At 38.0% G+C, this 144179-nt stretch overlaps 1 pseudogene; it reads right to left on the bottom strand.

Moving 5' to 3' along the window:
* Positions 1–59668: 59668 nt before the first annotated feature.
* LOC138435412 (BRISC complex subunit Abraxas 2-like) lies at positions 59669–110243 on the bottom strand (annotated as a pseudogene).
* Positions 110244–144179: the final 33936 nt, after the last annotated feature.

The raw sequence follows: 144179 nt of genomic DNA on the forward strand, positions 1-144179 counted from the left end.
ACTGTGTAATGAGGTGAAGATAATGGACAATATTTTTTTATCTAACTTACTAATATAAAATGATAATGTAATTTTGGGGAAATATTGCTAATAGATTTGGAGTCAAAGCTTGACTGTCAATTATTTCCTTATAATCTAATTAGTTGGATAGTAAAACACAACTTATAAAATTACACTTTGTAAAATAAACAAGATGGTGGAGTAGAAGGATGAGTGCTCATGTTCTGCAAGCGCTTCAAAATTGCAACTCGCTGATGAACAGTCATGGTTAGAAGAATGCTGGATCTCACCAAAAAAAAAAAAAGGAGATACCCCAGCAAGATGGTGGGAGGGGCAAAATCACATTTAGAATCAAAACCCATACCCACCAGAGATACTCAGATTGCTCAAACAAAACCTTGTGTGCACCAGGAACCAGAGACGCCACAGAAACTGAGTTGGACCTGCTTTTGAGAGTTTGAGGGTCTCCTGTGGAGGCTTGGGTGGCCTGACATGGGGGAAGGGGCACAGACTGCAGCAGACATATATCACGCAGCATGTGGCATAAGCTTTCTTGGAGGAGGTTGCCTTTAGCCCCACCATAGAGCTGCTGAGCAGACAACCCACAAACCACAGAACAATTATACCAAAGAAATTCTCACACTGTTAAGAAAGTTCCTGAACCCGCAAGAGATTTCCCAACCTGGGGATCTGGCAAAGGGACTGAGAACCCCCGGGGAATCTGACTTTGGAGGCCAGTGGGATTTGATTACAGAACTTCCACAGGTCTGCAGAAATAGACTCTTGGGTGGAAGAAACAAAACTTTGTGTGCACCAGGATCCAGGAGAAAGGATTCACAAAAGAGACTGAACCAGACTTACCTGTGAGTGTCCATGAGTCTCCAGCAGAGCCATGGGTCAACAGTGGCCTGCTTCAGGGTCAGGGGCACTGAATACAACGGTGCCTGCACAAGTCCTTTTAAAGTTCTTTATCTTCAGTACCTTTAATTTTCGTGAAGAGATCTCTAGTCTTTCCCATTCTATTGTTTTCCTCCATTTCTTTGCACTGATGACTGAGGAATGGTTTCTGGTCTCTCCTTGCTGTTCTTTGGAACTCTGCTTTCAAATGGGTATATCTTTCCTTCTCTCCATTTCTTTTTGCTTCTCTTCTTTTCACAGCTAATTGCAAGGCTTCCTCAGACAGCCATTTTGCTTTTCTGCATTTCTTTTTCTTTGGTAAAGTTTTGCTCCCTATCTCCTGTACAATGTCATGAACTTCATAGTTTATCAGGCACTCTGTCTATCATATCTAGTCCCTTAAATCTGTTTCTCATTTCCACTGTATAATTGTTAGGGATTTGATTTAGGTCATACCTGAATGGTTTAGAGGTTTTCCCTACTTTCTTCATCTTAAGTCTGAATTTGGCAATAAGCAGTTTATTGCCTGAGCCACAGTCAGCTCCCAGTCTTGTTTTTGCTGATTGTATAGAGCTTCTCCATCTTTGACTGCAAAGAATATAATGTATATGATTTTGGTGTTGACCATCTGAACAGAAGCAGAAGATATTAAGGAAAGGTTGATTCATGTCAATGTATGGCAAAACCAATACAGTATTGTAAAGCAAAATAAAGTAAAAAAAAGAAAAGATGGCAAGAATACACAGAAGAACTGTACAAAAAAGATCTTCACGACCCAGATAATCATGATGGTGTGATCACTCGCCTAGAGACAGACATCCTGGAGTATGAAGTCAAGTGGGCCTTAGGAAACATCACTACAAACAAAGCTAGTGGAGGTGATTCAATTCCAGTTGAGCTCTTTCAAATCCTAAAAGATGATGCTGTGAAAGTGCTGCACTCAATATGTCAGCAAATTTGGAAAACTCAGCAGTGGCCACAGGACTGGAAAAGGTCAGTTTTCATTCCAATCCCAAAGAAAGGTAGAGCCAAAGAATGCTCAAATTACCACACAACTGCACTCATCTCACATGCTAGTAAAGTAATGCTCAAAGCCAGGTTTCAACAATACATGAACAGTGAACTTTCAGATCTTCAAGTTGGTTTTAGAAAAGGCAGAGGAACCAGAGATCAAATTACCAGCATCTGCTGGATCATGGAAAAAGCAAGAGAGTTCCAGAAAAACATCTATTTCTGCTTTATTGACTATGCCAAAGCCTTTGACTGTGTGGATCACAATAAACTGTGGAAAATTCTGAAAGAGATGGGAATACCAGACCACCTGACCTGCCTCTTGAGAAATCTGTATGCAGGTCAGGAAGCAACAGTTAGAACTGGATATGGAACAATAGACTGGTTCCAAATAGGGAAAGAAGTACATCAAGGCTGTATATTGTCACCCTGCTTATTTAACTTATATGCAGAGTACATCATGAGAAATGCTGTGCTGGAAGAAGCACAAGCTGGAGAAATATCAGTAACCTCATATATGCAGATGACACCACTCTTATGGCAGAAAGTGAAGAGGAGCTAAAAAGCCTCTTGATGAAAGTGAAAGAGGAGATTGAAAATGTTGTCTTAAAGCTCAACATTCAGAAAACTAAGATCATGGCATACAGTCCCATCACTTCATGGCAAATAGATGGAGAAACTGTGGAAACAGTGGCAGGCTTTAATTTTTTGGACTCCAAAATCACTGCAGATGGTGACTGCAACCATGAAATAAAAAGATGTTTACTCCTTGGCAGAAAATTTATGATCAACCTACAAAGCATGTTAAAAAGCAGAGACATTACTTTACCAACAAAGGTCTATCTAGTCAAGGCTATGGTTTTTCCAAGTCATGTGTGGATGTGAGAGTTGGACTATAAAGAAAGCTGAGTGACAAGGAATTGATGCTTTTGAACTGTGGTGTTGGAGAAGATTCTTGAGAGTCCCTTGGACTGCAAGGAGATCCAACCCATCAATCCTAAAGGAAATCAGTCCTGAATGTTCATTGGAAGGACTGATGTTGAAGCTGAAATTCCAATACTCTGGCCACCTGATGCAAAGAGCTGACTCCTTTGAAAAGACCCTGATGCTTGGAAAGATTGAAGGCAGAAGAAGGGGATGACAGAGGATGAGATGGTAGCACTGACTCAATGGACATGCAGTTGAGTAAATTCCAGAAATTGGTGATGGACAGGGAGGCCTGGTGTGCTGCAGTCCATGGGGTCACAGAGTCAGACACAACTGAGTGGCTGAACTGAACTGACTGATCTTCAGTACCCTTACCACAGTTTGTCCTCAGGCCAAATACAGGGAGGGAACACAGCCCCGCCCATCAACAGAAAATTGGATTAAAGATTTTCTGAGCAATGTCCCATCCATCAGAACAAGACCCAGTCAGTCTCTCCCATCAGGAAGCCTCCATAAGCCTCTTATCCTTATCCATCAGAAGACAGAGAGAATGAAAATCACAATCACAGAAAATTAAACAAACTGATCACATGGACCACTGCTACTGCTAAGTCACTTCAGTCGTGTCTGACTCTGTAACCCCATAGACAGCAGCCCGCCAGGCTCCCTCGTCCTTGGGATTCTCCAGGCAAGAACACTGGAGTGGGTTGCCATTTCCTTCTCCAATGCATGAAAGTGAAAAGTGAAAGGGAAGTCACTCAGTAGTGTCAGACTCTTAGCAACCCCATGGACTGCAGCCTACCCGTCTCCTCCATCCATGGGATTTTCCAGGCAAGAGTACTGGAGTGGGGTGTCATTGCCTTCTCCATGCCATGTCTAACTCAATGAAACTATGAGCCATGCCTTGTACGGCCACCCAAGATGGACGTGTCATGGTGGAGCTTTCTGACAAAATGTGGTCCACTGGAGAAGGCAATGGCAAACCACTTCAGTATCCCTGCCTTGAGAACCCCATGAACAGTATGAAAAGGCAAAAAGATAGGACACTAAAATATGACTCCCCAGGTAGGTAGGTGCCCAATATGCTACTGGAGATCAGTGGAGAAATAACTCCAGAAAGAATGAAGAGACAGAGCCAAAGTGAAAACAACACCCAACTGTGGATGTGATTGGTGATGGAAGTAAAGTAGAATGCTGTGAAGAACAATATTGGATAGGAACCTGGGATGTTAGGTCCATGAATCTTGCAAATTGGAAGTGGTCAAACAGGAGATGGCAAGATTGAACATCAACATTTTAGGAATCACTGAACTAAAATGGATGGAAATGGGTGAATTGAACTCAAATGACCATTATATCTACTACTGTGGGCAAGAATCCCTTAGAAGAAATGGAGTAGCCATCATAGTCAACAAAAGAGTCTGAAATGCAGTACTTGGGTGTAGTCTCAAAAAGGACAGAATGATCTCTGTTTGTTTACAAAGCAAACCATTCACTATTACACTAATCCACATCTATGCCTGAACCACTAATGCCAAAGAAACTAAATGATTCTCTGAAGACCTACAAGGCCTTCTAGAACTAACACCTAAAATAAATGTCCTTTTCATTTTAGGGGACTGGAATGCAAAAGTAGGTCAAGGGATTCCTGGAGTAAGAGGCAGGTTTGGCCTTGGAGTACAAAAGAAAGCCAGTCAAAGGCTAACAGAGTTTTGACAAGCGTGTGCTCTGGTCATAGCAAATACCCTCTTCCAACAACACAAGTGACAACTTTCTACATGGACATCACCAGATGGTCAATATCAAAATCAGATTTATTATATTCTTTGAGGCCAAAGATGGAGAAGCTCTATACATTCAGCAAGAACAAGACTGGGAGCTGACTGTGGTTCAGATCATGAACTCCTTATTGTCAAATTCAGACTTCAAGAAAGTAGGGAAAACCACTAGACCATTCAGGTATGACCTAAATCAAATACCTTAAAATTATACAGTGGAAGTGACAAATAGACTTAAGGGATTAGATCTGATAGACAGAGTGCCTGAAGAACTATGGACAGAGGTTCTTGGCATTGTACAGGAAGTAGTGATCAAGACCATCCGCAAGAAAAAGAAATGCAGAAAGGCAAAATAGTTGTCTGAGGAGGCCTTACAAATAGCTGAGAAAAGAAGAGAAGCAAAAGGCAAATGAGGAAAGGAAAGATATATCCATTTGAATGCAGAGTTCCAAAGAATAGCAAGGAGAAATAAGAAAGCCTTTCTAAATAATTAATGCGAAGAAATAGAGGAAAACAATAGAAGGGGAAAGACTAGTGATCTCCTCAAGAAAATTAGAGATATCAAGGGAATATTTCATGCAAAGATGGACACAATAAAGGACAGAATTGTTATGGACCTAAGAGAAGCAAAAAAAGATCTTCATGACCCAGATAACCACGATGGTGTGATCACTCACCTAGAGACAGACATCTTGGAATGCGAAGTCAAGTGGGCCTTAGGCAGCATCATGATGAACAATGCTAGAGGAGGTGATGGAATTCCAGTTGAGCTATTTCAAATCCTAAAAGACGATGCTATGAAAGTGCTGCACTCAATATGCCAGCAAATTTGGAAAACTCAGCAGTGGCCACAGGACTGGAAAAGGTCAGTTTTCATTCCAATCCCAAAGAAAGGCAATGCCAAAGATTATTCAAACTACCACACAATTGCACTCATCTCACATGCTAGCAAAGTAATGCTCAAAATTCTCCAAGTCAGGCTTAAGCAATATGTGAACCGTGAACTTCCAAATGTTCAAGCTACATTTAGAAAAGGTTGAGGAAAAAGAGATAAAAGTGCCTTTATCCACTGGATCATAGAAAAAGCAGGAGAATTCCAGAAAAAAATCTACTTCTTCTTTATTGACTATGCCAAAGTCTTTGACTGTGTGGATCACAACAAACTGTGGAAAATTCTTTAAGAGATGTGAATACCAGACCAACTTACCTGCCTCCTGAGAAATCTGTATGCAGGCAAGAAGCAACAGTTAGAATCAGACATGGAACAATGGACTGCTTCCTAACCGGGAAGGGAGTAAGTCAAGACTGTGTATTTTCACCCTACCTATTTAACTTATACGAAGAGTACATGATGAAAAATGCCATTTTGGATGAAGCACAAGCTGGACTCAAGATTGCTGGGAGAAATATCAATAACCTCAGATAAGCAGATGGCATCACCCTTATGGCAGAAAGTGAAGAGGAAGTAAAGAGCCTCTTGATGAAAGTGAAAGAGGAGAGTAAAAACATTGTCTTAAAACTCAACATTCAGAAAACTAAGATCATGTCATCCAGTCCCCTCACTTCATGGCAAATAGATAGCTTAACCAACAGTGAGAGACTTTATTTTCTTGGGCTCCAAAATCACTGCAGATGATGACTGCAGCCATGAAATTAAAAGACTCCTGCTCCTGGAAGAAAAGTTATGACCAACCTAGACAGCATATTAAAAAGTAGAGACATTTCTTTGCTAACAAATGTCTGTCTAGTCAAGGCTATGGTTTTTCCAGTAGTCAAGTATGGATGTGAGAGTTGGACTGTGAAGAAAGCTGAGCACTGAAGAATTGATGCTTTTTAACTGTAGTATTGGAGAAGACTCTCGAGAATCCCTTGGACTGCAAGGAAACCCAACCAATCAATCCTAAAGGAAATCAGTCCTGAATATTCATTGGAGAGACTGATGTTGAAGCTGAAACTCTAATACTCTGGCCACCTGATGCAAAGAACCAACTCATTGGAAAAGACCCTGATGCTGGGAAAGGTGGAAGATGGGAGAAGAAGGGCACAACAGAGGATGACATGGTTGGATGGCATCACCAATTCCATGGACATGAGTTTGAGCAAGCTCCAGGAGTTAGTGATAAACAGGGAAGCCTAGGGTGCTGCAGTCCATGGCATCTCAAAGAGTCGGTCGTGACTGAGTGAAATGAACTGAACTGAACTGAATAACCTCAATGGGTCTGGAAAAACAAAGCAGTAATTCCAATATATCAAGCTTTTGAACCAACATATTAATTAGATTCAGTATGGAAACTAATCTACAAAACCCTGCCTTAACTCAATTGACATAATTGTCATTTAAGCAGAGTAAATGAAATGATGAGTTGACCAAATAGTTATTTCTTTTCCTCCTGCAGGTCACCTGATACTCAACCAGTTGTTCTTTATATTGAATCACACAATACTTTCCCTTAAACTTGGGAAGATTTTTAGACTTTTGCTTAACATAGGATGGTGATCTTCATTTGTCTGAAAGGAAATATGTTCCAAATTTAACACAATTGTTGTATCTAATAACCCTTATCCATCCAGTTAGGGCCAAGACAACAGAACTTGTGAGAAAGTGTTGCTGGGTATTTTTGTCAAGAATCAGCCAAAACTAGGAACTGCAAGGAAAAATGGGGAATTTCCCTGGTGGCTCACATGGTAAAGCGTCTGCCTGCAATGCGGGGGACCTGGGTTTGATCTCTGGTAGGCGAAGGTCGCTTGGAGAAAGAAATGGCAACACACTCCAGTATTCCTGCTTGGAGAATCCCAGAGACAGAGGACCCTGAAAGGCCTCTGGGGTCCATGGGGTCACAAAGAGTCAGACACAACTGAGCAACCAGTCACTTTTATCCAATTAACTTCACTTTTATCCAGTTAGGCCAAGACAACAGGACTTGTGAGAAAATGTTGCTGGGTATTTTTGTCAAGAATCAGCCAAAATATTGAGGAATTTCCCAGGAGAGCAGAACTATGATTTTGGCAAAATAAAGACAATCCTAACCTAGACAGGAAGAACCTTTATTGAGAAGAAAGGCTATTGCTCTAGGGACTAAATTCCAATCTCAAAAATCTGCAAACATCTCAAAATCAACAAAGAAAAACTGTTCTTTTATAACATAAGATGTGTTACTCTCAGCCATGTCTGACTCTTTGTAGCCCATGGACTGTAGCTTACCAGACTCCTCTGTCCATGGAATTCTCCAGTGGAATGGATAGACAGTCCCTTCTCTAGGGGATCTTCCAGACCAAGGGACTCAACCTGGATCTCCCACATTGCAGGCAGATAGATTCTTTACCATCTGAGCCACCAGGGAAGCCCCCATGAGGTAAGGAGTGGTAAGCAAAAATGAAAAGAATCTTAGCAAAGGAATTCAGACAAGCAAGAAGAAATGACAATAGGTTACGACAGGAGAAGTGTCTTGCTGGTTCCCGGGAGACCTAATAAGGAACAGGTTCCACTTTGAGTGCTTTCTCAGGCTTGTGGGCCAAGATGAGAGCTTCCCTGGTGGCTCAGATGGTAAAGCGTCTGCCTGCAATGCGGGAGACCTGGGTTCGATCCCTGTGTTGGGAAGATCTCCTGGAGAAGGAAATGGCAACCCACTCCAGTATTCTTGCCTGGAGAATCCCACGGATGGAGGAGCCTGGTAGGCTATAGTCCATGGGGTCGCAAAGAGTCGGACAGGACTGAGCGACTTCACTTTCACTTTTCACTTTCAGGAAGGAGAGAAGTCTAAGTGAAGTTTAGTCAAAAGAAAGCAAAGGTAAATACACAGCTGTGAAGACTTAGTCAATAATGTTGCAATACGTAGGATCAATAGCTAAGATATCTACTTGGGTGTGAAGCTCTGTGCCAAATTCAAGGGGAGGATAAGATCAAGGAAAATGTACAGAAATTGGGACTTGTTTCAGAGCTAGAAATACAGGGTGATGAAGGACAGATGTTGGCAGCAATTAGCACTAGAGCTTAAAGGCCTCACTCAGTCCCTCATGCATAATGTGTAAATGCCCTTCCTGGCTGGCAAGTGTCATCCAGCCAAGGAAGCAAGGGTTAGGAGCAGCAGCAGAAGCCTCTTAGTGCAGAATGAAAAAATAGAACCAACTTCTCAGATAATTAAAATAATATATTCATCATGTGGCTCCATTATTTGATATGAAATTTTCTCAGCTATCTTATTGTAGTGAGTGGTTTCAAAAAACTGGGATATCTGGACTATCATCTGACAAATGTTAAAAACAAAATTAGGATTGCCATGAATGATTCAAGAAACATGGCTACCATTCTATACTTACCAAGATGAATATATACTCACAACGTAATACTGATGATATCTAATATTTATTGAGTATTTACTATGTGCCTACCACAGTGCTGAGGTCTTTCATTCACTATAATATGCAATCTTCTGTAGTAACCTGATAGACATATATTATTATTATTACTATTTTGCATATAATAACTTTTATTATAATTCCATTAGGTAAGTAAATGAAGCTCTAAACTCATAATTACTGAAAGTCACATGACTCCTAAAGGAAGTACTAGAAATTAAAATCAGAATTGTTCTCATCTGATGTTCTGCCATATTCAGACCACTAAAATCCCATCAAATATGCATATATTGGACTGGGCATGTACATTTAATATACTCAGGTCATTCTCCATGGAATCTCTGGAGGCTGACCTTTGGTTTAAATCACCTTATTTCATAATCCCTCAGCTCTGATATAAGCTCTGTACTTTGTCCTATGTACTCCCACGTACTTATAGATTTGTAGGTTCCTAAGTTTTCCAGTCTGTGAGTCTTGTCCTTTCAACTGGATATCAGGCATCTTGAGAGTAATCACAGTAGCGTCCTTGACATTTCCCAAAGATTCACAGACATTAGTTGATAATATTTATATTATGAAACTACACAAAATATTTTATAAATGTCAATAACATGTCTAATGCACAGAATGATTAACCATACTTACAAATACAATGTCTATTATGCTTCAATTCTGTTAAATTATTTAACGATTTGGGGATTGGGGAGAGAAAGAGGAAAAAGGACTAACTATAGTCTGAAAGCAGACAATGTGCCAGCCACTCCATATACTTTATTTCATTTAATTCTATCAAATTACATTTCATGTAAGCATTACTGAACCTCTTACAAGTGAGGAAGCTAAGGCTCAGAAGTAAAACAACTGAGTAAATATTGCCAGTGAATTCATAAAACTGAAATTTGGAGGTAGATTTATATGACTGTGAAACGTGTAACTTTCTCACTTCATCCCTGCTCCTTTCAGTTGTCCAGTGATCACAGCAACTTTTTGTTTGACAACTGGGCATCACTAGATAAGAGAAGAAACTCAACAACTAATCAGCATGCATTTCTAAATTAATTTACTTAAACTGAAAGTTTTCACTCTTAATTTTTCTAGGAGTATTCAACTGTCTACTGATAAGCAGACAGTAAAGCAATATGCAAATAAGATTAAACAATGCCACCTTTTCATTTTGTTTTGGAAAATGTAATTATTGTTCATAAAAATATACTATTTCCATTAACATGTAATGGACTTATTTCAGTTTTTCTAATGAGTTAATATTTCAATTCTGTTTTAATTTCTAACAGAGAAAATGTCTATAAATATAACATGTATAGCAAAAACACTTTTCATATTCTCAAGAATTTTTAAGAATGTAGAGGAATCTTGAGTCTGAAAATTCAAAAGATGTTCTTTTAAACCAGTATCAATGTCTTTTTAATTTCCAAAATGCAAGGGGGCAGAATGTTTAACCTCCAACCTATCCTAACACAGAATAATCAACCAAAGCCTACAAGCTGAGACTTTCAAAAAGATCCTTTGTTTTATATTTATTTGTATTCACCATAACTTCTAAGACCAGCTTTGAGCTCCATAAGTAGACAATACTTGCTCAATATGTAAATTGTATCATTTAACACCCTGCCTCCCAGATTCAGCTATACCATTAGGAAGCAGTGTGTCCAGACATCAAAATGTGTTCCAAAAAAGGCAAGAGAGTAAAGGCCAATCTGAAGTCATATCCCACAGGATTGCTTTAGAGAAAGAATATGATATTCATTTCTTCAGCAAACATCTATATTATACCTACTCAGTGCAAGGCCTTATTGTTAAACACTAGGGAGTCATTAATGAATATGATTGTTGCTGTTCCTGCAGCCTTGGAAATTATGTTTTGGGGAGAGAGAGCCATTACTCAACTAATTGTGCAATTAGTGGCTGAATTATATTTGTAGTAAGTGTTAAAGAAAAAGACCTATAAGATGCTACAATGTCTGAAAAAAAAAAAAAAAGCCAGAAAAAAAGAGGGTTTAGGCTAGTTTTTTTCCTGTTTAGAATGAGGAGCAAAGTAGTCCAGGAGGGTTGTGGCTTATTCCCTAAAACACTTGATAAATTTGTATTCAAATAATTATTTGTTCAATGATTTGGCCAATATTTATTTTCTCCACTTGTCTGTAAGCTCCATGAAACAAATGGCTATTTATGATTTTTTTCACAGCAGAACTCCATGAATCCAGCAAAGCACATGATAGTACATTTGTTAAGTAGATGGATGAATACCACATCTATCCAGAAGGTTTAGTAAAGTTTCTTAATAGGTCTCTACCACATATTGAATTTTTTTAATGCATACAATTTATATGAGAAAGGAAAAGAGACAAGTGATTTTTAAACTGCAATTCAATTTGTTAAGTAAGAGTCTGTCTCAATACATGAAGGTGTCAAGATATTTTCCTCAAAAAAGTAAGAAACTAGTAAATACCAAATGCAGAATTTCCTTTTGGAACAAATAACCAGAGCAGAAATAACTAAAGAAGAAAAGAAAACTGAGGAAGTAAAGAGAAATAACTGAGGACATAATTCAATTCAGTGATGATATAAATGGGACAAATGCAAATAGAAGAATCCAATGAATGAAATAAAAGTTTGAACAAAACAGAAACTGGAGAAGCAAAATTTATTAAAATGGTAATACAACTCATGGGATAAAACCAAAGGGTGATGATCATATTGTGAGATATAGGTGATGAGCAGAGAAAAGAAGGGTGGGGGACAATGGGGAAGGAAAGAGAGTAAAGTAGACCCAGCGACCATCTAAATCACCTGTGTTCATAGATTTTAACTCACTCCTTGGGAAAGAAAGAATTAACAACCTGAACAAATTCTGCTCGTAAAGGCTTTCACACATCTAATTTTTCATGCTGCATACAAATGATTGGTACATTTATTTTATAAGTCTACACACAGTGATAATAATACATTACCACATAAATACTCCAATAAAAAACTAACGGCAGGTAGAAGGTTAGTCCAAAATACCTAAGTTTGTCTACTTGCTATCAAAATTTGATCATTAAAGTGGTACCTGGGAAGACTCTTGCTCTTCTAAGGCTGCATTACTTGTTCTGTTGGTTGTACTTTATGCTGTAGTATCTTTGCTAGAGCTACTGATTTGTGTGTATGTGTGTGTGCCCTTGTGATTTACAGTAAAAAATATGTATCTGGTTTTTGTCCCCGTGTCTGGAATGGAGCTCCTGAAGACATTGGAATTTCTAAGATGATGAAAGAGATGAAGATGTCTTTTGCTCTTCATACTAAGCCACTTTCAACCATACCTGAATTTATGTTAATAAGGTGACTTTTGGAAAGCCCTTAGGCTAGTTAAGGATGGGGGCTGGTTGCTAGAGGAACCAATCAAAATTAGAGTATTGTGATTTTCAGCTTTATCCCCTGATTTTCAAGGGTGGAGAGAGAAGCTAGAGATTGAATTAAATCACCTATGGTTAATAATGTAATCAAATTACCTGTGTAATGAGCCCTCCATACAAACTAAATGGACAGGGTTCAGAGAGATTCTGGGTTGGTGAACACATAGGGTTTTGGGAAGAGTGGTTCCCAGAGACCGTGGAAACCCTAGCCCTGTGCCCTTTCCTCCATACCTTGCTCCATGCATCTCTTCCATCTGGATATTCCCAACTTATAGCCTTTTAAAATAAATGAGTAATCTAGGAAATAATTTTCCTGACCACTGTGAGCTGCCCTAGCAAATTAATGGAAACTCTGGAAGGAGTCATGGAAACCTGTGATTTCTAACTCACAAGTGACGACCTGGACTTGGAATTAGCATCTGAAGAGAAGGGGTAGTCTTGGGGAACTGAGCCCTTAACCTGTGGGATCTGATACTATATCTAGGCAGATAGCCTTGGAATTTAGTTAAATTTTAGGACGCTCAGCTGGTATCCTAAGAATCTGAGAATTGTTTTTGTAGGGAAAAACATCACACATTTGTTGATCAGTAGTGCCAGAATTGGAGCACAGAATTGAGAGGAGACTAGACACACAGGAATATTTTTTTCCATAGTTCAGTTCAGTCCCTCAGTCATGTCCGACTCTTTGTGACCCCATGAACCACAGCACGCCAGGCCTCCCTGTTCATCACCAACTCCCAGAGTTTACCAAACTCATGTCCACTGAGTCTGTGATGCCATCCAGCCATCTCATCCTCTGTCGTCTCCTTCTCCTCCTGCCCTCAATCTTTCCCAGTAGCAGGGTCTTTACTTTTCTTTCTTTTTAAAAATATAAATTTATTTATTTTAATTGGAGGTGAGTTACTTTACAATATTGTATTTGTTTTGCCACACATCAACATGATTCCGCCACGGGTATACACATGTTCCACATCCTGAACCCCCTCCCACTTCCCTCCCCATACCATCCTTCAAGGTCTTTTCAAATGAGTCAGCTCTTCCCATCAGGTGGCCAAAGTATTGGAGTTAGAGCTTCAACATCAGTCCTTCCAATGAACACCCAGGACTGATCTCCTTTAGGATGGACTGGTTGGATCTCCTTGCAGTCCAAGGGACTCTCAACAGTCTTCTCCAACACCACACTTCAAAAGCATCAATTCTTCAGCGCTCAGCCTTCTTCACAGTCCAACTCTCACATCCATACATGACTACTGAAAAAACCACAGCCTTGACTAGGCTGACCTTAGTGGGCAAAGTAATGTCTCTGCTTTTCAATATGCTGTCTAGGTTGGTCATAACTTTCCTTCCAAGGAGTAAGCGTCTTTTAATTTCATCTCTGCAATCACCATCTGCAGTGATTTTGGAGCCCTCCCAAATAAAGTCAGCCTCTGTTTTCACTGTTTCCCCATCTATTTGTCATGAAGTTATGGGACCACATGCCATGATCTTAGTTTTCTGAATGTTGAGCTTTAAGCCAACTTTTTCACTCACCTCTTTCACTTTTATCAAGAGGCTTTTTATTTCCTCTTCACTTTCTGCTATAAGGGTGATGTCATCTGCATATCTGAGGTTATTGTTATTTCTCCTGGCAATCTTGATTCCAGCTTGGGCTTCTTCCAGCCCAGCATTTCTCATGATATACTCTGCATAGAAGTTAAATAAGCAGGGTGACAATATACAGCCTTGACGTACTCCTTTTCCTATTTGGAACCAGTCTGTTGTTCCATGTCCAGTTCTAACTCTTGCTTCCTGACCTGCATACAAGTTTCTCAAGAGGCAGGTTAGGTTGTCTGGTATTCCCATCTCTTTCTGAATTTTCCGCAGTTTATTGTGATCCACACAGTCAAAGGCTTTGGCATAGTCAATAATACAGAAATAGAAGTTTTTCTGGAATTCTTTGCTTTTTCCATGATCCAGCAGATGTTGGCAATTTGATCTCTGGTTCCCCTGCCTTTTCTAAAACCAGCTTGAACATCTGGAAGTTCACAGTTGATGTATTGTTGAAGCCTGGCTTGGAGAATTTTGAGCATTAATTTGCTACCATGTGAGATGAGTGCAGTTGTGCAGTAGTTTGAGCATTCTTTGGCAATGCCTTTCTTTGGGATTGAAATGAAAACTGACCTTTTCCAGACATTGTGGAATATGAAGTCAAGTGGGCCTTAGGAAACATCACTATGAACAAAGCTAGTGGACATGATAGAATTCCAGCTGAGCTATTTCAAATCCTAAAAGATGATGCTATGAAAGTGCTCCACTCAATATGTCAGCAAATATTTTTCCATAGAGATGTGCATCATTTATAATGGCATTGGTTTATGAAAGTATATTTATGTGAAAAGTCATGTCAATTTTAACATAAACGTAAGGCCTCAAAGAAATTCATGCTTAAGCAGACATTAACCATTAAATCAAACATGCCCCTTCCAAGTTGCAGTTTAGAAGAAAAGGTCTAAATTCGTACAATGTAACTGCTTCCTGAATTGGAAATGGGAGTACTGCAATACCACAGAATTTGTACAAAACAATTAATATTCCCTTCATTTAACTTTTATAATGTGAACAGACAATAGATAACTAAAACTTGAAAATAAAAATTCCTTTTTAGGATTGTCTTTATCCTGATCTAGCCATTGATTGGTACTGAAAATTGGTAGCAAAATTAACTGGCTTTAGTTTCACCTTCTTTTATCCACATTTTCATCCCCAGGAGGGTCCTCCTACAGAGATCAAAATATCTGTACTACCTGACCCAGTAGTAGTTAGTAGTTTGTCGCTCAGTCATGTCCGACTCTTTGCAACCCCATGGACTGTAGCTTACCAGGTTCCTCCCTCCATGGGAAGCTCCAGGCAAGAGTACTGGATTGGGGTGCCATTTCCTTCTCCAACTACCTGACCCAAGAACAAGAAAACTGCTGTGGTTTAAATGTTTGTAATCCCTTCAAATTCATATACTAAAAACCTAAAGCCCAATTAGCAGATGAGGTCTTTGGAAGGGGATTAGATCATGAATGGAATTGGTGCCCTTATAAGAGAGACCCAAGAAAGCTCTCCCACTTCCTTGTGAAGGTCTACTAGGAGACAACCTTCTATGAGAATGTGGGTCCTCATAAGACTGGTGGTGAGTCTGGTGGTGTCTTGATATAAGATCCTTAGTCTCCAGAAGAGTGATAAATCAATTTATGTTGTTTCCAAGCCACCTGATTTATGGTATTTTGGGTAAAGTAGCCTGAACAGTCTAAGACAAAATACATCAAGAGTGGAAAGAATAGTCATTGTGAAAGTGAAGTCGCTCAGTCGTGTCCGACTCTTTGCGACCCCATGGACTGTAGCCTACCAGGCTCCTCTGTCCGTGGGATTTTCCAGGCAAGAGTACTGGGGTGGGTTGCCATTTTCTTCTCCAGGGGATCTTCCCAACCCAGGGATTGAACCCAGGTCTCCCGCATTGCAGGCAGACACTTTACCATCTGAGCCACCAGGGAAGACTCACACACACACACACACACACACACACACACACACACACACACACAAAGATGGAAGTCTTCCGTGTGTGTCATTACTGCTTTTTGGCCATTTTTGATGTTTTCAGCATGAAACATACAGCTCAGACATTTCTTATCACATCTAGGTTTCACCTGTCTCAATTAGAAAGAAAATTTGCTCTGAAGACAAGTTCACTCTTTTAATGCTAATTTTGAGATTCTCATTTGATTGGGATATAAATAAATTTTGTGAAGATTGGTGGTTTAACCAATGATAGATAATACTTAGGAAAGAAATTAGGAGTATAAATTGTGGACTAAAAATAACTACCTCATAAGGACCCAATCCCACAGTGAGGAGGAATGAGTAAAGCAGGGCTCCTCCTGGGAATAAAGAACTTTTTGAGATGAATTACAAGTAATAAAAGAAGAAAGCCACATTCTTAACTGATGAATGGCAATCCCTGCGGAGAAAAGCTCTCATTTGTACTTTTCTCCTTTTGCGTGAGGCTGATTTCTAAAACATTAATTTTATTGTGTGAGCCACTACTTTTCTGCTCTCAGATTTGTCTGGACTGAGAAGACTGTCATATAACTACTCTAATTATTTTAACTCAGCTTTACTTAGTGCTACAATATTTAATCAGTTCTGTACATCCTTTAATTGACATATCATTCATGTTAGAAGCTATTACAAAGATGCATAAAATATACACTCACCAAAATAACCAAGAGAACTTTTCCTCCTCAGCCCACTCTCATTCACATGGCAACACCTGCTCCCCACAATCAGCTTGACAGATCTTGTCTCCCTCATTTTATTTTTCTCCATAACATTTATCACCAAATGACATGACATGTAGTGGGTAGTATGAGAGTGAAAGTTGTTCAGTCACGTCCGACCCTTTTGACCCCATGGACTATACAATCCATGGAATTCTCCAGGCCAGAATACTGGAACTGGTAGCCCTTCTCTTCTCCAGGGGATCTTCCCAACCCAGGGATCGAACCCAGGTCTCCCACATTGCAGGCAGATTCTTTATCAGCTTAGCCACAAGGGAAGCTTTTGCAGTGGGTAAGCATAGTTCTAAGATGACCCCCAGTGAATCACATTCAAGTATACATTGCTGCCCTTTATAAAAAGTGCTATGCATTTATTTTCTAGTTTTATTGAGACATAATTAACACTGTATATGTTTAAGGTGTATAGCATGATGGTCTGATTGTATTGTAAAATTATTACCACAATAAGTTAGCTAATATCCATCACCTCATTTGGATACAATAAAAAGAAAAAAATTCTCATGTGATGAGAACTCTTAGGATCTACTCTCTTAACAACTTTTTGATATATTATACAGCAGTACTAACTCTAGATAGCATGTAGAACATTACATCCTCCTCCAGGGTATCTTCCTGACCCAGGGATCAAACCCACATCTCTTACATCTCCTGCACTGGCAGGCAGGTTCTTTATCACTAGTGCTAGGTCAGGAAGCAAGAGTTAGAACTGGACATGGAACAACAGACTGGTTCCAAATAGGAAAAGGAGTACGTCGAGGCTGCATATTGTCACCCTGCTGACTTAACTTCTATGCAGAGTACATCATGAGAAACGCTGGTCTGGAAGAAGCACAAGCTGGAATCAAGATTGCTGGGAGAAATATCAATAACCTCAGATATGCAGATAACACCACCCTTAAGGCACAAAGTGAAGAGGAACTAAAAAGCCTCTTGATGAAAGGGAAAGAAGAGAGTGAAAAAGTTGGCTTAAAGCTCAACATTCAGAAAACAAAGATATGGCATCCGGTCCCATCACTTCATGGGAAATAGATGGGGAAACAGTGGAAACAGTGGCTGACTTTATTTTGGGGGGCTCCAAAATCACTGAAGATGGTGATTGCAGCCATAAAATTAAAAGAAGCTTACTCCTTGGAAGGAAAGTTATGACCAACCTAGATAGCATATTGAAAAGCAGAGACATTACTTTGCCAACAAAGGTCCATCTAGTCAAGGCTATGGTTTTTCCAGTGGTCATGTATGGATGTGAGAGTTGGACTGTGAAGAAAGCTGAGCACCGAAGAATTGATGCTTTTGAACTGTGATGTTAGAGAAGACTCTAAGTCCCTTGGACTGTAAGGAGATCTAACCAGTCCATCCTAAAGGAGATCAGTCCTGGGTGTTCATTGGAAGGACTGAGGCTAAAGCTGAAACTCCAGTACTTTGGCCACCTCATGCAAAGAGTTGACTCATTGGAAAAGACTCTGATGCTGGGAGGGATTGGGGGCAGGAGAAGGGGACAACAGAGGATGAGATGGCTGGATGGCATCACCGACTGGATGGACATGAGTCTGAGTGAACTCTGGGAGTTGGTGATGGACAGGGAGGCCTGGCATGCTGTGATTCATGGAGTCGCAAAGAGGTGGACACGATTGAGCAACTGAGCTGAACTGAACCTGGGATTCCCAGAATAAATCCCTACTCTTTTTCTTTATGTTTCTTTTTTTCTTTTTGAATTTTGCTATTTGCTTATTTTTGGCTGCACTTGGTACTCGTTGCTCCTTGCCAGCTTCCTCTAACTGTGACAAGTGTGGTCTGCTCTCTAGTTGTGCTTGGGCTTCTCACTGTGGTTGCTTCTGCTGTGGCAGAGCACAGGCTCTAGGCACGTGGGCTCAGTACTTCTGGCATAGGACCCTAGTTGCCCTGTGGCGTATGGGATCTTGCAGGAACAGGAATTGAAGCTGTGTCCCTGCATTGGCAAGCAGATTCTTAACCACTAGACCACGAGGGAAGTCCTTAAACCCCTTGAATCCAGGCAGGACCTGTGACTTGCTTCTAGTGGATAGAAAATACACAGGTGAAGGAATGTTACTTCCTTGAGTAGCTTATGTTATTTAGGACTCCTCAGCAGACAGGAACAAGGAATTCTCCTGATGGCCTTGAAGAAGGAAGCTACCAGTTTGTGAGAGGCTGTGAAGGGACCACACGTTAAGGAATGGTAAGAGCCTCTAGAGGCATAGAATGGTCTTTTGTTGACAGGTAACAAGGATGTAGGGACTTCAGTCCTACAGCTTCAAGCAACAGTCTTCTGCCAACAACCATGTGGACCTAGAAGAGAATCCCAGGCTCTAAACAGGAATGTAACGCAGCCAACACCTTGACTGTAACCCTGCAAAGGACCCAGCTATGCGAGGCCCAGACTCCTGCCCATGGACCCTGCAAGATAATAAGTACGTGTTGTTGCTAACTAAGTTTGTAGTAATTTGTTACATAGCAATTGAAAACTAACACACTATGTGATTTATTCATCTATATATCTTTACAGATATTGTCTGCCCCTCTCTCCCTCCCAACACTTTTTTTAGCCTATAAGCATTATAAGAACAGGATTTTTTTTTGCATATTTTTAAAATGTGTACCCCAATGTTCATCGCAGCACTGTTTATAATAGCCAGGACATGGAAGCAACCTAGATGCCCATCAGCAGATGAATGGATAAGAAAGCTGTGGTACATATACACAATGGAATATTACTCAGCCATTAAAAAGAATACATTTGAATCCATTCTAATGAGGTGGATGAAACTGGAGCCGATTATACAGAGTGAAGTAAGCCAGAAAGAAAAACACCAGTACAGTATATTAACACATATATATGGAATTTAGAAAGATGGTAATGATAACCCTGTATGCGAGACAGCAAAAGAGACACAGATGTATAGAACAGTATTTTGGACTCTGTGGGAGAGGGAGATGATGGGATGATTTGGGAGAATGGCATTGAAACATGCATAATATCACATATGAAACGAATCGCCAGTCCAGGTTCGATGCATGATACTGGATGCTTGAGGCTGGTGCACTGAGATGACCCAGAGGGACGGTATGGGGAGGAAGGTAGGAGAGGGGTTCATGATGGGGAACACGTGTATACCTGTGGTGATTCATGTTGATGTATGGCAAAACCAATACAATATTGTAAAGTAACCTCCAAATAAAATAAATAAATTTATATTAAAATAAATAAAACTACTGTATCTTCATCACCATAAAGATTACTCAGCACCTAGTAGGCTTTCCTTAAATATATTTTAAGTGAACAAATATTTTCATAGAGTTCTAAGTTTTCATCAGTGAATATATCTTATATCAAAGCTGTCATTAAATTAAATATAACATGTTCTAAAATGCATGGCTTATTAATTTGTAGAGAATTGGATGCCTTCTGTCCCATGGTTATATTTTAAATTTTGATTAGAAAGTTCTTTTGTTTTTAAACAGAAGTAGGACATTCAAAAATTATTTGCTCATGCATTGAAATAACATATTAAACTTCCAGCAAGTGGATTACTGCACTGGGTATTGAGGAATACAGAGAGAAAAGAGATTCACTTTTCTCTTCTCTTCAGTCCAAATGTGGGAGACACACAAGTTCCACGATATTGCATAAAAGCACAAAGGATTCCATCATAGACAGACTAGCAAAGTGAACAAAGAACCACAAGAGTAGCAACAAGCTGCTGCTGCTGCTGCTGCTGCTGCTGAGTCGCTTCAGTCGTGTCCGACTCTGTGCGGCAGCCCACCAGGCTCCCCCGTCCCTTGGATTCTCCAGGCAAGAACACTGGAGTGGGTTGCCATTTCCTTCTCCAATGCATTAAAATGAAAAGTGAAAGTAAAGTCACAGTGTTACTGAAATTTGCTGGGTACCACAACCTCTTGCAAAGCACTTTGCATGCATTTTATCACTTTGCTCTCCACTGTTCCCAGCTCTGTTTTAGAGCTGAACAAATTTGGTTTACAGAGTTTAGATAACAAATGCCTGGTCTTACAGTAAGTGACCAAACTGAGAGTTGGACTTACATATGCCTAATTCTAGAGTCAAATATAAAATCACTACTAATAGTTCTCACAAACATTAATGTGAATAAGCATCAGCTGCAGAGTTTGTTTAAAGTGAGGATTCTAGAGATTTTTCTCTAGGGATCTAAGAGAAGCTCGGAAATACATTTTTCAAGAAAGCAATTATCTGATTGAGTCTGATTGGGGGCATTTAGGACTTTAAGTAACATCGCACATTACTATGAATTCAGTTTTAGGGAGATGTAAAAATGAAGACTTCTTCAAAGAAGTAACACTTCATAAGATATAAATCAGATAGAAAAGGGAAAAGGAAGAAGAGAGCCTAGGTCAATATCACAGTTTACATGAAAACATGTAGGTTAGGCACACACTGTATGCCCCAGGAATTACAGTGAAGGCAGAGGGGATTTAGGGTGGGTATGGAGACATGCGGAGCTTCCTAGGTGGCACAAGTGGTAAAGAACGTGACTGCCAATGTAGGAGACATAAGACACCAGTTCCATCCCTGGGTTGGGAAGATACCCTGGAGGAGGGCATGACAACCCACTCCAGTATTCCTGCCTGGAGAATCCCATGCGCAGAGCATGGTGGGCTACAGTCCATGGGGTCACAAAGAGTCTGACACAAAGGCACTTAGAATGCATACATGGAAATATGCAGCCATGAATCCCAGGAACGGGGGAGCCTGGCGGGCTGCCGTCTAATGGGGTCTCACAGAGTCGGACACGACTGAAGCGACTTAGCACAGCAAGAGGAACGGCAGACAGAAGCCTGATCACGAGGGGCCTATTTTCTGTCCTTGACAGGATTGTCACGTAGTGTGTAGAAACAGGGAATCTGGAGACAAACTACCTGTAGTCAATTCCAAGCACTTCTTTTAAGAGATTTGAGATTATGGATAATTTACCTAATTGCTCTGTGACTCATTTTCCTTATCTATAATTGGAGATAGTAATCCTACCTTATAGACTCATTATTTGCCTGGAACATAAGCACATACTAAACATTAGCCATTAATTTTATGCTGAAGTCAATGTGTTACCCCTGAGTAATTTTTAAGCTAAGTCCATCTGGTATCCTTTTAGTGGTTAGATTCAATGGGGAAAATGTTGAAAACAAAATGACCAGTTAGAAGACCATTTCACGTGTGCCAAGAGCACACATTTGGAGGAGAAATGGAGGAGGGTCAGATTTGAAAAATATTGAAAGCAAAAAGTTACAGAGTATAGTAATGATTAGATGTTGGGAGGGAGAGAAGGAGGATGGCTCCTGGCTTTCTCACTTAGGCCACTAGGGGTTTCACTAGTGAATTCCCCTCACTATGTCCCAGATGTCTGCTTTGTTAGGTGATGATGGCAGATGCTGGATTTCCCCCTTTTCATTAGCTGACTGTCTAAGGGGGTTGGCAATTTTCTCTGTGCTGAAAGCAACATCATTGCTTCCTCTGCCCTAGTTCAGTTCAGTTCAGCTCAGTCGCTCAGTCGTGTCCAACTCTTTGTGACCCCATTAATCACAGCACGCCAGGCCTCCCTGTCCATCACCGTCTCCCAGAGTTCACTCAGACGCACGTCCATCGAGTCCGTGATGCCATCCAGCCATCTCATCCTCGGTCGTCCCCTTCTCCTCCTGCCCTCAATCCCTCCCAGCATCAGAGTCTTTTCCAATAAGTCAACTCTTCACATGAGGTGGCCAAAGTACTGGAGCTTCAGCTTTAGCATCATTCCTTCCAAAGAAATCCCAGGGTTGATCTCCTTTAGGATGGACTGGTTGGATCTCGTTGCAGTCCAAGGGACTCTCAAGAGTCTTCTCCAACACCACAGTTCAAAAGCATCAATTCTTCGGCGCTCAGCCTTCTTCACAGTCCAATCCTCTGCCCCAGGGACACCAATATAGCCTATTCCAGTTTTCTCAGCCTGCCCTGGCCTTGCTTCTGGCTGTATCTTGATTTATATTAGCATATTAAAGCCTCATTAATGTCACCCAGGGTAGACTGTCAACTGAAATAAGTTTTCTAGCAAGTTTTCTCCCATCTCCTCTTACTTTCAGGTTCATCAAACAAGGTATACATTTCTGTCATTGCCAAATTACTGACACACACCCCCAAAAGTGCATTCCCATTAATTACAGGTCTGTGTTAGAAACACTTTGACACTGAAGCTGGCAAAGGTACCCATTATACATGCACTAATGGTACACCTTGTACCTATCCCCCAAAGCCCAGCTACAAATGCCAAGCATTTGTCATCATGAAGTGAAATCATTAGAGAATATGGGTGACTTTTGACAAGTGCCTACACTTGAAGAATTTCTAGTGAATAGTAAATCAGGTTAGCATATTTTTGGAGATAATGAACCTTACAAATAAATATCCATTTTCATATAAATTAGTAAGTAAAAGAGAAGTCCCTCTCTTTATATGAGGGTCTAGTCTTTATTCCATGTTAACAACTTCTCTCAGTATATCCTGTTATTTACCTGTAGAGAATCAGAGGCAATGGACTACACGTTTATATGTAAACGTGGAATGTCAGTAGGGCAAAAAGTCAATGATACAGGAACCAATGTATATTTTATAACATCAGTATGTGGAAAGACTAAGGATGGATTTGAAGAATAAAAATTGGAGACATAGTGATCAGTTGTGAGATTACAGCTGATATAAAAGGATGAGGGCCTGAACTGGACCAGCAGTGGTGGAGATTAATTTGGATGTCACAGAGGGAATGCAAACACAGTTTATTGCTTGGCCAGAATCCACAGGTATCATCCAGCAACTCAAAATAATCCTTAATGGTTCTGCTCTCTAAAGAATTAAGTTTCACCTTATTTTTGATGTTCTAAACCTCCCATTCTCAGAGTGATCTCTAGCACACTTATTCTATTTTTTGACACACAGAATTCATCTTATCATGCCACTGTCATTAACTCATTTAAAAATCCTGGTCAACAACTATTCATTGAGTGCCTACTATGTGCCATGTCTGTTCCTCCTATTTCCTCTATTCTAGTGATACACCCACTCAATAGGAATTTGAAATATGAAAATTACTTAGTTATGTAACTGATAAATATACTGAGCACCTACTCTGTTTCTGGCAATATTTTAAGTGCTGGGAATGTGGTAATGAACAAAATAAATTAAAGTACCTTTTCAGGGGACTTTCAGTCTAGGTAGGGGGACCAAAGTCAAGAAGAAAAATAAGCCAAATATTTGTTGTGCCAGATTACTCTAAGTCCTGTGGAGAACAATGAAGTGGGGGAGGGAATGGGGTGGATTAAGAGTGTCAGGAAATAAAATTTTAAATGCAATTGTCAGGTAAGACATTACTGCCAAGCTGTATTTAAGCAAGATCATGAAGAAGCTCGTTTTAGAAAAGGCAGAGGAACCAGAGATCAAATTGCCAACATCTGCTGGATCATGGAAAAAGCAAGAGAGTTCCAGAAAAACATCTATTTCTGCTTGATTGACTATACAAAAACCTTTGACTGTGTGGATCACAATAAACTGTGGAAAATTCTTCAAGAGATGGGCATACCAGACCACCTAACCTGCCTCTTGATAAACCTGTAAGCAGGTCAGGCAGCAACAGTTAGAACTGGACATGGTACAACAGACTGGTTTCAAATAGGAAAAGGAGTATGTCAAGGCTGTATATTGTCACCCTGCTTATTTAACTTATATGCAGAGTACATCATGAGAAATGCTGTGCTGGAAGAAGCCCAAGCTGGAATCAAGATTGCTGGGAGAAATATCAATAACCTCAGATATGCAGATGACACCACCCTTATGGCAGAAAGTGAAGAAGGACTAAAGAGACTCTTGATGAAAGTGAAAGAGGAGAGTGAAAACTTTGGCTTAAAGCTCAACATGCAGAAAACGAAGATCATGGCATCTGGTCTCATCACTTCATGGAAAATAGATGGGGAAACAGTGGAAATAAGTGGCTGACTTTATTTTGGGGGGCTCCAAAATCACTGCAGATGGTGATTGCAGGCATGAAGTTAAAAGATGCTTACTCCTTGGAAGGAAAGTTATGACCAACCTAGATAGCATATTGAAAAGCAGAGATATTACTTTGCCAACAAAGGTCTGTCTCATCAAGGCTATGGTTTTTCCAGTGGTCATGTATGGATGTGAAAGTTGGACTATAAAGAAAGCTGAGTGCCGAAGAATTGATGCTTTTGAAGTGTGGTGTTGGAGAAGATATTTGAGAGTCCCCTGGACTGCAAGGAGATCCAACCAGTCCATCCTAAAGGAGATCAGTCCTGGGTGTTCATTGGAAGGACTGACGCTGAGGCTGAAACTCCAATACTTTGGCTACCTGATGCGAAGAGCTGACTCATTGGAAAAGTTCCTGATGCTGGGAAAGATTGAGGGCAGGAGGAGAAGGAGATGACAGAGGATGAGATGGTTGGATGGTATCACCGACTCAATGGACATGAGTTTGGGTGAACTCCGGGAGTTGGTGATGGACAGGGAGGCCTGGCATGCTGTGGTTCCTGTGGTCTCAAAGAGTCAGACACTACTTAGTGACTGAACTGAACTGATGAAGTAGATGAAGAAGCAAGCCATGCAAATATCCTAGAGAGGAGCATCCCAGACTCAGAGAATGTGAGTTCAAAGCTTAGCAGTGGGAACATGTTCAGAATCTGGGGTATCCTGGGAACTGCAAGGAAACACAATGAGACCAGAGCAGAGTGAGCATGGTGGTGGCGGAAAGAAGTAGAAGATGAAGTGACAGGAAATGTAGGACCAGACTTCAGGGACCATAAAGCAAGAATTCTGAGTAAAAGAATAATACAATATGACCCATACTTCCACAAAATGCAAAGATCGAAGGCTAGTCAGGAGGCTATTGCAATAACCTGACAAGAGGCATTATTATTGTGGACTAAGTGACAGTCATGCAGGTGGGAAGAATCAGTTAGATTCTGGATGAAGTTTTGATTGGTTCACTGATAAGATGTGGGGTATTAGAGTATGAACGAACCCAAGGAGAACTCAAAAATCAAGTGGTCATTTATTGATATTGAAAAGATGTTAGGAGAAGCAGGATTCAGGGGAAAGTCCAAAAGTTGGATTTTATTTTATTTTATGTAGTTTTTTTTAATTGGAATATGATTGCTTTACAACGTTGTATCAGTTTCTGCTGTTAAACAACATGAATGAGCTAGAAGTATATACATATATCCACTCCCTCTTGGACCTCCCTCCACTTTCCTCCTATCTCATCCCTCTAGGTCCTCACAAAACACAGAGCTGAGCTTTCTTTGCACTATAAAGCAGCTTATACATTATCCATTTTATAATTGTAGTGTATATATGTCAGTCTTACTGTCCCAATTCGTTTCACCTTCCCCTCCCCACCCCAAGCCCACATGTCCGTTCTCCGTGCAGAAGTTGGATTTAAACTGCTAACTAATGTCCATTAGAAATCTAAGTGGGGATACTGAGTAGGTAGTTGGAGATTGCCTTGTATTTAAAGGAAATACCTAAGCTAAAGACAGAAATTTAGGAATTGTCATTTTTGCTGCCCAATATGGTAATCACTAGGCGCATATGGCTATTTCTTAATAAATGTAAATGAATTATAAAAAAATAAGAAATTCAATGAATCCCACTAACCACATGTCAAGTGTTTGGTGGGCTGTTGGCACATGTGCCTAGTGGCTGTTATATTAGACATCTGTGTAGAAAATTTGCATCAGCTCAGAAAATTCTATTGGACAGCACCAGATTGGTAGTATTTAAAGACAAGAGATACAAGACTGGATGCAATCAACCCAGAAGAGGAAAGATGTGTGTGGGGAGGGGCTCTTTTTCTCACAATTCCACAAGCAGTTGGTTGAAAAAAGATCTCCTGATGTTATTTTTAAACATTTAGCTAGTTAAACTACCCCTTTTCCCCCTTCTTCCTCCACCTAGTATTTGCAGCCTTCGTTACCTCTTATTGGGCTTCCCTGGTAGCTCAGCTGGTAGAGAATCTGCCTACAATGCAGGAGACCCTGGTTCACATCCTGGGTCAGGAAGATCTGCTGGAGAAGGGACAGGCTACCTACTCCAGTATTCTTGGGCTTCCCTAGTGGTTCAGTTGGTAAAGAATCCATCTGCAATGTGGGAGACCTGGGTTCCATCCCTGGGTTGGGAAGATTTCCTGGAGAAGGGAACGGCCACCCACTCCAGTATTCTGGCCTGGAAAATTCCATGGACTGTATAATCCATGGGGTCACAAAGTGTCAGACACAACTGAGCGGCTTTCACTTTCACTTTACCTCTTGTTGATTACAGGAGCCACCTAACTGAGCTTTCCACCTCAGGTCTGAGCCCTCCATAGTCATCTTCAACACCCCTAAGATAAAGAGCCTACTGAGTCATTCTCCAGTTTAAAGTCTCCCAATAGCTTCATTACAACCTACAGTGTAAAGTCCATATGTGATTTTATCACATGTGAGGCTTCTCTTTCTCATCAGCCTCATGTCTTATATGCTCTAAATTTAAGTTTGTGACAATAATAAATTCCTGGCAGTCCTCTTCCTAATTGCTATTCCTTATTTAGTTCCTTCTAGTCCCCTTTTTGTGAGATAAATGTCCCACCTTTGAAAGGCTAATTTTTACCCATCCTAAAAGACAGAGCTCAAATGTTGTCTCGTCTAGATTTGGGTAGGATGTTCCATATCTGTGCTCTTATAACATCTCACACTCTTCTCCATCATAGTAGTCAACACCTGCCACTGAAATGATCTGTTTAGACAGCTCCCCAGTGGACTACAGGTCCAAGAGGTACATTTTTCTGTTTTCAAGGCTGAGTATATTCTCGGCGCATGCAGGGCAAGCCATGGCTGCTCTTTGAACTGAAATGAAAGTAATAGGAGACTTTGTGGTTTCCTGGCACATGCCTGACTGTTCTCATGTGTTTGCTCATGCTGCTCTCACACTCTTCTTAGTCCCTGAATCATCCACCCCCTTCCCATCCTTCCAGATGCACCTTAAACGTCATTTCCTCTGTGGCACTTATGTGTCCTCACCTGAGACAATCTCATCCTTACTTCAAAAAGAAACCCTAAGCACTATTCGCATGTCTCCAAGATAGTACTTTTCTCAGTAATAACCATGTCTCTTTGGCTTTTTAAGTAAGTTTTATGGACTGACAGGTGTGATTCATTTATTACACCTTGTATCTTCTGTACTGCTCAGCACATAGTAAACATTCAATAAGTGCTTGTTGAATAAATCTCTTAATTAATTATCACATTGATTTACTAAGAGCTCCTGAAGTGGACAGTTGGATTACAAATAAAAGGCTGTGATTAAAAGCACATATGAATGTTAATGATTAAAAAAAAATGAAATCTTGAATGAGCTTTGAAATTAATCCAATTTTACAGGTGAAGAAACTAATGCCAAGTGAGTTAAAATTATTTTTTGAACCAAGAGAAGATTTTAGATATCCTAGCCAGCACCCAGAATCCTGCCTTGCTCACTCTCTGTTTTCTCACTTTGCTTCTCTCTGATTCTTCCATACCTAGCTTCTCTTTTCAGCCTCTCCACAAAGCAGTGCTTGTACAGACATTTGATATGATTGACAAAGATAAAAGTATCTATTTCCCCAGCTATGTATGATAGTGACATTTTGATTACCAGGTTAAGATTTCTGCCTGAGTGGAAACAAAAGCTAATACAATATTTAATTTAGAAATAATATGAATCACAAGCCAAATTCCTTTCTCCTCATAGGAGTCTAAAACCATCCTGTACTTATTCAATAAAAAGAAATGGAATGATCAGGTTTCTTGCAATAAATTGTTTCAGCCAGAGCAATGTTTAGTGTGAGCTGGAAATACTTCTGTCTCCTGAATGTGCAGTGAGACTAACAGCTGCCACACAGAGAGCTGAGCTTCTTAATACCCTTCTCACAAACAGGTTAACTTCATGAGAGTTGAGTTTTCAAAGACAAAAACCATCTGTATATATAGCCTCCATTATTTAATCACACACACACACACACACACACACACACACACATACAGACAGTGGGCATTGTTCAAAATAACTATAGTAATTTCTCCCCAAGAAGCTATGAGCTATATATGTGATCATACCAAAGAACATTTAGAGATCTAACAATGAGCATTTATCATGAGTAAAGGTAAGCTAATTACTACTTTCCAATTAAAAACATTTGAACAAATAGCAAAATTACTCATAAATGTGATTGATCCAGAACCTTAACCTACATTTGTCCTTTTCTTGAAAAGCAAGGGGGCATATGTTAAGAAATAGTCTCTAAAAACATTAACTAAATGACATAGCTATAATTCTAAATTAAAATTATTAAGGCTATCTTTGGTTTCCAAATGAACTTAATTATAGTATGCCTGACTTGCTGCAGTATACGTGCGGCAGTATGCGTGCTGCAGTCCATAGGGTCGCAAAGAGTCGGACACGCCTGAGCAACTGAACTGAACTGAATTTTTTGTTTGTTATATGATAACTTTGTTCCAAGGTTTTTGTCCTGAATAGCTTTTTTAATATATATCTCTTTTATGGAAAAAGAGTCAAATTAATTTTCTATTTTTGTGTGTATGTACAATTAGCATAAAAGGGAAACTTGTGAGAAACTCCCAGGATCTTTTTTCCTCTGGCATTTGGTCGTGTATAGTGGAAAAGAATCTGAAACAATAGGTTTTATAACTAGAATAATGTATCAGTATTTAGTCTTTAAATCTTATTCTCCAAATACTGCAGATTTGGTTACTTTTGATTGATTAATCAAAAACTCTGACCCCAGTTCAAAGGACAGACCCAGTTCAAGGTTGCATTTACTATGGTTTACTCCCAGAGCAGTTAATACTTTTTACAATAAATCTAAACCAGAAACGAAGCAGAGGGTGGACGTAACTTTCCATTGCCTCTTCTATTCCTTTTAAGTATGTCTTCAAGTTAAGAGTTCTCAAAAGCCTCAAGGAGGGACAAACCCTCAGGGTCAAAGGCTCATAGAAAGGTGGGGTCCTTGACTTGTATTCAGAATCACATCAGCACATAACATCAGCTTATATTTTTATATAAGAAACCATATCACAAAGCCTGCTTTGAAAGATCTGCAATTCCCATTGCATTAGCATAGAGATAATGACCTCTTCTCTCTGTGTACAGACTGTATACAGTTCACAGACTTTGCATGTTTTGCTTTTGGTTTTGTTTTACTTAATTTACACAGGGGACTTCTGAAGAAGACTAATCATAGACTATGATACTGTTCAAGGGGGAAATTTTTAATGCATTTTAATCATCCTTATAGGATGGTTCATCCTTATCCTTATAGGACAATAAATAAGAGCAGAAGATTATTGGTGGTCACAAGACCCTTCATTGCCCCAGCTCTTCTCCGATAAAGAGATAACACTAGGCTAAACTTTTTTGAAAAGGAATACTGTCTCCATGTTCTCAAAGTGAATTATATAGAGCAGCAGTCTCCAACATTTTTAGCATCAGGGCAGTTTCCTGGAAGACACTTTTTCCATGCACAGAGGGAATGGTGAGAGGAAGAATGGTTTGGGTATGATTTGCTGCTGCTGCTGCTAAGTCGCTTCAGTCGTGTCCGACTCTGTGCGACCCCATAGACGGCAGCCCACCAGGCTCCGCCATCCCTCGGATTCTCCAGGCAAGAACACTGGAGTGGGTTGCCATTTCCTTCTCCAGTGCATGAAAGTGAAAAGTGAAAGTGAAGTGGATGATTTGAGCACATTACATTTATTGTACACTTTATTTCTACTTTGTGGCAATCTCAGAGTATTCCGCCTTGACTTAAGGGTTAGGGTTCAAGCTCCTATGAGAATCTAATGCTGCCACTGATCTGACAGGAGATGGAGATCAGGTAGTAATGGGAGCAATGGGGAGCAGCTGTAAATACAGTTTGCCTTCTGCCCACCTCCTGCTGTGAAGCCCTGTTCCTAACTACCATGTACCTGGTAGCAGTCTATGCCCTGGGGGTTCAGGACCTCTGATACAGAAGGACCTTTAGATGAAGTTCTGAAGTGATTTTTTTTTTAAGCCAGTCTTTAGAGACTGTCAAAAATCCCAATTAGTACCAAACAGTACAACATTTTTATTTTAAAGCAAAATCGATTTTATAATAAACCAATGTATGTTAAATGCTTTATATTATTCAGTTGAAAGAAAACTACAAAAGAAAGAAAGCAGATTAATATTCTGGCAAACAATTTTGAAGTCTACCACCATGAACTATTTAAAAACTTGTAAGAGGCTATTATATATTTCCAAGGGATATTTTAAATTAAAAATTAAATATTCTTACGCCAGATGCCATATTGTAAATAATATGACAGTCACTTTAACATATTTTTTCCTTTGTCAAAAGAAAAGAAAGAATTATACATAACTCTCCTTTAATATCCTCTATCTTGTGTAATGATCTTCTGAGTGGCTAGGGACTCAATTTATTTGGAAGGAATTTTATCAATATTAATGAACTGGGGAATCTGCCCCAGATTCTCCAAAACTGACAGACTGACTCTTTTATATCCAAAAGGGTTTCCCTGGTGGCTCAGTCAGTAAAGAATCTGCCTACAGTATAGGAGACATGGGTTCAACTTTTGGGTGGGGAAGATCTCCTGGAGAAGGAAATGGCAACCCACGCCAGTATTCTTGCCTGGAGAATCCCAGGGACAGAGGAGCCTGGCAGGCCACAGTCCATGTTCTCAGTTCAGATGGTTAGAGAGACATTGAGGGGGAGAACAGTATTTAGCCAGGCAAAGATTAATTGACACTTTAGAAAGAAGAAGCATTATGTCAAAAAGAATAAAGAACTGGCATTTTACTGGAGAGAAGGTAAGACACATTGGCTAGGATTAGGTTCTGGAGGGTCTTATCTGGTATATCAAGCCGGGACTCTATCCACAACATTGGAATGAGTCAAAAAATAATTCACCCAGAGCAGAGAAAGTGAATTCAATGGTATTTTAGAAAGAGAACTCTGAAAGCAATGTGGAGAAGAGATTCAATCAAATTAAGACTAAAGACTTAGTTTAGAAGTAAACTAAAATATATTTCTTCCCCAGGGAGAAATGACAACTGATTGCATCAAGGCAATGGCTATGAGAATGGATATAGGATGGATTCCAGAAATGTCAGCAAGACTAGTGATCAGCAAGATGGAGAAGGTAATGGAGAAGGAGAAATTCAGAATGATTCCCCAGTCATTGACTTGAAAAACTATATAAATGATACCACTATTAAATGGCTGCCTACTTCAATATTGTTGGACAGAGGAAAATTTTTTCATGGACAGAGGAGCCTGGTCAGCAATAATCCACAGGGTTGCAGAGTCAGACACAACTGTGTGACTAACACTTTCACTACTTTTTCCACTATATACAGAGATATAGACTCAGAGAAACAGAAGGTGGATTTAGGAAGTGGGGTGGGATGGGATGGAAATGATTATTTAATTGAACTCTGGGTTGTAAAATAATAATAAAATTAATAATATAGGCTAACAAGCACTATCCTAATCTACTTTTATCTTTACCTCATTTTCTCTGTGAGATTATTATTATTATAAATCCATGTTACAAATAAGGAAAATTAAAGAAGCTAAGTAATCTTTTAAGATTTACCCAAATACTTAAATTCCATGCCCAGTACTGTTGTGAATACATAGTTAAATTTAAGAAGAGAACATGCTCAGTTCAGTTCGGTTCAGTCACTCAGTCATGTCTAACTCTGTGACCCATGAACCACAGCATGCCAGGCCTCCCTACCCATCACCAACACCGGGAGTCCACCCAAACTCATGTCCATTGAGTCAGTGATGCCATCCAATCATCTCATCCTCTGTCATCCCCTTCTCCTCCCGCCCTTAATCTTTCCCAGCATCAGGGTCTTTTCAAATGAGTCAACTCTTTGCATCAAGTATTGGAGTTTCAGCTTCAACATCAGTCCTTCCAATGAACACCCAGGATAGATTGGTTGAATCTCCTTGCAGTCCAAGGGACTCTCAAGAGTCTTCTCCAACACCACAGTTCAAAAGCATTACTTCTTCAGCACTCAGCTTTCTTTATAGTCCAATTCTCAAGTCCATACATGACTACTAGAAAAACCATAGCCTTGACTAGACTGACCTTTGTTGATAAAGTAATGTCTCTGCTTCTTAACATGCTGTCTAGATTGGTCATAACTTTCCTTCCCAGGAGTAAGTGTCTTTTAATTTCATGGTTGCAATCACGATCTGCAGTAATTTTGGAGCCCGGAAATATAAAGTCAGCCACTGTTTCCACTGTTTCCCCATCTATTAGCCATGAAGTGATGGGACAGGATGCCATAATCTTAGTTTTCTGAATGTTGAGCTTTAAGCCAACTTTTTCACTCTCCTCTTTCACTTTCATCAAGAGGCTTTTTAGTTCCTCTTCACTCTTTGGCTCTTTAGTTTCTTTGATATTTCAAAGACCTTTTCACCAGATACAGTCATATTGGGGGTAGGGCTTCAACATACACATTTTGGGGGGACACAATTCTGTCCATGTTATTGGTATCAGTGTTTTTTTTTTTAAATCTACCACCACCATTAATTTTATTTTATTTATTTTTAATTGGGGGATAAGTGCTTTACAATGTTGTGTTGGTTTCTGCCATACATCATGAGTCAGCCATAGGTATGCATATGTTTCCTTCCTCTTGAACCTCCCCTCCACCTCCCACTGGTATTAATGTTAATGTCCAAGTTAACATCTGTCATTAAATGACCAACCTGCCATTCTAACTTCATCAGCTATTGATGACTTGAGGGTACACATGCAGATAGTATATTTATCTCACCTGAAAGAGTGTTCACTGGGGAGTCCACAGTTCTCCCATTGTCCATAGCTCTGAGGAAGCACAAAGGGACTTGGCAGGACGTGTTGACAAGGAGAGGGGTCCTGGCCCTTGTACTGTGGGACTTGTTATCTTAAGTTAAAGGAAACACTAGTGCTTCCTCTTGGAGAAGGCAGTGGCACCCCACTCCAGTACTCTTGCCTGGAAAACCCCATCGATGGAGGAGCCTGGTGCATTGCTGTCCATGGGCTCACTAAGAGTCGGACACGACTGAGCGACTTCACTTTCACTTTTTGCTTTCATACTTTGGAGAAGGAAATGGCAACCCACTCCAGTGTTCTTGCCTAGAGAATCCCAGGGACCAGGGAGCCTGGTGGGCTGCTGTCTCTGGGGTCACACAGAGTTGGACATGACTGAGCAACTTAGCAGCAGCAGCGGCAGCAGTATTTCCTCTAGAAAGAGTCAGCACCTGGCCAAGGCTCACACTTAGAGTAGCAAGAGGTAATGAAATCTCGTTCTATCTACTAAGTAGTCAACTAGAATACACACACCTTATGTCTTTTTCCATTTATTGACTTTCCCTTTCCAAGCAGCCCTTCTATGCTTAAGACTCCTGTTTCCTCTGGGCTGCAGCTATAGGGGACCAATTTCACATCTGGTTAACCTTAGCCTCTCATTTTCCTGCTCTACTCACATACCAATCACTCAGAGCTGATTATTGTCCTGAAGTAGTTACACTCATCACAATTCCTAGTTTTTGAGAGTTCTTTCTCTTTGTGTCGGATTTTTCTTTTTTTTCTTCTACTTGGGGAACATCTTCTGATCACCTAAGACATTCTCTATCCACCACAACAGAGCCAAGAGAAATCTCTCCAACTTATGTTCCCACATTATTTGCAGTATTCTTCTGTGATGGCACTTATCAAAGTATTTATTTATTGAGTATAATTTATGAAAGACAGAAAACATGTCTCATCTCTTGTATTCCAAGGTTTTATTACTATGCTTGGTTTTTAGCAAATGCTTGATAAATCTATGTTAAGTACATCATTAAGTGAAATAATTTCTCCAGTCTTGGAATTCTTAAAACATTTGTAACTGGTACTTCTCATTGTATTCATCCATTCATTCATTCTTCTGCCAAAAAGCTTTTTGATACTCTGTGTTCTAAGCATCATGCTAGGTCTCCTGTGTATAATCACGGACAGCAAAGTGGAGTCTGGTGTCAGAACTGAGCTCACTTCTGTTTTTTTCCACAGTGCATGACTGTGAGGTATTTTACCCCTTCCAGTTTCAGTTTCTGTATATATAAAATGGGAGAAATCAGAGTGCTTTCTTATGCAGTGTGCTATCAGTGGTCAATCCATTTTTAAAACTTAGCACTTTTTTGCCACATGAAGTGAAGTGAAGTGAAGTGAAGTGAAGTCGCTCAGTCATGTTGGACACTTTGCAACCCCATGGACTGTAGCCTACCAGGCTCCTCCGTCTATGGGATTTTCCAGGCAAGAATACTGGAGTGCGTTGCCATTTCCTTCTCCAGGAGATCTTCCCAACCCAGGGATTGAACCCAGGTCTCCCGCATTGTAGGCAGATGCTTTCCTGTCTAAGCCACCAGGGAAGTGAGGTTTTTGTTTTGTTTTGTTTTGTTTGCCACATAGGGCTTCCCTTTTAGCTCAGTAGGGCTTCCCTAGTAGCTCAGAAGTATAGAATCCACCTGCAAGGCAGAGCTGCAATAGACATGGGTTTGATCCCTGAGTTGGAAAGATCCCCTGGAGGAGGATATGGCAACCCACTCCAGTATTCCTGCTTGGAGAATTCCATGGATAGAGGAGCCTGGTAGGCTATAATCCAGGGGGTTGGAAAGAGTCAGACACAACTGACGGGACTTGGCATGCATGCATTCAAATGCTCAGTAAAGGATATTCTTTTTCTTCTTCTCTTGCTACTTCTTAACATTGCTACTTGAAAAAAAAAATCACTCTTCTCATGTATTCCATCTGTGGTAAGTACATAGAAGCCCTTTGTGTTGACATAAAGCTGTTTCACATGTGTAAATATTACTTGTATGATTGGATTGCAGATTCCTTGGAGGCAGGGATTCTGTGTAAACAGAAACTCTGTGAAGAGCAATTTCTCCTTCATTATGACACTGTAGCATCATTTCTAATGGTCACAATATTAGCAAGGAAAAAAGTTAGTTGTATGCATTAAAAAGGGTGAAGAATCAGGGAAGAATCCCATCCAATGGATGAGCGATAAGTACAATAATAAAAATGTACATTGACAGAATGGTTCCTAGAGATCAGATGGTGTTCCACGTGCTCGAGTTCAGTCTTAGATCATATTATTTTATTCTCATAGCAACAGCTTGATATACATATACTATATCCTTGTGGAAACTGAGTCAGAAGTATTAAGTAAGCTGTCCACCGTCACTTCTTACTCCACCCATACTTTTCCAGGCTAGTGACTCCCAGATTTTAACATAGCTAACAACATCTTAGCACTTTATATTTTATTTTGTGTTTGTCTTTCTGCTTCCATCTTTCTGTCCATTTCTAGACTATAAAGCAATATTTAACACATCATAGTTTTTCTTTAGATGCACAAAATATTTTTGGTTTGTGGTTTTTCTTTTTTAAAAGTGTGGTGCTCTAAAGAATAAGAGAAGTTATCTAGGAAATAGAAAAATCTAGGTGAGTAAATATGATAAATCAATTAAAACATGTTTAGCACATTTTTGACAAAGATAATTTTTTTGACAGTAGAGAGAAATAAAGCCCTTTGTATTGACATTAAGTTGTTTCACATGTGTAAAAATTACTTGTATGATTGGATTGCAAATTCCTTGGAGGCAGGGATGCTATGAAAACAGATATAACATTGCACATGTTGGATATGGAGAGTATCAAATATGGACTGGAGCTATCTGTCCCTGCATGCACCAGTGCTAAGTCACGTCAGTCATGTCTGACTCTTTGCTACCATATGAACCATAGCCCCCAGGCTCCTCTGTCCATGGGATTCTCCAGGCAAGAACATTGGTGTGGGTCACCATGTGCTCCTCCAGGGGATCTTCCTGACCCAGGGATTGACCCAGAGTCTCTTATTTGTTCTTGAATACGGGCCAGAAGGAACAAAAGTAATCAGTGGATATAATGAGCAATCCCATTAGTTTGGTCATTTTATCTTATCTTAAAGTGCTTTAAAGTCTCTGTTGATGATTATTATTATTTAGATTTGGAATTTTTTGTGTCCTCCATTTTTGTTATGTAGCACGGGTGTATTTATAGAGAATGACTAATTGGATACAGTAAGCATATGCCCTGATTTAGCAACTGCTCTGTGTTTATCATTTTTTAGTAAAGCGCTATTGTTAATGTTTACAATAAAATGACCCTACATAGATCTGGAAGACCCCTGCTTTATTCTTCCCACTGCTAGCATGACCACATCTGCTGGTTTGTGAAGCTTGTATGCAGTGGACAGAAATCACACGAACACATGGTTAAACCAGAGATGAGCGATTTTTCTTTCTCAGCTGTTTTTGTATGTTTATTTGTCAAGTCATGTCTGACTCTTTGTGACCCCATGGACTGTAGCCTGCCAGGCTTATCTGTCCAGCTCTGCTTTGGGGGCAATGTCACCAACACCACCCTTTCAAGGGAAACATGAAACGTATTTTCTGATAAAAAGAGTGATTTTGGACACAATGACTAAGAGCAGCAAATTCCTTCTAGTCTTCAATAAAGGTGGAGAAGTAGTCACCACTGCTCCCACTACGAGACATTTGGTGAGCCAGCTATTGTACTGGGGCACATGCAGTGACCTAAGAGATAAGGTGAAACTGCAGATTATCAGTTGGCCTGTAATATGCTGGACAGGCAAGAAAATAATAATCATTAAAGTATACATCATAGAACAATGGTCCCCATAGGTCCCTGTGTGTGCATGCTAAGTCACTTCAGTGGTGTCTGACTCTTTGAGACACCATGGAAGTGTAGCCGGCCAGCCTCCTCTGTCCATGGAGTCCTCCAGACAAGAATACTGGAGTGGGTAGACATGCTCTCTTCCTTACGTCTCTTAGTAATCATCATACTGGTGTTGAGAGGTCAAGATCACTGAGCAGAAATCTCTAGTATTGTTAACATTCTAAATCAACCCATTCTGTCAGATAATGCTTCTCACTCTTGGTAATCCACTATTCATCATGTCCATTGGTAACAAACCAGGTTGAATTCAATTTCAGTCTCCATTGTAAGTGTCCCTGTTTGATATCTCTTAGATGGTGTAACCATGGCATTCCTGCAGTTGTCCTTCTCAGGAGATGAAGTTCTGGGCTTCTCTTATTCATAATCATTCCTCCTCCATATAAAGGCACAGTCATGTTGACTGCTGAGTATCAGCTCACACCTGCATTTCTACTCAGATGCTCTGAAGTCCTGGAAAGAACTTCTCCTTATTTTAAAGCCCCTGTTATTTGTTTATTTGTCTTCAGTTCAGTTCAGTTCAGTTCAGTTCATTTCAGTCGCTCAGTCGTGTCCGACCCGTTGCGACCCCATGAATCGCAGCACGCCAGGCCTCCCTGTCCATTACCATCTCCCAGAGTTCACTCAGACTCATGTCCATTGAGTCGGTGATACCATCCAAACATCTCATCCTCGGTTGTCCCCTTCTCCTCCTGCCCTCAATCCCTCCCAGCATCAGAGTCTTTTCCAATGAGTCAACTCTTCGCATGAGGTGGCCAAAGTACTGGAGGTTCAGCTTTAGCATCATTCCTTCCAAAGAAATCCCAGGGCTGATCTCCTTAAGAATGGACTGGTTGGATCTCCTTGCAGTCCAAGGGACTCTCAAGAGTCTTCTCCAACACCACAGTTCAAAAGCATCAATTCTTTGGCTCTCAGCCTTCTTCACAGTCCAACTCTCACATCCATACATGACCACAGGAAAAACCATAGCCTTGACTAGGTGGACCTTAGTCGGCAAAGTAATGTCTCTGCTTTTGAATATGCTATCTAGGTTGGTCATAACTTTTCTTCCAAGGAGTAAGCGTCTTTTAATTTCATGGCTGCAGTCACCATCTGCAGTGATTTTGGAGCCCAAAAAATTAAAGTCTGACACAGTTTCCACTGTTTCCCCATCTATTTCCCATGAAGTGATGGGACTGGATGCCATGATCTTCGTTTTCTGAATGTTGAGCTTTAGGCCAACTTTTTCACACTCCTCTTTAATTTCATCAAGAGGCTTTTTAGCTCTTCTTCACTTTCTGCCATAAGGGTGGTGTCATCTGCATATCTGAGGTTATTGATATTTCTCCCAGCAATCTTGATTCCAGCTTGTGCTTCTTCCAGTCCAGTATTTCTCATGATGTACTCTGCATACAAGTTAAATAAGGAGGGTGACAATATACAGCCTTGACGGACTCCTTTTCCTATTTGGGACCAGTCTGTTGTTCCATGTCCAGTTCTAACTATTGCTTCCTGACCTGCATACAGATTTCTCAAGAGGCAGGTCAGGAGGCCTGGTACTCCCATCTCTTTCAGAATTTTCCACAGTTTATTGTGATCCACACAGTCAAAGGCTTTGGCATAGTCAATCAAGCAGAAATGGATGTTTTTCTGGAACTCTCTTGCTTTTTCCATGATCCAGCGGATGTTGGCAATTTGATATCTGGTTCCTCTGCCTTTTCTAAAACCAGCCAGAACATCAGGGAGTTCATGGTTCACGTATTGCTGAAGCCTGGCTTGGAGAATTTTGAGCATTATTTTACTAGCATGTGAGATGAGTGCAACTGTGCAGTAGTTTGAGTATTCTTTGGCATTGCCTTTCTTTGGGATTGGAATGACAACTGACCTTTTCCAGTCCTGTGGCCACTGCTGAGTTTTCCAAATTTGCTGGCATATTGAGGGCAGCACTTTCACAGCATCATCTTTCAGGATTTGAAACAGCTCAACTGGAATTCCATCACTTCCACTAGCTTTGTTCGTAGTGATGCTTTCTAAGGCTCACTTAACTTCACATTCCAAGATGTCTGGCTCTAGGTTAGTGATCACATCATCATGACTATCTGGGTCGTGAAGATCTTTTTTCTACAGTTCTTCCATGTATTCTTGCCACCTCTTCTTAATATCTTCTGCTTCTGTTAGGTCCAGACCATTTCTGTCCTTTATCGAGCCCATCTTTGCATGAAATGTTCCCTTGGTATCTCTAATTTTCTTAAAGAGATCTCTAGTCTTTCCCATTCTGTTGTTTTCCTCTATTTCTTTGCATTGATCGCTGAAGAAGGCTTTCTTATCTCTTCTTGCTATTCTTTGGAACTCTGCATTCAGATGCTTATATCTTTCATTTTCTCCTTTGCTTTTCGCCTCTCTTCTTTTCACAGCTATTTGTAAGGCCTTCCCAGACAGCCATTTTGCTTTTTTGCATTTCTTTTCCATGGGGATGGTCTTGATCCCTGTCTCCTGTACAATGTCACGAACTTCATTCCATAGTTCATCAGGTGCTCTATCTATCAGATCTATGCCCTTAAATCTATTTCTCACTTACACTATATAATCATAAGGGATTTGATTTAGGTCATACCTGAATGGTCTAGTGGTTTTCCCTATTTTCTTCAATTTGAGTCTGAATCTGGTAATAAGGAGTTCATGATCTGAGCCACAGTCAGCTCCTGGTCTCGTTTTTGTTGACTGTATAGAGCTTCTCCATCTTTGGCTGTAAAGAATATAATCAGTCTGATTTTGGTGTTGACCATCTGGTGATGTCCATGTGTAGTCTCTTGTGTTGTTGGAAGAGGGTGTTTGCTATGACCAGTGCATTTTCTTGGCAAAACTCTATTTGTCTTAACTTTGAGTAAAGTTTGCTGCAAACTTTGGTTTGTGTGCTTTGGCCTACAGAAACTAAATTTTGCTAGAGTTAAAAGATTCTCAAATACTTGGTTTGCTCTATCAGACAAATCTGTGTTCGTTAAAGACAAAATCTGTTGGGGGGAAAGTAAGGCAGAGAAGAGAAACACAAAGTTCCTCGGACTTCAGTTTTAAATCAAGTAGTTACAGAAGTTTTCACTGAAAAGATAGTAATAAAGAAAAGACATAGAGGAAACGAAGAAGATATCATGAAATGTTAGTAAAAGAACCTTTTAGACTGAAGGAAAACTAAAGCACAAAGGCCTTCTATCAAGAGCTTGTGAGATGAGTTTGGAGACAAGCAAGGAAGACAGTTTGGTAAGAAAGGTAAAGAAGTAGCAAGTCAGAAAGATAATGAAGCATAGATTGTTTTGAGCAGCACTGTCTAATGGATATCATAAGTCACAGCAATCCCACTTCTGGGCATACACACCGAGGAAACCAGAATTGAAAGAGACACATGTACCCCAATGTTCATCGCAGCACTGTTTACAATAGCCAGGACATGGAAACAACCTAGATGTCCATCAGCAGATGAATGGATAAGAAAGCTGTGGTACATATACACAATGGAGTATTACTCAGCCGTTAAAAAGAATTCATTTGAATCAGTTCTGTTGAGATGGATGAAACTGGAGCCGATTATACAGAGTGAAGTAAGCCAGAAAGAAAAATACCAATACAGTATACTAACACATATATATGGAATTTAGGAAGATGGCAATGACGACCCTGTATGCAAGACAGGGAAAGAGACACAGATGTGTATAACGGACTTTTGGACTCAGAGGGAGAGGGAGAGGGTGGGATGATTTGGGAGAATGCCATTCTAACATGTATACTATCATGTGAATTGAATCGCCAGTCTATGTCTGACGCAGGATGCAGCATGCTTGGGGCTGGTGCATGGGGATGACCCAGAAGGATGTTATGGGGAGGGAGGTGGGAGGGGGGTTCATGTTTGGGAATGCATGTAAGAATTAAAGATTTTAAAATTTAAAAAAATAAATAAATAAAATAAAATGTTAAAAAAAAAAGTAATTAAAAATTTTTCAGTAGCTACTTAGTACAGTGAAAAATGGAATATGTGAAATTAATATTTTAATAAAATGTTACTTAATCCAATATATGAAAACTGTTGTCATTTTAACTTCAATCAATTACAAATATTGACATATTTTATATTTTTTTGTAGCAGGTAGGTCTTTGGAATCTGGCATATATTTTTTACTTATAGCACATCTCAGTTTAGACTCCACATCTGGAGTGTTCAGTAGCCACATGTGGAGGTGACTGTGCTGGACATTGCTGATTAGCAACTTGAGAGCTATTTTAAGGGCCTTGGATTTTACTATGAGATGGAAAGCTACTGGAAGATTTTTAGAACAGAAATGAGGTGAAATTTGACTCACACAATTTTAAGGATCACTCTGACTATGGTGTTAAAAGACAGAAGAGTGGAGACTACTGCAATATCCATGTGAGATATGATAGTAGCTGAGGTGATAACTGTGGAGACTTTGGGGGGTGTTTGTATTCTGGATCTATTTTGAAAGTAGAGCTCGACATAATTTTCTGGCATATGGGCTGTCAGATGTGGAAGAAAGCACTCAAAAATATAAATTGGGCCAGATATGTGTGTGTGTGTGTGTGTGTGTGTGTGTGTGTATATATATACATACATACATATTCACACACACACACACACATAAGCATCTCTGATTATTCCAAAGTGCATTACTGGTCTTGTGGCAGTTCCTGTTTGTCTATCCTGATCCAATCCCCATTGCTTTGCTTTTCTGATGAACTTCTAGGCCTAGACAATTTCTATTTTGGACAGAGATGTAGTGGGATTTGGAACTGGATAAGTATTTACTTTTATTACTCTAAGGGCTTCCTAGAGCCTTAGAAATTGGGCAATTGGGAAGCACAGTTTCTTTAAGCAGAGAAATTCCTTGATTATAGTTTAGAAAGCAGCAATGAAGAGAAATGAAAATTACTTGAGGTCTATTTCAATGACCCAGGTAAGCAGTTCATAGCCTTACTTGGGCTAGGTGGGGTTTAGGGTGCTAACCACTTCTTTTTCTTCATCAGAATTCTGGTTACTGGTTATTGTCAGTGTCTAAACTCATGGAGCCATACAATAATTTTATGTAGATATATTATTCCAATAAAAACAAAATGACCAATTTTGCTGAAAAGTATCAACATTCACCAAGCTTATAATATAAAGCCAGAAGGCCAATGTTTTAGTTTATAGTGAAAAATGCAAGTATTATTTTAGACTGAAAAATTGTCTTAACTGAATCCGCAGGTGAAACCACATAAGAACCCAAAATACAATCAGAAGTTGGCTGGCTGAAAATGGCATCAGAACAAATAACGTTATTAAAATGAAATTGATTACTGGTGTAATTGAGCCCTGAGAGCATAATTCACTCGTTCTCACTAGAGACGTAAGTCTTTTTTTTTTTTTTTTAGTTTTTTATTTTTTTAATTTTAAAATCTTTAATTCTTACATGCGTTCCCAAACATGAACCCCCCTCCCACCTCCCTCCCCATAACATCTCTCTGGGTCATCCCCATGCACTAGCCCCAAGCATGCTGTATCCTGCGTCAGACATAGACTGGCGATTATCCAGGTTCAGAGTTGGGTGCTATTTTCAATGGAGGGCACTGAAAACTGTTATGTCTCATTCTTCTGCCTTTCATTGCTGAGCCATCACCAAGATTGACATAATGTTTTGCTGTTGTTTCCTTGAAATATTTTAGCACCTTAATAAAACCTGGAAATAAAGGTTATTTTAAGATTACTTTCTAGATCCTATTCTAGAATATCTATATTATGACTCGACTGAGGAAAAAAAAATTTTCAAAGCTTTTTAAAGAAAGCCACATTGTTTTCCTCACATAAAACTCACAGCATCTTGGTGAGATGCTATACATAGCACTTAGGACACACTGAAAAGGCAAAAATGACCTGGAAGATCCTTGCCTTGGAGCATATTGTGTCCTTTCATTAGGTGAGGTAAACAAGGCAGGAGGAGGAGCAGGGTTGGGGAGGATGGTGATAGAGGCACTTAAAAACTGAAAAGTTTGGGACTTTCCTGGCAGTCTAGTGGGTAACTCTTCACCTTCCTATGCAGGGGTGCAGGTTTGATCCCTGGTTGGGGAACTTTAAGATTCCACATGCCTTGCAATAAAAAAATAAAACAAACAGAGGCAATATTGCTTACAAATTTGATAAAGACTTTAGAAGTGGCCCATATCAAATATATATATATATATATATATATATAAAATGTAAAGTTTGAGTTGATCTATCCAACTGAGTTTACTTTAGATCTCAGACGTCCTAGAGGACAAGACAGTTTGAGATATAAACATGTTGATCATTTTGTTATGAGGGAGACTAAAACTGCACGAATTACTGAGATCACTAAGGAAAAGAATGGACTTTCCTAGTGGCTCAGCGATAAAGAATCCATCTGCTAATGCAGGAGATGCAGGTTTGATCCCTGGGTCACGAAGATTCCCTGAAGGAGGAAATGGCAACTCACTCCAATATTCTTGCCAGGGAAATCCCATGGACATAGGAACCTGGTAGGCTACAGTCCTTGGGGTTTCAAAGAATCAAACACAACTTAGCAACTAAAGAATAACAAGAAGGGAAAGAGGAGGAAGAAAGAAGCATAGAAAGATGGAGAAAAGTGAGGTTTGAAGAAACATTGCCAGCTGGTCTTAAAACTTTCAGTGACACAATACACAATGTTTTCTATGAATTAATGAAATAGCTTAGGGTCTTGAGATAATTTGAAAAAAAAAAAAAACTGTAACAGACTGTTAAGAGGCTATAGGTGTGTGTACACAGGGATTGCTGAGCCATTTTTAAAGAGCTTGTATAACATTAGACCATATAAAGTGATCCTTGTTTTTTTAGGGAAGTTTTCATAGGGTTCATAGCAAAGTTGAGTGGATGATACAGAGATTTCCATTATTCCCTTTTCCCATAGTGAAGTCTTTTAACATATTTAAATCAGTTTTTTATAGCATCACTCAACACCTATGACTGTACAATATTTTAAAAATAAAGGGAAATAAGGAATATAAAGGCAAGTATTAATATAATCACCATGTTGAATTCCTTAGAAAGAAAACTCAGGGTTCAAATCTTGAAAGTGGTAGGTCTGGGTTTGGGTTTTCTTTGTTTTGATTTGTCGTTTGACAACGAGCTGAAAGATAGTGGGTTGCAGATATGAAACGCTTAAAAATTTCATTAGAGTTTAGGAGATAAGTAAATGAGTGGAAAAATTTTTGAATAGTCAGCAATGTGGATTTTTGAATTCATCAAAAATAACCACGTAGAAGATGAATATATGGGCATGCTATGTGCTTCAAGAGTTTTGGGGATGAGTGTTAAAAATAGAAGAAAAGATTGGGGAAGGTTATACAACAAAGAATTAAAAGAGTGAGAGATAACAAAACAAAACACCTCACTAGGAAACAAGAATTCCACATACTTCTTGTGATCAGGATTTTGCAGGTGTAGTATACCTATCTTTACTTGAATAGTTTCAAAGAAAAATGTGTCAGTTGGCTTGTTTATTTTAACAAAGACTGTAGTGGTTAAAGTTGTATTTAGAGAATTCTGCTGCTGTCTCATTAGACATTTTTTCTGAACTGTTTATTTGTAGGTTTCAAAGGTGAGTTTTAATGATTTTTTACATTCCACATTCAATTTAGACAGGAAAGTTGTATGTTGATAAACTTACTGACATTCAATCTGCTTATCATTGCTTCCCTTCAAACCCCAAATTGCATATAAACAGAAAAACTAATCAACTGAAGCAGAAACACAGTATCAATTATGTTGATGCCTGAGAACTGAAAAAAGAGCAAACAAAATTAATTCCAATCAGTTTGGTAATAAAAAAATAAAAAATGTGTAGTAACTCAAGATGACTATGCCAGAAAGTAGTTGTATTTTGGCAATGAATTTTTATGTAAATGCTTAGAATCCTTCAAAACTGTATTCATATATGTATCTTACTGTTTCTTGTTATTGTTTTTAAATTATTTTCAGAATCACTGTTAAGATGGTTAGGCTGTATGAAACAGAAAACTGAGCGTTTCAAACATCTATTTGTTTTTTGGTGGCTACAACCACATGTTACTTCAAAGTGAAAATAATAACTAAACATTAATTGAGCATTTAATATGTACAAGACTCTGATGCTGGGAGGCATTGGGGGCAGGGGGAGAAGGGGACAAGAGAGGATGAGAGGGCTGGATGGCATCACTGACTCGATGGGCATGAGTCTGAGTGAACTCTGGGAGTTGGTGATGGACAGGGAGGCCTGGCGTGCCGCGATTCATGGGGTCACAAAGAGTCGGACACGACTGAGTGACTGAACTGAACTGAACTTATGAACTTCACACATTTTTAAAAATCATAGTGGTACTCATTGAAAGCATGATGGACATTACTTTTTCATGCCTTGGACAATTTTTCTGAAACTATTAAGTTACTGGTAAACACTCATTTGTCAAGACTCATCCCAGTTGCCATCTCCAATATGAAAATGTTTTGAATGTCTCCATGAAAACTCTCTGAGATCTCTCTTACCTCATCTACATCATACTTTAGATCAAGAGGATAGAAGTTCTATATGTCTTGTCTTTCTCTTCCATGACTAATAGTTTTCTCAACATACAGAACCATAGATATCAATATGAACTAAATGTCGCAAAACTAAGTATCACTCAGTGCAACCAAGTTGCACTATAATTAGAAGGTTTGAAGCCTGGCTCCATCAGTTAGTAGCTATATCAGTTCAGTTCATTTCAGTCCCTCAGTCGAGTCTGACTCTTTGCGACCCCATAAATCGCAATATGCCGGGCCTCCCTGTTCATCACCATCTCCCGAAGTTCACTCAGACTCACGTCCATCGAGTCAGTGATGCCAACCAGCCGTCTCATCCTCTGTCGTCCCCTTCTCCTCCTGCCCCCAATCCCTCCCAGCATCAGAGTCTTTTCCAATGAGTCAACTCTTCGCATGAGGTGGCCAAAGAACCGGAGTTTCAGCTGTAGCATCATTCCTTCCACAGAACACCCAGGGCTGATCTCCTTCAGAATGGACTGGTTGGATCTCCTTGCAGTCCAAGGGACACTCAAGAGTCTTCTCCAACACCACAGTTCAAAAGCATCAATTTTTCAGTGCTCAGCTTTCTTCACAGTCCAACTATCACATCCATACATGACCACTGGAAAAACCATAGCCTTGACTAGACAGACCTTTGTTGGCAAAGTAATGTCTCTGCTTTTCAACATGCTATCTAGGTTGGTCATAACTTTCCTCCCAAGGAATAAGCATCTTTTAATTTCATAGCTGCAGTCACCATCTGCAGTGATTTTGGAGCCCCCCAAAATAAAGTCTGACACTGTTTCCACTGTTTCCCCATCTATTTCCCATGAAGTGATGGGGCCAGATGACATGATCTTCTTTTTCTGAATGTTGAGCTTTAAGCTCAACAACTTTAAGCTCATCTTTTTCACTCTCCTCTTTCACTTTCATCAAGAAGCTTTTTAGTTCCTCTTCACTTTCTGCCATAAGGGTGGTGTCATTTGCATATCTGAGCTTATTGATATTTCCCCTGGCAATCTTGATTCCAGCTTGTGCTTCTTCCAGCCCAGTGTTTCTCACGATGTACTCTGCACAGAAGTTAAATAAGCAGGGTGACAGTATACAGCCTTGACATACTCCCTTTCCCTATTTGGAACCAGTCTGTTGTTCCATGTCGAGTTCTAACTGTTGCTTCCTGATCTGCATACAGGTTTCTCGGGAGGCAGGTCAGGTAGTCTGGTATGCCCATCTCTTTCAGAATTTTCCACAGTTGATTGTGATCCACACAGTCAAAGGCTTTGGCATAGTCAATAAAGCAGAAATAGATGTTTTTCTGGAACTCTCTTGCTTTTTCCATGATCCAGCAGATGTTGGCAATTTGATCTCTGGTTCCTCTGCCTTTTCTAAAACCAGCTTGGACCAAATTAAACTTAAAAGCTTCTGCACAACAAAGGAAACTATAAGCAAGGTGAAAAGACAGCCTTCAGAATGGGAGAAAATAATAGCAAATGAAGCAACTGACAAACAACTAATCTCAAAAATATACAAGCAACTCCTGCAGCTCAATTCCAGAAAAATAAATGACCCAATCAAAAAATGGGCCAAAGAACTAAATAGACATTTCTCCAAAGAAGACATACAGATGGCTAACAAACACATGAAAAGATGCTCAACATCACTCATTATCAGAGAAATGCAAATCAAAACCACAGTGAGGTACCATTTCACACCAGTCAGAATGGCTGTGATCCAAAAGTCTACAAGCAATAAATGCTGGAGAGGGTGCGGAGAAAAGGGAACCCTCTTACACTGTTGGTGGGAATGCAAGCTAATACAGCCACTATGGAGAACAGTGTGGAGATTCCTTAAAAAATTGCAAATAGAACTGCCTGATGACCCAGCAATCCCACTACTGGGCATACACACCGAGGAAACCAACATTGAAAGAGACACGTGTACCCCAATGTTCATCGCAGCACTGTTTATAATAGCCAGGACATGGAAGCAACCTAGATGTCCATCAGCAGATGAATGGATAAGAAAGCTGTGGTACATATACAGAATGAAGTATTACTCAGCCATTAAAAAGAATACATTTGAATCCGTTCTAATGAGGTGGGTGAAACTGGAGCCAATTATACAGAGTGAAGTAAGCCAGAAAGAAAAACACCAGTACAGTATATTAACGCATATTTATGAAATTTAGAAAGATGGTAATAATAACCCTGTATGCAAGGCAGCAAAAGAGACACAGATGTATAGAACAGTATTTTGGACTCTGTGGGAGAGGGCGAGGGTGGGATGATTTGGGAGAATGACATTGAAACATGCATAATATCATATATGAAACGAATCGCCAGTCCTGGTTCAATGCATGATACTGGATGCTTGGGGCTGGTGCACTGAGACGACCCAGAGGGATGGTACAGGGAGGGAGGAGGGAGAGGGGTTCAGGATGGGGAATATGTGTATACCTGTGGTGGATGCATATTGATGTATGGCAAAACCAATACAATATTGTAAAGTAATTAACCTCCAATTAAAATAAATAAATGTACATTTTAAAAAGTAAATAAAAAATAAAACCAGCTTGAACATCAGGAAGTTCACGGTTCACGTATTGCTGAAGCCTGGCTTGGAGAATTTTGAGCATTACTTTACTAGCATGAGAGATGAGTATGATTGTGTGGTAGTTTGAGCATTCTTTGGCATAGGCAAATTATCTACCAGTTGGAATTTTATTGATCTCATCTTCTAAATGAGAATAATGTCTAGCACAAATTTTACTGTGAGGATTAAATAAGGAAAAAGTAAATAATAGTCAAAATGGTAGTAATATCAAGAACATAGAAAATGTAGAAGGAAGTGAAATTTAGGTGTAAAACATTAAATTCATGAGCTCTGAGAATTTTTCAGAATGTGTATATATGTATGACTTGGTATATTTCACTAGACCATGGAAAGATTCTTAAATAAGAGTCAAAAACATCAGTTTCAAGTCCTGCTGCAAGCAGATGGTGAAAAAGCACAAATCTTTTACTTTATGAAATTATGTTAATCAGAGTAATTCACAAAGCAATTCAAGTTTCTTCAAAAATTTAGCTCCAAAAGAATTTTATATTTCTTTCTTTGTTCTTTTATTTTATAAACTACATTAAATGCATTTCTTGGAACTATGTAATCTTCAGACCCTCTTACCCAGATATTATTAACATTTTTCCAAAGGGAAAAACCATCAAAATATGATACTTATTTTTAAGAAAATATGACTTAATCAGTGAGAACTTTTTATTAATGTTTATATTAAAAACACAAGGAATGATGCAGGGAAAATTAAGAGACATTGTGCAACCCAGCTGGTTACCTACACACATCTGAGTGTTCACACTGAAAGAAATATAGCATTTGATTCAGAAAATCTGCTCTGTTAATTTTCTTCCAAACCATCAGCCTTCTCATTTTAAAGGAAGAATGAACAAAAAGTTAATTCTGTTTTAAAGACAGACAAAATGGGAGTCAGAAATATGACAATAAACCACTTGAATTCTTCATGGAGATTTGCCTACAGCTTGGTACAACAATCATCGTCAAAACAAGAGAAAAAAGTAATATCAACATATTCTCAAAGGAGGTGTACTGCTTCCACACAGCAGTTTAACTCCATAAAAGTTTTCTTCTAAGTTGGAGTTTTGTAAATTGAGTCATATGTTAAAATTGTGGGAAGAACTAATGATTCAAAGGAATCCTTAGTTCAACCTGTCTTCATAATGCCAAAATTCAGTGGTTTTTCCCTCTTCCCTATTTCATGAATTTGTATCTCCTCAGAACAGAATCAGGAGTTAGCTAATTAGGATTTTTGTTCTGAATATTCAGGAAACTAAGATCATGGCATCCAGGCCCAACACCTCATGGCAAATAGATGGGGAAACAATGTAAACAGTGATGGACTTCATTTTCTTGGGCTCCAAAATCACTGCAAATGGTGACTGGAGCCATGACATTAAAAAAGACTCTTGAGAGTCCCTTGGACTGCAAAGAGATCCAACCAGTCCATCCTAAAGGAAATCAGTCCTGAGTGTTCATTGGAAGAACTCATGTTGAAGCTGAAATTCCAATACTTTGGCCACCTGATACAAAGAACTGACTCATTGGAAAAGACCCTGATGCTCGGAAAGATTGAGGGCAGGAGGAGAAAGGGATAACAGAGGATGAGATGGTTGGATGACATCACTGACTCAATGGACTGAGTTTGAGTAAACTCTGGGAGTTGGTGATGGACAGGGAAGCCTGGCGTGCTGCAGTCCATGGAGTCATAAAGAGTTGGACATGACTGAGTGACTGAACCAAACTGTACATTCTGATAACAGATTTGGAATGCCAGTGTATGACCTTGAATTGTGATATCATGAATAATAAATATATCTAATATACTGAGGGCTTGCTTTTTGCCATTGAACCAGGTGTTTTATAAGGACTATGTCATTTGATCCTCACAATAAACAAATGAGGTACATTTTTTTTTTTTAAACAGAAAGGATCAGAGATGAGGGAGTTTGCCCAAATTGCAATGATGGAGCCTGGATCAGGCAGAGTTTAGTACCAAAGCCAAAGTCCTTAACAGCTCTACCATCCAGCTTTCTATATTAAGAAAGGCTGAGAGAATAGTCACATGAAAAAAAATAATTTGATCATTAACCATCCAGAGATAAAATCCCTCACTTTCAGTGCCCCAATATAAATGAGCTTAAGTAAAAAGATTTGTTTCTCCTCTAATCTTGCATGCCCTTTTTTTGGGAGTGTGGAGGAAGTAAAGCTTCCTTTATTTTTAGTTTTTCTTGAAAGGATTTGGGTTGCTTTGACTCAATTTGTATAAATGCAAACTGATTTAGAAACTTGTTAAATCTGTTAAATTCACCTGCTACTGGTGGGTCTAATTTGGGGGTATAATAAGACATCCTAAAGAGTAAATAATGAGCTGAATGTGTACTTTCTCAAATACATCTAACAGGGCTGATAAAGGGGTCAACTTGGTAGAACTGTAGGAAGCCTCATCAGGATGGCCATGGTTTCTATCTCAAATATTTCTCTTATCAGAAATACTGCATAATTATACTTTATCTATTCAGAGGAGTATACTAGAAATCTTAAGGGGAACAGACTTCTTCTTTTAAAATAATAATGATTAACAATAATCATCTCAGTGTTTCTATTAATAAGAAATTTTGTTGAAACCCAAGGGGTTACAAAAATGAGGTCAGATACCAAAAGATATGTGAGTGAATAGGTAGCTTTTCAGTAAATTGTAGTCAGTTCTTCCCAGCTATTTAATTTCCCCCTTTCCTGGTCCTTCTATGAAATAGTGAGCTGGAGGCACAAGACTGTTGGCATTGCTTTGACAACAGGAATATAATCTAACAGAAAACAAAGCAGTGAGAAATTATCCAAAGATGGGGTGCAGTTATAGGAAGAATCAATTCATTGTCTTGAAGAAAATCACTGAACCTTAATCTTCCAGAATCTAAACTTTAGATATCTTTTTAGAGCTAAAGAGCCTCTTGATGAAAGTGAAAGAAGAGAGTGAAAATGTTGGCTTAAAGCTCAACATTCAGAAAACTAAGATCATGGCATCCAGTCCCATCACTTCATTGCAGATAGATGGGGAAATAGTGGAAACAGTGTCAGACTTTATTTTGGGGGGCTCCAAAATCACTGCAGATGGCAATTGCAGCCATGAAATTAAAAGACACTTACTCCTTGGAAGGAAAGTTACGACCAACTTAGATAGCATATTAAAAAGCAGAGACGTTACTTTGCCAGCAAAGGTCCATCTAGTCAAGGCTTTGGTTTTTCCAGTAGTCATGTATGGATGTGAGAGTTGGGCTGTAAAGAAAGCTGAGCAATGAAGAACTGATACTTTTGAACAGTGGTGTTGGAGAAGACTCTTGAGAGTTCCTTGGACTGCAAGGAAATCCAATCAGTCCATGCTAAAGGAGATCAGTCCTGGGTGTTCATTGGAAGGACCAATGTTGAGGTGGAAACTCCAATACTTTGGCCACCTGACATGAAGAGCTGACTCATTTGAAAAGACCTTGATGCTGGGAAAGATTGAGGGCAGGAAGAGAAGGGGATGACAGAGGATGAGATGGTTGGATGGCATTATCGACTCGATGAACATGGGTTTGGGTGGACTCTGGGTGTTGGTGATGGACAGGGAGGCCTGGCGTGCTGTGTTTCATGGGGTCACAAAGAGTCAGACACGACTGAGCCACTGAACTGAACTGAACTTGGAGCTCTATGGTGAAAAGACTCACTTGCAAATGACTCACTTTGGGGTCCTAAGTATATAACTTATAGCTGCTGATATTTTAAACTTTGCAAAAAATGTGAAAAGGAAAATGGAGCTAATAAGAAAACTCTTTAATAGAATTGAAAAATGAATAATATAAAGAATTTTAAAGCTTGCTAAAATAACAGCAATTGATGGCATTAGGGCCTGACTGAGTCTATCATGTATAATGATCAAAACATTTTAAATTTTGGAGGATTAACATATTAAAATAAGAGCTAATCCAGCTGTTTTAATTGCCTTGCCAATTATCAATTATTTAAACTGGATAATTTATAAACCAGATTTGTATCTAAACCTTTTTTTTCAGAGTTAAGTCAGGGATCTAGAATTAGTGGCTTAAATCGAACAGTTCTATTTGGCTGCTCTTGTAAATGTGAAATCTTCTAAACCACAAAGGTGCTTTTGATATTTAGTAATTCCACAGGTAAAAGGGTTGGGGATATGTAACCATGTGAGAAATCATTCAACTCCCCATTTCTCCAAAAAAGATGCATGTGTGTGTGTGTGTGTGTGTGTGTGTGTGTGTGTGCATGTGTATGTGTTGAGTTACTCGGCCATATCCAACTCTTTGTGATCCCATGGGCTGTAGCCCGCCAGGCTCCTCTGTCCATAGGATTTTCCAGGCAAGAATACTAGATCACGTTGCCATGCCCTCCTCTAGAGAATCTTCCCAACCCAGGGAAGATCTCAAACTCACGTCTCCTGCACTGGCAGGCAGTTTCTTTACTGATGATCCACCAGGGGAGCCCCACAAAGGAGATGAAACCTAAACAATCCCACATCTCTTTTTTGTCATCTTAATTTACTCACTGACAACAAGTACATTTTCTGCCTTCTTGGTAAATGTAATTCTCAAGCCTTGGAAACAAACTTCCTTTTACATGTCACAAAAGGTCATGTCATTTAGAAACAAGTCACTAAGAGCAGAGTGGATGTTGCCCCCACCCCTCAAGAATGATGAATCACAGTGAAGATGGCTTCACTGTAATCCATTATGTCCAACATAGCTTATAACATAACAAAAGCAAAAAGGAAAAACTAGTGTCCTTTTCATGGACAAAATATTAGTAGATGCATCATTTTCTTTCTTATATTATGTATGCCAAAGAGAAAGGTGAAATTGGAGTGGCATTGTATTCCAAAGTAATGAGACTGTATCTGCAATCAAAACAGAAAAAAAAAAAAAAAAAGACAAGGTTTTTTTTTAAATTACAATTACAACCAATGCAGATTGAGATTCTCAAGTTGGAATGTGTCTTGCAGAATAATAAAAAGTATTTCCTTTCATCACCATCAAAGAACTCACAGCTAAGAAATCTGCCATTAGATAAAAGATTAGCAGTGAGATTTATTTCACTGTTTACATGATTAAGTGCCCTTATGTGGTCTAATGTATACTGGGAGATGCCTGGGTCTCTGAAGGTCAGAGGTTAAAAATACAAAGTAACAGTGAGGAAGAAGATAAAAGCTTGCTTGCGGCAAAAACATTTCAAAGGAAAAAAAAATCTGGTAGTGACTATCATATGTATGGGACTAGAATCTATCTTTATGAACCTTACCAAAACTCATAGGTAAAATGAGAATATATTCTTCACATGATATGAAACAATTGTTGTGCATGCGTGCTTAGTCAGGCAGTCATGTCTGACTCTGCAACCCTTTGGAGAGTAGCCCACCTGGCTACTCAATCCATGGGATTCTCCAGGAGAAAATACTGGAGTGGTTGCCATGCCCTCCTCCACAGATCGTCTCAACCCAGGAATCTAACCTGTGTTTCCTGCATTGCAGGTGGATTCTTTACCTCCTGAGCCATCAGGGAAGCCCAAACAATTGTCAGTTAATTCAGTAAACTAGAAGTATATATGTTATTGATCAGAAACAACAGGAGAAATATAATAGTGTATTGGTCTCTCCTTGCTTCTGTAATGAATCACCACAAACCACTGTGGCATAAAACAATAGAAACTTATTTTTTTACAGTCCTGAAGGTCCAAAGTCTAAAATCAGTGAGTCATCTGGGCTGTTTCTATGTTTCTCCTGAAGACTTCAGAGATAAATCTTTTCCCTTGGGTTGTGGCTCCTTCCTCATGTTACTCCGACTTTTGCCTTCTGTCATCACATCTCCTACTTACCATCATCTTCTTTTTAAAGGACCATTGTGGTTATGTTTAGGACCCACCCAGATCACCCGGGATCATCTTCCCATCTCAGAATCCTTAATCATATCTCCAAAGTCACTTTTGCCATACTAGGTAACATATTTGCAGATTCTAGAGATTAGGCAGTAGCTACCTTTGGGGGGATGTTATTTAGCCTACCATTAAGTCACTGATGATAAATATTAAGTGGTAAATTTATTTATGATTTATATTCATTCATTCATAAGTTATTGCTGTTCTGTTACTAAGTCATGTCTGACTCTTTGCAACCCCATTAGCAAGCCAGGCTTCCCTGTCCTTCACTATCTCCAGAGTTTATTCAAACTCATATCCATTGAGTCAGTGATGCTATCTAATCATCTCAACCTCTCCCACTCCTTTTTCCTCCTGCCCTCAATCTTTCCCAAAATCAGGGTCTTTTCCAAATTACTCATTCATTATTCTTCATTTCTTCTACATGGAAAATACTGTATTGATAATAGAAATACAGAGGGGGAAAGTACAATTCCTATACTAAGGAATTTAGTGTCTTATTTGAAGAAAGACAAAAAAATTGAAATGTGATGGGTGAATGAGAAAACACTCATGATTGAGGGGAAGGAAGATGTCAAGGATATTTCCTAGGAGAGATCAGGATTGACATGAGAAGACAAAGCTTGCATCAGTCAGCAAAGGGATAGAGCACAGGATGAGTTAAGGCAAAGATGACAGCATGAGAAAAAAAAGTATTCCTTATATTTTTATTCACATGTTTTAATATTTCAGAGAAAACTGTGAATGCAAGTTATAATAAATGTTAAACAGCCATTTCCTTTTCCTCTACTGATCTCAACATTCAGTCTTACACAAAAATGTGTATCAGCTCCTGTCACCACCCATTGCTAATTAGACCATGATTGGACTTGAGGACAAGCAAACCATTACTACTAATAATTACTCAAACTTTCACTCCTATATGTTGAAACCAAGAGAAACACAGGCTGAGGTTAGTTGATGGTGGGTACTAGGCTAAAATACTCCGATGTGAAGTAGTGGTATGCAAGAATCTCTTGCAGAACTCTTTACAAAGGTAAATTTAGGATATCACGCATAGTTTTGTATCTTGAATTCCCACACACAAAAGGACAAACTAAATGCAAAATCAAAACCACACAGAGAACATATAAGACAAAACTACTTTACTAGTTTTCCCTAGAAACCCCAATATATTCTTTACCAGCTGAGCCACAAGGGAAGCCCAAGAATACTGGAGTGGGTAGCCCATCCTTTCTTCAGTGGATCTTCGTGACCCAGGAATTGAACTGGGGTCTCCTGCATTGCAGGCAGATTCTTTACCAACTGAGCTATGGGGGAAGCCCTATATATTCACAGGGGAACACAAATTGACAACAGCCACAGAAACATATATTACTGACGTGACATCTGATAGAAGCAAAGGGGTGTTTGACCTGAAAATGAGAGAACACCAAATGGCCAATAGATATTCTTTGGAACATGCAGCAGGACAATTTGAGAACAACAGCTAAAAATGGTGCAGCTTCCTCCACAATAGCAGGTGAGTAAACTCCAGGGGTACCTGGTGAGATCATTGGAGGGGTTGAAGCAGCTTGTACCCTATGAACTCTTAACCTCACCATGAGAGCTCCCTTCTACAATACAAATCCACATTAAGGAGAAGTAAGAAAAGGAAAGCATCCACAGGAAAGCTGAAGGAGCCAAAGCATGTAAGAAAACAAGCTACTATATATATAATTTTGTTAATACTAGACATAAACACACAGGTAGAAGAAAAAGCTCTGTGACATTAGCTAGCTAATTCTGTGAAGACAAGTTTCCTAAGATATTTCCAAGACATTTTCTAAAGATTCAAGAAAACAATTAAAAAATAAGCAAAATATAAATATCAGACTCAAATTCCATATAAAATTTAAGTTTACTAAAGAATTGCATGAGAAGTTTGTTAAAAATACATATAGCTGGCTCCTTTCCCAGGGGGTCTTGGCTACCAGTTATTCACTCTAATATCTCCCCTCCCAACACATATCCAAATTATTTCCTTATTCATGCAAATATTCAAGTATTCTCCATCTTAATATCAGCAATAAGCCTCTGACTACATTCTTTATATGTGTATCTTACTAGTTTAATTCTCAAAAGGCAACATTTTTTCCTACTTTTTTTCTATAAATTCATTGCATCCTACTACATTTATAGGATTATATTTACCCTCTTAAAATACGGTTTACTTGTCCAAATATACCTTGATCAGCCTTAATGAAAAAATGTGAAGACAAAGGCATTCAAAGTTAAATCTAATTCACTAGATTACATAGTGCATGAAATGTTTTTAAACATATTGGAAGAAGTTAACAGTGACTCTAAATATATGTTTACTAGCAGAGATGGAGTTAAAATATTATTTAAGTAACAGATATAAAAAATACATAACAAAACACATATCAAAAATAATTAACTTGATATTTTGACTGTAAAGAACATAATCAAACATAAATGGAATAAAGTACCTATGCTTTCAAACTTTCTATGACAAATGGCCTGTCAAACCAACCTCCTAGGTGACAGCTAAAAGCATATCATCACTTTAAAATATTGTATTAAATTTTGTAGCTTATATTTTGGAATTCTATAGTTCAGTATGGCTTAGGTAGAGTGATATGACTTGTATATAATCTGAACATATTAAAACAAAGCACTGGAGGAATGGCAGGTCAATATGCAATTAGGCAAAAAAAATGTATATATGACAGTGTCAAATATAGTTGTTACCTGCGAAATACTCAGGGTAGATGTTAACACCAAATGATGATATGAAGTGATGCTTCCAATACCTAAATTATGCTCTGAACTTGATGAAACTGAGCATGACGATCATTCAAAAAATAACTTACGAACTTGATGCATAAAATTAATTTCTTACTAGTGTGTTTCCTATATTATTATATTCATTTTCATGAATATTCCTAGAATTTCTGCAATTGCCACAAACTAAGAAAAACACAGCTTTTGGAAGACTCTACTTCATGTTGGATTTCTTATGTTCAAAATATATTTGTAAAATTAATATAATAATATAAAATGTATAGAATCTTGCTAGTATAAACCTTATGCTGGTAATCTTCATTCATAGCAACTATGAGCATCACCAGTCTTCTCTGAAAACATTATCTACTATATTAGTAAGTTTAAACACTCAACGTTATAAGAAAATCAGTACCTTTAACTCATGCCATACATTTGACCTCAGTTCAGTTCAGTTCAGTTCAGTCACTCAGTTGTGTCCAACTCTTTGTGACCCCATGAACTGCAGCACGCCAGGCCTCCCTGTCCATCACCAACTCCCGGAGTTCACTCAGACTCACGTCCATTGAGTCAGTGATGCCATCCAGCCATCTCATCCTCTGTCATCCCCTTCTTCTACTGTGCCACTAAAATCTCCTGAGTTACAAGATCCATAAGTATTCTGGAAGTCTACATAAGAATGAACACTGACATTGTCCAATGTTATCACAGCTGTACTTTACAAAGTAATGTAAAGGCAATTTTTCAGGTAATATGATCAATATTTACATGCAAATTTGTTCACTTTGACTAATATCCTGACAATATCTGTTAACAATTTGCTTCCTTTTATGTTTATCCTTACTTTTCTATGATTTTCAGTGAAGCATTCAGTTTTTTTCTTATTTTTTTCACTCTTAATTTTATGAACTCAAGGTAGAAAGTTGCGTTTAGTTTAATATTCCCTAAATTTAAGTTGAGGTATAACCCAGATTAAAAGTTATGTTATTTCCCTCCAATATGAAAAATGTTGATTCAATCTCTGTATTGGGGGGAGGGGGGATTAAGAAGTTAAAAATATAGATCCTGAGTACTTTTTTTTACCTGTATGCCATAGGTTTATTTTTTTCCCGGATTTAAAACGAGTCTTTATTCATTAAGATTTTCAAACAGTTTATTAAATATCTTTCCTCCACAACTAAAATTAACACTAAGATTTCTCAGAAAAGCTAAATGAGTTAAATGTGTAGTAAATCCACTGTGTTTGAAATCTATTCATTGTAAAATCTGAGTCTGCTACATAACTCCTTTCTGTCATCAGTTACTGCTGTCTGTCCTCCCTTTAGGACTCTAGAACAGAGACCATGAAGTGGCTAATGCAACACAGCAATCACTGTAATCCTCCAAAAGTAGAGTAATTTATTTGATGACATCCTTATTTGGATGATTACTTACTGGTAATTAGCATGTCAACCTTATTTACAAGGCATTCATTTTAAGTGCCAATAAATACTAGGCTAGTGGAAAAAAGTTGAAACAAAGCCCTTTCTTTTGTCACAAAGTCACATCTAATAAAGACAAGAGAAGGCACATCTGATTTGTCCCAATCAGTCTTAGAATTATCAAAACTTTTCTTCTGGTAAAGATGAATTTGACTTATTATGGAAAGAAAGTTCTTTGAAATCTGCTGCTTAACTCATTTTCTTTTGAAAAAAAAAAAAAGTAAATTTCAAGGTACCATAGTGCAAGGTAAGTTTTTCATTAATAATTATAGAACATTTATAGACTTCTTGTGCTTCCTCTCTAATTCCAAACTTATTTTAAAGAACAAAAACTATGTTTATAATTTACTTTGTTTAAAGTTAGCCACATACCCTTGAACCACATCAGAATTAGACAGTTTGATTCATGGTTGCGCCTTGACATTTGCACACTGGAATGAAAGCTGAGGACCCACATACATGAAGTTCCAACAAGTTCTAAGCATAAGGACTCTCCCCTTGGGAGCGTTCAGGGCTCCGAGAAAGCAATTCTCCTCCAGGATATGTTTTAAAATATTCTCTGAATAAGTAATTAAAAACAAACAGTGCTGAGTGAAGAGTTCATCTTCTTTAGTTGAATCTGGGAGGTCTGAGTGTTCCTGGAGCCCCCATGGGTACATGTCAGTATTGGCAAATTCCTCGAATGTTGAGTATTCCCTTATATGTGTGGGGGAGCCAGTGGGAGTTAATCAAAGTTTCATCCTGCTCCACTTCCAGGATACTTCAGTCTGGCATTAGTGAAAGCATAATTGGCAGGGCCCACAGCTTGAGATCAAGGCATAAATACACTTTCCCTGTGAGAAGGGTTGGACGTGGTTTGACTGAATGGGTGAAAATCAAAGTAAGAGGGAGGAGGATCACAAGCCTCTGTATCTGCTAGCGTACATCTGCCTTCAGCTACAAATTCTGGGCATCTGAGGACCAAACACGGTGTCCAAACTTTCAGATGCCATCTGTCTCCTTAGCATCACCTGCTGCAATCTTCTTTCTTGTTCTTTTGTTTGTATTTCATCTGAGTGATTTGTTTTCTTAATTTGTTCACTTCTGCCTGATAAAATTCAACAACTCACTCACTCTTTTCCACATCTGCACACACTGCCTGTGTGAAGGGTGATATAAACCTAAGATAACCCTGATGTCTTTCATTACTCCATCATTGTTGAAAAAGTCACAGTCAGTGCCATGTTCTTTAGCAACTGGCATGACTTAATATTTGTCACTCAAGGCACTTTGTACTCATGCTGGCTAACACTGCCTAGATTGGGAATAGCAAAGGATTTCCTTTGATTATATTTTTCATTTAGTCTGTAAAGAAACTGTTTTAAAGCATAAGAGGCATTGATGGCTGTGGGGATGAAACTGAAGAGACTGAAAAGAAGATTGGTCTTGGGGAGAAAGCTGGGGAGCAGCTTGTGGAAAAACTCCTCTCTGAGTGTTTCTGCTGCATGTTCTGCCAGAATCTGTACCCATCAGTAAATTTCTTCATCTGATATTTAAGGATATCATGCAAACTGTCTTCATTAACTTTGCTCTTGCCTAGTGATAAAAACCAAAAAGTTCTGAAGCAGGCTAATGGTTTCAATTACTTGCGGAAATTCTGTATTGTTGATCTGTAAGTTATCAATGCTAACGCTTTCATCTTGTCTTTCCTGGTCCAGCAAAAATCCTTCCTTGAATCAATTCAGTTCAGTCCCTCAGTCATCTCTGACTCTTTGTGACCCCATGGACTACAGCACACCAGACTTCCCTGCCCATCACCAACTCCCAGAGCTTGTTCAAACTCGTGCCCATTGAGTCAGTGATGCCATCCAACCATCTCATCCTCTGTCATCCAACCATCTCATCCTCTGTCATCCCATTCTCCCTCCACCTTCAATCTTTCCCAGCATCAGGGTGTTTTCCAATAAGTCAGTTTTTTGCATCAGGTGGACAAAGCATTGGAATTTCAGCTTCAGCTTCAGTCCTTCCAAAGAATAATCAGGGCTGATTTCCTTTAGGATTGACAGGTTGGAACTCCTTGCTGTCCAAGGGACTTTCAAGAGTCTTCTCCAACACCACAGTTCTAAAGCATCAATTATTCAGCACTCAGCTTTCTTTATAGTCCAACTCTTACATCTATACATGGCTACATGGACCTCTATAGGCGAAGTAATATCTCAGCTTTTTAATATGCTGTCTAGGTTGGTCATAGCTTTGCTTCCAAGGAGCAAGCATCTTTTAATTTCATGGCTGCAGTCACCATCTACAGTGATTTTGGAGCCCCGCAAAATGAAGTCTGTCACTGTTTCCATTGTTTCCCCATTTATTTGTCATGAAGTGATGAGACTGGGTGCCATGATCTTAGTTTTTGAATGTTGAGTTTTAAGCCAACTTTTTCACTCTCCTCTTTCACTTTCATCAAGTGGTTCTTTAGTTCTTCTTCGCTTTCTGCCATAAGGGTGGTGTTATCTGCATACCTGAGGTTATTGATATTTCTCCTGGCAATCTTGATTCCAGCTTGTGCTTCATGCAACCCAGCATTTTGCATGATGTACTCTGCATATAAGTTAAATAAGCAGTGTGACAATATACAGCCTTGACGTACTCCATTTCCTATTTGGAATCAGTCTCTTGTTCCATGTCCTCAGTTCTAACTGTTGCTTCTTGACCTGCATACAGATTTCTCAGGAGGCAGGTAAGATGGTCTGGTGTTCCCATCTCTTGAATGATTTTCCACAGTTTGTTGTGATTCACACAATCAAAGGCTTTGGCATAGTCAATAAAGCAGAAGTAGATGCTTTTCTGGAACTCTCCTGCTCTTTCGATTATCCAACGGATGTTGGCAATTTGATCTCTGGTTCCTCTACCTTTTCTAAATCCAGCTTGAACATTTAGAATTTCACAGTTCACATACTGTTGAAGCCTGGCTTGGAGAATTTTGAGCATTAGTTTGCTGGCATGTGAGATGAGTGCAATTGTGCAGTAGTTTGAATTGCGAACTAGTTTGGCATTTCTTTTCTTTGGGATTGGAATGAAAACTGACCTTTTCCAGTCCTGTGGCCACTGCTGAGTTTTCCAAATTTGCTGACATATTGAGTGCAGCACTTTCACAGCCTCATCTTTTAGGATTTGAAATAGCTCAACTGGAATTCCATCACCTCTACTAGCTTTGTTCATAGTGATACTTGTTAAGGCCCACTTAACTTCACATATCAGGATGTCTGGCAAGTGATCTATACCTTCCTTGAATGGTCCATTTCCAGAAATAGTGACCTCCCTTTAATGGTTCCTAACAAATCCTACTTATGCTGTCATGTCCATGATGGAGATCAATTTGATTATGGAAAGAAAGGACAACAGGAAGCAAATGAGAGTCTGCCTAGCCTAGACTGGTGCTTGGGGCCCCAGCTTATGATGAAGGCAGACCTCAGAGAAGGCACTGACCTAGGGACCTCAATGTGGAGCTTGGAGCAGTCCCCAAGGGTGTTTATATGTAGAGTTCAGAAAAATCCATTTTATATTTTCAGTATATGTTATCAACTCAATTTAAGATCCTTCAGATTTTTATAGAGGTTTTAAACCAATCAAATTTGTTATTCTAATTGTTATTTAGATGTTATCTTCTATAATCCTATTTTATGCTCTTACTTTACTTTTCTTCTTAATTACCTAATTACTTGTTTTGTAATATATTACAAGTTTTGAAATATTAGGATATTCTTTTTCCATTTTGCCTTCAAAAAAAGAAGAGTTGAACATTTTTATAGCTGCTTGCTTCTCCCTTACCTTCTGACTCTTCCAACATATCTGTATTTTATCTTGGAGTTAATGTCCATTAATTGTCACTTGTTTTTCTTTTGTATCCTACTCTGATCCAGCAGTTATGCCAGTTAAGATTTTAGTACTAGTTCTCTTTTAATTTTGATGTTCTGTATTCTAATTTATTCTTATTAGTCTTTCTCCTATCTTAATGATGTGGTATAATTAAGCCTAATTGTTTCTTCTCAAAAACAATAGCAACACTTAGTGGATATTCCATTATTGGTACAAAACAGTACCTATAACTTTGAAAAATCAATCATTTAACTCTTCATGTTCATCAGTGATTCCATGAGTCTTTGAATTTCTGGAGACATATTTAGGAATACCCTATACAGTGTGTTTTTATATATAAGACTGAAGGATGATCAATTTAAATAAAACAAGAATTTGTTTTAAGTGAACAAAATGCTAAAAAAATATATAAAAGAAAACAGACATTATTGTTGAGCTCAAAGTGTGGAATTCCACATTTAAAAGTGTAGATTACATCTCCCAGTGTTTTATTCAGGAGAGGATATTTAAATAAATTGTGAAATCCATATTTGTTTGTTATGTTATTTCATTGTGTTTAGCATTGAAAATTAAAGTTAAAATTGTTAACATCTTTCAGTAGTAGCTTATATTTGTACATTTTGCTTTGAACATACAAGGTCTTTTTAAAATTTCTCTTAGTTCCCAATATTGAAAATTCATTTCTTCTAGCTCTAGGTTTTTAAATTTTATTTGTTACATCTTTGCTTATTTACTAATCCTTCTTTGTTCTGTGTTTTTCTCTGTGGACTTCTCTTACTTACACAGTATATTTTTATTCTCCATTTCCTAGTGGAATAAAATTGCTCCAATCTGTTTTCTATTTCAGGCTAATTCTATGACACTATGTTAAATGTTCTCAATGCTGTTTTATTTTTATACAGAAATTATTTCCATCTTTCTTGAATCATTGTTAAGATCCAGCTTCAGTTTACTAGCCATTGATATGAGTTGTTTTTATAAAACTTTCTAGGAATTCATATGAAAGACCCTCTTTAAGAATTCATATTACCTTTAAATTTTGTGATTTTTATTTTTCTTTGATGTTATAGGATATTTTGTTTGCTTATTTGTTTTAAAGTGAGAACTGAATTTTAAAAATTAATACTATCTATTAATTATTAATACTCTCTATTAATCTTCTGGGATACAGAACTTGAAACAGACATAAAAGTCCCAATGTTTGTAACTGGAAAGTGGACCAGCTTAAGAAGTTCCCTCTACTTGCCTTCAAAACTCAAATATTTTCAGAAACCCATTTTTCTTAAAAAAACAACAACAACACAACTCTTGATTTCCTGTTGGCAATTTAACATCCCAAGGTAGGGATAAATGAATGAACAAAAATGTACTTATATAAATGGTTACTGCAAGCCATATGTTAGAATATAGTTAGCAGCACTCTTTCTAACAGCTCAAGCTAGTAAACCAAACAAGTAGCAAAAGCAAATTTTCAGGAACAACAAAATGAATAGATAAATTGTAGTATATCCACGAAATGTGATGTTAAACAACAGTGCTAATGAATAAACTGCTAACAGTGCCAGTACTCACACACATGGTACTGAGTGAAAGAATCCAGCCACAAAACCAAAGCTCATCTATGGTGAAGAGAAGTGGGCTAGTGTTACCTTCAGTGAGGGAACTTGTGACTGGGAGGGAGCAAAGGCCCCACTTGGGAATTGGGAAGGTTTTTTTTTTATTGCTCTGGAAAGGTGTTATATGAACATGTTCACTATGTGAAAATTTATTGAGAAATGTAATTTATGCAACTGCATATGTGATTTATGCAGTTGTTTGTGTGCTTGTTATACTCAATAGCTTATCTTAAAAATGTGTGGAATATAGGGGTAACAGATTGCGTCTGTATCTGCCATACATGAGTAATTGTCTGCATTGTCTGTAACAGATACATTGTCTAACAATAGCAGGCATCATATGCCATTAAACAAGAAAAAGTGTTATGCCATAAATGAATGAAGAGAGGCTGAAATAATTTTCATGAGAAAACAGAAATGGCTTCATACAGGAATTGTCAATGTAGAGGATTGATTAGGAGCATCGAGAGACAAAGTGAAAGGAAATCAGTTAAGGAACTACTATAAAACTACAAGGATCATATCTTAAGAGTTAAGGGTATTGTGCCTTGAGCAGTTAGGTGATTTTTAAATATTTGCTAAACGTGAACAACATTAGACTGAATGCTGTCTTTGACAATAAACTGAATTACCATATGGAGGAAAGAAAGCACAAGCTTTTCTCATTATTCATACAAATTATCTTTTGGGAAAATTCTGACCATGAGCATGGGTTTTTGAAATTTTGATTCTCATTAAACAAAAACACATTGAACAAACTTTTGTTTATATGGTCATTAGTGTGTTGGAAAGATGGAAACTAATAAATATCAAAAAAGTGACAAAGCAATTGCAAATTACACATTATAAAGACTTTCAACTCAGTGAACTCATTGATTTATCTTTGCACTTGTTCTTTTTTCTTTATTTAAAAAGTGTAAAACAATATTCTGCAAATGCAGATGTAAGAAAATATAAGAAGAAAAAATTGCATATACCCAAGTGGAGACATTACTTTGTCAACAAAGGTCCATCCAGTCAAAGCTATGGCTTTTCCAGTAGTCATGGATGTGAGGGTTGGACTATAAAGCAAGCTGAGTATTGAAGACTGATGCTTTTGTACTGTGATGTTGGAGAAGACTCTTGAGAGTCCCTTGGACTGCAAGGAGATCCAATCAGTCCATCCTAAAGGAGATCAGTCTTGAGTGTTCATTGGAAGGACTGATGTTGAAGCTGAAACTCCAATACTTTGGACACCTGATGTGAAGAGCTGACTCATTTGAAAAGACCCTAATGCTTGGAAAGATTGAGGACAGGAGGAGAAGGGGATGACAGAGGATGAGATGGTTGGATGGCATCACCAACTCAATGGACATGAGTTTGGGTAAACTCCGGGAGCTGGTGATGGACAGGGAGGCCTGGCATGCTACAGTTCACGGTGTCACAAAGAGTCGGACACGACTGAGTGACTGAACTGAACTGAACTGGACTGAAGGTGACTTCCCTACCATGGATTAAATGTACCCACTCATCCACTGAGACAGTATCTGTTGTAGAGGGTCTAATTTCACTTTCAGCAGGATTATTCAAAGAAAAAACAGAGAAACTCAGCAAGTCTACTAAATGTGGACTTCATCAATCAGCTAGCAAACACAACCAAGTCTAAAACAAGTCAATGATTATTTCTATTGGGTCAGAAAGCAGAAAATCAAATATGTAGCAGCTCTGGATTTCTTCAAGAATGGCAAATTGTCTGAGGTCAACAAAACTTTCTGCAAATGTTGCTTCTCCTTGCAAAAGATCTTATCAGTATCACAACTGCAGACATCCCTGTCATTTTTAATGAATTTGGAAAATGATGTCACTTACAACACTGAACTGTGAAATATAAATGAGAAAGGAAGCAGATGTAGACTCAAAAGAAGAAAAATAACTTTTAAAAAAAATCTCCAAATTTATTCTTAGCTCATGTAGAGGTGATGGTGACAAATAAGAAACCATAGAAAGTAAATAGAGGAGACCAGTGGGGGTAAGACTGAATGAAGAGAGACAGGAACCGCATCAGAAAGCCATGCCACCTCCTCTCCCACACCATTCCCACTCTTGCCTCATACTTTCCTGGCTTGGCACTTCATACAAATATGTAACTGATTGGAAAACTCCTTGAAGAGGAATTGTGGGGGGAAAAAACCTCTGTTCACTTACCCACAGTGGACAACCTGGTTAAAGAAGCTTGCTTTACTGCAATCTCCACTTGAAAGTAAGTAAAATCCAATGAGGAGTATATGAAAAAATAAGATTTATAAATGTGGGAAGGAAAGATCAGTACATGCATATTAAGTAAAAGAAATTTCTAAAGCCTCATCATATGTGCAGATTATAACAAAATTGATCATTTCTAGATATTTTAAGTCAAGACAGTACCAGATCACTGGCATTCCATAAACCAGAACAGAACTCTGACCTGGTGGCATCAATCATCCAACTAGGTCATGCAGAGCAGCTTACAGACCACACTTCAGTTTGTCGCTCATAGTATAATTCTCACTGTAGCCTTTCTGCCCATACAAAGCAAAGATTTTAGAGCAGAAAACTTTCATGTCAATAATTTTTTTTTGATTGGTTCATTCTTGGGCTCCTGTACTGAGCTAGATTAATAAAAAAAAGCCTCATGAGCAGAACTGAGACAGACATGCCCAGATTTTTGTGTTTTATGCTTTGTTTTGTTTTAGGTTGGGGAATCTATCTTGTCTCAACTCCTAGTACCCAGTATAGGCAAAGGGGGCAAGTCCTCAGGATAAAGGGTATGGGAGGCAATACCTTGTTTATACAGTTACTCTGTGACCTTAGGCAAGTCATTCCCCCTCCTCACAACTTTATTGCACCCTTGTAGAGTGTGGTTGGTAATAATACCTCTTTCTGGGATTGTTTCAAAAATGTAATTAGATAATGCCTATGGAAAGCACTTTGGGAACTCTAAAGTGCTCTGCAAATAAAAAGGATAAAAGATTGGAAAGCAGCCTCTGGGTGGCTCCTTCTCAAATATGCCCAGATATTAACATTTTAGTGGTGAAAAAGGAGTGCTAATATTTCTCATTGGCACTTTTGTACTGCAAAGTGAGTAATCTAAGTAGAAGGAATATATTTTTCCTTGAGACTCAATAAAGCTATTTTCATTTTAATTGGAAATTTGTGACACATAAATATTTTGATTTTCCCTGAATTGACCCTGTTGGAAAAAAAAAATCCAAGCGTTGCTCACCACTTGTCTAATGGAAAAATCCAAAAGTCAAAGGAACCCTGTCCTTATCCTGCCATCAAAACCTTGAGTGTGACCTTGGACAAATTACTATTCTTCACATCAATCAGTTCTGTGCAACAAATATTTATACAGCCCCAAAAGTATGCCAAGTTCTGGGCTAAGCTTGAAGAGCAAAGAAAAGAGCAGAAGACATCATCCTTTACATCTAAGAAGTTGAAAATTTAATAAATGTTTTCATCTTCCAAACAGAAGGGGTCTCTCAGATGTGTTACGAGGATAAAAGGATTGGGTGAGAGAGTGCTTGGCAAAATTGGAAAGTGATACATATGCAAAGTGGTATTATCACTAGACATGAAACCATCAGTGGCATGAAAATGGTTAAAGAATACTTAAGGGATTAATGTTTATAGAGTTTCTGTTCCATATAAAGAGATCTACCTATATTATTTCATCCACACAACAAACTGGTTAGATAAACAGTAATAACTGCTTTTGACTAGTGGAAAAATTGAGATTCATTGGTTAAAATCACTTAGCTAATGAATTAGAGCTACTATACAAACCAAGGTCAGTCTCATGCAAAAAGTTACAAAAACAGTTGATGTAGATTGTGCATTGCTTCAGAAATCCACACACATTTTCACTGGAAAAGGAGTTGCCCAAACTTAACAAGCAGCAATAATCAGCTGTAGAAATGGCTAAGAAGATATTTTTTTCAACTTATTTTTTTAATGTATTTTAAGAAAAGGAACAAATGAACTGTAAGTTAATTTCACTAACAATATATCAATGTAAAGGAATCAAAAAATGGTATCACTGTTTTCTTAACTCCCTAGACACAAGTCATGCCTAGAATAATTTTTGTCTAAAAGCAAAACTAATGTTGTTTTCTGAATCCTTAAGTAGCTAGAATGTATGGCAAGACTGTACATTTCAGCACTCATAAGGTTAAAAGAATTATTTAGAGAGGACTTCATGAAATAATTTCTGTAATGCTTTCTCTGTGGATTAGCATACCAAGCAAAATACAAAAGGTAGCTTAATGCTTAGATATATTAAAATCAAGAGCTTAACGTCTAATATCCTCTCTCCAATCAGGTATGGATTTACAAAACATTTTACTATGGTTGTTATTTTTCCTGGCTAAACCTCACAACTAAATCCACTAGCCTGAAAGATTGCTGAGTTATATTGGTTTGATTTCAAAATTTATCTTCAACCTATATAGCAGAATGAGATAAACTCCGAGGGTATTCAAAAGCTTGAAACTGCTTAGAAACAGCTAAGAGGGGTACATGTAAATCAAGCAGTCTGGAATTATAAATATGTAATGACTATTTAGGGATAAAAAAATCTTAAATGATTGACTCCCTTGCTGACCTAAATGGCTATGAATTAACATGGTTCCTTCACAGCAGAAAGAGAGCTACTAATATTTATCTAGCATCTACTAAATGCTAGACTCTGTGGTAGATGCTTTTTATACATTATTTCATTTACCTCCCATAAAAACCCTATGAAGCAAGTAATGCTGTCTTTATGTTCAGGCCAGATGATGGAAAACCCTGATGATAGGAATGGGATTTATAATTCAAATAATGATCCAAAATACACAACTAATAAATAGCAGAGTCAAGATTCATCGCCTAGTCTGTCTAGTCACTTCAATATCCTTCATCCCTTTTCATATCAGCTGCTTTAGAAGCTGTCATCTCTTCTCTATTTGCCATGTGCAAATACAAAATCCTTGAAAGGCAATGAAAAGGTAATGAAAAGAATTCCCATTATAGGTTCATTCATTCACTTAACAAATAATTATTAAGTACCTGCTCTCTGTCGAGCCCAGTGATGGGCAACACAGTTGTGAAGAAAACATATATGGGTTTTGTTTGTATGGGGTTTTGTTGTTTAGTCACTAAGTCATGTCTTACTCTTGTGACCCCATGAACTGTAGCTTGCCAGGCTCCTCTGTCCCTGGAATTCTCCAGGCAAGAATACTTGAGGGGGTTGCCATTCTCTTCTCCAGGTGATCTTCCCGACCCAAGTATCAAACCTGTGTCTCTTGCATTGGCAGGCAGATTCTTTACCACTAAGCTATCAGGAAAGCCCTCATATGAAGTTTACAGTATGAACTGGTTTACATTTTGAACTCAAGGAGTCTCAAAGTAACTCAGAATTGAAAATAAACTAGACTCCACTTTGTGAACCGGATGGTTCTGGTTTGTCACTCACTGTCTGGTGACTCAGGCTAAACATTAAGTACATTGAGTGCTGCTGTGTCATCTATAAAATAGAGATAATAAAAATTGTAGTATTTACCTCAAGGTGGTATTATGAGGAATATATAACACAATGCATATGAAATCACCATCAACACAGATAGATAGATGCATATACCCATATAAGAATTATCATTCAGCTTATTAAGGAAAAGATACACTTTTAGCTTATGAAAAAGTAATTATGTGACATGATGGCAACAATTTCTACCAGACTGCATAGTTTTGCAGCTCCTGCTCATGTAGACATATAGATGATAAATTGGAAAATGAACTGCAGAAAAAAATGATTTTTTAATTATTCTAATTATTTGATATACAGTACCAAGGCAATTTGGAACCTCATAGAGTATAACTTTGGAATTTTTATCTTGTGGATTTAATTTAACTGGTCAACCCAAATGCTTTACCAACATTGGGTGGTGAGAGTGTACCAGGTTAACAGAAATATTTAACACAAAGAGATGCTCATTGTCCAGTGTGCCAGGCACTGTGATGGGCACAAGAGATGGTCCATATTCTCAGAGAACTAGCGGTCTACCAAGGGAGACAGAAAATAGCCAGATGCTATTCATCATTGCTGAATGTTAAACGAGGAAGTTTTAAGGCATTACAAAAACACGGTCTAAGTCATTTAAACCCATTCTGTTGTTGTTATTACTTAGCCACTCAGTTATGTCCAACTCCTCATGACCCTATGGACTGTAGCCTGCCAGGTTCCTCTGTCCATTGGATTTTTCAAGCAATAATACCAGAGTGGGTTGTCATTTCCTTTTCCAGTGGATCTTCCCAACCCAACAATTGAACGTGTGCCTCCTGCATTGGCAGGTGAATTCTTTACCAGTGAGCCACCTGGGAAGCCCTAAGAAAGAGGTACCCTGGGCATAAAGACTTCTGAGGATGTGTTGAAGAATGTGAAATTTCTCCTCACAGTAAATATTAGGAGACTTTGATTCTGAGTTGAATTTTGACTTGCGGACAAGCAATAGGATTACAGTCAGACTTGCTCTTGTGAGCCATCTCACTGGTATCTGGGTGAAGAATGAGTTGGTAAAGTTAAGCCAGGAGGCTGATTAGGAGCATGCTGGAATCTCTCAGCTGGAATTTCTGCTGAGTTACCATGACCCAAGACTGATAATAAGTGACTACTGTAAAAGCAAATCATAAGCATAATGAATTATTTGCCAGAGAAATGAAACACTAATTGCAATACAGGAGACTAGGGAGATGCGGGAAGATCAACTGTAGGAGAAGGACATGGGTTCACAGAACAGCAAAAGTATAGTGAGTCATTTGCCAAAGAAATGAAATACTAATTGAAAAGCCGGAAGTGTACTGAGTAAGGTGAGGAAGATCATAGAAGTGATTAAAGTGACTTCCTTTGGCTTAGGTTAACTGGACTTCCAGGATTGACTGGAACAATCTTCCTTGCCCTCACCCCTCCAGGCCTTCCAATTTTCCTTTTTGTCAGGGGGAGAAGTGTGATTGCTCCCCTTTCAGTAAGTGAAATGCAGGCCCCATCTGTGGGATGCTGAAGGCCAGGCTGATACAGCATTTACTTAGTTGGGGGCAAGGGTCTTCTCTGGCTGAGAATTCATTTGTGGCTTTCAGCCCTCTCTTTGTCATCACATTCATAGCACTCAGACTATTTCTTCTCTGCACACATCCCTGCTGTAGAGCAAGGTATTTTTTGTCTCCCACAGGAGGGTGGATTTATTCATTTCAGTGGTGTCATAATATTGAACAGCTGGTCACTGTATCTCACTGTCTCCCTTCTCACACACTTCTGCTTTGTCAGCCATAGTCCCATGGTCAAAGGCTGTGAAAACCTGCTATAAAAACGTGTTATAAAAGCAACTACGCTGATGAACAAAACACATAGAGCCTCTGGATATAAGTGAAAAATCCAACAATTCATTTATCTGTCCTTTTCCTAATGGGCTCTTAAAAAAAAGTTTATGTTGATATAAAGCCTCACATTTGAATGATCTATCTCATATTTTTATAGTTATAATAATTATTGACCTAACTTAACTTGTGACTTTAAAAGGAGTATATTATTAGATAGATCAGTTATGCAACCAGAATGTGGAAATTAAATAAACTATTCAGAACTCACAGATAAATGTAATAACTGCTGATACATAACAGCAGAACACATGACTCCAGGATGAATTGCCAACACCCACACCAGGTCTAACCCTGGAGAAGGAAATGGCCACTCACTCCAGTGTTCTTGCCTAGAGAATCCCAAGGACAGAGAAGCCTGGCAGGCTACAGTTCATGGAGTTACATAGAGTTGAACACAACTGAAGCAATTTAGCATACATTCACACAAGGTCTACAGGCTCTGGTTAGCTGAACTGGCCCTTTGATCAAACTGTAAAGCAGACTGAAAGATAATCTTTGTTCAAAGTCAAAACTCCATGTGTAAGTCTTCCCATTACTATTTTGTATTATCTGTGGACTTGTGATTGATGTTGGAATGATAATAATAATAATATAGTAGTAAGAACAAAAACAATGATAACTGAGCAGTTGTCACATAATGGTTAATATAGAAACAACAATAACAATAAGGAAATAACAACCCACTCCAGTATTCTTGCCTGGGAAATCCCATGGACAGAGGAGTCTGGTGGACTATAGTCGCAAAGAGTGGGACACAACTTAGTGACTAGACAAGAGCAGCAGCAAGATGATTAAATAGGCAGGTTCCGGTTCATGTTTCTAGGTTTAGTGTAATGGCTCCAAGACTCTAACACGATGTGTGAGCTCAGGCAAGTTACTTATTCTCTCTGACTTTCTGTCTGTTTCTCTTTTTCTAAATAACTGTCATTCATGTGTAAGAAAAAAGTTCTGTTATGGTTACTGAGCGGAAAGATGGGGGGAAAGAATAGTTATGGATTTGGGGATGGGCATGTACATGCTTCTGTATTTAAAATGGATAACCAACAAGGAAGGACCTATTGTGTAACACATGGAACTCTGCTCAATATTGTGTGAGCCTGGATGGGGGGGGGGAGTTTGGGGGAGAATGGATACGTGCATATGTATGGCTGAGTCCCTTCACTGTTCACCTGAAACGATCACAACATTGCTAATTGGCTATAGACCAATCCAAATGAAAAGCTAAAAAAAAAAAAAAAAAAGAAAGAAAAAAATGTTGGTGGATTATAATAATATCATCTAACTGATATATTTTAAGGATTAAAAAAAATAATACCTATTAAGGGCTTAGAAAATTATCTGGCTCATAGTAAACATTCAATAAATGTTGCCTACAATCACTATTTTTAAAATATGTATATGTATCTATAGTATTATATTATTAAAGTATTATTCATATTATTGTCATCATTATTACTTCTAGAAGAGCTGACTCATTTGAAAAGGCCCTGATGCTGGGAAAGATTGAAGGTGGAAGGAGAAGGGGATAACAGAGGATGAGATGGTAGGATGGCATCACTGACTCAATGGACATGAGTTTGAGTAAACTCCGGGAGTTGGTGATAGACAGCAAGGCCTGAAGTGCTGCAGTCCATGGAGTCGCAAAGAGTCAGACACAACTGAGTGACTGAATTGAACTTAATCATTATCTGACCTACCTTCTGGTTCACAACAACCTCATGAAGTAGGTGGTAAACATAGCTCTGCAGTTACTCAGCTTATTAAGGGATTGAGTCAGGATTTGAATCAGATATGCCCAATATCAAAGTCTATAAGGCCTTGCTTATTAATTTCTTATTGCTTCTATAACAAATCACCAAAAACTTATTGTCTAGCATGGGTCTCACTGAGCTAAAATTAAAGTTTGGCAAGCTTATGTTCGTTTGTATTTAGGGGAGAACCCATTTCCTTGCTCATTCATGTTGCTGGCAGAACTCAGTTCCTTGTGGTTGCCAGACTGAGGTTTCCATTTCCTTGCTGGTTGTCAGCTAACTATTTCCAGCTTCTAAAGATCAACAAGTCTCTGTCTCATGATATCCCTCCTTCAATGTCAAATTGAACTTCACTGAGCAAAGTCCCTCTCATACCTCAAATGTCTCCTGCCTATTCTTTCAATCACATTTCTCTGACTCCTTTGCTTTCCTCTTTTACTTTTAAGGGCCCATGTAATCAGATCCACATAGATAATTCAAAGTAGTCTCCTTACCTTAAGGCCATGACCTTAATTTCATCTTCCAAGTCCTTTTTGCCAAGTAGTGTAACCTATTCACATGTTTCAGAGCCTAGGGCATGGGCATCTTCTGTAGGCCATCATTCTATATATTACACTGTGGCACCTCTGATTTGTGTGGGGGACCAGCTGGAGTCAGAGCAGAAAAGCTGCAAGTGATGGAGAAAGAGGAAAATGAGCATTATAAGCAAGAGGATACATTAATCAAACTTTCTAAAAGATAACTCTAATTGCATACTAAGTAAGAGACCAATGGTGAAAGCAAGAGTGTGGGTGCAATAGATCAATTTCTTGAGAAACAAATTACAAATTTATTAAAGCAGTAAATAGGGAAAAGCGAAAAAACTAAAAGAAATTATGGATACATATTAATTTGACAGTACTAATTAATTAATTGGTTGAAAAGAAATGAATTACAAAGAAAGATTATTAGAGTTGAGCAAATAAGATGTGTATACAAGAATATTTCAAGGGACTAACACAAGAATATTTCAAGGGACTAACATCACAAATTTATTAATGTCTCTTACCAATCAATAATATTAAAACTCCAATTGACATATAGGCAAAGGAAATTAATAAATAGGCAATTCATAGTTGAAGAAACATCAGTGTTCAGTCAATATATGGAAACATACACGCACACACACACACACACACACATACACATATATTGAATTACACATCACACTTAGGCAAAGATAAAAATTTGCCCAAGTAAGAATGTTTCCCTGGTGATATAGCCTCTAAATATTTATCTCAGGGAAATAAGCAGAAATATACTCCAAAATATGTATAAGGATAAACATCAGAGCCTTATTTACTTATAATAGAAAAAAAAATCAAGAAAAAGGGTACATGCAACTAAAATGTTCCCTTGTGTTTGCAATGAATGTCTTATATAACCACTGTTTAATGTTTTTGGCCAAACATGTGAACATGATTTGTTATAGAAAACAAACAAAATAAAAAACTATTAAAGGTGTTTTGAGAAGAAAATAAAAATCAAGGTATTGGGATTTTCCTATGAATAAAGATTTGAAACGTAATCGGAGCTATCCAAGCCATAGTGAACCCAATAGGAAGCTGCTTTAAAACCTTTTGGAAGAGTTCAAGGTACAAACACAGAGCTATTAGGGAAAAATAAACCAGGATAAAAGCTAAAACACAAATGTGAAGCAAGTGTATAAATACATCTGGTTTAATGCAGACTAGAGCAAACATGGAATTTAGAAAGATACTATCATAAGTTGAGTAAGATTTAGTCATCAGTTTTCATTTAATGATTCAGAACTAACCATGATTTTCACTTAACAAGTAAGATTTATGGTACTCTACAAGACTGAAAATATTAGTAATTAACACAAAAGGCTTGGTAAAGAAATATGATCACTCATTCAAAGACAATTCAATATTGGAAATGAAGCATGATTACTTTATATCTGGCAGAAATTTATAATACTAAATTGACAGTAACATTTAACTATAGGAAGAGAATTTAAATTTCACTCAGATTTCTCACTATGAGTAATGAATAATCAACCTGGGAATAATTGCAGTCATAAAACATCATTATTCATATACTTCACCTCCCAGGGCATCTCTGCACAATATTGACTATGAGAATCCTGAATCAAAAAATGGAGAAATGGTCATTCCCATTGGCATCTGAAAAGGTTTTAATAGTCAATACCAAAAATACACATGATCATAAATGATCAGTCAATAAAGGACAAGAGATATTAACCAAAAATATGTTTCCCTTACTTCAAGATATTTATCTGGAAAGAATGGAGCCAAACTTTTCAGAAAGATTAAATATGAAGGCACATCCATGTACAAAAACACTAATAATTTGATTACTACTATCTTCCTTTGAAGAGCATTTCATTTCCCTCATTATTCCTCTTTTTAAAATCCATTCTTTAGAAAATGCTTCAATTCTGTCCAAAAAATTATTTCCAATGATCTTGCCACTTTAATATTGTTCACATGCTACAATTTTATACACCGTGTGTGAATCCTTGTATCCTGTGTTAAATTTACATTTTCAAGAGTAAATGAGTTCTACTGTCCTATGGAAGCAAGAGTTCTACTGTCCTATGGAAATAGTGTACTACTAAGAAGAAGAAAAATTCAATAGAAAACCTTTGTAATTCCTTGCTTCCTTTTTTATTTAAGTAGTAGTCAAGAAAGGTCAGATCTGCCCTAAATCAAGTACTATGTGAAGCTGCCTAGGGAAGTCCAGTGAATGGAAAAGATGGGTTATTCCCAAAGTCAAAGAATAAAAACTTCTGAACTTAGGATCTTCCAAAGAGACATCATAACCTTTTTTAATCAGTATTTAATTATAAGCTGGAGAGTTCATGTGAGTCACCTAACAGGGATCATTTTGATAAAAGACTCAAGAGGCTCTTCAATTAAAGCCTTACAGTAAAACTGAGCCTGCATCCACTGTCATCATGGAATAAATACACTACCAAAATGCCAAAGGACTAAAACGAAGAATTGAGAATCCATAAACACATAAATATACATTTGTAAACCCCATTTAAGCCACAGGGATGAAAAGAAGGAAGAGATGACGGTTTCAATGACTAAGAAAGTTCATACATTTCTATTTGCTCTTTAGCTCCATAAGTTAAAGCGTTAGCACCCATGCTGTCTATGTGCTGCAATGTAGCCATTCATACCCAGCCTGTAAGGACCTCAGGGCAAGACGGGGAGTTTGTCATGTTTTCTGCGTATTCCAAAGGGTTAGGTACTGCTAGGAGATTGCACTAATAATAAAGCATGCTCTCATGAATTCACACTAATAACTACAAAACCAACACGAATTGCAGAATTGGAGAGATTAATGGCAATGCAGAGACATACAATAAGCAAATCAGCCCTACTTCATCAAACAAATGTACTTTGCTGTACAATAACAAAGATAATTGAAGACTGTGCTGGAAGGGAGCCTAACAGTCTAATAAGTACTTGGCTGCGATTCGATTGCCAATCAGAAACTGAGACATGACAAGTTCTGAAACATGTAGTGCCTGATTTGAGCAGCAGCCTTATTGTTTATTATTTCAAATTTGACTTAGAGGGTTATATTATAGATTTAAAAAAAAAAAAGGTTTCGGAGGAGAGACCAATTGATCAACGTGAATTTAACTTAAAGTTCTATCATATCTTAAATCCACTTTTTTGGTCTCCTAGTAATCAAGATATTACTTTTTTATGTATGTAAAAGAGGAATGCAAATCAAAGTAATCAAACTGCTGCAGTTTCCCACTCATGGAATAGGCTGCCAACATTTTCGAGTAATGGAATCTTACTAGTTGTATACCCTTGAGCTAGTTTTCTTTAAACTTTAGTACACCCTGCTGTAAAACATAAATAATAGTGCCCACCCTGTAGGGTTGCTGTGAGAATTAATTAAGACGCACCATGGATTTATTTGGTTGGTAGCAAATAAAGATGGGATGTGTAGGACCAATGATAGCTCCCAGCATTTCTTTGCATAAATCTATACAAATGACAAATTTTATTTCGGGGTTGCAAGAGGAAGAAAGAGGGTGACCAGAGGCAGAGGATACCAAGTAGAGAAAATAGAAAAAGAAGTCAATTATCCAGCCACCTCAAGGTCTAAAAAAATAGGTGCGAGGCAGAAGACAAGGAGTTATTTTGACAAAGCGCAGTGTGCCACTAGTGGTAAAGAACCTACCTGACAATGCAGGAGAGGTAAGAAAAGCAGGTTCGATCCTTGGGTTGGGAAGATCCCCTGGAGGAGGGTATGGGAACCTATTCCAGTATTCTTGCCTGGAGAATCCCGTGGACAAAGGAACCTGGGGAGCTACAGTCCATGGGGTTGCAAAGAGTCAGACATGACTGAGCGACTAAACAACAACAAAATCGGCCTCTCCTCCCTGTAGCTGCATACCTATGGTCCATGGAGTCGCAAAGAATTGGACCCGGCTGAGTGACTTAGCACAACAGTGAAAAACCAGATGTTCAATTAGCCACATCAGGGCTTAGGGAACAGAGATTCAGGAAGGGCAAAATCCTTCCCATTTTTCTACCAAAGTGGCAGCGTCAAGCCAGAGTGTAGAGCAGACAAAAAGTATCAGTAGTGTCTGCTATGCCTGACAGAGAGGCAAAAATTTCAGTACTACTGACAGCAGTGGCAATGGTGAAATCTCTTTCAGAACATTTTCGGGTGATAAATACTCAAGAGAATTCTAACAGAAAAGAATATGAGTAGTAGACTTTTCTTAAGAAAAGTTTCAGAAATTCCAGAGCAATGGAAGAGCTCGGTAGAGAACTGAAGATGGCCGCTAGAAGGAACTAGACAGACATTAAAATCTGGAGCTTAATGTATTCGGTACCCACAACTAATAGCACCTGGGTCATGTGAGTTGCGCATTCTCCATTTTGTCGTGGTGGTGGTGGTTTCTGCTTTTTATTAATACCCCAGCAAGAGACAAGCTCCTAGAGATAGGGGCACCCCTCAGAGGTTTTGTATTGCTCCAATGTTTTGTATTTCTCACATTACCCAGCACTGTGCTGGGCACAGGTTAGCTGTTTTACATTCGTATTGACTTTCATAGTGCATAGGCCAGAGGAATGGATCAATAAGTAAATAAGTCAAGAGGATGCTTTAGAAAAAATTGACAAACAAGACATAAATAAATCACCAAGAACAGATGGCATCCAACCAAATGTTTTCAAAGCAGTCAGAGGACACTGGAATTGCTGGCTGAAATGTTTAATCTTTCATTAGGATTGGACAGTGTACCAATCCATTGGCACATCGCCATCTCAGGTTTTGAAAAGACTTGGAAAGTGACCTTGGAACCGGTTTGCTGCTACAGAGTTGAAAATTAGTAAATTATGTGGTAAATATTCATCATGAAATAAGCAGTTTTTAGTTGTTTTATAGAAAGGTAAAATAGGCCAAAAATGGAATTAAATTTAACTAAGTGGTGTGTGTATTTTGACAAATAAGAGGACAAAGGAGGAACCAATGGGAATCATTTATTTCAACCTTTAGAAAGTCTTGGGACATCTCCAGACCAACAAATTCACTAGAAAATTAGGGGAAATGCTTACTCATGAAGAGAAACCTGACTTCAATAGAGGAAACAAAGGTAAGCCTAAACTGTTTTTCTTTATCTGTATAAATGGTGACATTGAAGTATGTGAGGAATAGTGACAGGACAGATATATACATATATATGTGTGTGTGTATATATATATCTTCAAAACTGATTTCAAAGAGGTTGCAAAAACTTTAAAGAATGAGTGAGCTTTTGGCAAATAGAGAAGAGAGAGGACAGTTCAGGCGCAGGAAACAAGATGTTTCAAGGATACAGAGATTTGATGCTTGTATTGTATCAGGGAACAGCCTCAGCCCAGTAAGGAAGGAATGGCAAGAGTGGAGTTTGGTCTGGACCAAATAACCCCCACTTAGACACTGGCTCTATCCTTTAGGCAACAGGGAAGATCAGTATTTCCAAGCACAGAATAGAGGTGATGCTATTAAACTTTCTTTACGAAAATAACTTTGGAAATAGAATTTGAATGGAAGTCAGAAGAGATGAAGAGTTGACAGAGATTAGCAGCAATTAAGGTAATAGGGAGAGGTTTTTATTAATTCATTTTTAATTGGAGGATAATTGCTTTACAATATTGCGCTGGTTTCTGCCATACATCAACATGAATCAGCCACAGGTAGACATATGTCTCCTCCTTCTTGAACTTTCCTTTCACCTCCCACTCTATCCCACCCCTCTAGGTTGTCACAGAAGACCAATTTGAGCTCCCTGCATCATACAACAAATTCCCACTAGCTATCTATTTTACATATGGTGATGTACAAAAAATATCTTCACGACCCAGATAATCATGATGATGTGATCACTCATCTAGAGCCAGACATCCTGGAACGTGAAGTCAAGTGGGCCTTAGAAAGCATCACTATGAACAAAGCTAGTGGAGGTGATGGAATTCCAGTTGAGCTGTTTCAAATCCTGAAAGATGATGCTGTGAAAGTGCTGCACTCAATATACCAGCAAATTTGGAAAACTCAGCAGTGGCCACAGGACTGGAAAAGGTCAGTTTTCATTCCAATTCCAAAGAAAGGCAATGCCAGAGAATGATCAAACTACTGCCTAGTTGCACTCATCTCACATGCTAGTAAAGTAATGCTCAAAATTCTCCAAGCCAGGCTTCAGCAATACATGAACCGTGACCTTCCAGATGTTCAAGCTGGTTTTAGAAAAGGCAGAGGAACCAGAGATCAAATTGCCAACATCTGCTGGATCATCAAAAAAGCAAGAGAGTTCCAGAAAAACATCTATTTCTGCTTGATTGACTATGCCAAAGCCTTTGACTGTGTGGATCACAATAAACTGTAGAAAATTCTGAAAGAGATGGGCATGCCAGACCACCTAACCTTCCTCTTGAGAAATCTATATGCAGGTCAGGAAGCAAGAGTTAGAATGGACATGGAACAACAGACTGGTTCCAAATAGGAAAAGGAGTACGTCAAGGCTGTATATTGTCACCCTCTTTATTTAACTTATCTGCAGAGTACATCATGAGAAATGCTGGGCTGGAAGAAACACAAGCTGGAATCAAGATTGCAGGGAGAAATATCAAGAACCTCAGATATGCAGATGACACCACCCTTATGGCAGAAAGTGAAGAGGAGCTAAAAAGCCTCTTGATTAAAGTCAAAGAGGAGAGCAAAAATGTTGGCTTAAAGCTCAACATTCAGAAAATGATCATGGCATCTGGTCCCATCACTTCATGGGAAATAGATGGGGAAAGAGTGGAAACAGTGTTAGACTTTATTTTTGGGGGCTCCAAAATCACTGCAGATGGTGACTGCAGCCATGAAATTAAAAGATGCTTACTCCTTGGAAGAAAAGTTAGGACCAACCTAGATAGTATATTCAAAAGCAGAGACATTACTTTGCTGACTAAGGTCCATCTAGTCAAGGCTATGGTATTTCCTGCGGTCATGTATGGATGTGAGAGTTGGACTGTGAAGAAGGCTGAGCACCGAAGAATTGATGGTTTTGAACTGTGGTGTTGGAGAAGACTCTTGAAAGTCCCTTGGACTGCAAGGACATCCAACCAGTCCATTCTGAAGGAGATCAGTCCTGGGATTTCTTTGGAAGGCTTGATGCTAAAGCTGAAGCTCCAGTACTTTGGCCATCTCATGCAAAGAGTTGACTCATTGGAAAAGACTCTGATGCTGGGAGGGATTGGGGGCAGGAGGAGAAGGGGACGACAGAGGATGAGATGGCTGGATGGCATCATGGACTCGATGGACGTGAGTCTGAGTGAACTCCGGGAGTTGGTGATGAACAGGGAGGCCTGGCGTGCTGCGATTCATGGGGTCGCAAAGAGTCGGACACGACTGAGCAACTGTACTGAATTGAATGTATATGTTTCCATGCTACTCTTTATATTCTTCTCACCCTCTCTTTCCCTAAAGGTTTTCAGTATTTTCAGGTGATGAAAAGGAGAATTCAAAAATGAAGCTGATATGTTAGAACTTGAGAGACTGAGGCATGAAATAGATAAATCATATAGTCAGAGAGTAGGCAGAGCAAGCTATAATCCATTAAACTACATACGACTTTAATTATAAATGAGGTGAAGTGAAGTTGCTCAGTCGTGTCCGACTCTTTGCGACCCCATGGGCTGTAGCCCACCAGGCTCCTCTGTCCATGGGATTTTCCAGGCAATAGTCCTGGAGTGGATTGCCATTTCCTTCTCCAGGGGATCGAACCCGGGTCTCCCACATTGGAGGCAGACGCTTTACCATCTGAGCCACCAGGAGAAATATGTTCAATTGGCAGAAATATTGGTTAATAAAAAATAAGAATGTAGACATGTAGACTTGTATCAAGATAAGAATAATTGATACCTGAACAATGTCTTTTTTATACCAACTTTTTGGAATACTTCTTATAGACCACAGCATTGAAGATTTCTTTCCTAATCTATCACTCTCCTGTGTTTAAGGTACAGTATGATCCTCTCCCCCCTGGAGTATCTGAATAACCCATTTACCATTCCCTCTGCTTCCAGTCTGTTTACCCTCAAAATCATTTGCATTCTGTAGTGTGTGCTCACATCTCTGATTCTTCAAGTCAAAGAAACACTGTCTACCTCCTCGTCTGGGATATTTATGTGGAATATCAAGTGTCTCTGAAGGCTCTGGAAGCCCTGTAGCTTAGATATATTCTTCTCTTCATTTAACTCAGCATTTCCCAAATCTATGTGACTACAGAAATGCTGTATTATTTATTCTCACTTTTTGAAGTAAGGTTTTCAATACCCGAGAAACTGACTTTGGACTTCAATCCACTAAATACAGCAATTAAAATGCCACCTTATTCCTATCACTCTTGAATTGAAAGGAAATTTTTCTAGTTTCCTGTGCTTTACTAAATCAAGGCCAAATGCACAAATTTTCCACTCAACCCTCCAGAGTCTAACACAAATGTATCTTTAAAATCTAATCCTGATTCTTTACTAACCTTTCCAAGCCGTTCCCCTGGGAACACGGTATTTTTGAGAGACTACTATGTTACAGCTATTTATTCATATCAAAGTTTTTCCAACAAGACCATTTTAACTGAGTGTTTTGATGGGAGTTATTTTGAGATAAATAAGTGAAAATACCAACATTCAACTATTTGATTCTGGAAAACATTTATTTTTTTACCTTATCCTTCAGCCTCAGTCCATCTCACCACTTTATGGTCAACGCAAGGTATGAGTATGAGAATGGAATAACGCAGAGGCCCGGGTGGGTGTGGAAGGAAATGGGCTGAAGAATGAAATGATTTGCAAGAAACACTTAGCAGACAAACTACATATAGTCAGGAGTCATGTCACTATATTTCTCCCCCCTCAGGAAAACCATAAATCAAAATAAACTGTTTGCTTATTCTCTCCATAGTAATATATACCTTATATGGACTATCTCTTAGCCTTTGATTTCTCACTTAAAAACAGCACTTCATAATGGAAATAGAATAAATAGCCAGCTTAATAATGATACTTTTCCTCTATATACAGGAAATTGTTTTTGGTAAGCTTCCTGATTTGGCCTGTCAATGAAAACTATTGCCTACCGTACAAGTAAACAATGATGCTGCAACCATCAAGCCATCACATTATAGCTGCCCAGTGAGGGACCTAGTGAGCCCTGAGGGACCACAGCATGGAGGCAGGATATTCCCTCCATTTAGCAGTCAGCTGCTGCAGTCACCCTGAGAGTGTACCCTTAAGGAGACTCAAGATGAGAAAACACAGGATACTGGCCCCAAATAGATGAGGTGCAGATCAAAGGAATGATTTCAGTGAGCCCAGACTCTTGTATCTTCCAATACATAGCAAAACACTTCATTCACTAAGTTGAGATATCTGGTTTTCCTTAAGTGACAATAATCACTGTTCCGACTACCTGGTTATTGTTGCAAATCTCCTATACATCTTGGGTCTGAGGTGCTGTGTCCCAGGCTTAAGTCCTCAGTGTTGTCCCCCAAATAAAACATAACTCTCAACTTTTGGGTTGTGCATTTTTTTCAGGCAACAGGCCAATGCTATTTCATTGAAAATATTTATTTGAGAAAGGTGATTAATGGGGAAATAAGACAGAGAGTTGGGTCATAATATGATCACTTATCTCTGCATCAAATTGCACAGAAAATTCTCAGTGATGTTTCTATTATTTCTCTTAATAATAATGCCTTCATATATCACATTTTGTTAAATGTTTTTATAATAACAAGAATATCAGATGTTAAACTCCTAAACTACTTTCCTCGTATTGGTTGTTTTCTTGTTGTAAAAAAGTAATGCTCATTGAGTGTCAGAAATGGAGGTTAAAAAAGAAGTCAGGATCAGAGATATGTGTTGCAGCTTGACGAACTAATGAAAACAAACAACTTATGTAGCCCAAATGAGTCTGTGTTTTAAAACAGATTAGAGGCTCATCTTGGCCTTGTCACATCTAAAGAAACAAATCTAACTCCAATAGCCTTGGAAAAAAAAATCATACAATTCTCTACAGAAGTACCTTGAAGAGGCAGTGAAGGAGGTGAGGAATATCACACAAAACCCTTCAAATCCTAATCTGTACTGTTTACCCATCTGATGCCCCCCAAATCCTCTTTATCAGACAGCTGCTACTCCTTAAACCTCCTTTCTCTCTCAGATCACCAGCCCACTTTCTCTGACTCCTTGCCCTTGGAATAAATGTTCTTGTTTTTTACATAAATCAATCACACTTCTCCTGTCCTCCAATTCCTCTCTACTGGAAATAGAGATGTTGGCAATATGTCTCTAATGGGAAATAATTATCATTACCTGATCACCACAACAAAATAGAGAAAGGAAAAAGAGAAAATCCAGGCACTTTTCTTGCAGCCGTAACAGAAGAAAAGCCTCTGGATATTTGTCATTTGATATAGTTGTCATTGTTCCATCTATTTTGCCAGAACCATTTTGATGCAAACACATCAAAAAAAAAAAAAAAAAACCTCCAAAAAACTAGAGCATCAAAATGGACCTATCAAAATATCCTGCTTTACATCCTGCTATCATTAATGCATTTTGAACTCTAGCCAACTACCTTCAAATATTTATTCTGTTAGATTTGAGCTTAAGTTCAATTACTGCCAGCCCTGCCAATCCACAGTCACTTCAAGCTACTTGCTATGCTCTTATTCATTCATTCAAAAGTTATCTACTGAAAGCTTGTGATTACAAGAGATCTGGGGAGGGAAGAGGTAACCAACAACAAGACAAACTTCAGTCTAGCTTTTAGGATATTTTACTTTCTACCAAAATGGAGTGGGAAAATAAATGATAAATACATTCAAGTAAACAAACTAACAAGAAAATGTCAAGTAGCATGAAGTCTTAAAATTTAAAATTACAATAGCTTTATATTATAGAAGTGAACAGGAAGCTGCTTTTGATGTGTGGTCTGTCTGAAATCAGAATGACAGAAAGGAGCCAGCCATGAGAAGATCAGGAGAGTGTATCAGGGAAAGAGAAACTAGTGTGAGTAAGTGTGAGTGAGTTGAAAGGAGGTAGAAAATAGCAAGGAGATTCTAGAACAGCTGAAGATGCAGGCTGAGAAAAGCCCAGATTAGGACACAAATGACAGATTATGAAAGGCTTTTTAAGACAGAGTCTTGGCAGGTGGATTCTTAACAGCTAAGCCGCTAGAGAAGTGCCCCCCACTACCACCACCCCCTACCCCCGCCGTCCAAAAAAATGAGTAACTAACAAGAGATAACAAGTAACTGGTTCACATGAATAGATTTAAGGATATTGTCTTGAATCCAGACTCAAGAGCTCTCAACACCTACACATCAGAGCCAGTTAAAAAACAAAGTACAGCTGGGCCACAGGGTTTAAAACTCAAAAGCTAAATAGCATCTTATATTTTTCATGTGATCTAATTCCTCAGTGAGGTAGCTACCCAGGTAGTTCATACAGGAGACTCAGGTTCAATCCCTGGGTCAGGCAGAATCGCTGGAAAAGGAAATGGCAGCCCAACTCCAGTATTCTTGCCTGGGAACTCCCATGGACACAAGAGCCTGGTGAGCCACAGTCCGTGGGGTTGCAAAGAGTCAAACATGACTCAGCGACTAAACAACAATAAATGGCCTCTCTCCCTGTAGTAAGATACCTATGATATGTTCTTTCCCCTAGAGATCAGGTTCCGTTGGAAGGAAGGCTATTTGCCCAGTTAACCTGCCTCTCAAAATTTTTATTTCCTTTTGCATAACCCACAATGTAAAAGCTACCACTTGCCCATCAAAAAAGAGGGCTCTGGTCAATTTTTCTGCTTAATAACCCACTAAAGCTCTGTCTGATTTAGAAGTTTTACATATGTGGATTTTTGCTGTTTCTCCTTTCTTTTTCCACACATCATGTTCTTGCTAACTTCAAAGCATGAAGGTCACTTTAAATTCTCTTTTAGGTTGAGGTTGCACCCATTCTTCACCAGTCACTGTTTATTTTTCTTTTTTTTTTTTTGCTTCTTTTCAGTACAGAAAATGCTGAAAACACATGTATTATTAAGCTCCTCCTTACACTTAAAACTGTGCTGAGTCCTGGATTAACCAAAAATACAGCATTGCTGCCCTACAGGAAATGTAAATATATATGAGAATCACATCTGATTCTATAATCTAAAAGATACACCCAACCAAACAAAAGCAAACAGATTCATCTATGCACTAAAAGGTCAAATGGGCAGTCTATCAAAACTATTGCATTGTTAGTGGAGTACTGCTTTCCATTTTAAATGGAAGCTAAACTCTATTGGTTCATTTGTTGTTTTGAAATGAGAATGTGCCCTTTCCTGTTTATTCCAGAGGCGGCAGTTTTATGAGTTCGGCTGTAGCACTATATTTTTGCAAGGGACAATTATGACCATAAAGGGAATTGTGTGGTAAAAACTACAGAATCTGCTGTTAGGCAAGAAGATGACCTTTTTACTCAGCAGGCTGGCCAAATTTGAACAGGTTCTTAGCATTTGGGAGAGATTTATGACCACTAAAGGAAGCTTGCTACCAACCATAACACTGAAAGTCCTTTCTTAAAAAAAAAAAATCTATGAGCAAACAGTAACAACTCCTTGATTCATATTGATTCAAGAATGCTCTATTCACTAACACTTTTCTCCTGAGCATTGAGACTTGGGGTTTCTTCTGCTCTATACTCCATGCCCTGCCCCTCCACTCAAGGCTATTTCCTCCTCTAAATCCCTCAAGAGTGCACCTATTTCATGACTGTCTCCATACACACTTGGAAAAGTTAAATTTGCAAGAGCTGAATCTCCCAGGAGAAGCCTCTGATTCAGACTGGAAGGAATAAGCTAGAAATTTCCCAGTCTACTTATTCAGAAGCTCTTGAGAATATATCATAAATAACTTAGCTCTTCCTGATAACCAGAAAGAAAGAACATTAGGGGCCCAGAGCAGGTGATGAAAGGCCCTGATTCTGCATCTTTCTGGCCTGAAGCAGGCATTGATTACTGGATAGAAAACGCAAGTTGATTTCTTTGCTAATAAAGGGCATGAAGGAAGACAATGTAATTAAGATCCCAATCAAATTCTGAAATAATAACAAATCAATTCTTTAAATATTTTTTAAAAAGATGATTGATTAAAATGGGTGGGTTGAAAGATAATCTTGGAACGATAAACATTTTTATATGTAACTCACTGCTATAAATTTTAAAAAGAAAGACCATTACTTATTAAAAATTAACAATTTCCAGTGGCTATTTTTTTAAGCAGGGTATAAAGACTACTTTAAAAAAACATTTGTAGCACATGTACATTTTTAAAGAATATATAAAACAATAGTAAGAAAGATAATTAGTCCAGTAAAAATAATAAAGAATATAATGAAGAAGTATAAGTTGACTTGGGGCCTAATCCAATATCTAGTGTTTTCAGAAAACAAGGAACCATGGGACTCACAGATGCACAGATTAGAAGGGCATTAAAGAAGGAGCAGAGATTATAGTTAGTGTTGTCACAAACCATTCCAGAGATAACAGAAGCTAGAAGAGACAGGAAAGGATTCAGAAGTTGCAGAGGGACCATGACTCTGCCAGCACTTTATTTCAGGTTTCTGGCCTCCAGAGCTGTGTGAGAATAAATTTGTTGTTTTAAGCTACGAAGAGTTGGTAATTTGTTACAGCAACCCTAGGAAAGTAACACACCAAGCAAATGACATTTAAAAAAAAAACAGCACAAGCAGTCAATAAAAATGAAAAGTCAGTTTAAGCATCTTTTTTATGAAATATTAGCCATTTGTAATTTTGCCTCCATCTTGGCCATCATGTATTCCATTCTCCAGTGAGCACAAGAATGTTCTTTTAAAAAGTATATTGGATTAAATCAAACTCCTGCTAAAAAAAAAAAAAAAAAAACAACCAATATGTGCCATATTAGGATCAGTTTGCTTAAAAGAAACAAAAAATCCAAATATCAGAGGCTTAAACAAATAATGTCACTTCAAATGGGGACTAGAGGCACATAGGTCAACAACTCAGCAGTGACTGGCTGCTTTAAATCCATGAATCTACTCCTCCATTTTCAGATTAATACAACACTATTTCCTATTGCTTGGAAAATCCTAGGGACCGGGTAGGCTACAGTCCATGGAGTCTCAAAGAGTCAGACACGACTGAACGACTTCACTTTCACTTTTCATTTCCTATCCCTTCCCTACTTATCCTTGCACTCTGCTTTGTGCATTTCAAAATCATCAAATCATTATCATCAAAATCCTTAAATTACTTTAACTTCTTAAAACGTTTCCTTCCTTTGGTTGTTTGAATCCTTATCTGCTCTCCTTGGAAGACTGCTTTCTTTGCACTCACTTGTTAGTACTGATTCCATTTCTCCCATGCTCCTCACACTTTGAACCTGAGTGTCAGATGCCCTCCCTGCTGTTCATTAGTGAATCATGACCATTGCCTTCCTTCTTCTTTAAATCTCCCAGCTTTAAAGTATATGCCATTAAACTACACCACTAGCATCCTCTCCAGATTGCCATCATCCACAGGTCCTGAATCATGATCACTCTCTCCAATGTCATTCATCATGCTGTTGTTCACTTGCTGAGTGCTGTCCAACTCTTTGAGACTCCATGGACTGTGGCATGCCAGGCTCCTCTGTTCTCCACTATGTCCTTGAGCTTGCTCAAATTCATGTTCATTGAGTCAGTGATGCTATGCAACCATTTCATCCTCTGCCACCTCCTTCTCCTCTTGCCTTCAGTGTTTCTCAGCATCAGGGTCTTTTCCAAGGAGCCAGCTCTTCCCATCAGGCGGCCAAAGTATTGGAGGTTCAGCTTCAGCAACAATCCTTCCAAAGAGTATTAAGGGTTGATTTCCTTTAAGATTGACTAGTTTGATCTTGCAGTCCAAGTGACTCTCAAGAGTCTTCTCTAACATCACAGTCTGAAATCATCAATTCTTTGGCACTCAGCCTTCTTTATGGTCCAGCTCTCAATCTGTACATGCCTACTGGAAAAAAACATAGCTTTGATTATGGATCTTTGTTGGTAAAGTGATGTCTCTGCTTTTTGATATGCTGTCTAGGTTTGTCACAACTTTCCTTCCAAGGAGCAAAGTGAAAGTGAAGTCACTCAGTCGTGTCCAACTCTTTGTGACCCCCATGGACTATAGCCTATCAGGTTCCTCTGTCCATGGGATTTTCCAAACATGAATACTGGAGTGAGTTGTCATTTTCTTCTCCAGGAGATCTTCCCAACACAGGGATTGAACCTGGGTCTCCTGCATTATAGGCAGATACTTTACTGTCTGAGCCATGAGGGGAAGTCCATTGGAAGTCCAAGGAGCAAGAGTCTGTTAATTTCATGGCTGCATTCACCATCTGAATTGATTTTGGAGCCCAAGATAATCAAATCTGTTACTGTTTCTTCTTTTTCTCCTTGTATTTGTCATGAAGTGATGGGACTAGATGCCATGATCTTAGTTTTTTGAATGTTGAGTTTTAAGCCAGCCTTTTCACTCTCCTCTTTCACCCTCATCAAGAGACTCTTTAGTTTCTTTTCATTTCCTGCCATTAGAGTGGTATCATCTGCTTATCTGAGGTTGCTGATATTTTTCCTGGCAATCTTGGTTCCAGCTTGTAATTCATCCAGCCCAGCATTTCACAAAATGTACTCTACATAGAGGGGCTTCCCAGTGGTTCAGTGGTAAAGAATCTGCCTGCAATGCAGAAAATGCAAGAGACCTGTGTTCAATCCCTGGGTGGGAAAAATCCCCTGTAGGAAGGCCTGGCAACCCACTCCAATATTCTTGCCTGAAGAATCCCATGGACAGAGGAGCCTGGAAGGCTACAGTCCATAGGGTTGCAAAGAGTCAGACATGACTAAAGCAACTTAGCATGCACTCACTCTGCATAGAAGTTAAATAAGCAGGATGACAGTAAACTGCCTTGTTATACTTCTTTTCCATTTGAACCAATCAATTGTTCCATGTCTGGTTCTAATTGTTGTTTCTTTACCCACATACAGGTTTCTCAGGGGAAAGGTAAGGTGATCTGGTATTCTCATCTCTTTAAGAATTTTCGAGTTTGTTTGATCCAAACAGTCAAAGGCTTTCATGTGGTTAAAAAAGCAGTAGATATTTTTCTAGAACTCTCTTGCTTTCTCCATGGTCAAACAAATGTTGGCAATTTGATCTCTGATTCCTTTGCCTCTTTGAAACCCAACTTGTACATCTGGAAGTTCTCAGTTCATGTCCTGATAAAGCCTAACTTGGAGGATTTTGAGCATAACCTTGCTAGCATGTGAAATGAGCACAATTATACAGTAGTTTGAACATTCCTTGGCATTGCCCTTTTTTGGGATTAGAATGAAAACACATTTTCCAGCCCTGTGGCCACTGCTGAGTTTTCCTAATTTGCTGACATATTCAGTGCAGTTCTTTAACAGTATCATCTTTCAGGATTTTAAACAGCTCAGTTGAAATTCCATCACCTCCATTAATTTTGTCTGTATTAATGCTTCTTAAGGCCCACTTGACTAGCTCTAGGTGAGTGACCACACCACTGTGGTTATCTGGGTCATTAAGACCTTTCTTGTGCAGTTCTTCTGTGTATTCTTGCCATCTCTTCTTAATCTCCTCTGCTTCTGTTAGACCCTTACTATTTCTGTCCTTCATCATGCCCATCCTTGCATGAAATGTTCCCTTGGCATGTAAAGTTTTCTTGAAGAGATCTCTAGTCTTTCCCATTCTATTGTTTTCCTTTGTTTACTTGCATTGTTCATTTAAAAAGGCCTTCTTATCTCTCCTTGCTGTTCTCTGGAACTCTGCATTCAGTTGGGTATATCTTTCCCTTTCTCCTTTACCTCTCACTTCTCTTCTTTCCTCAGCTATTTGTAAAGCCTCCTCAGACAACCATTTTGCCTTCTTGCATTTCTTTTTCTTTGGGATGGTTTTGTCACTGCCTCCTGTCATTCATCATAATTCTTAGTAATTTAATTCTCCGTTCACATAATTCTTCCAGTCTCTTGGCCTTTCAGTTCCTTGACCTCCTATGCTTCAAAAATTTCATCTTCTATCCTACTTCAGCCACTTGATCCCATGGTTTATTCCTCAGATTTGTATATTACTAATAATCACATCCCATTCATAAACTCAATTTCAGGCATTTACTCCACTGAAAATAATCTCTTATTACTCTATCTTAGTGTCTCACTTCCATGGGAATTTAAAGCATTGAATCTACTTTTTCAATGACCATCCATTTTCTTCAGTTTCCGACTTCCATCTTCATTAACCTTAACCTTAACCATTACCATTCATTATAATCATATTCATGTAAATTCATGACCCCCAAGGTCAAATGCCTCTTAGTGTTTTCAAATAATCCTGAATTTCCCTAACCTTTTCAAACTCTCATATTCTTAGATAAGTATTTATTTCATACTTTTTACATTCTTCTCAAATGAGTGGCTCTCTCACCAGGTCTAATATTTCCCACTGCTTCACTAGACATGTTTAAACTGTCTAAAACTAAACTCTTCACCTACCATTGAAAATATGTTCATTTATAGGATTCCCATTGCAATGAATGACAACTCAATTTTCCTCTTTTCCATAGACCAAATATTATTGAATAAATAAATTTTCAAAAGTTGGGAGTGTTTTCATCAGTTCATGGTTTCAATATAGCTACCATAGTGTCAGATATCATTAGAATATTCAAAGTCAGGAAACAATTTTGAAAAAACTTATGATTCAAATCTTGTCTTTTATCAGAGAACAAAACAGAAAAAACTTTTATCAGGAAAAAACTGCCTTTTTCACAGTTCACTTCCCCTTATACATTATTAGCTAGAATTAGTTTAATTGCCAACCTTAGACACAAGAAGGCTTGGAAATTGGAAACTGAATTTCTATGATTTATTTAAACCAATTATAATTCATCCCTTTGTTCTGGGCCCCTTTTCTATCAAGCTTTAGAAATGGAATTCTATACTCAGGAAAAAAAAAAATGTATTCCTGTATACATACTTCATGGGAAATAGATGGTGAAACAGTGGAAACAGTGTCAGACTTTATTTTGGGGGGCACCAAAATCACTGCAGATGGTGACTGCAGCCATGAAATTAAAAGATGCTTACTCCTTGGAAGAAAAGTTATGACCAACCTAGATAGTATATCCAAAAGCAGAGACATTACTTTGCCGACTAAGGTCCGCCTAGTCAAGTCTATGGTTTTTCCTGTGGTCATGTATGGATGTGAGAGTTGGACTGTGAAGAAGGCTGAGCACCGAAGAATTGATGGTTTTGAACTGTGGTGTTGGAGAAGACTCTTGAAGTTCCCTTGGACTGCAAGGACATCCAACCCATCCATTCTGAAGGAGATCGACCCTGGGATTTCTTTGGAAGGAATGATGCTAAGGCTGAAGCTCCAGTACTTTGGCCACCTCATGCGAAGAGTTGACTCATTGGCAAAGACTCTGATGCTGGGAGGGATTGGGCGCAGGAGGAGAAGGGGACGACCCAGGATGAGATGGCTGGATGGCATCACGGACTCGATGTACATGCGTCTGAGTGAACTTCGGGAGATGGTGATGGACAGGGAGGCCTGGTGTACTGCGATTCATGGGGTCGCAAAGAGTCGGACACGACTGAGCAACTGAACTGAGCTAAACTGATACATACTTGAGCTGTGTTCTAAGATACAGTTATTTTGAAATAGGTTGGTCCTTTCAAAGCTAGCTTTCAAGCTTTGTTAGGTTGGACTAAAGTAGTCTTTAGTCTTATCTCGCTAATGAAACAGCACCACCTAAGTACTCCTCAGGCCCGTGTGCTATGCAGTTTGCCACTGACTGTTGGGTCATGTGATGCATGACTGATGGGTCTAGTCTCACGTTAGCCCTAGGCATTCTGTCTCCAGTTCTTTTCCTGGGGCTCTTTTCTCACTCTTGTGCTCATAAGTACTCAGAAGCAGACTCATGGGAAAACTATCAGGTTTTCCTAAATTTTCTCTGGAAGGTTCTCTTCTCTCTATTATCTTCCCTGCACATGTTGCCTGCCTTTTCCCCCTTGAATTCTCAGCAATATCTCCTCACTCAGGATGACCACCGGTCTCTGAATATGGTCTCCTTCCCAGGCTGAGGCCTGGAAATGCTCTAGTCAGTTTGCTAGGGCAATTGTATAATCTCATTTACTTCCCTTCTTCAGTGATCACTGCCCTATGATATCTATTACTGAAAGTCTGAAAACTTGATTATGTGTCTGTGTGTAGGTATACATGTATGTGTGTATATCCATGTATACATGTTGTTTTCTTTTTTGTTAAACATTTTTAATTTCTATAAGTACTCCACTAAAAAGTAGTTGTGAGAAAGGACTATTTTTCAACTGCATAAAGTTTTCTGCCATCTATCTTATATTATGGGTATTACTTTATAATAAAAGCACTAAACATTTTTAAAACAAAATTGTCAATGTTTGTAATGAAATAAAGTCCAGTTTTAAGAAACCAAGGAGCATGAGTTGGATTGTGTAAAATGTCAAAAAGAATCATGTGAAATATTACTCAGCCATTAAAAAGAATGAAACAATGATATTTGCAGCTACATGGATGGACTTAGAGCTTATTATACTAAATGGAGGAAGTGATAAAGAGAAAGAGAAATATATCATAAGATGTACATTATCATTAATATGTACATATCATTAATATGCAGAAACTAAAATAGGACATAAATGAACCTATGTGTGAAACAGAAATAGATCACAGATATAGACAACAGGCTTGTTGTTGCCAAGCAGGGATGGGGCAGGGAAGGATCCAGAGTTTGAGATTAGCAGATGCAAACTATTATGTATAGGATGGATAAGCATAAGGTCCCACTGTATAACACAGGGAACTACATTTGATATCTTGTGATAAACCATAATGGAAAAGAAAATGAAAAAGAATAAATAGGCATAATTGAGTTTCTCTGCTGTACAGCAGAAGTTAACAAATTAACACAGTATTGTAAATCGACTATATTTCAATAAAATATTTAAAAAGGAATTGTGCACTTTTTCAAGTTAAAGCAATGCTAAGTAATATTGCTCAAGAAAGAAGAATTCAGATCCTCTCATTTAGAACATGAAAACTCATGTTTGCGCCAATAAATGAAAGAAAGGACATAATGACTGAAAGAGAGATAAAATGCTGCTGTTTAGAGCTGCTGGCATAAGCAAAAGGTACATATGCTTCCCTAAATGTGAAAATGAACTGTGTCTGAGACTTTTAAGATTCAACAATGTAGAAGCCACTAAAAAAGACGGCTTTACTTCTATGCCACATTTGCCAACAACATCATGGATCCTAAATGAGATGGAATGCATTTGATGAATTTTCAATGACCAATCAAAAAATTTAATTGAAATTCAAAGGGGAGGAAGAAAAGCATCCATTTTTTCACCTGTAAGCAAATTAAATTTAAATAAGAAAACTGATGAGATAGAGAATCAAAATAAAGAAAGTTTCCAATATTCTTAGTATTTAAAAAAATGTAGAGATTATCTAAGCCAAATTGGAATTACTTAACTCCATTTTTTTCCCACTTGCCTGTAGTTCCATAAGAGCAGAAAATATGGCTATCATGATTGTCTTATCTTCATCACCTAGCACAATGCCTGGCACAGAGTTCTGACTCAATAAGTTAACTCTAACTAAGCCTAAACTATATTTATGTCATTGCACAAAGAGTAAGTAAAAATTCGGGGGCTTAACTTTTTAACACAAGTATGCAAATATAGTTTTTACATGGTAACATAGTTTGGTGCTATGGAGTTGACAACAAACATGTTACTAGAAGGAGATGCTTCAAGTAAATATGTTTTATAGAAAGGGGAATGGCAATACTTAACAAGAAGTTTGTGGGTGTTCATGTGTGTATCACAAATCTAAGGTTAAATCCTTGTGGTTAGAGGATTGTTAGGATAGTACACTGACGATTTCTTACAGAGAAGTCAGAGAGAGGCTACATTTTTTTAATATATACTAGGAAAGGAGCAAAAAGAAAGAAATAGCATTTATAGAGGAAAAAATAACTTCTCAAAGACTCATTTGACTGAAAGCAGAATATCAGAAAAAGTCTTCATGTATCGCTGACAATATCTATACTCATAAGAACAATACCAATTCTACACAAATTCTTTTAGAAAACAGAAGAGGGAAGAATACTTTCCAACTCATTTTGTGAGTTTCAACTCATCAGTTTAAACTAATATGAAAAGTAGACAAAAATATTTAAAAAAATCTATAGATCAGTATCCTTCATAAACATAAATTCAATAGTACCCCCCCCCACCAAATTATTAGCAAACTGAATCCATCAAATCCACCATGACCATGTGGGGTTCATTCCAAGAATCCACATTTGGGTCAGCATTTGAAAATCAGTTTAAATCACCATATTATTAATAGCAGACTAAAGAAGAAAAAGCATATGATCATTTCAAAGGATGCAGAAAAACAGTTAATGATATTCAGCATTCACTAATTATATGGAAAAGATTTTAGTTATCTAAAAATTAAAGGGAACTTCCTTAAGCTGATTAATAGCATGTACAAAAAAAAACAACAGCTATTGTCATAATTATCATTAAAGTAAACATGTTTCTCACTAAGACCAGGGACAAGTCAAGGATATTTTCTTTGATCTCTCATTTCAACTTATAAAAATTGAGCAACGCATTCATAAAAACACTTCACGAAAGAGGACATATGGATGAAAAATTAACCCATGAAAATATGCTCAATATCATAAATCATTAGAATGAAAATTAAAATCACAATGAAATACCTCTACAAATATAATAAAATGGCAAAAAAAAAAAAAAACCCTGCTAACAACAAGTCTCGATTGAAGCTGCAAATCAGCTGGAACTCTTAACACATTAATGATAAGAACAAAAAATGCAGCCACTTTTCACAACAGTTTGCTAGTTTCTTATACAGTTAAACCTATACTTACCATGAAACCATATAAATTCCACCTTTGGTGTTTAACCAAATAGGAAAAGTATAAGCCCACCCCCCAAAAAAAGTTTATAAACATTTAGAGTGGCTTTATTATAATCACGTAAGTATCCCAAATGCTCATCTTCTGATAATAGATAAATAACTGCACTTGTCAACAAAGGAGATGTGGGTTCAATTCCTGGGTCAAGAAGATCTGGAGAAAGGAATACCAACCCAATCCAGTATTTTTGCCTGGGAAATCCCACGGAGCGAGGAGCCCGGTGAGCCAAGTCCATGAAGTCACAAAGAGTGGGGCAAGACAGCATGCACACTTTTGTGGCATATACATAGAATGGAATGCATGTGTGTGTGCTATACATAGAATGGAATGCACACGTGCATGTTGTCACTTCAGTTGTGTCCAACTCTTTGCAACCCTATGGACTGTAGCCCACCAGCCTTCTCTGTCCATGAGATTCTCCAGGCAAGAATACTGGAGTTAGTTGCCATTCCCTTCTCCAGGAGATCTTCCTGACCCAGGGGTCAAACCTGCGTCTCCTGCAGCTCCTGCATTTTAGATGGATTCTTTACCTGGGGAAGCCCTAAAATGGAAAATGCTCAATGATTAAAAGGAATTTACTGCTGCATTCAACAACTTGGATGAATCTCAAATACATTATATATGAAGTGTAAGAAAGCAGATACAAAAGGCTACATACTACATGATTCCATTTATATGACATTCTGGAAAAGGCAAAATCAGAGGGACTGGAAACAGATCTGTGTTTGCCAGGGGTGAGGGAAAGGCAGGAAGGGATCGATTAGAAAGTATCAAGAGAGAACTATTCAGGGTGAGGTTGATGGAAATGTTCTGTGTCTTGATTGTGCTGAGGGCACAAAGCTGTACACATTTGCCAAAACTCAAAGAACTGTATACCTAAAAAGGTGAATGGGCTATACTGTAAAAAAACTATACCAGTCATCTATTACTCTCTAACAAAGCATCCTAGAACTTAGTGGCTTAAAACAAAAACATTATCTCACAATTTCTGTGGGTCAGAAATGCAAACTCAGGTAACTCCAGCTCAGAGTCTCTCTCACAATGTTGCATGATAACTTCTGAGCTGGTACAGTCATCTCAAGGTTCTCAAGGTAGAGATAGGATCCACTTCCAAGCCCACTCAGATAGCTGTTGGCAGTATCCCGTTCCTCACTGCTTATTGACTAGAAGCCTCCCTCAGTTCCTTGTAAGGGGGTTTCTCCATAGAGTAGCTCACAGCATGAAAGCTGGTTCCATAACGTGAGTAAACAAGAGACGGAGAGATCAGTTCAAGACAGAAGCCACAGTGTTTTTCAGTCTAACCTTGGTAATGACTTCCTGTTGAAGTGAAAGTGTTAGTCACTCAGTAATGGCTGACTCTATGTGACCCCAAGGACTGTAGCCTCTGTCCATGAAATTCTCCAAGCAAGAATACTGGAGTGGGTTATCCTTCCCTTCTCCAGGGGATCTTCCTGAACCAGGGTTCGAACCTGGGTCTCCTGCAGTGCAAGCAGATTCCTTACCGTCTGAGCCACCTACTTATACCATATTCTATTCATTAGAAGCAAGTTGCTACATCTAGCTCACAAGTGAGGGAAGATTACACAAAAACATGAATATCTGGAAGTAGATCACTGAGTACCAAGTTACAGCCTGTCCACTGCACAAATTATACCCCAATAAGCTTGCCCTTTGGAGAAAAAAAAAAAACATTAGAAATAGGATTAAAGTGAAGTGTATACTTAAGGGCAACTAAGGTAAGGAGACCAAAGTAAACCTGAATGTGTTAACAACATGTCCGAGATGTATGCTTACATGTCAAGATTGATATCTCTGTGGAGAAGATCAGACAGCTGAGGAGGTAGAGGGAAGAAACAGGACTTTATTGATTAGACACAAATGGGGTTTTAAGAGCAAGACCTGAGACAAGGAATGAAGATGGAGGTCTCAGGACTTGGAGCAACAAGAGATGATGCCAGCTGTTAATATTAATCCCTCTGGGACAAACTTTAAAGAGCAAAGCAAAACAATCAAGCAACAACAACAACAAAAAACTAGTGACAATATCAGTCAACAAAACCACGGATTATTAAATGCTAAATTGCCAAGCCCCAATTATAGCATTCTTAAAGGTTACTAGTGGCTCTCACTCAGGTCCTCAAGACTGGCATATGATGGGGACAGGGTAGATCATTACAGAGACTTGACTTGATAGCGACACATGTGAAGAAACTCTGAAAGGCTTTAACTTACAGCAAGTTCAATATGTGCCAATAGTGAAATTAATTTGCGTGAAAGGTCAATTCGATTTTAGGCTGTACTCAAAGACTACAATGTCCATGCACCTTTATGGTAAGATCGTACTAGAATTAAATGACTTGGCAGATGTTTTCTCTCACTGAGATCAATCTTTGAGCTTTAAATGATATGACAAAAATTTTAATAGGGAGTTGAGGCCTAAAATGTAAGATAGCTAAAGAGATTTTAATGGGTTATCAATGGCAACTCACTCCAGTACTTTTGCCTGGCAAATGCCATGGATGGAGGAGCCTGGTAGGCTGTAGTCCATGGGGTCGCTAAGAGTCGGGCATGACTGAGTGACTTCACTTTCACTTTTCACTTTCATGCATTGGAGAAGGAAATGGCAACCCACTCCAATGTTCTTGCCTGGAGAATCCCAGGGATAGGAGAGCCTGGTGGGCTGCCATCTATGGGGTCGCACAGAGTCAGACACGACTGAAGTGAATTAGCAGCAGCAGCAGCAGCATGATCACAGAGTATGGAAACATACAAATTTATTTTTATATATTAATACATAATATTCATTATACTTAATATATAATATAAATTTTATTTATTTATAAATATGAAACATTTCAAATATTCTGCTCCATTGCCAGAAAACAGTGATTTTCCCCTGTGATATGGATAATATTCAGGGAAAAGTAAGAATTCTAGTTCAGTCATTTTGCAGATTGAGGAATGCTAAAGACTTCAGTAGAAAGCAATACAGTAGCAGTGCTGTTCTAATAAATAAAGCCTGTTCCTTTAAGCACTGAAATATATATTAATATATAAAGAAGGAGAAGCTTGTGATTTATTTCTCACATGTAGATAATGGGCAAGAATATTTACTATCCGGTTTCCTTTTGTAAGTGTTTAAACATGCCATTAATTTGATTGCCTTCTAATTGACGAGTTGTTGTTCAGTTGCTAAATTTTGTCTGACTTTTTGCAACTCTGTGGACTGTAGTCTGCCAGGCTACTCTGTCCATAGGACAGCAAGAATACTGGAGTGGGTTGCCATTTCCTTTCTCAGGGAATCTTTCGAACCCAGGAATCAAACCCAAGTCTCCTTCATTGGCAGGCAGATTCTTTACCACTGAGCCACCTGGGAAGCCAATTGATGAGTAGAAGAATTTAATTTTCACACATGACTTCAGTAAGAAATGGAGTCATTTGGGTCTGGAAAGTTTTTCGGTTACTCTTGTTATCCCTTTTCTTAGATATAAGATCCAGAAGATTAGGGATTGGATGTTTACCAGCCCCTAGAGTAAACCTTGCTATATGGTAGGTAGTCAATGTTTGCCTCAGAACTAGGTGATAGCTTCATTACTTTTTCTATTCTATCACTATAATAATATGAATTTGTGTTGGTATAAATGCCCTTGTCCATCTCAAGTGTTACCACACATTAATGTTTTTTTCCAAAAAAAGTACATTTTTTCACATAATCTCCATAAAATGCATAATTACCTACAAAGTTAACCTCACCCTCTTAAACAATCTGGAGAAGCCTGGAAGAGTGGGGGAAACAATTACAATAACTTTTCTGAAGATACAAAATTTCCATTGAAAAAATGCTGAGCAAGCATGCACAAGGTCAGTTACCATAAAACAAAGATTGTTCTTAAAAAATTAAAGATAAATTTCAATCAAATTATAAATTAACTTGATTTATAAATTTATAAATTAATTTGATTTATAAATTTATAAATTAATTTGAACTGTAGCTTAAAGACTGAGATAATTGACTGCATGTTTTAACTCAGATACCAATAAAAATAATTTTAAAAACCTTTGGTATCCATATTGACAACATATCAGTAAAAAGAGCAAGCATTTATTTTTGGCCAGAGTTCATATATATGACAACATAGGTGTGTACCATACAACCTCAGCGTGCAGTTTGTATACCTGAATGTGAATGATGAATCACTATTTGCCAAGCACAGAGTGATTTGCATACAACATTTCGTTTAACAGCAATCTCATGAGCAAGACATTACAACCTCCATTTTACACAAATGGTAATTGAGGTACACACAGTTTAGATGGTATCCCCAAGTTCACACAACTAGTAAACAGTGGAGCTAAAATTAAAACCACATCTGTAAACTCCTAGATGATTCTTAGAGTTTATTCAATTCTTTTTCATTTAGCATCTCTATCTGAAATACTACTACCTAATTAATTTAGTTATTTAAACCAGTATTTATTTGACATGTAGAATTTCATGGTCTGATTTCATTTCTTCAAGATTATACTAAGGTATTAGCCTTATATGCAAATAAAGTTTTAGTTAAAATGATATTTATTATAATATTGTTTAAAAATAAAACAACAATTAACAGAAATATAAACAGCCCAAAATTCCAAAATGGGCAAGCAGTTTAAAATATTATGAAATACAGGGTATTCTCAAATATTAATGGCATGTAAAGTGTTCACCAAGTATATAATCTTAAGTTTTTTTAAGTACTAAAAAGCTTACAAAGTAGTCTCACAGTAAACTTATAACTTTACTGTCTTTTTCCTTGAATACTTCATTCATGAAATTCCATTCAGCATTTTACTTTTTTTAAAATGTCACTGTCTGACTCTTAAAATTCTCCTGATTCTAGTTCTGTATAGGAAATATATCCCTCTTCTCTACAAAAAGACAAATTTTAATGATAGAAAAAATATAAGTATTAAATAATCCATAGTTTCAATGGAAAACAAAGGGGCCTTTTTCTAAGCAGCTCTGAGAAAAACTGTGAAAATTTTAGGAAACTGCATTGGGTTTATAACAAAACCTTAGAGCACCAAAAAAAGAAAGCAAGCAAGAAAGAAAAATTTCATCAAGCAAATACAAAAAATAAAATTGCCTTTAGAAAACCTGAACCCAAGGTCTAGATCCCCCACTACAGGATGCAGTGCGAGTAAGCCGAAGAGTAGTCAGCAGGTTGTTCATCCAAGTCAAGCACCATCTTCCAGATGCTTGGCTGTGATGTTTGTTCTCAGCAAATGCTGTGAAATTAACTCTTGAAATAATGTAGAACATATTTCTTGATAAAGCTCAAGGATAGGTTTTGCAGCCAGAGAATTAGTGGGATTCCTTGGGTAATTTTACCATGGAATAAGCAAAGGTTACAAAAAAGCTCTTTTTACTTTCACAGAGCTGATCATTAAACATTTAACAGAACACCACATAGCTGCAAGGGAGACTGGAAGATAAAAACTTTTCTTTTTATTATTGTTCTAAGCTGACCATATTTCCATCCCATATTTTGCTGGCAGAGAGGATGGAATGGCAGAAAACTAACAGCAACCGATACACAGAGAGATGTGATTTTAGGTTTTGAAAGTTAAAAACTTGATTACTAAAATAATTTCAGATCTCTACATAAAGAATGGCTTCTTGAAGAACAAATAATACTTAAAATGGAATTAGTAATCTAGAAGAAATATTTACTTTTTTCTACATGCATGCTCAGTTACTCAATCATGTCAGACTCTTTGAGACACTATGGACTATAGCCTCCCAGGCTCCTCTGTTCATAGGATTTTCTGGGGAAGAATACTGGAGTGGATTGTCATTTCTTCCTCTAGAAGATCTTTGTGACCCAGGGTTTGAACCCCCATTTCCTGTGTCTACTACATGGGCAGATGGATTCTTTACCACTGAGCCACCTGGGAAGCCCATTTGTTTCCACAATATAGTACAAAATAAAATTAACATAAAATTATACAGAAAGTTTAAACACATAGAGGGTAGATCTGAAAGGTTCAATATCTGTAATAATAGAAATTTCACAAGCAATGTAAGTATTCTACAAACAAAGAATAGAAATAATGGAAGAAGATAAAATATCAAATAGTTAACATAGAAAATTTCCCCTTAGAGACATATCTAGGACAAACCTTCATGTAATCTTGGATGTCAAAGGATAAAAAGAAATTTCTATCATATTCAAACAAAATAAGAAAAATAAGCTATCTATGTTAGATTGAAAATCAAACCATAAGTAACTAACATTTACTTAAGAGTAAACAATGAACTTGATTTTAACTATGGATAGAGTGCAAATTGGGGGCAATTTGACACATTTTACAAAACTGTTAAAAGTGCATATCCTTAGAGTGATGAGATGATTATTCTAGTAGCTATCTTCTGTGAATATCGGCACACATGTGCAAGGACATATGTAAAAAATTGTGGCACTGTGTAGTAAAAACTAGAGTCCACCTAGGGTTTTCTTGCCCAAGAGTAGTTAAATACACTTTAATATTTTCATATTATAGAAATCTATATAAGCAGTTAAAAGAAAAAGTGATATCTCAATGTGCTATGAGGAAGGATTCTATACATTAAGTAAGGAGCAAGTTGCAGAACAATGGATAGAATTTGCATATGCAGATAAGTGCAAAGGATACACAAAAAGTCATTAATAGCAATTAATCTTAGCATTGGTAAAGGGAGATATCGTCCACTCTTTCTTTCACATATTTGTTTAACCCTTGATTTTTTCATAAATAGCGAACACTTCTCCAGCATTATTTTTTAAAGTTATACTAGAATATATTTATGAGCAAAGGCTAGATTTCCAAGAAATATGGATAGTCCAAAAATGGTGGGAAAAATACAATAATAAAAAGCCAATATCCTTATGAGTTACAATTTTCATACTTAGGCAGAAATCATGACATTTGATAAATTTGATCATTAGAAAAACTAAAATACAAAACAGCTCCTACCACTAAAGAAAAAGAAAAGGAAAAGTATATGGAAAACAAATATCATAAGAAATTGAAGAAACAGAAGCATATATCATGCATAATAAAGTACTAGATAAATGCATACATATATACATATATATAATATTTAAAAGTTTTAAGTAGAATAAAGAGTTTAAATAGCTTGTCCAAAATTATATAGCTAAGAAAGCAAAGATATGATAAGACTGGAATTTTACTCAAGCAGTATCACTGAAGGGCTCAAGGCCTGACTACCCTGCTGCCCACTTATAACTAGCAAGTGCTGGCTATAGGGGCAAGTCAAAGCCAAGAGTCAGGACACAACAAGCTCTCTCAGGCCCTATTGGTAAATGTTTAAGTCAGTCCAGAATTCCTGGACATAAATCTATAAAGTAATTAAAATACCTTCAAAATATGACTACCTTTTAATTCAGCGATCTCATATATAGAAATTAACACTAAGAAAATAATCAGATGAGTATTTAAAACAGTCTTGTGAAATTGTGAAGACCACTTGAGTATCCAACAATAATGGACTGGTTAAAGTAATTGTGATGTATATAGATAGATAAAGATCTAGATATACAGAGAGATATTCACACATAGGCATAGAAATTTGTTAACTTTTACATATTTTAAGAGGTGAGAATGTAAGATATTTCCTGTGCTCCCATTAATGAAACTATATGTCTATAGAAGTGTGTCTGGAAATATATTAAATTTCCTCCAGACATATTTATTGAGCATCTAATAGAGACGCCAGCACTATATAGTGGTTATAAGTACCCTCCCTGCAGCCAGGTAGCCTAAAGGAATCCCAAATCTGCTGCTTGCCTGCCCTACGGACTTTGGCAAATCATGCAAGATCTCTCAGTGGGAATGAATGCTATGAAGAAAAGTGCATAAGAAGAATAGAGAAAGATGGTAGATCAGTTAGAGTGGTTATGGTCTCAAGAGAAAAATTGTAAGGAGTGGGGGAGCAGAGAGCAAGCTCCCCAGATTTCCAGGGAATAGAATCCTACGCAGAAGGAATTTCAAATGAATAAGCCTGAGGTTTGGCAGTTTGTGGAGTGTTCTGGGAGGATCAGGAGGTCAAGGTGGCCACAGTAGAGTAAATCATATCCAAATGTTCATAGTTGAATGCCTGGAGCTAGTTTTCTTTTCATACTTGTTTGGATTTTTGCAATTAGCATGAGGTACCTCTACAATGGAAAACAACAAAAATATTCACATTGGGAAAAAGAAAATAGCAAGTTACTCTATTTCTGATTACTCTCTGCAATCAGTATTATCAGTGTTCCATTTCTTAAAAATACATACTCAAACTTTCTAAGTAAAATTCAAAGCCATCTGCTTATTCCGGCTCTCATGGGAGGACTTAGCAGTGAGAAGTTTTGCTCATGAGTCTGCTCAAGATAGGGCTGTTTTAATGCTTTGCTCTTTACCATCCCTCCACCCTCCAACCATATTTGATTACAAACCATTTTTAACTTTAAATGACTTTTTTAAAATTGGCATTTCCCTCATGTGCCAAAAGTAATAAGCATATATTTTAAAAGAAGAAAATGAATTTGATAAAATATTTGGCTTGGCTAGAAATGTTTTCAGTGGTTTATTAACTGCAAAGTAATTCCCTACTGAATGCCAGAGATCCTGCGCAAGATGTTGCCTGGGGCTAAATAATATGTGTTCACCTTTTAATCACACTGACAGAAGGGAAATGGAAAGCAAGTCTTCTAGTACTCAACATGCAGTCTTTATTTTAGTGGAGAGGAGCATTAAGTATGAATAGCACCAAATATCATATAATTCAAAAAAAAGTTTATTATTTTGTTTGGTAGTATAGTATATAGGTATTTCCAATAATCTTGGAATTCACTCCCATTCAAATAATGAAATTATACTGTCAAATTGAAAGTCCCTATCTTATTCATCTTGTCTATTTCTGCCTGATCTTCAAGCTTCTAATGGACAGCATCCTTCCCTTCCCAGAATATATATTCATCATTTTCAAGAGCCATGGCTTGAAAAAAATTATAGGTTTCTTTGGCTCATCTTTGCAGTCAGGTTCACAATATTACCAGTGTAACAGGGACCCTAGACCTTATTTACTGAGCTGTTGTACAGGTGCTTGACTTGACAGCTCTGTTATAAGCAGATTGAAGGCAGGAAGTAGTGTCGTATTTACATTTTAATCCTGAGCAACTAACACATTGCTTGGCAGGTAACAAATGTACAATATTTGTTTGTCAAAAGACAATTAAAAGATAATTCTGGACTACAGTATACTTCATGTTGTTATAACAGAAATTTGCAGTTTTATTTCAATAGCAATTTTCTTTCTACTCTACGTCCAATTCTCCAAGTCCAGTAAGAAAGTCAGCAAGGACACAATCTAATCGAAGAAATTTATTAGTGAGAACGATTCCAGTCTGAATTTATATCTTCAGTTTTATATCCTTAATGTTTTTTAAAAAATTATTTTCTAGAGGAAGCCAAAAGTAGCTAGGGTGAAAACTCAACTCATTAACTATTCTGAACTAAAATAGGTCTTGTTCATTGTTTGGCTTTGGACACTATTATGTAAACTTGAAATATTTGGCTTTTCTTTCATTTATTTTTATTTACTTATTTCTCCTCTATAGATATTGTTATACAATTTTTAAGGGTTTGCTCCCTTTACAGTTATTATAAAATAGTGATTATATACCCCATTTGTACTATACATCCCTGTAACCTTATACTCAATAGTTTGTACCTCTTACTCCCGCACCTCTGCATTGCTCCTCCTCCCCCACTGATAACCCCCAATTTCCTCTGAATATATGTGATTCTGTTTCATTTTTGTTATATTTACTAGTTTGTTGTATTTCTTAGATTCCAGTTATAAGAGATAGCATAGAGTATTTGTCTTTCTCCGACTTATTTCACTTAGAATAATGCCCTCCAAGAGTATCCATGTTGCTGCAAATAGCAAAATTTAACTATTTTTTATGATTTGGTAGTATCCCATTGTGTATATGCATATCATATCTTCTTTATCCTGGAGAATTTGGTTTTGTTTTGCTTGGGGAACAAACAAAACACAGAGTATAAGAGATTTAATAGAATTAAGTAGATTATCCATTTTATATGCACCTTCCATCCTCAAACTCACCCCTTATTCTTTGGTGATAATTAATCTTTCTGCGAAAGCAACAAAGAACAGGGAGTGGACCATTTAAAGACAATCAGCAGCCCTGTCATTAACAAAGCACAGGCAAGATGCCTTCTATTCAACATTCTCTTCCTACCAATAGGCCATTTAAACACCTGAGTGCAGCCTTCAGGTGCACTCCAGTGGCTACCTTCAGAATTATCTCCATATATTTCTGTTTTTTAACTGATATGTTCTTTTCTTCTATTTATTTATTTATTTGACTGCATTCGGTCTCAGTGGCAGCACTTGGAATCTTTGTTGAATCATGCAGGATCTTTCATTGTGGCACACAACTCTCCAGTGGTGGCAGGCAGGCTTAGATGCTCCATGGTGAATGGAATCCTAGTTTCCTGACCAGGAATTGAACCCTCATCAATAGCAAGGCCAACCTTCAACCACTGGACAACCAGGGAAGTCCCAACACCTATACATTTCTTTTTATCCCTTGAAATCCCCACTTCTGTTAAAAATTTAGAGGATAGAGGTAGAGACAATAATCAGCGACCTTTGACTGCATTATTGAGATTTTTCTTCTTCTAATACATTCTGCCAAACTCTAGCTACTAGTAGCTATTAGTAAGTGGCATCTCTCTCTTTCACACAGTGGTATACTTCTCTGCCTTTCCTTACTGGATCTTTGATTTTAGCATATCTCAAACAGCAACTTTTGAGTTTCACTGTAGTGATTAGATTTTATAGTTCCTGTCCTTTTATCAGAAACTTCCATTTTGTAAATGAAATTCACCTCCCTCCATGCAGCGGTTATGAATCTCCTACCACCTCCCATCTTATTCTCACTGCTATATGCAGCAGCTCTGGACTGCTGAAACACCACATTCTCTATCAGACAGTCTACACATTGAAATCCAAGAAAACAGCAGCTAAAGTCTTTTTTTTAGATCTAGAACCTCATTCATCATCTGCTAGCAATTTAAAGTTTTAAAATTATACTGTATCATAGTCTTTTGGAACGTTCTATTTATGACACATTGCTCTCATTTCAATATAGTTTTGTGGGTGGGTGTGTCATTGTAGGAGCTGAAGCAGAAGAGAAAGTTCATTAAATAATCATTTCACACTTTATAATATATGCACCTAATAAACACACTGAAAGATTTAAAATATTCCAGGGAGGCTATATTCATAGAGGCAGTTTGAAATATGATTTGAGCAATTATAAAAATATATTTATCAAATGCAGACAACCAATCTGTGTATTTCATGGGAAAATATTTAAACTCTGACTTCACTTCCTAGCCATCATTATATCCATCATATATAGCCAGTGTTCTAATGTTCTAACATTTTTATTTCTACCACAAACTCACCACCATTTACTTTGTCTTTATCATATCCTGCTTAAGGAAAAGAATATATGTTTAATATAGGCATGTGTATATGCATATATTAATATAATCAAGATATAAGAGAGTTTGTAATAAACATGGGGTGAAAATGAAACTGAAAATATATTAAATAATTAAAAAACTAAATGAAACAAGTTATTAGTATGGATTATCTTTTTGAATGGATTAATCTGACATCACAACAAATAATGATTAATCTACCTTTGAACACATATTTATTTTGTCTTTCCTTTCTCACTGATAAAAGTTAATACATGTGTTAAAGACTGTCTGCTTAGGTGGCCATCTAACATTTTGTTAGTGCTGTTAGCAAAAGTCTGATATTTAAAGAGATCAAAACCTCTAGACCTAACACAGACATAAGTCTCCTTGATATTACCATTTTTGCTTTGGCAAGAATAATTCATGTGACTTCTTGAATAACAGATACAAGACAGTGAGTGCCCATGGCTTTGGAGAAAGCTTTTGCATGTGTTATTCATTTTTGTCTTTGTTTTAAACAGAGGTTAATTAACCCCAAATTTCTTGGAATATAGAATTTAATTTTCTGGGTATAATGTAAGAAAATTAGCATAAGACATGAAGGCCCAGCTGAGAAGAAAATGATTCAGATACCAACCTCTAATCTTTAAGAGGAAGTACACTGGATAGATGATCTGGTCCAGTTCCAAACCCACCAGAGGCCCTCAGACAATTCCATGGAGACCTCAGAAGCTGAGGTGGCACTTCAGTTTTCCCATATTGAAGCACAGGGTCTAGGACTTGTTGTGCCCACAACAAACAGATGCTGGATGCAGGCTGCTTCACAGGAAGGGGCACACCTTTAACTGGGGAAATGGAAGGAATGCATCTGCAAGCATCTTGGCAGCCTTAGCTGTAAGCTCCTTCACTCCGGAGAGAATATTCTAGGTGAAACAGGCAGGTATTACACAAGGTTCTTTCAACCATCAAAATAAAAATGGAAAGATGAAGAAAATATCCAGATAAAATTCTGGAACAAATATTACATTGTGTGTTTTCTGAACAAATGAAGCGAAGAGAGCAAAGGAGAGAGAAAGAGAAGGATGAGGTACCATCTTTATATACTTATTCTCACAAAACAGCATGCCTTATATATAATAGATATGCTGAGTAAATAAATGAATGAAAAAGCTACTCTTTTCATTCTATAAAAATATCACATGCATTTGATGTTTAGATTATAAACATTTTCAGTCAAGAAACTCTGCCTCGCTCACTGTCATTCTGAAGATAGAAGTTTGGTTCCTTGTAAACTTTTCTAAATATTATCTTATAGGAAGAGTTAATTTATATAGACATATTTAACATTTGACAGGAAATTTACTCTCCTTAATCAATACAAAGCAGACAACTGGGTTTTACTCTTTTGAGAAGAAAACTGAAGCAAATGAAGCATACCTAGTAAACCATTTTGTAGTCTTCATTGGTCTGTATCTAGCCATGTTAATGGTATCTTAAAATCAGTAATTAAATGTGCTTTTAAATAACTCTTTAAATATTCAACCATTACCATAATTTATATAAATAATATCTCCTCACTTCTAACCAAAGGACTTTTTTCTTAGTTTCTTTTGTATTCATATCAAATTATACCTTTTATTGTTTTTAGGTATACTAAAATTTTGAAGAATGATAAATATTTACCAAGTATATTTAGATTTTATAATTATCCTTTAGAAGCAGTTTACTTTTGAGCTATTATTCCATATAATTTCATATTTTCCTTTAAAGAAAGTTTAATGATGCTGCCATAATAACACATAATCTTTAATTAAAAGGAGTTATGAAACACGACATAAAACACCTACTTACAAGCTATACCAAATAGTCTTAAATGTAAAAGCTTCAAAAATTTTTCACATTCTTTGTAATAGAAAGACTATTTCAAGAAGCATCATTATATACTAATAAGATACTAAAGTTTTATTTTGTAAATCTTTGAGGTGTTACCTGGTCAAAACATTATGCTAGAAATAAAGAGGTAAATAAGTTTTTTATCTGTATTCATAAATGTTATAACACTGAAACTAATGTATCATATTGATACATTATGAAAATAGTACATCATACTGCAAAATAAATTAAAATAAATTAAATTAGTATAAGCAAAGGGGAATGATGAAATTATTTCAATCATAGGGACAAGGGAAGATTTTATATTAACCTCTGATGAAATATTTATCCATTGCAACTGTTTCCTTCTCTGCTTATCCCACTAAACTGTGAATTTATAAGTGGAATTAAGTGTTCATCACAGTATTTCCTAAAGCCGATCCACAGAGCTCTGAGCTGACAAATGACCTTTTAGCTTTCAGGTAAGTTAATATGTAAATTACTTACATCTTGAAGGATGAGTTCCAGCTCCATAGAGAACTTTCCAAGTTGAGTTAGAGATGTTGGCTTGTTCACACAGTCAGTTGCTATATGTTTAATGTTCATTTTGAAAAATGCAGAGGCAAATGTTTCTGAAATAATAGGTTGATGGCGTATTATAGAATACCTTGAATGCCATACAACAGAATTTGATGTTTACTTCTTTTGTAGGTAAAGCATTAGGAATTTTATTCACTATTAAGTGGGAGGATAAGCAAAGGGAGGAGGTTAGAATGATCCTTGTGGTAAGAGATTAGAGTCGGAGACTCTAATGAATTCATGTTTAGGTTAATACAGACACAGGTAGGTATTTACAGAGAAATATTTGTAGATGTGTATGTATAAAAGAGCTAGTATAGGTACATACATCCATGTCAGGTTAGAGGGCCTAAAAATAACAAGAACTCAGTAGTAATAAAAACACTCAATGTACAAATCTTGGTTTCTTATACCATTTTCCTATAAGAATCAGAGCTCCATTAAAAAGCATTGATTCTAGAAATGGGGTAGGAAATATTTAAGATGAACCTAGAGCATCTTTAGTGCCAGAAAACAAGCACTCAAAAGAAAATAATGATCAGTTCAGTCACTCAGTCGTGTCTGACACTGCAACCCCATGGACTGCAGCATGCCAGGCCTCCCTATCCTTCACCAACTCCTAGAGCTTACTCAAACTCATGTCCATCAAGTTGGTAATGCCATCCAACCATCTCATCCTCTGTCATCCCCTTCTCCTCCAGCCTTGAATCTTTCCCAGCATCAGGGTCTTTTCCAATGAGTCAGTTCTTCACATCAGGTGGCCAAAATATTGGAGTTTCAGCCTCAGCCTCAGTCCTTCCAATGAACATTCAGGACTGATTTCCTTTAGGATAAACTGGTTGGATCTCCTTGCAGTCCAAGGGACTACCGAAAGTCTTCTCTGACACCATGGTTCAAAAGCATCAACTCTTTGGCACTCAGCTTTCTTTATAGTCCAACTCTCACATCCATACATGACTACTGGAAAAACCATAGCCTTGACTAGATGGAACTTTGTTGGCAAAGTAATGTCTCTGATTTTTAATATGCTATCTAGGTTGGTCATAGCTTTCCTTCCAAGGAGCAAGCATCTTTTAATTTCATGGCTGAAGTCACCATCTGCAGTGATTTTGGAGCCCCTAAAAATAAAGTCTCTCACTGTTTCCATTGTTTCCCCATCTATTTGCCATGAAGTGATGGGACCAGACGTCATGACCTTAGTTTTCTGAATGTGAGTTTTAAGCCAACATTTTCACTCTCCTCTTTCACTTTCATTAAGAGGCTCTTTAGTTCTTCGCTTTCTGCCATAAGGCTGGTGTCATCTGCACATCTGAGGTGATTGATCTTTCTCCCAGCAATCCTGATTTCAGCTTGTGCTTCATCCAGCCTGACATTTCACATGATGTACTCTGCATATAAGTTAAATAAGCAAGGTGGAAATATATAGCCTTGATGTCCTCCTTTCCCGATTTGGAATCAGTGTGTTTTTCTGTGTCCAGTTCTAACTGTTGCTTCTTGACCTGCATACAGAATTCTCAGGAGGCAAGTCAGGTGGTCTGGTATTTCTATCTCTTGAAGAATTTTTCGCAGTTTGCTGTGATCCACACAGTCAAAGGCTTTGACATAGTCAATAAAGCAGAAGTAGATGTTTCTCTGGAATTCTCATGCTTTTTTGATGATCCAAGGGATGTTGGCAATTTGATCTCTGGTTCCTCTGCCTTTTCTATATCCAGCTTGAACATCTGGAAGTTCACGGTTCACATACTGTTGAAAATTGTGATGGGGTTGTATAAAAGGAGCCCCACAGCCAACTAAAAGAGCTCCCAATGATTAAAGCTGGAATAATTTGAGCAAAAAAAAAATTCTAACTAAAATATGGACTTAAGTTAGTAGTAATAATAATATTGATGAAATCATTATGATGATGATATATCAATATCAGTTTATAAATAGTGACAAATATATCTAGTAATCCAAGTTGTTAGTAATAGGGAAAATTATGGATTCGGTATATGAGGACCCTCTTTAGTCTTTTTATAGTAATTCTCCGAACCTAAAACTATTCTAAAATAAAAAGGTTATTTTAAAAAAAAACAATATACTCTCTAGAGCTACATATATGTTTATGATTTGAAATATCTATGGACAGAAAACAAAAACACATCCCAAATATCATTTAAAGGTCTTATACTCAGGTTTGAAATCCATTAAATCTACAAAATGCTCTAAGTACATAGTCTAAGCCAATTTTATGCCAAAAGACAAGCGCCAAAACATTTCCAAAACAGTTTTTAAAATTTTTTATCCATAAAGTCAAAACTAATGTCATGCATTTTCTGTTAGATTAAATTTAAAATTTCTTTTAATCTTTATTGCTTGTATATGAAATACATTGCAGGTTTCAGAACAAAATTCACTTAGTTAAGTAAATGACTTTTGTGCTGTATATTTCCACATATTAATAGCATAATTTGCATGCTAAAGAATTGAAACTTTACTCTGCTGTGGCCACCAAGGATTAATTTAATGAATTGAATATATTGGATTGCCTTCTGAGAAATAGAAGGTTAAAAGGCACATTTTGCTAAATATTTAAAATCTTTAACCTTTGTGGTATAGATCTCCATGATTTAAAAAAGAAAAAAACAGATAAAGCACAATTGTATTTTATAAACATAATTTTGCTACAGAAGAATATCCAGTTGTGTTTTTCAGATTGTCTATGCTTCTGTTTTATCAAACCTGGGTGTATAGCGGAAACATTTATTTGTGTGCAAATGTCATAAAGACATGTCTCTTTGGCAGCAACACATGGGATCCTCTGAGAATACAATGATTCCATTCCCAAATGAATGGCCTTCATAGTTCTAGTTAATTTTTGAATTGCTCACTTGTGGAAAACTTGATAACTATTTTTTAATTTGTGTTCTTGAAACTTTTGTATCAGTTTATTTGTTGACATCTGGTATTCTCAGTCAAACTTAGGGGCAGCTCAAGTACTAGAGGCTTTTATGAAGCAATGGACACCATATAGAACATCACATTTTTCTTTGATTAAATAGTCTCTTCACACAATTAGTATCTTACAGAAAATCTGTCAAATGCACAAGATGACAGGTATCTCTGTAAATATCTAATGTAGTGTTCTGAGAAAAATTAATTTGAACAATATGATAGGAAGGAAAAAAGTTTTAAGTGAGAAATTAACACAAAATGTGCTTTATATTCTTGATATAATTAGAAAAGCATATCTGGGATTCAATATGTAATAATAAAGACAAGAATTTAAAGTAATATATTTTCTTGAATCATGAAATTTAATCCAACCCACAATATTTCTATTTATTATTTCATTGAGCATTTAGGATAAAGTAGGCTCCTTTTGGAGCCACCACTTTTTTGGTGGCTCAGATGGTAAAGAATTTGCCTGCAATGCATTAGACTTGGGTTGGATTCCTGGATCAGGAAGATCCAGTGGGGAAGGGAATGGCAGCCCACTTCAGTATTCTTGTCTGGAGAATCCCATGGACAGAGGAGCCTGGCAGGCTACAGTCCACAGGGTTGCAGAGAGTCAGACACGACTGGAGTTGACTGAGCACGCATGCAAGCGCCTTTTGAAGTTTGGACCTAAATGGACTTTTTATACATAAATATGCTTTATTGTTTTGTTATTTTTATACTTTTATAATATAAATGTGTGTGTTGTGTGTGTGCTAAGTTGCTTCAGTCATGTCTGACTCTGCTACTGTGCGGAGTGTAGTCTGCCAGTCTACATTGTCCATGAGATTCTCCAGGCAAGAATACTGGAGTGGGTTACCATTTCTAGCCCAGGGGATCTTCCCAACTCAGGGATCAAACCATGTCTCTTTTGTGTCCTGCATTGGCAGGCGGGTTCTTTGCCACTAGTGCAACTTGGGAAGCTCTGTATTAAAAATGTGTGTTAGTTGCTCAGTTGTGTCCAACTGTTTACAATCCCATGGACTAGAGACCACCAGGCTCCTCTGTCCGTGAACTTCTGCTGGCAAGATTACTGGAGTGGGTTGCCATTTCCTTCTACAGGGATCGAACACTGGTCTCTTGCATTGCAGGCAGATATTTTACCATCTGAGCCAGTATATACATGTTAATATCTGAAAGACAAAATATACATATTTCTTTAATTTTTAAATATTAACTGTCACAGAACACATTGTAGTTACTCACTACCCCAGACACCAGTCTTTCCATCACTGTCATTCCAGTGCTTTTCCAGAAGTCTTTTGGACAGGAATGTGTAAACTTGAACTGCTGGAAAGCCTTTCCATTCCAGCCAGATTGAACCTGATTCTTTCCAGAAGGATCTTTGTTTGTCTAAATATGATATCTGGCCCCTCTCACATGAAATTTCTGTTGTGTGCTTTCTTTCCTATGTATGGGTCATATCTGTTTGCTCTTTGCATATATCATTTTTTTTTTTGTCATTGACAACTGGACATGTTAGGTAGTATATTGCAGCAACTCTAGCTTTTTGCTTTCCAACCCCCTCTCCAGTGCTAGCTTTCATTATTATTGGCTTTTTTGTTTAGTGACTAGGTTAAAATATTTCTATGAAATGTATTAATACCATTGTGTGAAATCTCCGAATTGCTCCTCCTAAGGTATAAGTGAAGTCACTCAGTCCTGTCTGACTCTTTGCGACCCCATGGACTGTAGCCCACCAGGCTCCTCTCTCCATGTGATTTTCCAGGCAAGAACACTAGAGTGGATTGTAATTTCCTTCTCCAGGGTCCTAAGGTATGGCCCTGGGTAAATGCACATCACTGTGAGATCAGGGTTGTTTTAACAGGGCCTCTGTTATCTGTCTTTCCCTAATTTCAAGCTGCCTGTCTCTACTGTTACCACGTCCAGCTCTTAGACTCTGCTAGTTATGGACTGATTTCTCTATTGTTTTTGACAGTATCCTCAGACATAAACTATTCCATAGCCTGACTCAATTAAATATGGGCAGGTGTGGTTTTAAGGCCAAGTTTCTTCTGACTCTAGGAGGGCTTTTCTCATCCCTCCTTGTCTCTGGTAAACTAGCTGGCCAATGGTTTAGCTTGGTGATCCCAAAGAGCTAACAACCTCTTAATTATTTATCACCTAAATTCCCCTTGTTTTGAGAGTGTTTTTAGTATTAAAATTATTCACACTTTCTACTGGATTAATTCCTTTGGTGAAAGCTTTGGAGTGCTGTTTTTCTGGACTGTCCCTGAGCAACTGCTCTGGACAATGGGAGGTGGCAGTAGCCTCTATTCTCAGCTTGCTTCTCCCAGCTTTGAACATTTGCTGAGTGAGCTAGAGTAAAGGTGATAAAAGCCCTAACATCCTGGGCTTGCCATACCTATGTGGAGCTTCTGCCCTATGAGTGGAGTCTCTGACTCCTCAATTGCACTCACCAATAATTTAGACTCTCCAACTCAGAGATGAAGGGAATTGAAAATGCTGATAGGCTACTCTTCCTAGGAGATACAGTTTCCCTTGATTGAAAGCTTAGAAGAGAGGAAGTGCTGTCTTCTTGGTCTCATCTACCCCAATTGGAGCTTCTGTCAAGCTGAGCTGATGGTGGGGAGTAAGTGAATGAGGGCAGAAGAGGGACATGAGATGTGACTCACTTACACAGTCTCAGTGTATTTATCAAATTTTAAGTATTTTCTTAAATAAATGTTTCTTTATTTATTTGCTGTAAAATCTTAGGACCATTTCCAGAGTCTTTAAATACTTATGTACATGTATATGTACAGAACAGATAAATCATTCTGCTTATATATGTACATATGTATGTATATATGTATCCATCTATTTCATGACCTTTCAGTATGGAGCAGGTCCATGGAGCTCCTCCTGCTGCCAATCATAAAGTGGAATGCCTGTCAGTATTGTTAATATTTGAGCCAGCTGTGCAAAGCTATCATCAGTAGTAACGAGATCTTCTAATCATGCATGCTTTTTTTTTTTTTTAACCAAGTCAATCACAGGGTCTTGTAAGAGTTCAGTGCTGGCGCCTGCAGCTTCAGAGCTTTCTTTTCTCTCAAATTTTCCCAGAAGAACAAGAGCCTCAACCTCTCCAAAGCCTGATGTAAACAGAAAATATGACTTTTAGTAACTTTCTATCATAAGAAAATATGCAGTAAATTCTGTTATAGACAATATATTAAAATCTCTAGCTTATTTTGTGCAACAAAATAAGAATTTTCTAATGGATAAACACAATGTGTCATAGTCATATGATAAAATACTATTCGGCAATAAATAGGAAAAAACTGTTGATCCATGATTCAAGGTGGATGAACCTCAAAAACATTATGGTAAATGAAAGAAATCAAATACAAAATACTATACATTACCTGATTTATTTTTATGAGATGTTCAGAGAAGGCAAATCTTTAGATACAAAGAAATTAATGTCTGCCTGAGGTCAAGGGAGGGAAAGGAGATTGCAAATACACACAAGGGACCTTTTGGGGTGATAAAAATGTTCTCAAATTGAATTCTCTGTAAATTTACTAAAAGTCACTGAATTGTACACTTAAAATGTGATGATATTCAGTATTAAAATTATACTTTATAGAAGTCATTAAAATATGATTGTCTTATTTGTCTCTATAATCCCTATATTTTGCATAATGCCTGGGACATATACACATAGTCAATAATGCTGATTAGTTGAATGAATGAATCAATTAATTAATACAACGTCCCACTAGACACAGAGATCAACCCCTTGCCCAGATGGTAGTGTCAACAGAATTGGAGCATCAGGCATCCATGGATTTATATAAATTCACCAAAACCTAGGAGATTAAAATGAGTAACAAAACACATGAAATGGAAATAAAACAAAATTAGAGGCAAATCCTACCTGGCCTAGTTCTGATGATCAAGTAGGTGTTTACCTCAGGACTGTTTTACCGCCAACCCACACATCTACTAGGGAGAAATGTACACAAAGAAGGATGAAAAGCTGAAAAGGAAAGGACCCAGTATTCCCTCTCCACCCACCATATTTCAATAAAAGGAGATCACTACTCTCTGATTTTGTACTGTTAAGACGTCTAAGTTTTCATTTAAAGAAACTCAGTGTGGCCAAAAAATAGACAAACAAAATGGATATAAGCAATTTTGAGTAATAACACATTTGTGTTGATATCAACACAAATTGATTTTAAGCAAAGTATTTCCTGATTGACTTTAGAGATCATTTCTCAGGAAGTCCACTTTGACCTCAAGTATTAGTATCCTTTGGTTATCTGTTTGACATAGGGCCAAACATACATCAAGTTGGGAAGAGGTAGGCAAGAACTTTCTCATTCATCAGTCTACTTCTGGGAACAGAATAGGTACTTGAATAAATATTTATTGCATGATTTAATTAAATCTTGATGTGACTATAACACAATGCCAAACAGACAGTATTGCAACATATCTTGCAACTCTTAAATGGCTGAACAAAGCATAATATCCATTTGCCAATTTGCCACAGGTTTCATTACCCTCTTAGACCTACATTGAGATGTTAGTATGTTAAGAAATTTACTGAATAATCGATGACAGTTGATGTGCATGCTATTCTGTTCACAGGACCATTTTGCCTGATAAAAACCTATGTTAGACCAGTATGAAACTATTTTTTTCAAGATTCAAGTTTTATAAAGATTAGCCTCTAATGATAATACAAAACCAGTTAAGGGTGAATTTCTTTTTTCCATAAAATTTTCAAAATTACTCCACTAACTACATTTAAAAGGTTTTGGTTTAACCACTGTTTTAAATACCAGAAATGTTCTTGGCATCCATTCTCTGACCTGCCCCTAGATAGAAGACAGGTGCCTTTTGCCTTCTGCTCTTTATTAAGTTTAGGCATTTCTATTCCCACTGAAGTGAGAAGAAAAGAGAAAGGAAGTGAAATTTAAATGAGAAAGTTTTGTTACATGATTATAATGCCAACAAAAAATTTGGTATGGGTTGAGGTTGAGAAATATTGCTAAATGCAGTTTTAGCAATTATCTATGGATTTCAATTATCCAGGGACCCCTCTCCTTTATTAGAATAAATAACTGTGAGTTAATGTAACTTATTTGGATAGAATTTAAATCTCACCATGCTCAAATTCATTATCTGGAACTGGGTTTTCATTTTCAAATACTGAAGAGAATTTAGGAAATTACATTATTGTTAGTTTTTCCTTTCTTTGAAAAAGCTGACATAAAGTGTTTCATGCATAAAGGGAACAATAAACTAGAAAGATTGTCAGTTAGTCTCTTTTTAGTACTTCATTGATTTTAAGATATATTTTATCATATTCATGAAACTTTAATGACTATGATACTTGGAAAACATGTTGAGACATAAGACTATGCATAGATATAAAAGTTTCATTCATGTATATTACATACACATACGTGAATATGTGTGCATATTCATCTGGCTCTAGTACCGAAGTCTTGAAAGAAAAGTCTGTTTAAATAATTGTATATGAAAATATTCCACAAACATTTAATTCCTTCCTGAATAAAGGTTCAGCATTAACTTATGTCTTTAGAAGGCACTGATTAAATCATGGTTAAGAAAATACGATACAAAAGAGCTTATTTACAAAGCAGAAACATAGACACAGAAAATAAACTTATGTTTACCAGAGAGCAAGGGGAGGAAGGTAGTAAAACTTAGGAGTTTGGGATTAGCAGATACAAACTACTGTATATAAAATAAACAATAAGGTCCTACTATCTAGTATAGGGAACTGTGTTCAATAACTTATAATAACATATAATGGAAAATAATCTGAAAAAACATAATAAATCATTTTGCTGTATACCAGAAACTAACACAATATTGTAAATCAACTGTACTTCAATAAAAACCAAACAAACAAACCAAAGAACATGAGCCTAGGAATTTGACCATAATTTCTCTGTGTGTCAGTTTCCTTCTGGCTAAAACAGATGTGAAATGTTGTTTTTTTGTAAGAACTAAATTATGTGTGTGTGTGTGTGTGTGTAGGCACAGTGCCTTACGCATAGCTAATTAGTAGTTGCACTTTAATTGTTATTTCTTTCTTCCTGATAACTTTGCACTTTGTTGTTTTGGTTTTTTTCCTAATTCTTTTGTTGTTCAGTTGCTAAGTCCTGTCCAACTCTTTGCAACCTGATTGACTGTAGCACACCAGGCTTCACTGTCCTTCACTATCTCCCTGAGTTTGCTGAGATTCATGTCCATTGAGTCCATGATGCCATCTAACCATCTCATCCTCTGCTGCTCTCTTCTCCTTTTGCCTTCAATCTTTTCCAGCATCAGGGTCTTTTCCAGTGAGTCAGCTCTTCACATCAGGTGGTCAAAATATTGAAGCTTCAGCTTCACCATCAGTTCCTCCAATGAATATTCAGGATTGATTTCCTTTAAGACTGACTTATCTCCTTGCAGTCCAAGAGACTCTCAAGAGTCTTCTCCAGCATCAGAGTTTGAAAACATCAGTTATTTGGCACTCAGCCTTCTTTATGGTCCAACTCTCACATCCATACATGATTACTGCAAAAACCACTAGATGGATCTTTGTCAGCAAAGTGATGTCTGTTTTTTAACATGCTGTCTAGGTTTGTCATAGCTTTCCTTCCAAGATGCAAGCATCTTTTAATTTCATGGCTGCAGTCACCATCCACAGTGATTTTGATGCCCAAGAAAATAAAATCTATCATTGTTTCCAGTTTTTCCCCTTTTATTTACCATGAAGTGATGGGACCAGATCCCATGATCTTAGTTTTTTTGAATGTTGAGTTTTAAGCGTTTTTTCACTCACCTCTTTCATCTTCATCAAGAGGCTTTTTATTTCCTTTTAGTTTTTGCCATTAAAGTGGTATCATCTGCATATCTGAAGTTGTTGATATTTCTCCTGGAAATCTTAATTTCAGCTTCTGATTCATTGAGCCCAGCTTTTCACATGATGTAGTCTGCATATAAGTTAAATACACAGGGTGACAATATACAGCCTTGCTGTACTCTTTTCCCAATTTTGAACCAGTCAGCTGTTTCATGTAAGGTTTTAACTGTCAATTTTTAACCCGCATACAGATTTCTCAGGAGACAGGTAAGATGATCTGGTATTCCCATCTTTTTAAGAATTTTCTACAGTTTGTTGTGATCCACACTGTCAAAGGCCTTAGTGTAGTCAATGAAGCAGATGTTTTTCTGGAATTCCCTTGCTTCCTCTAGGATCCAATAAATGTTGGCAATTTGATCTCTGGTTCCTCTACTTTTTCTAAATCCAACTTGTACATCTAGAAGTTCTAGGTTCAGATAATGCTGAAGCAAACCTTGAAGGATTTTTAACATAACCTTACTATTATGAGAAATGAACACTGCAAGGTAGTTTGTAAATTCTTTGATACAGGCTTTCTTTGGGATTGTAATGAAAATTGACTTTTCCCAGTCCTGTGGCCATTTCTGAGTTTTGCAAATTTGCTGACATATTGAATGCAGCACTTTAACAACATCATTTTTCAAGATTTGAAATAGCTCAACTGGAATTCCATCACCTCCTCTAGCCTTGTTCGTAGTGATACTTCCTGGGCCCATTTGACTTCAGACACCAGGATATCAGGCTTTAGATGAGTGACTACTTCACAATGGTTATCTGGGTCATGAAGAACTTTTTGTATAGTTCTCTGTATTCCTGTCGTCTCCTTTTTTATGTGGTAGATTAGGTTACTTATTTGAAGTTTTTCTTGTTTCTCGAAGAAGGCTTCTTTCCCTTTGAACTTCCTTCTAGGACTGCTTTTGCTACATCCCATAAATTTGGGGAAGCTGTGTTTCCATTTTCATTTGTGTCAAGGTAGTTTCCGATTTCCTCTTTGAGTCAGTCATTGACCCTTTGATGATCATGTTTTTAATAGCATGTTGTTCAGTCTCCATGTGTTTGTTCTCTTCCTGTTTTGTTTCTAGTTTCATACAATTGTGGTTGAAAAAGATGCTTGATATCATTATCCTTTTAAATTTGTTGAGGCTTGCTTTATGACCTATTATGTGGTGGAGAACATTCCATATAAACTTGAAAAGAATGTACAGTACATCCCCTACATATGAACAAGTTCTGTTCCAAGAGCACGTTTGTGAGTATAATTTGTTCAATCAGCTATATAAGTATTACACTGTATAATACTTTCACACAAATAAAACACAAAAACAAGCAAGAGTAAACATGTTAAATGTTATAATACAGTAACTTGAAAAGTACAGTAGTACAACACAACAGCTGGCATACAGGTTGGCCCTGAGTGAACAGGCAAGAAGAGTTACTGATTGGAGGAGGGAGAGGAAGAGGGAGATGGCAGAGCTGAAGGATCATTGGCAATAGGAGATAGAGAGCAAGCTGCAATTTCACTTATGCCTGATGTTGACGGCACTGGTTCCAGCCCTTTGCTGAATTCAATTCTACCTACCCTCTTCAAAAAAAAATGATCCAGTGATGTCTTGGTAGTAGCTTTATTTTTCTTGTCATAGATGACATGGTAGCACTGTACTGCATTCTGAACGGCTGCTGCAACCTTTGTGTACCATACTGCATTCAGGTCCTGGGACTCAAAACTAACAGTGCTCTTCAAATAAAGGAAATTCCCTTGCCATTTCCTGCATCATGAATCTCTTAGTTCTTCTGTTTCTTCTTCTTCCTTTTGTCTCTCTTCATCCTTTCTCTGGGCCTCCAATCCCATCAGGTCTTCATGAGTAAGCTCTTCAAATTGTACAGAAAAATACTACAGTAAAGTACACAAAAGCACAGCCACCTGTAGAGGATGCACACATGTGACAAAGTATACCAGACATGTGGACTAATATGATTCCACATGCAAATGCATAGTCACCTCTTCGAAAGTTCACAGTTTGAAGGTTTGTATGTAAGAGACTTACTCTGCAGGCTCAGTTGCTAAGTCATGTACAACTCTTTGCAACCCTATGGACTGTAGCCTGATGGGCTCCTCTGTCCATGTGATTTTCCAGGCAAGAATACTGGAGTGGGTTGCCTTTTTCTCCTCCAGAGGATCTTCCTAATCCAGGAGACTGAACCTGCCTCTCCTGCATCCCCTACATTAGCAGGGAAATTCTTTACCACTGAGCCACCTGGGAAGCCCAGGGGACTCTCCTTTTCTTGGATGTAATGTCCAGTAGATATCGGGTTGACCCAAAAGTTCATTTGGCTTTTTCTCTAAGAGGTCAGCAATTAAGTCCAACTGGTATATTGTTCAATTAAGTCCAGCAATGTATTGTGTCATTTAAAACCTGTTTCTTTATTGATTTTCTGTCCAGATGATATCTTCTTTGATGTCAGTGGAGTATTAAACTCTCCTACTATGACTGTAGCATTATCAGTTTCTTCCTTTATGCCTGTTAATACTTGTTTATATATTTAGCTGCTCCTCCATGGAGTGTATATATGTCAATAAATGTAATATGCTTTTCATGTATTGATTTTTTTATCATTATATAATGTGCTTCCCTATTTTTCATGATAACTTTTGTTTTAAAGTCTATTTTGTATGATATGAATATTTCTACCCTTGCTTTATTGATTTTGTCCATGTGAAATATCTATTTTCACCCTTCTGATTTTAGTCTGTGCATGTTTCTTGCCTCAAAATGAGTCAGTCTCTTATAGGCAGTATATTGAGAGGTCTTTTTTTTTTAATTTAATCAGCCACTCTAGGTCTTTTGATTATAACATTTAGCCCATTGACATTTAAATTATTAATAAGTATTGCTTATTGCCATTTTATTCCTAATTTTCCTGTTGTTTTTGTAGTTCTTATTTCATTTCTTCTCTTTGTTTCTACCACTGTGGTTTGATGAGTTTCTTTGTAGTATTGTTGAGCTCCTTTCTTTTTGGTTTTTGTGTATCTATCAAACTGTTTTTGGCTTGTGATTACCATGGCATTCATATATATTGACCCAGAATCATATCCACTTGCTTTAAATAGATGATAACCATTTAAGTTTAAACACAGTCTGAAAACTCTATGTTTTTACTCTCTTCATCCACATTTTGTGTTTTTGATATTATACTTACTTTACATCCTCATACTTATCACTTTACTGTTTATCATAGTTATTTGTTGTTGCTGTTCAGTCACTCAATTGTGTTCAGCTCTTTGCTGCCCCATGGACTGCAGCATGCCAAATTTCCCTGTCCTTAACTATCTCCCAAAGTTTGCTCAAACTCATGTCCACTGAGTCAGTGATGCCATCCAATCATCTCATCCTCTGTTGCCTCCTTCTCCTCCTGCCCTCAGGGCCTTTTCCCAGCACCAGGGTCTTTTCCAAAGAGTTGGTTCTTTGCATCAGGTGGCCAAAGGGTTAGAGTTGCAGCTTAAGCATCAGTCCTTTCAATGAATATTCAGGGTTAATTTCCCTTAGGATTGATTGTTTTGATCTCCTTGTAGTCCAAGGGACTATTAAGGGTCTTCTCCAACACCACAGTTCAAAAGCATCAGTTCTTTAGCACTCAGCTTTCTTCATGATCCAACTCTCACATCCATACATGACTACTGGAAAAACCATAGCTTTGACTATATGGACCTTTGTCAGCAAAGTGATGTCTCTGTTTTTTAATATGCTATAGGTAGGTGATTTTATAATTTTTGTTTGTTTTTATTCTACTTATTGGCTTATTCAAATGACCTTCAATTCTTCGTATATATTTGCCTTTTCTGTTGAGATTTTCCCTTTCCTATAAATTCTTCTTTTCCATTTAGAGAAGACCTTTCAACATGTCTTTTAGGATAAGTTTAGGACTGCTGAATTATTTTAATTTACTTGTTTGAGAAATTCTTTATCTCTCTTTCTGTTCTGAATGATGATCCTGTTGGGGAGAGTATCCTAAATTGCAAGGTTTTCCCTTTCAGGACTTTGAATATATCACGCCACTCTTTTCTGGCTTGCAATATTTCTTCAGAGAAATCAGCTTATAGCCTTATAGTGGTTCCCTTGTATTTGACTCTTTGTCTATCTCTTCTTGGTTTTAGAATTCTTTTTTTTTTTTCACCATTATCTTTTTAAATTTGATTATATATCTGGTATGGATCTATTTGAGTTCTTCTTGTTTGGGAGCTTCTATGTTTCCTATTCCCGGATATCTGTTTCATTCTTTTGGTTTGGGAATTTTTTAGCCATAACATGTTCAAATACATTTTCAACCCCCTTCTCTCTTCTCCTGCTGGAAACCATATATTGTGGATGTTGAAACACTGAATATATCCTGGAGATCTCATATGTTGCTTTTGATTTTTTTCTTTTCATTTGTCTTTCTTTCTGCTGTTCTGACTGGGTGATTTTTTTAAAAATTCTATCTTCAGGATCACTTATGCATTCCTCTTTGTCATTTAATCTGCTTTCATTGTTCCTAGAGTGCTTTTATCTCAGAAATAGTCTATTTTTAATTAGGTCTTTTTTTTATAGTTTCTAGTTCCTTATTAAAATGAGCCATGCTTAGTTCAATTCTCTTTATTAGTTCAGTTAGAATTTTTTATTACCAGCTTTTTAAATTCATTGTCACATAGACTAATTATCTCTGTTTCATTGCTTTCCCCCCCAACGTCTTCTCTTGGTCTTTCAATTGGCTGTAATTCTTCTACCTTTTCTTTTTTTTAATTAATTATTTTAATTTGAGGCTAATTACTTTACAATATTGTAGTGGCTTTCGTTATACATCGACACAAATCAGCCTTGGGTGTACATGTGTCCACCATGCTGAACCCCCTTTCCACCTCCCTTCCCATCCCATCCCTCAGGGTCATCCCAGTGCACCAGCCCTGAGTGCCCTGTCTCATGCATCAAACTTGGACTGGCGATCTATTTCACATATGAAATATACATGATTCAATGCTATTCTCTCAAATCATCCCACCCTCACCTTCTCCCACAGAATCCAAAAGTCTGTTGTTTACCTCTGTGTCTCTTTTACTGTTTCACATATAGGGTCATTGTTATCATATTTCTAGAAGCATATATATGCATTAGTATGCTGTATTAGTGTTTTTCTTTCTGGCTTACTTCACTCTGTATAAGAGGCTCCAGTCTCATCCACCGCCTTAGAACTGATTCAAATGAATTCTTTTTTAATAGCTGAGTAATATTTCATAGTGTATATGTACCACAGCTTTCTTATCGATTCATCTGCTGATGGACATCTAGGTTGCTTCCATGTCCTAGCTATTGTAAACAGTGCTGCGATGAACATTGAGGTACACATGCCTCTTTCAATTATGGTTTCCTTGGTGTGTATGCCCAGCAGTGGGATTTCTGGGTCATATGGCAGTTCTATTTCCAGTTTTTTAAGGAATCTCCACACTGTTCTCCATAGTGGCTGTACTAGTTTGCATTCCTACCAACAGTGTAAGAGGGTTGCCTTTCATCTGCACCCTCTCCAGCATTTACTGTTTGTAGACTTTTTGATGGAGGAGGCAGTGGCAGCCCACTCCAGTACTCTTGCCTGGCAAATCCCATGGATGGAGGGATCTGGTGGGCTGCAGTCCATGGGGTCGCTGAGGGTCAGACACTACTGAGCAACTTCACTTTCACTTTTCACTTTCATGCATTGGAGAAGGAAATGGCAACCCACTCCAGTGTTTTTGCCTGGAGAATCCCAGGGATGGTGGAGCCTGATGGGCTGCTGTCTGTGGGGTCGCACAGAGGCAAACACAACTGAAGTGATGCAGCAGCAGCAGCAGCAGCAGCAGCAGCAGCAGCAGCAGCAGCAGCAGCAGCAACAGCAGACTTTTTGATAGCAGCCATTCTGACAGGTGTGAGATGGTACCTCATTGCGGTTTGATTTGCATTTCTCTGATAATGAGTGATGTTGAGCATCTTTTCATGTGTTTGTTAGCCACCTATATGTCTTCTTTGGAGAAATGTTTGTTTAGTTCTTTGCCCCATTTTTTGATTGCATCACTTATTTTTCTGGAATTGAGCTGCATGAGCTGCTTGTATATTTTTGAGATTAATTCTTTGTCAGTCGCTACATTTTCTATTATTTTCTCCAGTTCTGAAGGCTGTCTTTTCACCTTGCTTATAGTTTATAGTTTATAGTTTCGTTTGTTGTGCAAAAGCTTTTAAGTTTAATTAGCTCTCTCTCTTTTATTTTATTTTATTTTATTTTATTTTTGCTTTTATTTCCATTACTCTGGGAGGAGGGTCAAAAAGGATCCTGCTGTGATTTATGTCAGAGAGTGTTTTGCCTATGTTTTCCTCTAGTAGTTTTATAGTTTCTGGTCTTACCTTTAGGTCTTTAATCCATTTTGAGTTTATTTTTGTGTATGGTGTTAGAAAGTGATCTAGTTTCATTCTTTAACAAGTGGTTAACCAGTTTTCCCAGCACCACTTGTTTAAGAGATTGTCTTTTCTCCATTGTATATTTTTGCCTCTTTTGTCAAAGATAAAGTGTCCACAGGTGTGTAGATTTATCTCTGGGCTTTCTATTTTGTTCCATTGATCTACATTACTGTCTTGATTGCTGTAGCTTTGTAGTATAGTCTGAAGTCAGGCAGGTTGATTTTTCCAGTTCCACTCTTCTGTCTCAAGATTGCGTTGGCTAGTCAAGGTTTTTTTATTTTCATACAAACTGTGAAATTATTTGTTCTCAGTTCAGTTCAGTTTAGTTCAGTTGCTCTGTCGTGTCTGATTCCCTGCGACCCCATGAATCACAGCACGCCAGGCCTCCCTGTTCATCACCATCTCCCGGAGTTCACTCAGACTCACATCCATCGAGTCAGTGATGCCATCCAGCCATCTCATCCTCTGTCATCCCCTTCTCCTCCTGCCCCCAATCCTTCCCAGCATCAGAGTTTTTTCCAATGAGTCAACTCTTCACATGATGTGGCCAAAGTACTGGAGTTTCAGCTTTAGCAACATTCCTTCCAAAGAAATCAAGGGTTGATCTCCTTCAGAATGGACTGGTTGGATGTCCTTGCAGTCTAAGGGACTCTCAAGAGTCTTCTCCAACACCACACAGTTCAAAAGCATCAATTCTTTAGCACTCAGCCTTCCTCACAGTCCAACTCTCACATCCATACATGACCACTGGAAAAACCATAGCCTTGACTAGACGGACCTTAGTTGGCAAAGTAATGTCTCTGCTTTTGAATATGCTGTCTAGGTTGGTCATAACTTTTCTTCCAAGGAGTAAGTGTCTTTTAATTTCATGGCTGCAGTCACCATCTGCGGTGATTTTGGAGGCCCCCAAAATAAAGTCTGACACTTTCCACTGTTTCCCCATCTATTTCCCATGAAGCGATGGGACCGGATACCATGATCTTCGTTTTCTGAACGTTGAGCTTTAGGCCAACTTTTTCACTCTCCTCTTTGACTTTCACCAAGAGGCTTTTTAGCTCCTCTTCACTTCTGCCATAAGGGTGGTGTCATCTGCATATCTGAGGTATTGATATTTCTCCCGGCAATCTTGATTCCAGCTTGTGTTTCTTCCATTCCAGCATTTCTTTAGGTAGATTTATTCCTAAGTATTTTATTCTTCTCGTTGCAATGGTGAATGTAATTTTTTCCTTAACTTCTCTTTCTGTTTTCTCATTGTTAGTATATAGGAATGCAAGGGATTTCTGTATGTTAATTTTATATCCTGCAACTTTACTGTATTCATTGACTAGCTCTAGTAATTTTCTGGTGGTGTCTTTAGGGCTTCATATGTAGAGGATCATGTCATCTGCAAACAGTGAGAGTTTTACTTCTTTTCTAATCTGGATTCCTTTTATTCCTTTTTCTTCTCTGATTGCTATGGCTAAAACTTCCAAAATTGTGTTGAACAGTAGTGGTGAGAGTAGGCACCATTGTCTTTTTCCTGACTTTAGGGGAAATGTTTTCAATTTTTCACCATTGAGGATAATGTTTGCTGTGGGTTTATCATATATGGCTTTTATTATGTTGAGGTATGTTCCTTCTATGCCTGCTTTCTGGAGGGTTTTTATCATAAATGGATGTTGAATTTTTTCAAAGGCTTTCTCTGCATCTATTGAGATAATCATATGGTTTTTATCTTTCAATTTGTTAATGTGGGGTATCACACTTGATTTGCAAATATTGAAGAATCCTTGAATCCCTATGATCATTTTAATATGTTGATGGATTCTGTTTGCTAGAATTTTGTTAAGGATTTTTCCATCTATGTTCATCAGTGATATTGGCCTGTAGTTTTCTTTTTTGCGGCATCTTTGTCTGGTTTTGGTATTAGGGTGATGGTGGCCTCATAGAATGAGTTTGGAAGTTTACCTTCCTGTGCAAATTTCTGGAAGAGTTTGAATAGAATAGGTGTTAGCTCTTCTCTAAATTTTTGGTAGAATTCATGTGTGAAGCCATCTGGTCTTGGAATTTTGTTTGTTGAAAAATTTTTTATTACAGTTTCAATTTTGTGCATGTGATGGGTCCATCAAGATCTTCTATTTCTTCCTTGTTCAGTTTTGGAAGGTTATACTTTTCTAAGAATTCGTCCATTTCTTCCAAGTTGTCCATTTATTGTCATATAGATGCTGATAGTAGTCTCTTATTATTTCTTTGTATTTCTGTGTTGTCTGTTGTGATTTTCCCATTTTCACTTCTGATTTTGTTGATTTGATTCTTCTCTCTCTTTTTGTTGATGAGTCTGGCCAATGATTTGTCTCTTTTATTTATCTTCTTAAAGATTCATTGTTTAGCTTTGTTGATTTTTACTATTGTCTCCTTTGTTCCTTTTTCATTTATTTCTGCCCTAATTTTTATGATTTCTTTCCTTCTACTAACCCTGGGGTTCTTAATTTCTTCTTTTTCTAGTTGCTAAGTGTAAAGTTATGTTATTTATTTGATTTTTCTCTTGTTTCTTGAGGTAAACTTGCATTGCTATGAACCTTCCCCTTAGCGCTGCTTTTACTGAATCCCATAGGCTTTGGGTTGTTGTATTTCCATTTTCATGTGTTACAATCCATATTTTGATTTCTTCTGTGATTTGTTGGTTACTCAGAAGCATCTTGTTTAGCTTCTATATGTTTGTATTTTTAATAGCTTTTTTTTCCCTGTAGTTTATGTCTAATCTTAATGGCATTGTGATCAGAAAACATGCTTGAAATGATTTTGACTTTTTTGAATTTACCAAGGCTGTATTTATGGCCCAGGAAGTGATCTATCCTGGAGAATGTTCCGTGTACCTTTGAGAAAAAGGTGAAATGCATTGTTTTGGAATGAAATGTCCTATAGGTATCAACCAGGTCTAACTGGTCCATTGTATCATTTAAAGTTTGTGTTTTCTTGCTAATTTTCTGTTTGGTTGATCTATCCATAGCTGTGAGTGGGGTATTAAAGTCTCCCACTATTATTGTGTTACTGTTAATTTCCCCTTTCATACTTGTTAGCATTTGCCTTACAAATTGTGGTGCTCCTAGGTTGGGTGCATATATATCTATAATTGTTATATCTTCTTCTTGAATTGATCCTTTGATCATTATGTAGTGTCCTTCTTTTCATGGCCTTTATTTCAAAGTCTGTTTTATCTGACATGAGTATTGCTACTCCTGCTTTCTTTTGTTCTCCATTTGCATGAAATATCTTTTTCCAGCCCTTCACTTTCAGTCTGCATTTGTCCCTTGTTTTTAGGTGGGTCTCTTGTAGACAACATATATAAGGATCTTGTTTTTATATCCATTCAGCCAGACTTTTTCTTTTGATTGAGGCATTCAACTCATTTACATTTAATGTAAGTATTGATAAGTATGATCCCATTCCTATTAGCATTTACTTTGTTGTTTTGGGTTTGAGTTTATAAACATTTTCTGTGTTTCTTTTCTAGAGAAGATCCTCAAGCATTTGTTGAAGAGCTGGTTTGGTGGTTCTGAATTCTGTCAGCTTTTGCTTGTTTGTAAAGCTTTGATTTCGCCTTCATGTTTGAATGAGATTCTTGCTGGGTACAGTAATCTGGGTTGTAAGTTTTTCAGTTTTATCACTTTTAGTATGTCCTGCCATACCCTTCTGGCCTGAAGAGATCAGTTGTTATCCTTATGGGAATCCCCTTGTATGTTATTTGTTGCTTTTCTCTTGCAGGTTTTATATTTGCTCTTTGTGTTTGATCTTCATTAGTTTGATTAATATGTGTCTTGGGGTGTTTTGCCTTGAGTTTATCCTGTTTAGGACTCTCTGGGTTTCTTGGACTTGGATGACTATTTCCTTCCCCATTTAAAACTATTATCTCCTTAAGTATTTTCTCATGCTTTTTCTTTTTGTCTTCTTCTGGGACTCCTATGATTCGAATGTTGGGGTGTTTAACATTGTCCCAGAGATCTCTGAGATTGTCCTCATTTCTTTTCATTCTTTTTCTCTTTTTTCCTTTCTGCTTCATTTATTTCCACCATTCTATCTTCCACCTCACTTATCCTATCTTCTGCCTCAGTTATTCTACTGTTGGTTCCCTCCAGAGTGCTTTTGACTTCAGTTATTGCATTATTCATTATTGATTGACTCTTCTTTATTTCTTCTAGGTCCTTGTTAAACATTTCTTACATCTTTTCAATCCTTATCTCTAGTCTATTTATCTGTAACTCCATTTTGTTTTCAAGATTTTGGATCATCTTTACTATCATTATTCTAAATTCTTTTTCAGGTAAACTCTATATCTCCTCCTCTTTTGCTTGGTTTGGTGGCCATTTATCATGCTCTTTTACCTGCTGAATATTTCTCTGCCTTTTCATTTTTTTTAGATTGCTGTGTTTTGGGGTGCCCTTTCTGTAGGTTGGAAGTTTGTTTTTCCTCTTTATTATGGAGGTTGCTACTTGTGGGTGGGGTTGGATAGGTGGCTTGTCAAGGTTTCCTGGTTAGGGAAGCTTGTGTCTGTGTCCTGTTGGGTGGAGCTGGATCTCTTCTCTCTGGAGTGCAATGGAGTGTGCAATAGTGAGTTTTGGGGTGTCTGTGGGTTTGGTGTGACTCTGGGCAGCCTGTATTTTAATGCTCAGGACCGTGTTTCTGCATTGCTGGAGAATTAGTGTGGGTTGTCTTGCTCTGGAACTTGTTGGCTCTTGGGTGGAGCTTGGTTTCAGTATAGGTAGTGAGGCTTTTGGATGAGCTCTTGTTGATTAATGTTCCTGGAGTCAGGAGTTTTCTGATGTTCTCGCTTTGACTTTAAGCCTCCTGCCTCTGGCTTTCAGTAGCCTCAAGACTTCTCCATCCATACAGCACCAATGATAAAACATCTAGGTTGATGGTGAAATGATTATCCACAATGAGAGGCACTCAGGGAGTTTCGCAGAGTTATATGGATAAGAGAAGAAGGAGGAGGGAGGTAGAGGGGATCAAGAGGAGAGGGACTCAAAAGGGGAAGGGGGGAAATCTAGCCAGTAATCAATTCCCTAAGTGCTCTCTGCAATCTGGAACATCCAGAGAGGTTCACGGAGTTATATAGAGAAGAGAAGAGGGAGGAGGGAGATAGAGGTGACTAGGAGGAGAAGAGGGGGAATCAAAAAGGGAGAGACCAATCTAGCCAGTAATCAGTTCCCTAAATGTTCTCCACAGCCCAGAACACCCAAGGAGATTCACAGAGGTAAGTAGAGAGGAGAAGGGGGAGGGAGGAGATGGAGATACTTGGGGGAGAAAAGGTAAAGTCAAAAGGGGAGACAGCAATCAAGTCAGTAATTGCACCCCTAAGTAAAAATGGGTACTAAAGATTAGATTCTTAAAGGTACAAAGTGGATAACAAATGCCACAAAGCAAAGATTAAAAATCTAATGTAGAAGTTAAACTCTCAAAACTACAGTATTAAAAATACAAATCAAAATCAATCACAAAAATTATAAAATATATGTATATGAAATTTGCTTTAAAAATAGTGTCTCTTTTTTTCAAGGTAATAGTAGGTTATAAAAGTGAAAATTAAAGGAGTAATGAAGAACTTAAAATTTTTTTAATTAAAATGATAATAGTAAAAATTTATCTAGAATTTTCTCTGGAGCTGTTGAGGGCAATGTGGGATCAGTTCAGTTTCAGATAGTTCCTTGTTACAGCTTATACTTCTTCTCAAGGTCTATAGGCCCCTTCCAATGCTTCAGTTCAGTTCAGTCACTCAGTCGTGTCCGACTCTTTGCGAACGCATAAATCGCAGCATGCCAGGCCTCCCTGTCCATCACCAATTCCCGGAGTTCACCCAAATTCATGTGCATCGAGTTGGTGATGCCATCCAACCATCTCATCCTCTGTCATCCCCTTCTCCTCCTGCCCCCAATCCCTCCCAGCATCAGGGTCTTTTCCAATGAATCAACTCTTCACATGAGGTGGCCAAAGTACTGGAGTTTCAGCTTCAGCATCAGTCCTTCCAATGAACACCCAGGACTGATCTCCTTTAGGATGGACTAGTTGGATCTCTTTACAGTCGAAGGGGCTCTCAAGAGTCTTCTTCAACACCACAGTTCAAAAGCATCAATTCTTCGGTGCTCAGCTTTCTTCACAGTCCAACTCTCACATCCATACATGACCACTGGAAAAACCATAGCCTTGACTAGATGGACCTTTGTTGACAAAGTAATGTCTCTGCTTTTGAATATGCTGTCTAGGTTGGTCATAAGTTTCCTTCCAAGGAGTAAACATCTTTTAATTTCATGGCTGCAATCACCATCTGCAATGCTTAGTCAATGTTAACTATAGGGTTTTAATCTGTTGTACCTGTCACTTCCAGAACAGTACCCTCTTCCTTGTTTATTTTAGCTTACTCTGTTTACAAGTCTCTTCAGTGTCTAGTTTCTGCCCTGACACAAGGGGGCAAAGATAGCCAGTTATTTAGGCCCACTTGCTCAGTTGTGTTATGGGGATGGAGGAACACTGCAAACAAATATCACTGGCTTGTGTGGGGAGTGCTTGCAGTGTATGGACCATACTGGGATTGCCCCAGCTCCTGGCAGCATGTGCTTTCCCACTCTATACTGCTCAGGCTCCAGATTGCTCTGCAGGGGTGGTGTTGAAAGCAGGCCTTGCATTTTGTGCACTTCCCAGGTCTAAGCTGCTCAGGTGACCAAGTGTTTGGCGAGCACACTGTCCCAGATGGACCATGCATCTTAATCACCTCCCTGGTCCCAGCCACTCAGTTTCCCAGGTGTGCTGCGAGAGTGCCATCTCAAGTGTGCCATGCATTTCCTCTATGAGCTGATCTCAGGCTACAACCCTCCTGGCAGATGTCAACCATCCAGGATCCCAGGAAGACTTGGTTAGCAACTGGGAACCTGCTCACAGTTTGGTGGAGGATAACATCTCTGGGGCCGAGATTGCCCCTTGCCTTCCAGCTGTGGCTGTCATCCACCTGCCTCTCTGCCTCCGGCAGGGGAAGGGGCCAGTCCCAGCTGGCTGGCTTTCCTTTGGCATTGGCTCAATCCTTTGTTCTGTGAGTGGGCCAGGCTGCACCTTAGCTTTGAGCTTTTCATGGGAAAGTTCTCTCTCTCTCTCTTTTTTTTCTCTCTCTGGCTATCCCACAGTTTGGGTTGCTATCTCATGTTAGCTCCCTCAGATTGTTCTCAGGGCATTCAGGTCCAGTCCTTACCCTGAGCAATGCAGCCTGTTCCTCCTTGTTCAGCCCCTGCTTGCTTGTGGCAGATGTAAGCTTCTGGGCTATTTCTCCACTGGGAGTTGCTGTGGGTTTGTTTTTTTTTTTTTTCCCCTCCCAGTTATGTTGCCCTCTGGGATTCCTAAACTCCCCACAGACCCATCAGTGAGAGGGTTTCCTGCTCTTTGGAAACATATCCTCCTTCATGACCCACCCCCCCCCCCCGGCCCCACCCCAGGACGGGTCTCCATTCCTAGCTCTTGTCTCTCTTTTTGTCTTTTATATTTTGTCCTTCCTCCTTTCAAAGAGAATGGGCTGCCTTTCTGAGTGTCTGGTGTCCTCCGCCAGTGTTCAGTTCTTCTGTGGAAGTTGCTCAGCATCCAAACGATCTTTTGAAGAATTTGTGGGGGAGAAAGTGGTCTCCCTGTCCTATTCCTCTGCCATCTTAGGACCATCCCCTAAAATTTCATTTTATTTAACTTTTTATTTCCCTATGAATTTAGATGAAACAGTTATCTGTCGTGGTATTTAAGGGGTGTTTTTATGTGGGAGCATCAATGGACATGAACTTGGGTAAACTTTGGGAGATAGCGAGGGGCAGGGAAGCCTGGCATGCTACAGCCCATGAGATCGCAAAAAGTCATACATGACCGTGCAACTGAACACCACCAGTCTCTATGTAGACTGTGTGTGCCCAGTGTCTTTCATGTGAGGGCTGTGTTTGATGTGGATGCCAACAACATTTTTCCTCAGGGTGGGCTGGCCACTATCTCCTTGATAGGGAGTGTGACTAACATTGAAGGAGCTACAGTCTACACAAGATGCAAGTGGGAGTTCCTCTCTGCTTAGTGGGACTTGCTGCCCTGTGAGGGTTTGGGATCTTATCCCGAGTTGCTGGAGTGGATGCCATGAAGATTGGGCTCAAGCTGGCTCTGTCCTCTTTAAGTGTGTGTTTTTCCTTGGGCTTGTGTCCTTACATAGGTTTAATTTGTTGCCTATGTGGCTACGCTCAGCCATAGCTCAAGATCTCCTCCTTCCCACTGTTATTGTCCTTCCAAACCTAGTGCAAAATTGTGGCATGGGGTCAATGGGGATGAAGCATTTGTTTGGCCAGGACTAGGGGGTTGCAGTGTGCTGGTCACATGAGTTCAAGTGGCTGTACTGTCATTATAAGTCTGAGTTGCTTCTGTGTCTTTTTTTGAGTAAGCACCAACGTTGGCCACCTCCACTTCTCCTGGACCACATTGCAGGCCCCCAGGTCATTAGATCCAGTGCCAAACTGTGGTGTAAAGCAAATGGGGCCAGGGTGTTTGCTCAGCTCAGATTGGGGGCACAGTGAGGCAGCAGTCACTAGAGCAGACCTCTCTCTGCCCTGTCTGATGGCAAGCCAGCACCCACACATTTTTCATAAGTGAAGCCTAGGCCTCTCCAGGCTTTCTAGTTGTCCCCACAGTTCTCCAAGCAGCCAAGGGGACTTGTCTCCTTTGTGAAGGACCCCAGGACTGGGACACTCAGTCTGTGGCTCAACCCACTCACTCCCCAGAACAAGTGTCTGCCTGTGCACTCTCCCTTTTTTCTTAGTCCCCTCCCAGGTGCACAGGTCCTAACCCAATGCTGTTCTTTCCATCCTACCCAATTATGTGGGGATCTTTCTTGCAGCCTTAGGCTGTGTAGGAGTTCTTATGCCAGTTTCCAGTAGTTTTCTGTGAGAATTACTCCACTTGTAGATATAATTTTGAAGTGCTGGTTTGAGGGGTGGGGGGGGGGTGGGCAGGAAGGTGAGATCCATGTCCTCCTACTCTGTTGTTGTGATTCTCCCTCTGAGCACCATGGATCTTACTAGTGACTTTAACTCTTTTCTTTCCCTCACATTCATATAAAGTCAGCTGAAAAATCATCTCAAGTCAATTTCTATAGTATCTTTCAAATATGTCCAGTCCTCTTTTTCTACTCCACTATTCCTACCTAAGACCATAGAACTGCTTCTGGGTTTATTAAGATATTCCCATAACTATTTCTCCAGTTGCCCCTCCTGTAATCTACTCACAGTCCTGCAAGATTTATCTTTTAAAGATAGAGATTTAAGGATGTGTTACTCCTTGGAATAACAGCTTTAATGCTTCACCATATGTCATTAAAATTGGAGCCTTACTTTAGCATTCAAAGTCACAATGTGCTCTAATCAACATTGCTAATGTCTTCACCCTCTGTACCATCTTCTGTCTTTCTCCATCATCCATCACCCCAAAACACATCCCAAATCATGCTCCCTGCCTAAGGACAATATCTGAATTTTTTCCAATTCACAGCTTTTGCTTGATATGTTCTCATTCCTCTTAAAATTCCTCCTTTTATGGTGATATCTAAACATCCTATAAAGAGACACCTAATGCAGAATTCTGGTCTTTGCAGGCCCTGGCTCTCATCCATCTTCCAGAATTTCTATATTGTGCATTTTGGCATGCCTCACATTACTGGAGCTCTGAATCAGAACTGACTTTTGTTTATCTGAATATTCCTTAAAGTGACACTTTATTATGATTGCATGTTTGATTTTCCAATACAATTCTGACACTAAGCAAGGGCTTTTAGATATCTTAATAATGCTCTTGAAAATGTCTCATAACTAAAACACTCACTAGCTCTAGAACACCAATCTGAACAAAGCATCAAAGTCCCATTTTACATAAGAGGGAATTGGGGACAATTTGTTCCTCTCTTCCTCTTATACTCCAACTAATGTGTCTCTCAGATTTCTACTATGTATTTTATCCCTCTCAAGAAGCATCTCACAGACCCTTTACTTGAAGTGCTTTTCCTCTTATCATTCAGTTGAACTTGGCCTCTTTCCTACAACTCAGATCACATACTCCTTTTCATAATTTTTATATTTGCACCTTTTACTTTTGCTATATCACATGCTCTTTAAAAAGGCATTTATTTTACTTTCTAGAATGTCTATATCAGTATCTCTAACACAACAAATATCAATAAGTGCATGTTGAACTGATTTAATAATATTATCACTTATTATTTATAAAATAGTTTATACTTTTGAAAATAAAACTATAGATATAGACAAACAGCCAAGCAGGTACTATCAGTACCCAGTTACAGATAAGAACATTGAGACACAGTGTTATAAATATATTGCTTCAAAATAAGAAAACCTAGTTCTAACAATTTGCCCTGAGTTTTTCCACAAGATCAGCTTTCTAGCTCAAATATAGCTATGATTCAAATTTTTGTGGTGGCACTCTAACATCATAGAGAAATATAATGGAAATCAAGTTGTTACATATGCATCCTTCCTTCCCCAAATGAAAATAATCTTATTGTGGATTAAGAAAGAAACGATTAAAATAAAAGAAGATATATGGTCATATTGCACGATGGTATGTATCATTTTGGAAGGAAGAGGTAGAACTAAATATGTTAACATGGAAGTGTCTCTTAGACATATGGTTGAGTTAAAAATTGTTTCAAAAGGACAAAACAGTGTTACCTCACTTACATATTAAAGTTATAAAGTATAAGAGACTATGTATTCCTAGGAGTACATATGTATATATGCAAATGCAAAGCAAAAGACCTGGAAGAATATGCATCCAACTGAAAAGTTGTAACCTTTGAGGAGAATCAAGGAAAGGTAGACTGGGGTTGGTATGCTGGTCATCAAACTGAATTTTAGTTTTTCTTTTTTTTAATGTAAATAATATTCAGAGTGTTTTTAACAGGAAAAAAAGGTATTTTGGATGTAAGCCAGATGCCACAATTCAAATCTTTGCCATTTACTACTCTTGTGAACTTGAGCAATATATTCTTTCTGCATGTTTCTCATCTGAAATATTTATAATACAATTACATAATAGGCAATGATGCCTTCATGAACATACAAATACCTTCTAAAAGAGTCAACTGTTTTGTAAAATGGCAAAGTTTTTTGTAGAAAAAATATGTCACCACTCCCTCAAAATATATTTACCTTTCAGATGTTCCATGTTACATCTTTATATATATACTACAGATAAAAATCTGAAAGTGAAAATTACCTGTTCCAATTTAGAGATGCAAATATACTTTGATCATTGAATTGAATTGCAGCCTAATAATAGACTGGGGCTTCCCAGGTGGCGCTGGTGGTAAAAACCTGCCTGCCAATGCAGGAGACATAAGAGACACAGGTTCGATCCCTGGGTCAGGAAGATCCCCTGGAGGAGGAACTGTCAACCCACTCCAGTATTCTTGCCAGGATAATCCCTTGGGCAGAGGAGTCTGGCCAGCTAGAGTCCAAAGGGTCATGAAGAATCTGGCATGACTGAAGCAACTTAGCATCATGCACAGCCTAATAGATTAAAACATCATCCCGACAATACTTACCACTGAGATCTTCAAGTGAAAATTTTCAACAAAAATTTAATAAACTCTTTTTCCATTTGAATAATTATGTTGAAGACACCTTCTCATATATAGTATCATCAACTTCCCACTCTTGACTACATTTTTTCTTATAAAAGAGTTCTCCTCAATGGTTTGAATTTATTTCTATTATTACTGTCCTCTCAAGTTTAGAAAGTTTTGACACATGGAAAAATGATTTCCTAGAGTTTAAATATATATGCAAATTTGGCAGAAGCTGCTCAAATAATTAATCCAAAATGAAGCCTATATCATACTTGAGTGGATCTTCAAAAACTACTCACTGCTGTATAAAGAAAACAAAAGAATTGCTGTGTTACCCTCTGTCACTGTTACTTTATTTTACATTTCCAGTTTAATTAAAAATGGAGTTGTCAGGCTTTGTTTTTCCTGATAACCAAATTCTCTTAAAACTTTAGTCTCTAATTTTCTGTTCCTTTTGTTTTTCTAAATGTTCTTGCTGTTGATAAAACCGCTATTGGAAATATCTTTGTTTGGTACCATCACACAATGTTTTCTGAGCATATTCATGGGCCAGAAATTGCTTCAGGTACCCGAAGTAGAGATAACAAGTGACATTCCTTGCTTTTTGAAATATGGAGGAAAAGACAAGCAAACAAGTGATTTTTTGAAATAAATTTATCTGCAAGAACTAAGGCCTACGTGCTATCAGTTCATTCGTTCATTCCTGTCTTACTCTTTGCAACCCCATGGACTGCAGCACACCATGCTTCCCTGTCCATGGGCTATACCCACAAAAAACAACCAGTTCTTTAAAAGCAATTGTCAGTTCAGTTCAGTTCAGTTGCTCAGTCGTGTCTGACCTTTTGTGATTATATTAAGCAATTATATTAAGCTGTAAACATATTATTCTGGAAAAAATGGCAAATTTAACTCTAACAGTGCCATTTGTGTTATATATTAATTCTCTGTTATCAGTGAATTTTTTCTTAAGGTCTGACTTTCTGGCTTAAGACATTATTCTTCAAATATTTTCTGCCTTGATTTATGAGTGTGCATGCTCAATTGTTCAGTTATGTCCCACTCTTTGTGACCCCATGGACTGAAGGCTCCTAGGTCCGTAAGATTTTCCAGGCAACAATATTGGAGTGGGTTGCCATTTCCTTCTCCAGAGCAGGCAGATTTTTTACCACTGAGCCACCTAGGAAGCCCTGCCTTGATCTATAACTACAGTCTAAATATTCCTCCAAAATGTATTATGAAAATATTTCAATCAAAGGATCAATTCACTACATGACTTCCTTTCAGGCTCTGCCTTATCTTAGATCAGAAGACTTAGATCTTAGCATAACATCTTTTGTTATGAAGCCACAGGATATCTGGAGTTCAAAAAATCTTAGCATTTAAGAAGCAGTTGAGATCTGTGAAGATTACTGTCCTGTGGACATCTGTTATAATTCTGAGTAAGCAATACCTTGGCAACATTACTTATTTAATGTAATCAGGCCTGACCACCAGCTTATGTTTCTGCCAAGTCTATTATGTATAATTTTTAGATGATACAATTCTCTTAAAACCAAATCAAAATGCTGTGCTGTAAATAAAGCTCACTCTTCACAGCAGGCAACTGTGTGATTATTCCTACTAACTTTATTTCTCTACTTCTGCAGAATCTTTCATATCACCAAGGAAGTGCCCTGGGTGTAAGAGGAAAAGAATAGCGCATTCTTGCACTGTAATGATGTGTACTTAACAGCCATTGATTTGCACAATGAAAGACATAGTAATTGCCTAATGGTGTGTCAGGTGACCTTTGGGTTTTACATATGAAAGAACTCAGAGTTGATAATACATAACAGCAAAAGTGACATTCTCAATATCACAGCTGGATTAGGGCAACCTATTATTTAGTCTACTATTTCCATGTGAACACCTAGTGCTTATGCAGGCTTTTGCATCAAGTCACAAATTTGACTGCGTTATTTAGAATTTTGAAAAATTGTAAATAAGCAGGATGATTACTAATTTCGAGTAAATGACTCTGGTCATGGATATTTGCAGTGTTTCCATTCCCTGAGATCCTGTAGTGTCTATACTCTGAATCACTCTATTCAGCACTTAATTCCATGTAAGACCTTAATTGTGTTCTTGGGTATAAAATATAACTTTCTATGTCTGTCCCAACACTGATTAACTTGCACATAGTAGCTTGTTGATGAAAAATGTAATAGTTTCTGACCTATTACACTCACTACTCAGATGGTGAAAATAATGCATCAGGAAGAGACTTTAGCCAACTTTGCAGAGGATAATCAAGCAATTTTCAAAGGAAGATTAGGTACTTGGCAAAAAAAAAAGGAAGTAAACTCATAAATCTTAAGAAAATTTCCTTTCTGCTACTTATGGTACATCGTGCAGTTTGATACAAGAACCAGATATACTTTTAGACCACTAAATATTTTGCAAGAGAAAAGAAAAAAGTGCTTTCCACCCTCAGGAGAAATCAAAGGAGACACAGCATTCAAGGCCATATTGAAAAAACTGTCTGCTTCTAAATTAAAAAAAAAAAAAAGAGCTATTATGTTAAAAAAATTCAAGAAGTTTGAAATATATTAAAAATGAAGGAAACTATATTGATATTTTATCAAATAAAAACTTAAATTAACAAAAACTTATTTATTGAGTGCCTGTGTTGAGCCTGTACAACATAATCCCACAGGTAATAAGGACCCAGATATTAATGTACTTCCTAAACTATTCTAGCCAATATTAATATGTATTAAAGATAACATGGAATCTCTATTTCTTAATAAAAAGCTATTTATTAACAGGCAAAAGAAATGTCCTTATTTCTAATGTATGTGGAGCTATCCATTAAAACCAAAGTATTCTGAGTCATGGGACATACTTCTTAAGCATTTTAAAGAGGAATAGGACAGCTGTCCAAACATAAAGTAAAACAAATAAAACTTCTCAGGGGTTTATGCAATCTCATCCATTTCCAACTGTCCTTTGTTAAAGCAACATTTACCTTACGTTACCCCAACAGAATATCAGAAAGTTCTGTTTTCTCCCCCTGTGATTGCCAGTTAAGAATTTTAATGGCACTTTCAGGTCTGGATGAGGGATTAACATCAATTCTCTTCCAGTCTCCTTTATTTCTTGGCAAATATCTCTTACCACTGAAACCAGTGTGGTTTCCATTCAATCCCTCAGGACACTGAACTCCCACTTTTTTAAAGGTAACTCCAGAAGCCATTAGGCCATATTCACAGGGACAGTAATTCACCTCAATACACCCTTCAAATATGTTAAATAAATAAGAGTAAACCTGGTGTTCCTTTTGTGCTGTAGCTCAACTATGAACTCAAACAATTGTTAAAAGCTAAAGTGGAGATACACCAATAGCATGACCACCTGCTATTCTTTGTGACAGGCACCACTGCCCCTTGACCCTGAAAAGCATAGCACTGTCACCCAAAAACCAGGCATCTCAGAAGTTTGGGGATATATATATATATATATATATATATATATATATATATACACACACACACACACTCACACACACACATATATGTACTGCAGTATGCATTATCTAAGGATTTATGCTGTCATTATAGTACTAAGGTATCAATAACCTTTGTTCTCAAATGTGTGTTTGCAATATTGTCAAACCAAGTAATTTTTTTTTTTTTTACATTAGTGGAAATAGTTGCCTTTTCCAACATCGGGCATAGCTTACTTTTGTAATTTTAGGTCTAAATTAAAGCAAATGATGGATCTTAAGATTATGTGTATGAAGAAAGGTAGCTCTCCTCTCACTTTCAGGGGAATTATATATCATAAACATATTTTTTTTACAGTCCTGCCCAACTATATCATCAAGATTCTTTATTTTCTAAGTACTCAACAATCTATTATTCAAGCCAAAATGTTGTAGGCTTTTTGGTTTTCACTTATTATTCAGATCAACTGTCTCATGACTATATAACATCTCATATCCCATCAGTGTCTTGAGTCTGAGAAAGGTAGATGGATTTTTCTCTTATCTGAATTGTTAGATTCAAATAAATGTGAATCAGAAGATTTAACCCTTTTATGATATCAGTTATTATGGTCTGCTGGCTGACAGATTAAAAACAGGACAGTTCAGATCAGCTCAGATATGTTTAACTCTTTGCAATCCCTTGGACTGCAGCATGCCAGGCTTCCCTGTCCATCCCAATTCCCAGATCTTAATCAAACTCATATCCATAGAGTTGGTGATGCCATCCAACAATCTCATCCTCTGTAATCCCCTTCCTTTCACCTGCAATCTTGTGCAGCATCAGGATATTTTCTAATCAGTCAGTTCTTTCCATCAGCTGGCCAAAGTATTGGAGTTTGAGCCTCAACATCAGTCCTTCCAAGGAATATCCAGGACTGATTTCCTTTAGGATTGACAGGTTGGACCTCCTTGCAGTCCAAGCGACTCTCAACAGTTTTCTTCAATACCACAGTTCAAAAGCATCCATTCTTTGGTGCTCAGCTGTCTTTATAGTCCAACTCTCATACATGACTACTGGCAAAACCATAGCTTTGACTAGGTGGACTTTTGTTGGCAAGGTAATGTCTCTGCTTTTTAATATGCTGTCTAGGTTGGTCATAGCTTTTCTTCCAAGCAGTAAGCATCTTTTAACTTCATGGCTGCAGACACCATCTACAGTGATTTTGGACCCCCCCAAATAAAGTCTCTCACTGTTTCCATTGTTTCCTCATCTATTTGCCATGAAGTGATGGGACCAGATGCCATGATCTTAGCTTTCTGAATGTTGAGTTTTAAGCAAACTTTTCACTCTCCTATTTCACTTTCATCAAGATGCTTTTTAGTTCTTCTTCACTTTCATAAGGGTGGTGCCATCTGAGCTTACTGATATTTCTCCTGGCAATCTTGATTCCAGCTTGTGCCTCATCCAGCTTGGCATTTCACATGATGTACTCTGCCTATAAGTTAAATAAGCAGGATGTAAGTATACAGCCTTGATGTACTCCTTCCCCAATTTAGAACCAGTGTGTTGTTCCATGTCCAGTTCTAACTGTTGCTTCTTGACTTACATATATATTTCTCAGGAGGCAGGTCAGGTGGTCTGGTATTCCCATCTCTTGAAGAATTTTCCATAGTTTGTTGTGATCCACACTGTGAAAAGCTTTGGTGTAGTCAATAAGGCAGAAGTAGATGTTTTTCTGGAACTCTCGTGCTTTCTCAATGATCTAATGGATGGTGGCAATTCGATCTTTGGTTCTTCTGCCTTTTCTAACAGCTTGAACATCTGGAAGTTTGAGGTTCACTTACTGTTGAAGCCTGGATTGGATAATTTTGAGCATTACTTTGCTAGCGTCTGAGATGAGTGCAATTGTGTGGTAGTTTGAACATTCTTTGGCATTGACTTTCTTTGGGATTGGAATGAAAACTGATCTTTTCTCAGGTCAAACAACAGGGAGGGAACACAGCCCCACCCATGAACAGAAAATTGGATTAAATTTACTGAGCATGGACCCGCCCATCAGAACAAGACACAGTTTCCCCTCAGTCAGTCTCTACCATCAGGAAGTTCCATAAGCCTCTATCCTTATCCATCAGAGGGCCAACAGAATGAAAACCACAGTCACGGAAAACTAATCCAACTGATCACATGGACCACAGCCATGTCTAACTAAATGAAACTATGAGCCATGCCATGTAGGGCCACCCAAGGCAGACGGGTCATGGTGGAGAGTTCTGACAAAATGTGGTCCGCTGAAGAGTGGACCACTGGAGAAGGGAATGGCAAACCACTTCAGTATTCTTGCCTTGAGAACCCCATGAACAGTATGAAAAGGCAAAAAGATAGGACACTGAAAGATGAGCTCCCCAGGTCGGTACATGCCCAATATGCTACTGGACAAGAGTGGAGAAATAACGCCAGAAAGAATGAAGACATGGAGCCAAAGCAAAAACAACACCCAGTTATGGATGTGACTGGTGATAGAAGTGAAGTTCTATGCTGTAAAGAACAATATTGTATAGGAAC

The sequence above is a fragment of the Ovis canadensis genome, chromosome 1, assembly GCF_042477335.2.
Source record: "Ovis canadensis isolate MfBH-ARS-UI-01 breed Bighorn chromosome 1, ARS-UI_OviCan_v2, whole genome shotgun sequence".
NCBI lineage: Eukaryota > Metazoa > Chordata > Mammalia > Artiodactyla > Bovidae > Ovis > Ovis canadensis.